The sequence below is a fragment of the Equus asinus genome, chromosome 12 (assembly GCF_041296235.1).
Source record: "Equus asinus isolate D_3611 breed Donkey chromosome 12, EquAss-T2T_v2, whole genome shotgun sequence".
Lineage (NCBI taxonomy): Eukaryota > Metazoa > Chordata > Mammalia > Perissodactyla > Equidae > Equus > Equus asinus.
The window spans coordinates 40,795,767-40,939,945 of NC_091801.1; the positions used below are offsets into that span (position 1 = coordinate 40,795,767).

Sequence of the window (144,179 nt, forward strand, 5' to 3'; positions counted from 1 at the left end):
AGCTAATCAAGGAGAGAAACTACAGACACAGTTGGGCACTCAGAACAACTTGCTTGTGCCTCCGCCGCAAGAACTCCCTACTGGGACTCACGTCACTTGGCCCTGGGGCTGGCAGTTGGGGCCCTGCTGGTGTGGTCTCTTGGGTCCTTGGAGAACAGGCTTGGAGCAGGCTTTCACAGTGACACCTTTTATCGTGGGGGGACCACCCCAAACCTCCAAACTTACTAATCCAGGGCCTCCAATTCCTCAAGGTACATTTATCCTTTCCCTCTGGTGTGTTGCTGTTCCTCCCTTATCCAACACCACTGCCCCTGGGGTGCCCACACTAACTGGACAAGCGGTATGGTATTGCCAGCCTGGCTTGAAACGATGAGCCGGTACCATACTGACTTAAGGCACTGCAACTGCATGCGTCTTGCTGGATGGTCATGACCTCCCTTTTCTACTCCCCTCTAAACAACTAACTTTTCATCCTTAGGACAACGTCTGCCAACCTTTCACTGCCTGGACACACACCGTTGCTGATATACATAATCACCCCAACTGCAGGGTATGCGGTGAGCTGCATCTCTCTTCAACCACGGCGTTACCATGCCGTCTCCAAGCTGTCAACACCTCTGACTGGAGAGCCCTGCGAGAGTGAAGAGTGCCCCCCACTTTCCCACTCCTACCTCCCTTGCATCAAGCAGCCTGTCCTTACTCTCTTATGCTGCCACGCAAAAGTATACCTTTCAGCTTTTGCGTGAGCAGACTAATGTAACTCTGAGGGTGGGGTACTCTGTTTTTGATGGGGTAAGATGGTTGACTGCTGTACAAATAGAATTGAAGGGTTTACTTCCCTGGTGCATTGAACGCCATAACTCCACATCGTCAAATGAAAGTATTTCAAAAAGTATGGGATGGATACCTAAAGCAATGTGTAACCAAACAGTTGTCATTACTGCTGATATGTGCTGGGGAAACAAAACAACACCGCGAAAGGGGCCTATGCCTCTTCTCGGGGGTGGTTGTGGGCTTGTGGCGCCCATGGCTGGTTGGCCCTATCTGCCCTATAATTGGACTGGCAATGCACGTGGGGCACCCCTACACCCCTGCATGCATCCTGTCTTCTCTTCAACAGCTTCCTTCTAACTGGGAGGCAGTCCGTGCACGCCATCGTGTGTGACGTACTGCTGGATGGTTTCACCCCCTCGCCATCTTTTCTCCACAGGCACAGTTTGGATGTAGAATGGCAAGTGTCTGCCTTAGCCCAACATATGGCAACAGCCCTCAATGATGCCAGACATGAAATAACTCTACTAAATGAAGAAACCTCCCAGAAGAGACAAGTAGTGTTACAAAATAGAATGGCCTTGGACATGCTTACTGCAGCCCAAGGCGGGACCTGTGCCCTCATCAAAGTAGAATGTTGTGTATATATCCCTGATTATGCTCACAATGTTTCCTCCACAATGGCTCGTTATATGCTCACATAGTCATTGACAACCTGTCCACTGACCCGGTATCCGCTTGGATACAATGCCTCCCCTCCACCCGGCAACATTTTCTTTGGTGTCATTGCCTTTTTATTATTTCTTTTATTCTCCTGCTGTGCTCTCTGTTGCTGTTGTGGTATCTGGTTACAATGCTCCTCTATGTGTCTGGCTCAAGGGACTTGGTGGAAGAATGACGCGATAAGATTGTGAGGGCCATTAGGACACATAGGAGGTGGAATGTAGGGCCTGGGCCTTGCTTGCTCAGTGGAAACCCCCAGACCCATCGCAACCACGTGACCCTCTGGCTCCCTTCTGGGCTGGCAGCCCAGCTATGGGGATCTGTAGCGATCTGGGCCTGGCCAGCCTGGATCCTCTCCTACCCCAGGAGAAGAACATCGCATCTTACAAGGACACAGAGCCCCTCCATGTGAGCTACTGTTCCTGGGAACGCTGGTCGTCCCAAGGACAGCCCTTTGGCAAGCATGGAGACTTTGTTCCTCTGCCTACTTAAGCAAGCTTCTCTTAGGGGGCAGTTGCAGGCATACGCATACTTCCATCCAGCAGGCCGCCACTGGACACTCTCCCATAAGTAAGACCCAATAAACCTATATGTCTCATTTGCGGTCTCCGGGTCATTTCTTCGGTCTCTCAGCACGATATCCCGCCGCCCTAGCCCAGCTGGGCTTGTGGCAGAACATGGAGCAACTAGAACTCTCAGTTGCTACTGGGAGAAGCATATATCATGTTTCAGCTAGCTTGGAAAACTGCTTAGCAGCATACTCTAAAGTTAAACATATGCCTAGCTTATGACCCAGCAATTCTACGCTAGGTATATACCCCAAAGAAATGAATATGTATGTCACAAAAAGACTTCTACAAGAATGTTCATAGCAGCTTTATTCATTGTGGCTAAAACTAGAGATGACTCAAATGTTTATCAGCAGGAAAATGGTACATAAATTGTGATATATTCATGTAATAGAATATTATATACTAGTATGAAAAAAAAGCTAGAGACATAGAAAAATAAGGATGAACCTCAAAAACATATATATCAAAAAACTAGACATAAAAGAGTATACATACTGTATTTCCATTTACATGAAGTTCGAGAACTGGCAAAACTAATCTATTGTGATATAAGTCAGAATATTGACTAGGAAGTGACATAAAATAACTTTTTGGAGTGGTGAAAATGGTCTATATCTTGACCTGGGAGTAGATACGTGGGTGTATATGCAGATAAAAGTTTATCGACCAGTGTATTTATGACTTGTATATTTTTATATAGGTGAGTAATATCTCAAAAATGATAGCAATATAGTAAAGGATGCGGTTCCTGCCTCTTAGAGCTTCCTGATGGGTAGGGGAGATGAATATTAACAAATAAGGACTCAAACATATCATTAAAATTATTATAAATGCTCTGATAGGAAAGAATAGTGTACTTTGAGAAAGAGTAACAGAAGAATACAATTTGGATTGAGGAATTATTTTTCAAATAATTCCAAACGCTACTATTTCTGTCTGAGGTCTCTACCACAATCTCAGATGGTGTCAGTTATTTGCAGGCATACTAGGTGGTTGTTGAAATCCAACTGACCCCTGCCTGTTTATGGGATTCAAGGAACCCTGGATCTGAAATACACGATCTCTCTAACAATGAGTCAGTACTTCATTTCAGGAAGTTTAAGAAACTTGCAAACAAGAGTATTACACCAGTTGCCACTGGCCCATCTCCTCTCCTTGGGCAGAGGTTGGATAAAAGGGAAAGCTCACTTGACTGAGGCCCATATGTGGACCTTTGAAGGAGACCGGATGAAATGATTTGCATTATTCTCCTGTTAAACATGCTCATCTATACTAAACAAAAGAACAAAGTTCCACTGATTTATTCATGGAGCAATATCTTAAGACTTAACTACTTCCAGGAGTGTCCACATCAGAGGGGATGAAATGGTCACTGACTTACATGACAGGAAGTTGTTGATTATTAATTACATTAAATGCTTAGGTAAAGAAATGAAAAGCATTACAGAACTGACATTTTAAAAAGATACCTCCTCATAAAAGGTATACAGAAAAAGAAACTAAAATGCTAACACTTGAGAAGGACATATTCCTGTAAAGGGTTTGGCTAAGAGAAAAAGAAACTTAAAACATCAGGTAGAAAGTCCTAGCAGATGGGAGATTTGGAAAATCCTCTGGGTATGAGGTGAAATGTGTCTAAAAGAAGGGATCCAATCCAAAAAAGCCAGTCTGATTACTAATGTCTGGGGTGGAAGAACTATTGAACCTCAGTCAAAAGTCTAGTATCTGATAACTTCAGCATCTAACAATCTCCCTTGTTCTAAGGTGCCCCTCTGCCTCTTTGGATTTGGTGAGTAAATCCTGTGAATTAATCAGTTTAATGTAATATATATCTGGTGTCAGCTTTAGAAATGGGTGATGTCTTGTTTTAATTTTGTGAAATCTCTGTATATTTTTGATAATATTGCTAGGAGATTTTGGATATATATATAATTATATATAATATACATAATTATCTGTATATTTATATAAACATTTATATATAAAACATATATTTATATAATATAAATTAAATTATGTATATATAATATATATATAATTAGTTATTGAATAACAAATGTTCATTAACTGCATCTAAGTGGACACTCCAAGGGGAAGCTAATGAATTTGTGACAAGAAATTTTGGGACCAAGAAAGATGGGTCCTAGATGCTGCCTTGCCCACAATACACTGCCTTTTTTTTTCCACAGGTGTGAAGGTTTGCCCTTAACCATAGAGTTAGATGAAGAAAGAGGATTCTTGCTTCTGCAACCAGTCTGCTTGCTAGTGTTACACAAGTTTAGATCACTGATGAGAATGTGGTTTCACCATGTTGATCAGCTTCAAAAGCCAGAGTGACCTGCCCACAGGAGGATCATTGGAAGCAATATATCTCAATGGAATTTCTGTTGGTTGATTGGTTGGTTGGTATGTTTTGCTATATTTCAAAAGGAAGCAACAAATTTCTGAACACCTCTGTCTCTATCGCTTGATATTTCTGTACTCTCTAGAATAATATCCATTTAATTAGAATGAAATTTCCAATTAATAAGGTTGGTTGCACCTACATTGTTTTCTACTTATCACAGGTACAGTTACTACACTGTTGTCCTTAGAATAGATACATATGGCAGAACTAAACAACTATAAGACTAACATCTTCTTTCAAACTTTCCCCTAAATCTGAAGACATGCATAAACGATTCTGTGTAATCCAAGGTTATTCAATAAAAGTTTTCCTGAAGATGAATCGTGAGCTGCATCTTGAAGGGTGAAAAAAATGGTAGGCAAAGAGAAAGCTAAGCCTGGTAGAAAGAATAGTGCAAAAGCAATGAGACGAGAGAAAAGAGTGAAGGAACCAAGTGTGGGTGGAGACGCAGACCCTCATCAGGGAGTTATTACGTGACACTTTTTTCCTTTACCCCCAACTGACAAACATGAGGAATATATCTTCTTAAGAGCAGCCATTTGATCCAGATAGCTTTGTTAAAAAATAACCCATTCCATGCTTTGGAATGTTCTAATGTGGAAACCCATATCCAAGAATGGACTATGAAAAACAGTATCTTTGCTATTTTTAGAAACAATCACCCTCTTTCTCTGAGTAATAAGCCTAATGCTCAGACTTATGACTCAAGCACTACAGGCGAATGAAAACTATATCAGATTATCATTTTCAAAATATTATCCCTTTTGCACTCACAGTTTTGTTTAGGACAGCTCTGCCCAAAGGATATTGAGGATCACCAGCACACAGTCTCATTTGCTGGAGAGCATTAGCAAATGAAGAGGAATGAGGGCCTTGGGGTCGTGATGAAGACAGAGAGCTTGGTGGCTGCTGGGCCAAGTTCTTACAGCTAGAGACTAACCTCGGAGGACTTGTGCCAGGCCCTCTGCTCCCCAAACACAGCCATCACAGCAAGAGGCCCACAGGGCTGCTCCAAGGACACCTGTGACCAATGTTGGTCTTAAGGAGAATTCTGCACAGTTAGGATTTGAAGGATTTTTTTGTCCCCTCTGCTTAAAAGACTTGTCCCCATCTTTCTCCTTGATACCAGAAACTGCCACATTTTTGGAATGTCTATATGATCACACATCTGGATCTTGAAGCAACCAGATCCAGGATAGAAAGAGTTTGACAGGAGAAGGAAGAAAGAGAACAATAATACTAATGGGTACCATTTATTAAACGCTCACTACCTGTAATATTGTGATATAATAAGAAATATATATTTGGTCTTTGTCTCCATTCCTGGCACAAAGCTCCTAACATCCTTTAATTTCCTAAGTTATAAGTGCTATAAAGGCTAAGGTAATGTCTTTTGTTATTCATAACAAGCTCCTTTTAACCACATCTGAGTTTACGTTAATGAGGTGACTTTTGGAAAGGCCCTATGGATGGGGGCTGGTTGCCAGGGAAACCAATCATGCAATTAGAGCGTTGAAACTTTCGGCCCCACACCCCCACTTTCTGGTAGGGGAAGGAGGGTGGAGATTGAGTTCAATCACCAATGGGCAATGATTTCATCAAGCATGCCTGTATAATGAAGCCTCCATAAAAATCTCTAAAGGACAGAGTTCCAAGAGCTTACAGGCTGCTAAGCAGATGAAGGGACTGGAAGGGTGGTAAGCCCTGAGAGGGCATGGAAGCTCCACACCCCTTCCCTCATACCTTAACCTAGGCATCTCTTCCATATGGCTATTCCTGAGTTGTATCCTTTTATAATAATTCAAGAATTGAGTAAGTAAACTCTTTTTCCTGACTTCTGTGAACCACTCAGCAAACCCAAGGAGAAGCTCTGATTTATAGCCCATCAGTGAGTGGCATAGGTGGTAACCTGGACTTGAGATTGGCATCTGAAGTGGGGTAGGGGCAGTCTTGTGGGACTGAGCCCTTAACCTGTTGGATCTGATTCTGTCTCCAGGTACGTAGTATTGGAATTGAGTTAAATTTGTAGGGCCCCCTGTCAGTGTCTGCTGAGAACTGAAGAATTGCTTGATATGGGAAAACCACTCCCACACTCACCCCCATGGAGTACAGAAGTATTCGGTGAATACTGAGTAAAGGGAATAAGTGTTGTCCTTTTCATCACCTTATTTCCTTTAACCCTCTCATAAGCTTGATGGAGTCCTGGCAGAGGAAACTCTTGGTTGCCCACCCAGCATCCATTTTTCCCTTTCTTCTAACTGAATCACAGTTTTGTTCTTCCTCAGTGCAGCTTCAGGAAAACCAAATACACTCTCGCTCCAATGATGGGCCTGATTCATCTCAGGGCAGTCCCATCCCTTTCCCAGTGGTTGGTTCAGAAATGGCCAGGTGCACCTCTCATCTAGAAAGTGAGTTGTGATGAGAATGATCCTGGGGGATTTCTTGGAAAAGGCTCCTTAATCTTTGATGCTTAGATCAGCTGCAGCCATATAGCTAACAGTTTGGGCAGAGCCAGAATGAAGATGGCAGAGCCAGGAGAGAGAAAGACCAGACTCCTTGATGGCACAATTGAGCCACTGAATCAAACAGCCCTGAAACTTGAATTCTTCTGGACGTCCTGTTATGTAAGAAAATCAATGTCCTTACTGCTTAAGGCAACTTGAGTTGGATTGTTTTGCTACTTACAGTCAAAAGGATTCTAACTGATACACTGCTATTATTTTTCCCATACGGAGATCAAAACTCAGACAGCTAAGTCACTCACTGAAGAGTTGGAGAGCAGAATTCAAAGCAAGGTCTCTCTGATCTGCAAACCAGTCTGAGAATGGACTGATGAGGATTTTAGGCTGGTTACTTTTAAAAACTGCACATGAGAAGGAGGCTCTCAGGAGTGGAATTTGCTTGCCCTTTAATGAGAGACATTTGCATTTGTGAAGGAAGTCTCCATGGCGGGGGGGGGGGGGGGGGGGGGGGGGGGGGGGGGGGGGGGGGGGTCTCCCTCTCTGCACCAGGAGGAAGGAGGGATGGCCTTATCTCTGGAAACTCTTAATGGGGAAGGCAAGGACTTAAGTTGTTTACTGTCTGGCAACCTCATGTAACTGACCCCCCCAACATCCTCCTTTGTCTTTAGCTGAAGATAACATTTAAGCGGTGGCTTCTGCCATTTACTTAATCAGGTTTGATTCTTATCTAAAAGTTATAGGACCACCCAATAACCAGACCCTACAGGCACTGATACCATTTTAACAACTTTTTTTAAAACATTCTTTCTTTTGTCTTATAAAGAGATAACTCATGTATCTATGCCTCAAATTTAGCCCTATCCTCAACCCATGTTTGCAGCAGTGGCAGCAGCAGCTTCTCCTGCCCATAGGTCCTGTCCCCATGCCAGTGGCAGCAGCAGCTCTGACTGCCCATGGTTCCTATCTCCATGCAGCAGCAGCAGTTCCTCCTGCCCATGGGTCCTGTCCCCATGCCAGTGGCAGCAGCAGCTCTGACTGCCCATGGTTCCTATCTCCATGCAGCAGCAGCAGTTCCTCCTGCCCATGGGTCCTGTCCCCATGCAGCAGCTCCTCCTGCCCTTGGGTCCTGTCCCCATGCTATTCCATACTATTCTCTAAATAAAAGAGCACTACTGCCAGACCTTGAGAGTCCAAGAAATCTTTCTTTCGACTCCTCGCCTCACCGACCCAGCATCATGGACCACACATAGCAGGGGGGAGAGCCACAGAAACAATGATCCAGACTCTTGTGGGGGCTGCAACAACAGAAGGAAGCTAGTGTAATTTTGAATGTTCTTCCTCAGATGTGAGAGAGGTCTCCAAAGCAGCCAGGGCAGCACAATATCCTGGCCTTTGGATGAGGGGCAAGGAGTGTGCATAGAAAAGGCCCCAGGAGGTCCCTTTGGATGCACTAAAAGCAACTTGACCAATTTCACAATAGTAAAAATAACATTTTCACAGAGTTTTTCCGTATCCAAGGTGCTTTTCTGATACATGGTTTTAGTTGATCTGATTTTTTAAGTATCCTGTTGAGGCGTGCATTTACCTCCATTTTACAGATGGACATGAAAGAAACTGAGGCTCTGTGAGGTTACAGGACTTGCCCCAAGTCTCTCATTAAGTGGTGGAACTTAGGCTTGAACCAAAGTCTGTCTGATTCTAAATCCATGCTCTTCCCATGTCACTGTGTTTGTCAATATGACTCTTGTTCCTGCAGGTGACATGCTTGAGGCCACGTCTTTTAAAAACATTTGGCAACACTTTGGGGAATGGTAGCTTGCATGTGATGCAATGACTAAGTGACTTAGAGGGAGGTCTATACTCCCATCCTTCTAGACGGGAAAAAAGGAGCCAACTGCCTTGAGAGGTTCCAAGTAAAGTTCAGCCCTGGAGCCAGGAATTCTTATTGTCTGGAAACAGGAGAAGCCTTTTAGGGTAAGCTGGAAAGCCTCAGGCAAGGAGCCCCTTAGCCAAACCTCCCACAGGATTAGAATTCTGCAGTGCATGGACCTTTAAGTGAAAAGCTCTTTGCTCCCCACTAGTACCCTTAGGTCATGAGGGAGGACGTTCACAATATCTCTGTTTGTACCTGGCAAAGGAGCCACGCTGAGAAAAACTGTGCCATAAATCAGTGGAGAAATTCAAGCTGTTAGTCTCCTAATGTTACTTGCTGAGGTTTCTCTTTGGTTGTTTATAAAGAAGATTATAAATTGAGTTTCCTCAAGCAAGCACGCACTCACTCAGAATATTCTGCCGTCCTCACCAGCAGCTGTGTACACTGAGGGATTCTCTGTGGCACCCCTCCCTGACATTGCCTTGGGATGGTCTGCTTGTGATTCTAGTTTCATAAAACACTTATTGAGCAGGGACTGAGTACCAGACACTAAATATAGCTTTAGTCCTTACAACCCTGTGACAGCAGGTATTATTATCCCCGCTGAGCAGATGAAGAGACTCAGGTCCACATTGACTTGCTCAAAGATGCACAGCTAGAAAATGGTAGAAAAGACATCAATTCTGTGAGGGTCTGCTTCCTTTGCAGGTACACGCCCTAATTTTGTGACTAGCCCATAGTGATTACGGTGGCAAAAGCAGATTTCTAAGCAGTTCTAGTTTATGAGCCATCAACTCTGCATACATATTATGCTAGTACTTGGTGGAATCAGGGTTGCCAAAGACCAGGTCTTCAATGAGTTTCAAGTCTAGTGGAGACTGCTGTTGTAGAAGAGACTTCTGGTTGAAATCCAATATTCATTCTCCTTTTCCTCTGGAGAGAGACAATTTTTCAGTGGGTGCATGATTACCAAGCCAAACAATGTATTTCCCAGCCTCCTTTGTGGCTGGGGTGGCCCTACAACAAAGTTCTGGCAGATGTGATAGAAGAAGAAGTGATCTGTGCAACTTCTCTCTTGGGCCTTTAAAGAGTAGCAATGTCCTTACCCTTTCTCCTTCTTTTCTTTCCTGCAGCTTGGAACGCAGACATGATGGCAGGAGCAGGAGGCACCATCTAGAACCATCAAGTGGAAGCCACATATTAAGTATGGCAGAGCAGCAACATAGGAAGAGTGGGGGCCCTGATGATTATAGAGCTGACATGGCAGCCCTGGACCATCTCCCTGGATTTTTACCTGAGAGAGAAATAAACTTTTCATTTAAATAACTGTTATTTATGTCTCTTTGTTAAAGGGGCCAATTTTACATCCCAATAAATAGAAATGTGAACATAAATACCTATAAATCAATGTCTGATAACTTGGCAGCTCCTGTCTGTGTAATGGTAGCACCCAAGCAAGATGTCCCCCATTTACTCCTGGGAGCCCCCAGAAGGACCTTCCCGAGTGAACAAGTGCTTCACAGTTTGTTAACATATGTGCATACTTGCTCCATTCCTCCTTTTCTGCTGCCGGCCATCCACAACACCTTCACTATGACAAGCCTTGCCATAGTCATGGCCCATCATGAGAAGGCCACCACCCAAGCCAAGTACCATCTCCCCTACTTCCAAACTTCTAGGTTTCTGGTGAAGGGAGGTGCAGAAGTTCTTTGGAAAGACTAGAATTGACTCTCTTGCAACTCTGGTCACTCTCTGTCTCCTGGAGCATCTGGGCAGCTCTACACTGGTGTCAGCTTTAGGCTCTCCCTCTTCACCATGGGCACACTCAGTCCATAAGGCCACCACTAGGGGAACAGACACCAAATCATCCCTTCCAACCTCCTCCTCCTCCTCTTCCCCCTGCCCCCACCAAGGCTTCTCCTCCTTCACTGCTCACCAACCAAAAGCTCACACACATATGAATAAAGGCATTGAGGGTGTGTGTAGGGGGATCACTGACAGGAGACAACCAAAGTTAAACTATATATATAGCCCAAGGTGACTAGTGTGTGTTGGGGTTGGGGGTCCTGTATTAGAGGAGCAACCACAGAAGGCTTCATGGAGGAAGCATTATCTCCAGATCCAGGCCAGTTACCAAGAGCTTGGAGAGACTTCTAATTTTCCATTCCTCCAAATTCTTAACAGGTAGCTAGATGACAGAGCTGACAGGAAAGCTGGTAGACAAACTGAAGAGTCCATCCTTCCTTAATCCAATTGTTTTGGTTCATTTATCAAGGTTCGAAAACAAAAGTACTTAGCGGGACCATAAGGGAAATGTCAATGATTGAAGCGGAAAACTGGGGACACAAAACTCACCCAGGGGACAGTAGATGTTCAGACCCTGCTAACTGTTGCCATGTAGGAATAAGGACCCAGAGCAGATTAAATCAGATTTGTCAAAGAAAATGACCAAGACATCTGAATTTTTTATGTGAAATATCCCAATTTTTAAATGCTGATCATTAACTCAAATCTTTTTAAATCACTAAGTGAGCCAAATTAAATTCATCTTCAGGCCACATTCTGCCATTTTGAGCTCATGTTTATATCTGTACTCAATGTTTGCTAAATACTTGATTTGAGCACAGCACTATATTTACCCCAGGTTGTACATATATATATGTGTGTGTGGAGAGGTGTAAAAATAAGGTCACTGCCCTCAAGGAATTTATAATGTAGGAGGACAGCTATGACATAGACACGTGCAACTGCAGGGAGGAGGAAGTCACATCTTATTTGGGGAAATCAGAGATAGCTGCCTGGAGGAAGCACCTCTTCCAGGAAGAGGAGCCAGAGGAGAGAAATTTCAGGAAGGGTGAGATGGCTCAACAGCACCAAATGCTACCCAGACAGTACGGAGGACAAAACCAGGGAAAGGTTATTGACTTTGACAAATAGGAGGTCATAGGTCACTGAGGAGAGGGTATTTTTAGAGGGTAATATGACTGAGGCAGTGGCAAAGCTGAAACTACAAGAAATAGCACTTGTTGGAGAGAATTGACCACTGTGGGAAGGAAATAGGAAGACAGTTGGAGGGACTAGCAAACTAGAAGAGACAGAGAGTCAGTGAGACTGTAGGAAAAAGGGACGTAAGAGAGGGAGAGGTGGATGACGGTGGAAAAGAAAACTCAAGGGGGAAGAAGGAGAGGATGGAGCCAAGGATATGAGTAGGGGGTTAACCTTGGTCAGAGGAGGAAAGGTGCTGTGAAAGGAAGGAGTCGTCTCTCTGAGGATGTCAAAACTCATAAGGCAATCCCCAAAGGTCCGATTTCTAAACAACATCAGAGAGAAAGCTGTGCTGGAGAGCTGTAAAAAAGAAAAAAAAAAAACCTTAAAATTATTTCCATGGAGGTTCAATCAAAGAATAAATCTTTTTGATTGTAGGAAACATCTTTGAGAAAATAGGAACTCAATGAAAAGTTTCAAACAGAGTTGGAGGCAATACAAGTAAAGATGCATAAAATTCAGCTTGGCTAAAGATGAAATCAAGAATGGGATTAGCATTAAGTATATCATGGAGAATGGAAAAAATGTTCCAAGAGTCTATATTAATAGAGTGGGGTTATCTGTGGAGCAGAAAGATAGCCAATGACTCCCTTGTTATGAAACAGAAAACAAGAGGATTAGACTGCTGTAGGTTGTTTTGGAAAGGAGTGGGAAAGTGTCTGTTGCAGGGCCACTGCCTTTCCATTCTCTCATAACTGCCTCTGCCATTGTGAGAAGTCAGCATTGTTCCTCTCCTGAGCTTGATTTTAGTTCTCCATTGACACTAGCTCCATATCTGACTTGTGCCAGCTACCTCTCCTCAATGGCTTCCCAGAAAACGCCTATAACTGCCTTGCCCTGGCATGTTACTATCCCGCTAGTTTGATTTTCGATAGAAAGATTCAGTGTTTTTATTTGTGCTGCTTGCCCAACTCGTGACCTCCAATAGATTTCTGTAATTGTTACTAAGGTGACATCATGGGCAGAAGATGACCCAGAAATAACAACTAGCATTTATTATGGAACATACCTACTATGTGCCAGGTAGGGTTTTAGATACATACATTATGGCATTCAATCCTAGCAGTCAGCCTCTATATAATCTCTTCCATTTATCAGCTGTGTAACCTCAGGAAAGGCTCTTACTCTTTCTTCAATTTCTGCATCTTAAAATGCAATCATAATAATAGAATCTATGTCATAAAGTTGTGAGACTTAAATGAGTTTAACATATTTAATATGCTTAAAATAGTGTTCCGTATGCAGTAAGGTCTCAATAAATGTTTACTATTGTTATTATTATTATTAAGGAGGAGCCATTATTATCTTTATTTTACATATGAGGAAATTGAGGCAAGCTTGTTTAAGTTATTTCCCCAATGTCAACACAGCCAGCTGGTAAGTGGTGGAACTGGGTGATGCCAAAGCCCTTCTTTGTATACAAGAAACCAGTTAGAATAGTGAGCTAACAGAGCTCCATTTTTCTAGAAAGAAAGGAAAGCCATCATGGTTGTGTGGGTTCTAACCTCAATGCCCCTCTTTTTCAACTGGAAGTGGCATATGACTCTGTCTTACTTCATTTGCATACATGCCCAGCTGGTTTGCATGGTTTTGCCTGGGCTTCAGTTGTCTTGTGAAATTCTGTGAGCTCCCTTTCTTCCAAATGGTTAGAGCACAAGCCATTTATGGGAAAAAATTTCTCTGAACCTTGACCACAAATATCTGCTAAACAAGGAGTTCTTCTGGGGAACTCTGGTGGTTTGTCATGTGGAAAGAAACATGGGTCATGGGAATTTCAAAGTAAATCACAGAAGCAAAGATTCCTTCATGTGAAATACTGCCACAGTCTTCTGTTGGAGAAATATTGAATGTGCTTAATTTACTTTTCCTTGTCCTCTTAGGAGTTGACACCTTCTCAGTCTATATAACTCTAAAATGTTTCAAGACTCCTTAATTCGTGCTAAAACTGGTGCTTAACAAAGTTTTATTATGACACATGGAGAATCACAGCCTAGATTTAACCATCCTGATGTGTAAGAATTCCTGTACTGGCATGCTGTCTTTCTTTCCAGTGGCCAAAATGGATTCTGAAGCCTGTTATTTGTTCCTCCTCTGAGTCTTCACTAGATAGCTATTATTGTTATTATTATTATTAATCTATTGATGTCAAAACTCAGGTTCACTGATGCTGAGGAATGGTTCTAGGATTTTATAGCCAGTGGAGGGAAGAGCTGAATCAACATCTCTCTTTTTGTCTTTTTTTTTTTCTGCTTTTTCTCTCCAAATCCCCCCAGTATACAGTTGTGTACTTTAGTTGTGGGTCCTCCGAGTTGTGGCATGTGGGATGCCACCTCAGCATGGCCTGACGAGTGGTGCCATGTCTGCACCCAGGGCCCGAACCGGCGAAACCCTGGGACGCCGAACTTAACCACTCGGCCAGTGGGCCGGCCCCTCTCTTTTTGTCTTAGTTGCTGCCTTGGTTATGGAAGTATATAAATGTGTCCTAGACTTCTTCTGTTACGATCACGTTTGCTCAAAAGTAAATAAAAACTCAACCTCAAATGTTTAAATAAATAGGAATTTTTCTCACATAACAATCAACAGAGGGCATTACTGATTCAACAGTTCAATAATGCTAGGACTACTGTCTCATTTGCAGAATGGCTGCTGAACATTTGTCTCCTTTTATCAAGGTGTTTCCCCCACCCTTAGCAGACATCTGCTTATAAATCGTTTACCGGAATGGTGGCCTATGGCCACCCTAATCTAGCTGCAAGGGAGGCTTAGAAAATAAGCAAGAGAGAAGGGCACTGGGAATGGATGTTGGGTGTTGGGTAAGCCAACCCACAGTGCCTTCACATCTGAGTCTTGAAGGCTATGTTTATAAAACTCTTATATAACTGACTCAAGTCATTTAATCAAGTCAATGAAAAAATATTTGGAGATTTGCTTGGTGATGTAGCCATCAACTGCAATTGTATATTTTATTGTTCAGTGGGTTGTTTGGCTTTATTTGGACAGTCTAATCCAGCTCAAATCTTCTGTAATTTTGGTCCACTGATATATTTAGGTAAAATCTGATCCAAATCAATGGTTTTCAATAGGACACAGTGGCTCAGCTATGTTGACTGCATATGAATCACCTGTTTATTCCTGAGACAGTTTTGGTAATTTGAGACTTTCAAAGAGGTTTTCCATTTCATCTAAATTTTTTAATTTGTTAGTATAAAGTTGTCCGTCATATTACCTTATTGTCATTTTAATGTCTGTAAGCTCTGTAGTGATATCCCTTCTTTCATTTCTGATACTGGAAATTTGTGTCTTCTCTCTCTTTTTTTTTCCATTTACTTTGGGTTTAATTTACTCTTCTTGTTTTTTAAGGTTAAAGTTTAGATCATTGATTTTAGGCCCTGCTCTTGTCTAATATAAACATGTAAAATTATAAAATTTCCTGTAAGAACTGCCTTGGCTACATCTCACACATTTTAATATGTTGTATTTTAATTTCCATTTAATTCAAAACATTTTGTTTCTTTTTTGTAGTAGTGTCTCATTGCTATTTTAATTTGGAATTTGCTGATGACATATGGTGTTAAGCACGTTTTCATATGCTTATTTGTCTTCCATATATCTTCTTTGGTGGGGTATCTGTTCAGATCTTTTCCTGTTTTTTAATCAGTTTGTCATTTTCTTATTGTTAAATTTTATGAATTCTTTATGTATTTTGTAAAACAATCCCTTATCAGTTATATCTTTTGTAAATATTTTTTCCTAGTCTGTGACTTGTCTTTTTATTTTCTTGAGCTGCTCATTTTTTGAAGTTTTTTTCTCTGTGCTTCAGTTTTGATAAATTCTATTGTTATGTCTTCAAGTTCACTCATCTTTTCTTCTATAATGGCTAATTGGCTATTAATACTGTCCAATGAACTTTTAAAAATTTCACATATTGTGTTTTCATCTCTAGAGTTTCTGCTTGGGTTCTTATCTATATTTTCTATTGATCTCCTCGCTATATTTTTTCCTTTAAATACTCGAATATAGTTATAATAGCTGTTTTAACATCCTTGTCTGCTAGTTTCTTTATCAATGTCATTTCCAGATCTGTTTCTATTGACTCCTACTCATGCATCACATTTTTCTCCTTCTTATTACGTCTAGTAAATTTTTATTGGATGTTGGATATTTGTGAATGTTACTTTGTTGAGTACCTGGATTTTATTGTATTTTTTTAAAGAGTGTTAGGTTTTACATTGCAACCAGTTAACTTATTTGTTTACCTCTTCAAAGCCAGTTTTTAAGCTTTGCTAGGGTGGGCCTAGAGTATTTTTCACTCCAAAAATGGTAGGGCCCTATTATTATGATGTGACTCCTCTGGGTTCTCCACTGAATGTCGTGGGTGATCAAAGGGGATTCACCAATCTGGTTGGTCGGAGCTCAAATCTCTCCCTTCCCGGTGTAAGCTTTGGGAATTATTCAGCTTATAACTCTGTGGTCCTTCAGTGCCTAGCCTTGTGGAATTTCAGACTCTGTGCACACACCACAGTACTCAGCAAAGACTCGAGGGAAGAGCTACACAATTTTTTCTAGTTCTTTTTCTCTGTTACTCTCTCCTTTCTGGAACTCTTTCTCACAAGTTCAGCTGCCTCAGCCTCCCCAAACTCTTATCTTCACCCTTCAATTCAGGAAGTCTGCCACACTCTCTTTGGATTCCCCCTTGCTGTGTCAGTGGTCCATAAATTGCCTTTGGGCAGAAGCCTGGGGCATTCACAAGATTCACAGGGCTCACTTTGTCTCTTTCCCTTCTCTCAAGAATCACAGTCATGTGCTGCCTGTTCTCCAATGCACAAAAACAATTATTTCATCTACTTTGTCCAATTTTCCAGATGTTTACAGTCTGAAGTTAAGTCCAGACATCTTGCTCCATCTTCACAGGAAGGTGAAGTTTCTCCAGATGATTTTTAATATGTAGCCCTGGTTGGGAACCACTGATATTAATAAATCTGACATAATTCTTATCTATATTTTATCAACATTATGATGTTATTAACAGAATCACTAGGTCCAATTTAAAAATATCTATTTCTGATAACATTACTAATAATACATAATATACTGTACCAAGCAGCCTGCTAAGGGTTTCATTTACATCAATTCATTTAATCTATATAAATACTATTATTAAACCCATTCTCCAAAAGAAAAGCCTAACATTCAAAGATATTAATAGTTTTCCCTGTGTTATATTGCTAGTCAATGGTACAGTAGTCTCCCCTTATCCACAGTTTCACTTTCCACAGTTTCAGTTACCCCAGTCAACCCCAGTCAAAAAATATTAAATGGAAAATTACAGAAATAAATAATTCATAAGTTTTAAATTGTGCACCATTCTGAATAGTGTGATGAAATCTTGTGCTGTCCCACTCCATCCTGCCCAGGATGTGAATCACCCCTTTATCCAGTGTATCCATGTTGCATACACTACCTGCTACCCCACCCCCCTTAGTCATTTAGTAGCTATGAGATCTACTATTGTGGTATCACAGTGCTTGTGTTCAAGTAACCCTTATTTTACTGGCCCTAAAGCACAAGAGTAGTGATGCTGCTGTGGGTGCCTGGAATTGGCCACTCCCAGATATGTCTCTTTGGCATGAGGATTGTTTGGGGCTGGTTGCTTTTATGAAACTGCAGACAGGAAGGCAACTCTGAGGGGTGGAATTTGCTTGCCCTTTACTGGGAGACATTTACATTGTAAAGGAAATCTCCATCTGTAAAGGTGTCTCCCTCTCTGTACCAGGAAGAAGGGGGGATGACCTTCTCTCTAGCAACTCTTATCAATGCCAAAGGCAAGGACTTAAATCTGCATCTTTTTTTACTGTACTTGTCTGATAACCTCCTGTAACTGACTTCCCCGACCGCCAACATCCTCCTTTGTCTTTAGCTGAAGAGGATATTTAAGGTGGTGGCTTCAGACATTTTGGTGAGTTGCTCAGCTTGCCTGAGCCTCTCCCATGTATACATGTTATAAAGCCTTGTTTAATTTTCTCCTGTTATTCTGTCTCATGTGAATTTAATTCATTCTCCAGCCAGAAGAACACACAGTGGGTAGAGGAAATGTCTTCCTCCCCTACACTGGCAATTTGGATATACCAAAGAGGAGCTGTAAAGTGCTTCCTTTAAATGAAAAGGTGAAAGTTCTTGACTTAAGAAAAAAAAGAAAAAAATCATAAGCTGAGATTGCTAACATCTACAGTAAGCTTTATTACTATATATATACATATATATATATGTTTTTTTTTTAAAGATTGGCACCTGAGCTAACAACTGTTGCCAATCTTCTTTTTTTTTTTTCTGCTTTTTTATCTCCCCAAACCCACCCCCCGCATACATAGTTGTATATCTTAGTTGCAGGTCCTTCTAGTTGTGGGATTATTACTATATATTGTTATAAATGTTCTATTTTATTGTTAGTTATTGTTAATTTCTTACTATGCCTAACTTATAAAATAAACTTTATCATAGGTACGTATTATAAGAAAAAACATAATATATATAGAATTTGGTACTATGCACAATTTCAGGAAAGACAGTGGGAATCTTGGAACATACCCACCATGGAGAAGGGGGGACTATTGCATTCTAAACCAGGTCTTGTACTCTTAAACACTATAATATAATGCATTCCAGGGAGCTCATTTGATGGCACATAGATTACAGAACCACTGCCCATCCACATTTAAAGCTGGAAAACCACATTTGAGTAGAGGTATGGTAGTGGACACTGCTCATTTAGTAATGATCACAAAGACAAAAGGATATTAGGAAAAATAGTATGCCTTGATATTTTGAAATGGCCATATTGATAATCAGATTATTTTAACGGCCCCCCCCAAAATTATCCCACTAAAATTTTTAAACATCATTCTGCAATACAGTGAAGTTGTCATCCTTACCCCATCCTGAAATTTCATTCCATCATCAACTCCTACCTGAAAATTAAGATCCACAGGGTCTAGGATAGTAGAGGATCAGAAAAGAGAGATCGACTAATCTGTTGGGTACATCATTTGGTAATTTAAAAAAAGAAACAGAAATTTTTCATTTTGATGAAGCATCAAGACACTGGGGTCAAAATGGTTACCTCAAAATATTTCCTATATCAAAAACCACATCCAAGTGGCTGTGTTAGTCAATCTTGTTGAACGTTTTTCTTCAGGTATCTTTCGTTAAAAGAGAAAGTGACTTTAAAATAAGTCTCGGGGCCAGCCTTGTGGCGCAGTGGTTAAGCGCACATGTTCCGCTTCAGCGACCTAGGGTTCACTGTTTCGGATCCCCAGTGCGGACATGGCACTGGTTGACAAGCCATGCTTGGTAGGCATCCCACATATAAAGTAGAGGAAGATGGGCACAGATGTTAGCTCAGGGCTAATCTTCCTCAAAAACAAAGAAAACAATTCCCATTTTAAAAGATCACAATTTCTGGAATATTTTGTTTTGGCTCTTAGTCATCTATTTCACACCTTTAGTCAAATCAGATTGAAATTTTCTAAATAGATCTTGAAGCAATAGAAGTCATGAATTAGGAGACCAAAGAGTAAATGGAGTGTGAGAAAACATCCACCTTCTCAGCCTAGTCATTTAGGAAGGATGTCTTCTGTGTCCATCCATAAGTCCATAGGGCCAACACTCTTTTCTGCTAGGTGAGAAAATGACTACAATGTGATCTTGAGCAATGACATAGCAGTATTCCCTGAGGTAAATGAAAGAAATCTCTATGTAGTAATACCTATTCCTAACACAGCAAATGATTGCAGGAATGTGCTTGTATACCCATGACTGCTGGAGGCCTCGGGTCCATGCTGGCTATTGGCAAGAAATGCCAGGGTTTTTTGTCATGTGACTCTGTCCTTAGGGCAGCTCACAACATGGCAGCTGGCTTCCTCCAAACAAAAGTAAATGAGAGAGCCAGAGTGAGCCAGAGCCCAAGAGAGAAGCCACAGACTTTTTGTTACCTCATATCAGAAGTGATGTCCATCACTTATGCCAGATACTAGGATTATGTCACTCAATGCAGCCCGTACTCATGGTAGGGAATTATATAAGGGTGTGAATGCCAGGAGTTGGGGGCAATTTTAAAGGCTGCCTACTGAATTAATCTCGTATGCATATTGCAACTATTATCATCCAGCTTACCACTTTGTTGTTAAATCCACTTGACACTTATCAGTCCTGTTTTCCACGCATCTTATTTCATTTGACCTTGTCAGCCACTCGCTCTTTTTTTACAACTTTCTTCTCTAATTTTTGTCAACATTTTAGTCTGAAGTTTTTGTCTTACTTTTTTTGGCCAATGTTTTTATTCTCTCTTTTAGGGCCATCTTACTCTGCCAAACTTTAAGAGTTTTCACCTTATTCTTGTCATCAAATGTCATTTATCCATGTATTTATGTATCAATGAAAGGGACATTTAGTGAGCATCTGCCATGTATTAGGTGTCCTGACATTAACTACCAATTGGCAGAACCATTTAAATATTAAACTCCTTTGAATCAATCAGTTGTCCAAGGTTTCTATATTCACCTGATTGGCTCTGAGGGCAGACGTACTGGAGATTTCTTTTAACTCCACTTTCCTTGTGTTAAATCTGAAATCACCTGCATAAGCAGCATGGTAAGAACAGACCATCCTTCTTTATTGTTTTCCATTTTGCTTTGGAACATACTACGTGGCTTAAAAAGTTGGCGATGTTTGTCCTGAATTCGCTCATCTGAAAGTGATTTCTGTTGAGTAATTTAATGACTGGAACATTTCAGAGCCTTCGCCAGGGTGCCAAAACTTTTAGCGTAGTTTGTGAATCCTGCATCACTCTCTGGCTGACTGTCCCCAGCTGTTGGGGAGCCTTTACCAAGTCTCTTTGTGACTCCACGGTTCTCGTCTCACAAAAAGGTTTTCATACCTTTCGTTTCCTTAAAATATTTTCCAGTTGATCTTAGGATCAGGCTCTAATCATGGTGAAATACCAGAGACAAAATGATCCAAGGTGGGTAAAAAGCACTGTAAACTTTTACTTAATAATCTTTTGGTGGAAGAGTCCCTGAAGCTGGAGTCTGGGAAAATTCAAAATTCCTTCTGAAGACCTGACAGGGTTCTGTTGAGTGAGACAATTAATCTGCATGAAAAAGGAAAGGAATTTGGATGAACAAAGTGGTTGTTACCACTACTTTCTGCCTGCTTCTTAGGAATAAAATAGCAATAAATAGTAATTTGTGGATTAAGTAAATAAAGCATGAATCCAAAGAAGATGACCTTAGCTAAATTCAGTGTCCTGATCCAGGGAGCAGATATCAAGTCAGCTATTGAGCTGACTCCAGATAAGGCTCTCACTGACAGAGCAGGCCTCGCCCTACACCTTCAGGGTGAATGCTCCTCACCCTCAACCAATGCTTTATTCCTTACTTCTCTCTCCTTTCCTTCACTGTGAGCATTTTTCCATGCTTTCTTTATATTCTAAAGATGATTTAATAAAAAGGCAGTGAGCATTACTAATGTTAAGCTGTATTAAAGAGCTGGGCATATGTCAAGAAAACTATTCAGGGCAGGATTCCAGAAAACACATACCCAAATGATTTCATTCCTAACTCCATTGCATGGTGTTGTCCTTGGCTGAAATGTGGCAATTAATATTCCCTTCAAATTTTGAAATAGCCAGAAACTTCTTAAAGGATTGAGGTTTGTGGCAAAGACTTTTGCTTAGATTTTTGAATTGTTGTTCCATTATAGCAGAGAATTATTTTTAGTTCATTCTTCCATATTTTTGTTCAACAATGTCTAATCTAGGGTAAGGAGAGGCTTCCCAAATTAAGTCACAGATCAGTTAAGGCTAAAATGAGATTTCTGCTCTTTAATAGTCTTTGACAAGGAGGACTTGGATTTCGGTTTATATGATTAACAGGCAACAAATTTGGGCTCAGGTGAATTGAGGCAACTTGCTCTGCTAAAAAGAGCAGAGAACTGAACTTGTAGAAAGTCTTGGAATGCTTCAACTTAATTCAACATTTACCAAGAAGCTGTTTTATTGAAGATTCTTTGCTGGCAACAGATTTACAATAATAATAAGACATGGTTTCCTGCCCTCAAGGAGCTCGTTGTGTGTTCTTGATGGGGATGGGGTGGGAGGAGGCAAACACATGAATAAATAACAAAAAGAAGACTTGATACTCTATAGAGAGATATCCTTCTAGACAAGTAAAATAGATAAATGCATATTGAATATCAGGCAGAACACATATAAAATGGTAACAAGTCTTGACTTTCAAAATGTATAGTATGGAAACCTATGAAATTCAAAGTTGTGCAAGTACATAATTCAGTGAGTGAATCAAATGATCTGTTCTATTATATTTCTGTGTGGTTAAAAAAAGAAAGGGGGCCGGCCCGGTGGCATAGCAGTTAAGTTCGCGCACTTTCTGCTTTGGCAGCCCAGGGTTCACTGGTTCGGATCCCGGGTGCGAACCTCTGCACTGCCTGTCAAGCCATCCTGTGGCAGGCATCCCACATATAAAGTAGAGGAAGATGGGCATGGATGTTCACTCAGGGCCAGTCTTCCTCAGCAAAAAGAGGAGGATTTGGGGCAGATGTTAGCTCAGGACTAATCATCCTAAAAACACCAAACCAAAAAAGGAACAGCTGACTGAAGACACTATAACTGGTGAGATCTACGTCTACTTCTAAAATCTTTGAGGGGATTCTAAAATTTGGCCATCTGAGGTCCTTTCTGGACATTGGGAATTGCTTTGTCCATGACACCCAGTGAAAATGAGGACAGCATCCATAATGGTTTCCCCAAAACATCCTCATTCCTAGGCTGAGGAGCTGTATGAGAGTTCAGTCTCATTATTGTGTCCAGTCCCCCAAGCGAGCCCACCAAAGCACCTTAGGAAAAGAAGGCTGGACAACTGGCCATCATGGCCTTAGGCCATTGTCCAATAAGTACAAGGGGAACTCTGGAGGTGAGGAAAGCTGGGGTGATTCCAGATACTGAAAAGGAAGATGCTTCAAACCTGCATGGAAGAGAAAGCTATTTTTTGTCCTCTCACAGACTGCATTTTCTTCCCCAGCTGGTTTTTCCTCCCTGTCCATCCCTAAGTCTCTGAATTCTGCTCACCTGGTTCAATGCTTACGTCTCCTTGACAGTTTCTGCACACATCAACCTCTCCATTCTTTGAGCAGTTCAGCAGCTAAGTATTTTCTGTGTCACAGATGTACATCTTAGCTCCATAATTAGATTCTAAGATAAGCCATTTGTCCGTTCAAATATGGAACATCTGCTATATGCTGGGCACCATGCTCAGTGCTGGGACACAATGGTGAACAAGTTCTCTCCCCTAAAGATACAAACTAACAAAGGACAGAATTACACACTATGAAAAGTGCTAGCAAGGAAATTAATAGGCCCTGTGTTGTAAAATAACAGGCAGGGCATCTCAGAGGAGGTAACTTTTATATTGGGACATAAAGCAAGAGAAAAGGACAGCCACACGACAGGGGCTGGGGTAGAAGAATGTTCCAGGCAGAGGCACGTGTAAAGGAAGAGAAGTGGAAGGGGTTCGACCTCCTCAAGGAAGTGGCAGATGGTCAGTGTGACTAAAGCATGGTGAGCAATGGGCAGGAGGCAGGAGATGGTGTCAGCGGTGGGCATTCATTCATTCATTCAACATTTGGTGCTCAGCTCAGGACTTCCTTCAATTGTCCCCTCGATGCACAGCACAGACCTTTGCTCAGAGTAAACTTTGAGCAAATACTCAACAGTTGAAATAGCTGAGAGGTCCTAGTTTTGCACCAACACTTCCAGAATCTCCTGCCCATCAATCATCGTCTGCCCAATGTCAGTCTGGACTCCCAAAGGTCTCTCTTCGGTCCTTGTGTTTGACAACGTCCAACCCTAATTCATGCTTCTCTAAGGAAATGGAGAGCTCAGTGAATAAGAATGACTTTCGTGAGTACATCTCATCACTAATTTGCTTCTCTTTTTTTCAACTTTATTGAGGTATAATTGACAAGTAAAACGGCAAGATATTTAAAGCATAGTATGTGATGATTTGATATACGTAGACACTGTGAAAGGACTCTCCCTATGGAGTTAATTAACCCATCCATCACCTCACGTATTTACTTTTTTTTTTGGTGAGAACATTTAAGTTTTACTCCCCTAGCAAATTTCAATTATATAATACAGTGTTATCAAATTAACTCACTTCTGAGAGGTGGTCCAGCAGTGTGGTTAAAACTGAAATTTGGGAGCTGGGCTGCCAGAGATTCTTATCCTGCCTCTGTCCACTAGCTGTGCACTGCAGGGTAAATCAGTTCACCTCCTGAGCCTCAGGTTCCTTTCCTGTAAAATGGGCCTAATAAGAATGCTTTCTCATAGGGTTTCTGTGAGGATTAAATGGGATGATGCATGAAAAGCCTTTAACATAGCACTTGACACATGGCGAGCGTTTAATAAATGATTAGCTATTGTTTCAATATTATTAGTATTATCAGCCATGGCCCTTAAATATCCAAAATTTCCCAATTCCACCCTTCCTTGTTCTATTTGGAGAATCCCTAAGGCGCACTGGGTGCCGCCCATTCTATGAGGGGTTCACAGAGGACCTCAGGCCGAAATGATGAGTGCTCCTCTCTCTGCCACTGTAGCAATTCGAGTGCTCCATCTGGTGATGCTTGCTCCTCTCTGCTTTGCATGACAATTGTTTAGGTCTGTCTTCCTTGTGCAATTGTGAAGTCCTAGAGAACGGAGACAGTGCCTTTGTGTAACAACTCTTGACTCTAGAATTCACATTTTAACATCTCTGAAAGTAAGGATGCACCTTACTAACAATGGCATGGCAAAGTTAATTGACAGTGCTATGTTCTTTCTTAGCATCACATAAGATTACAATGCATCTTACAATTGATGGCACCTTAGATTAGATGAAATATTGTAGATTTGGGCCTGGGCCTTAAAGTAAGGCTGCTGGGGTCACTTATTCAGTATGTGACCTTGAGCAAGTTACTTAACCTTTATCACAGTTTCTGATCTGTAAAATAGGCATAATAATTGCATCTCCCTCATACAGTTGTTGCAAGGAGTCAATGACAATATGTTGTAAGGCATTTAGAATAATGCCTGACACATTGTAAACCTTGTAGAATTGATTACTGTGATCTGTATTCCCAGTGACCAACTCAGTATCTGGCCATAGTGGGAGTCGATAAATGTTTGACAAATAAGTAAAACAGCAAAAGAGCAAACTGACAGCCATGAAAGCACAGGCTCAGATCTTCCTTCGAGGGCCCTGCTGCAGGAACTAGCTGATCGCCACTCCCACCCTCAGGATCACACCACCAATCAGTGACTGGGCACCGTAGGGGTATTAAGCTGGCGGGTTTCATCCAAATCTCTGTTTGGGCCCTTGGCATCTTCCCAGACCAGATTTTCTCAGAGTTGTGTGATGGCCTGAGACTCTTCCTAACAATCTTCCTTCCTTGCTTCTTTGACAGCTATCAAATTTCCATCATGGTTCGGGGCTCCCTTTGCCTTCTCCTGTTCCTCCTCTTTATCTCTTACAGGCCTTTCCTCCCATAAATCTTTTCCTTGTCTAATTCTATCTTGGCCTCAGCTTATTGGAGGCCCCTCCTTGAGAACACACTGGTACCTACCTGGACGCAAGCAAGTTCCCTGCCTGGACAAGTGTGGTACTGCCAGGAGAAGCTAAGTTGAGAGGATGGAGAATAGCCCAGGAAGAACTCAAACCCTGTGGAAGTCTTACCCCAATGCCAACATTTGGCACAAACTATGGCAGGACTTCGGCAAGCATGCACCAGGCCACATTTGCTTACAAAGGGAAATCACTCCCCCTTGTAGGCCCCAGGAAGGCTGTCTGAGATCCCACTTTGAAAGGCAGAACTCAGCAGGAAACCTCAGCCAGGGTCTCTCCTGTCCTGCCCCAAAGCCAACCTGGCAACTTTAAGAAACTTTCCCTGGTTGTTTGTGTCTGCTACCAACCATGGCCATGCCTGGCTTTGATTAAGCCTGAACAGAACCACAGGAAATTCTGCCTTTGGGATCTTTTCTTGGCCAGGAGTCAAAGAGGCCCAGTTTTATCTTCTGTTTTCAAAAAGACATTCATTTCCTCCCAGTCCTGTGCTTAATTCAAGAAAGTAACTAAAATTGCTAGGTAAACACATGTGCTATTTTTATTCCCACCTCCCATGTGCACACCCTCTTCTCTTCCAAATGTAGCCTTTCAAATCCTGGACTTACACAACAGCCCAACTGTTGCAATGGGAAAAATGAAAATAGTTTCTCTCAATTAGATGATCGCTTGTTTCTTATACCTGCCCCTTCTCCGCCTGTCCTTCCTGTCTCACTGCCCACTCAGCTGGCTCTCCCAGGGTCAGGATCACATGAGAAAAGGGGGCTTTGCTTTCTGTCCAAAGAAACCATTGACTATTGGAGACAAATAGTTCATGGAGGCCTCAAGTGTGACTTGAGGTTTAGCCATCAGCATTATTAGACCTGGATTCCAGGCAGCCCCTTACCTTTTAGAGTTATCTACCATCTCAGGAAACTATCCTCCTTGTCTTAAGGGTCCAGATGGCTTACAAATGACTAACACATAGCACATACTCAGGAAATCATTTTGAAATGTCAAATGGAGTATCACGCTAGTATGTAAAAATGGAAAGCCAATAAAATGGGAAGTAATTGTGTTATAAAAAAGTAGGCTTTGTTTTTTACATTGTCCATAATATTTCTTTAAACAGCTAACTCACCAAGCACAAGTGAGTCACCTTATACAAACCCGTACTTTTAGAATAATTTTTGAGAGATGCATCTATGGTGAAGAGTGAAGCATTGCTGCTCATTGCTCAGCTCTGACCTACAAAGGGGCTGCTCTCCTGCAGGTGAAACCAGCTGCTTTCTTCTTGGCTTCATAGTTGGAGCTCGCAGGTTCCAACGTGACGGCAGAGAGACCTGGGTCTGGCCCCACCAGGCTGCTGTCTGAAGGATCTCTGTATGGCCTCTTGCCAGTAGCCCCTGCTACCTTCCCTGAGGTCTGGATCACTCATGGTCCGTGTTTGCTTCTGGGCAAGGGTCTGGGAAGGACTGGTTTGGGTTAAGGGTGCCCAGAAAGTTGAGAGAATTAGGGAGCTGATGTTGTTCTGAAGAAGGACACTGATTCAGAACCTGAAAAGAATCGTATTCCACACCAGCCTGGTACTAACTTGATCCTACAGGGATTGTTTGGGATGAGGGTTCTCAGCTGTGGTTGCACATTAGAATCACTTGGGGAGCTTTTTTAAAATGCTAAAGTGAGGGCCCCCTGCCCAGAGATGCTAATTCAGTTTGGGATGACACCCTGGAATGAGTATTTTTGAAACACTCCCCCAGGTGATTCCAACATGCATCCATTGGGAACCCCTTTAGTAGACAGCTGGTCATCCAACGGCTGATCGCACTTCTTGGGACTCAGCCAGAATGAGACAGGCTTTTGTCAGGAGAAAAGTGGGAGCAATGCAAGTGTCTTGGTTTCCTCACCACAGGAAACTCATATGCATTGTGTATACGTTGTGTAGTTATCTTTGCATGTGTGTAAAAATGTACATTTGTGTGTGTGACTCACATGAATTCAGACAAAATAAAGAATAGCATTAGCCTTGAGATAGTCTCTTCATGAGGTAACTTCTAGGTTTGAATGCTACTTTCTGTTTTTCTCTCAGTTATTATTTTAAAACTTGTTTTAAAACATTGATATTATGGACAAATATTGGATGATTCCATTTATAGGAGATACCTAGAATAGTCAAATTTCTAGAGACAGAAAAATTAGAATAGTGGCTGCCAGGAGCTGGGGAAAGGATTGGTATGGGGAGTTGTTGTTTAGTGGTCAGAGTTCCGTTTAGGAAGATGAGAAAGTTCTGGAAATGGATAGTGGTGATGATTGTACAACAACATGAATGTATTTAAATCCACTGAACTATACACTTACAATGATTTTTTTTAAGTTGAATTGTAAGATATTGTATCTTTTCGGGTAACTTTTAAGGTTAACAAGCTCCCATGGTGCACATAGCATTGTACAGAATCCTGGAAGCAAATCGTTTCCTTCTTGCATTAGGTACTTCCAAGGTAATCTCAGCTTCTCGCTTGAGGGTTAGCTAGACCATAGACTGACACCCTGAGACCTCCACTCAATTTACCGCTCCCAGAAACCCCTGAGACTTGCTACATAGCCATCCACAAGAGTTGCCACCTATACCTCCCACACCCACCCCTGAGACCTTCTCAGTCTCACAGTTATTTCTTAACCAGTCAGAAATTCTTGGGGATCTTTGTCACTCACATGCCTCATTTACCACTATAGCTAGCTCTGAAGATGTTTGAGTGGAGTATCAGGTTTTGTATGTAGGAGAAAGGAATGTGGTGAAGTGGGAGTTTAAGGAGTCTTTGAGGATACTTTAAGTGAACATAAAGAATGAGTTAGTACTAATTTTGTCAAACAGGTGGCACTTAAATGACAACAGCATAAATAGCCAAAACAAATTCACTATTTCATTTATTCATTCTTCAAAAAATTATTGGGGAGCCACTATGAGCCAAAACTTGTCATAGTGGCGTGGAGAGGATTCTGAGAAGTCCCAGACTAGTTGGGGAGATAAACGGGCACTAATTGTAGAGCATGAGAAAGGCCGTAAGCGAGGTGCAAATATCCACTCTTTTGGTTGCAAGGAGCAGAAATCCATTGAGCTTTAAGTGAAAAAGCAATGACCTGGCTCACAGGATGGAAAAGTTCAGGGCAAATTTGGCTTCAGACACAGCTGGATCCAGGTTCTCAATATTCCCCCAATTTTCTCCTCTCATCTCTTGACTCTGTGGTCCTTATTCTGGGGCAGGCTCACCTCTTGTGGTGACTGGAATGCTCTAAAATTACTTCCTACTGCTTTAGCAAATTCATATAAAGAGAGCTCTTTTCCTAAAGTTTCTGTAAAATTCTAGAAATGAGTCTCACTGAGATAAAGTGCCCATCTCTAGAGCTGGGGTATGGGGATAAACAGAGGGTTGGCTCTACCCAAACTATATAGACTGATTGGGGTTGAGGGAGATGTTTCCCATGGGAAATGGAGCTGCTCTTACCAGAAGAGGGAATGGATCCTGGCCAGACAATTTTTCTCATTGCAGTGTAGAAGTTTAGATGAGGCGCGGCCTGGTCTTCTGTAGGAAATCAGAGAAGACTTCCCAGAGGCAACAGTATTTAAACTGATCTTTAAGCCCTTAAGAAAGGGTGAGATCTGGTCGTGGAAGATAGAGAAGGTTGAGAGGGAGGGCCCACCCAGGGAAAAAACAACACAAGAAGTATGAATACGAATCAATGATCTTAGATGAGAAGAATTGCTGTATGATCTGCCTACTATTAGGTGATACAAGTTGGTCCAAAGAGGATAACACCGAATTGAGACAAGAGAGACGCCTGCGCTCACCTCAGCAGACCTGTTTCGGGACTGCCTCAGTCTTCAGTAACGATAAGATTTTTTGAAAATAAGGAGGTCAAGCAATAATAAAATTTTAAATAACTTAAATGTCGTGTTGCAAACACTCTTGTTCAAAAATACGCAAGTAAAGTACCTAAACAAGCTGCTGAGAAATTTAGACTCTTCCTTAGGTTGGGGGATAATTTGTAAAGTAAATTTGCTTTTGCCACTCTTGGATTTTTGTTTTCTTTTGATGTATCTTTTAAAGTGTGGTGAGACAGGAGAGAACCTTACTCATTAGGAGACTTCCAATGAACTGTGTGTGAAGAAAGAAGTAAAAAGAGTTTGAAGCACAGGATAATATAAGAGAAAGCAATACTGAGGTCTTAGAAACAGTTTGGATATTTTTTTGTTTTACTTTTTTGACTTTAAAAAGTATAATAGAAGCCCACAAAGAGGATTATTTATGAAAAGCACAACTCTGTGGCCTGCTTTAGCCATCATTGTAAGAGCACCTTTTTTGGACTTGAGTTCTTTTCCGGAAAATTCTTGAAAAGTCGAAGAGGTTGTGTAATGTTGAATGCTTTCAAAGCTCAGATCAGGACCCAAACAACAACCATGGGCCTAGAAATGCTTTCAAATCTCTAAAGTTCTCTTGTTTAAATTTTTAAAATTCCTGGCGTATCTGCCTTGAACCCCTCAAGCCACAGTCATGAGAGGAGTGAATTTTTATTTCATTGTAGACACCTCCTTTCGAGCTAATTCTACATGGGAGACAATTTTGATAAATGATAGGTAACCATTGTTATCCAGTCCTTCCCTCAACAAATGCAAAGAACCAGGAAGCGGCACCAAAGAGATTTGGAAAACAAAAACAACCACAGCCGTTTATTCTTGATCTTCGACACTACTTGTTTCATGCTTCCTTATTTTCCTCCACATGTTAAATATACAATAACCAAAACTTTATTAATATACACATGCGCAGCATGTAAGCGTGGTAGGTGGTGAGTAAACCCGGTCCACGGTTGGTTTCTGCACCAAGGTTTATGAAGTAGGCCTCTGTGTGGCCTGTGGCCTTGTGCCATTCCAAAGTGGAAAAACCTTAAATGAAGAGCAACATAAGCCACACAGGACTAAAGAAGGCTGATAACACTGAAGAGTTTCTGTTCAAACTAAGGGACAAGTCTGCTTTTATTTTTTCCTTGAGACTTCACTTTGTTCGTTTCTCCAGCAAATGTTTTAAAATTAGTAAAATACCAAAGGAGACCTGAGCAAAGAGACACGGAATGGAATCAGATAAAGCATAAATGGAATCCAGGAAGTGCTGTGTTGGACAACTGATAAAGTTCCTTGATGAAGAAAAAGGAGCAGAATATTTCATCAGCCCATATTTCCCTAGAGGGGAAAAACACTTACATTTTGCTTTTGGATAAATAGCTAAGGCTTTTACAGAGGGGAAAAGAGTCATGGGAAAATGGAAAATATCTCTAATGTCTACAGCACACAAAATAACTAAGAGTAATAAAATATTAAAAAGCAAAAGGGTATCTGTAAAAAAATTACAGTGCACATGTTGGATGAAATGTAAAATTATGGGATTAAATGGTTGTGTTACTGAAATAGCGCTTGGTACATAAACTCAAACATTCCTTTTCAAATTCAGTTTCTCAGAGGTTTGACTTCAGATGCCTGAGCACTTTCGACATTGTCTTTGCCTTTATTCTTCATTCGGATAAACACCACTGCTAAAATTATACCTAAAAGAGAAAACTCAGGGTCAAATGGATGGAATCTTAAAATGAACTTGTCACATTCATTTAGAAAGTAGGATCCTGGTAGGAAAAAATGATTCATGTAACTTCATTTTTTCATTGTCCTAGTGAATAAGGGATTCTAGACACTGGCTTTCTTGGATAAGTAAGTTTATCACTTATCTTGTTGTTAATAAGTATGAATCAAGTCCCAAATCATTTCTGAGCTGGTGCCTATTGCTGGGTCTCTATCAAGGAATATAGGACCTAATGCCTGCACTGCTCTGAAAACTAAGTGAATAAGCATCTGATAGAGTTCCTGAGCTTTGCATATATTCAATAAAGGCTGATTTCCCCCTTCCCTAGGGGAAAAAGTCCAATCAGAACAACCAGAAAGCTGTTCTTTGACCTGCTCACCTACCTAAAGCTTACTTTCACTGTGTCCATGCCAAATATCGCATTTTCTTTGGCTTTTTCTACATGGCTCCAGCTTGAGTAGACTACCTAATCTTTCTGGTTTCTCCCATCTCTGAACTCCTACAAAATTACATTGTTCATTCTAACACTAAACATGTACTATTCATCAGAGACCAATATGGGAAAAGGAGTTGTTTAAGGAAATTAACCTGGCAGTAAGTTTACAGGAGGAATCATCACAGAAAGACTGGATGTTCAGAGACCCATTAAGAATCTTGCAATAATCTCAACCTTATTTTGAAAAATGTAAGAATATGAAACTGTAAGATCCTATTACTTCTGTCTCTAGATATCCCCAAACTCATCCAATCCCTAAATTGTGGTAAAATTATGCGATTAAATGGTCATGTTAGAAAATTGATATTTGATGCATAAACTCAAAAATCCTTACAAGATGGGAGGGCACATAGAATAAGAAAAGGCATAGAGGTAGTGGGGATCTTGGTGAGTGGACCTCAAAAAGCCAGCTTAATTAGTATGAAAGGTGTGCACCAGACTGCAGTCCTCAGGCAGAAATGATGGTCACCATGCATATGTTAGGATGGGTAATGGCCACATCATAAAGCCCCTTGCATGTCATAATAATGATCAATTTGGACGGAAGGGTATAAGGAAATGAAATCCCTTTTAGAGCTGTGAATTAGAGTCCAATGTGACAGATTGGGTCATGGCAGAAAAGACCAGATGCTGAGAGAACAATTAAGAATACTTAGAATAATCCCAGTCCTTCTTTTGAAAGAGAAAGGATGTGAAACTGTGTAAACGCCTTCACTCAGGTGCACATGAATTGATGAAGAATCTATTTCTAACACTTAACTTGTGATGAGGACAAGAATTGAAAGAGGGTTATCGTATAGAGGCACTGAGCTGTTCACAAAAATGAAGACAGCTAGAATAGGGGACTCTGCTGTCCAGCCAGGCCACAGGCCAAGCCAGAGTGGAATTATTCTGGGGCAATAAAGAATCAGTGTCCACAGTCACACAAATATACAGAGGGAAGTTCTGCAAAATTTCAGGTATGTCAGCATCTCCACTGGAAGGCTAACTTCTACCTATTCCAATAATAGCAGACTAGACCATAAGGCTCCGGGAGTGCAGCATCTGTGTATGTCTTACCCATCACTGTATCCCCCACATCAAACACAGAGCCTAGGGCACAGAAATGCTCTTGCATTTCTTTCTCTTTCATTATAAAAGTTTGGTAAACAGCGCAAAATATAACAATTTGTGCTTTAAAGCCTCTCATGTTATATTTCCCAAAATAACCAACAAGGCAATGACAGGTAGAGGGTGGTCCTAAGGCAGTGTCTCCCAACCAGGAAAGTTTGATATAGTTGACAGGTGATCCATATTCTTGGGTGTTGTCTAGGTTGCCATCTGAGCAGCCACCAGACTAGCCCATGAAGACAGAGCTTGAGGTGAGCTCATATTTCTGAGGCCCAGGACAGAAACCCTTGGATCTGAGAAATCATACTCACCAATGACCAAAATGGTGGTCAGGAGTACACCAACTGCCATGCCCACAGTGGGTATCCCAGCCTGCTGACCTGCTGGCCGGAAACACCTTCCTTCCACACACGTGCAGAAAGTAACTGAAAAGCAGAACAGTATTTGGTGGGACAAATTTTCAAGCGAACAGTTGCAGAATCCCAAATCAAAGACAAGAATTCCCTCAAACTACCCATGGTGACAGACATTACCCTAAGTTTCCTGCAGCAAAATACACACCTGGTAAAGAGATAGCCCCTTCCAAGGGTGGCCGACCACCATCATTGATGAGGATTGGGATGTTGTAAATTTCCTCCTCAAAGCCCGTGTGCTTGGTGGAGAGTCTGGCATGCGTTCCTGTCAGAATAGGGAAAAAAATGAATGACATGAAAACACAACTTCAGACCCCTGGGTCAGCAACAATAAGGCTCATCTTTGCCTCATATATTATGATTGACTGGGAAATGGCTCGATGTAAGTATGGGTCAAACTACCAAAATATCACCACTCCACATGCGCCTACCATAATGTCAAAAAGGCTAAAGTGTCCTTTAAGTTCTCAATCCATGATTTCTCTGTAGAAATGAATACTAAATCCAGTCAGTTATCATCACTCCCTGTAGTTATATTCTATAAAGTTGCCGCACACACTGAATTAGAAAGAGAAAAAATACTTGAAGAAATAATTGGTAATTTTTTCCCAAATTTGATGAAAACTAAATCCTCAGATCCAAGAAGGTCAGCAAATCTCAGGAAAAAGAAAAAGAAACAAAACTATGGCACATAATAATCAAATTACTTAAAACTAGTGATCAAGAGAAAATTTTAAAAGCATCCACAGAAAAAAGGACACATTACATTCAAGGGAACAAAGAGACAAAGCAATCCAGAACACAGTGGAGAAATATCTTCAAAGGACTGAAAGAAAAGTCTCAATACATTTAAAAGTATTCCAGTCAAATTTCTCTGGGTGACTATGGAATTAAGTTCAAAATCAGTAATCAGAAAGATGCAGGAAATTTTCAAACATTTGGAAACGAAATAACATGCTTCTAAATAACCCATGAGCCACAGAAGAAATATAAAGAGAAATTAGAAAATATTTTGAACTAAATGAATATGAAAACACAATACATCATACTGTGTGGAAGGCAGCTAAAGTGACACAAAGATAAATTTATAACACCAAACACCTATATTAACAAAGAAAAAAGTTCTCAAGAATTGCCTCAGCTTCTGCAGTAATAAAAATAGAACAAGAACAACAAATTAAATACAACATAAGAAGAATAAAACAAATAACAAAGATCTGAGCAATGAAATACACAACAGAAAAAAAGAGAAAAATCAATGAAACCAAAAGCTGGTTTTTTGAGAATATGAATAAAATTAACAACCTCTGGCCAGATTAATCAGCAAAAAAAGAGACATAATTTTCCAACATCAGAATAAGGTGATATCACTACATGGTCGGCAGATATGAAGAGAATAATAAAATAATATCATGAATAACTTTGTGCCAATAAATTAGACAAATCAAATGAAATCAACAGATTACTTGAAAGATACAAAATAACAAGGTCAACCAAGAAGAGTGTAATTTGCATAGCCCTATATCTGTTAAAGAAATTTAATTTGTAGTTAAAACTTCCTACAAAGAAAACTCCGGACACAGATGGCTTCACTGGTGAATTCTGTTAAATTTTAATGAAGAAATAAAAAACAATTTTACACAAACTCTTCCAGATAATTGAAAAAGTAGAACATTTCCTCTCTTGTTCTATGAGGCCAGCATTACTCTAATACCAAAACCAGACAAAAATCCTACAATAAAAGAAAAATACCACCAATATCCTTCATGAATATAGATGGAAAAATCCTTAAAATTTTAGCAAATCATATGCAACAATATATAAAAATGCTAATATCTCACTACCAAGTAGGCTTTATCCCAGGAACAGAAGACTGGTTTTAGGTCCAAAAGTTGATCAATAACCAATTAACATACCAAAAAAAATCGACCATTTAGGCATCTCAGTAGATACAGAAAAAGCACTTGAAAATTCTAGTATCCATTCATAAAAAAAAAACCAACTCTCAGAAAGTTAGGAACAAAAGATAAAGTCCTCAATCTGCTAAAGGCATCTATATAAAAACTAAAACTACCATCACATTTAATGGTGAAAGACTGAATGCTTTCTCCCTAGGATCAAGAACAAGCCAAGTGTTTTCTTCTCTTACTGCTTTCATTCACCATTGTCCTGAAGGCTTTAGCCAGAGATAAAGCAAGATAAAGAAATAAAAGGCATCCAGATTGGAAAGGAAATAAAACTGTTATTATTCACAGACAATATGATTGTCTATGTAGAAAATCTATGGAATCTTAGGAAAAAAGAGAGAGGGAACCAATAAGCGAGGTCAACAATGTTACAGGATATAAGAGCAAGACATAAAAATTAATTATATTCCCCTATCCTGGAATTACTTAAAAATTAAAAATTTTTAAATAGCACCAAAAATATGAAATGCTTAGGGGAAATTTTGCAAGAATTATACCCTGAAAATTAAAACACACAGCTCAGAGAAATTAAGGAAGACCTAAATGGATGGAGACGTATACCGTGTTCATGAATGGAAGACGTAAGTTTGTTCCATCCCTCAGTTTCAGCTATAGAGTCACACGATCCCAATCATAATCTCCAGAGGCTTTTTTGGTAGAAATGTACAAGCTAAATTCTAAAATGTGTATGGAAATGCAAAAGACCTAGAATAGACAAAATAACCTCGAAAAAGAACAAAGTTGGAAAACTTATACTACCTGACTTCAAGTCTTATCATAGAACTACAGTAGCCAAAACAGTATAGCTTTGGTGTAAAACATACACAAACAGATCAAGAACACAGAAAAGAAAGTCCAGAAATAGGTCCATATACATGTGGTCACTTGATTTTTGACAAAGCTGCCAAGACAATTCAATGTGAAAAGGATATTTTCAACAAATAGAGTTAGAACAACTAGACAGATACATTAAAAGCAATGAACCTTGACCTTTACCATGCACCATATACAAAAATTAACTTGAAATGGACTGAGTTAAACATAAAAGCTAAGACTATAAAACTTTTGGGAAAAAAAATAGATAATTTTAGTGACCTTGGGTTTGGCAAAAATTTCTTAAACATCATCCCCTAAAAAGTCACACAAATTATACAAGAAAAAAGATCAATAAGTCAGACATCATCAAAAACTTTAAATTTGCCCTTCAAAAGACACTGTTACAAAATGAAAATGCAAGCCACAGCCTGGGAGAAGATATTTGTAAACATACACCTGACAAAGAACTTGTATCTAGACTATGTAAAGAATGCTATGACTCAACGAGAGAAGCCACACAGCCAAATAGCCAAATTTTTTAAATGGGCACAATATTTGACCAGACACTTCACTAATGAACATAAATGGACGGCAAAAAAAGCACATGAAAAGATGCCCAACACCATTAGTCATTAGGGAAATACAATTTAAAACCATAATGAAATACTATCACATTCCCACTAGAATAGCTAAAATTAAAAAGACCAAGCATAGCAACTATTGAGGAGAATGTTGAGCAACTAGAACTCTCTTATACTGGTGGGAATGTAAAATGGTACAAACTATTGAGAAACAATTTGACGTTTTCTTAAAAACTCAACCATACAGCTACCACATGACTCAGCCATTCCACTTCTGGGTATTTAACCAAGAAAATGAAAGCATCTGCTCCTACAAAATACTTGTTCACAAATTTTCATAGCAGCTTTATTTGTAATACCAAAAGTTGGAAGCAACCTAAATGACAATCAATAAGTGAATGAATAACACATTGTGAATATCGCTCTCCAATGAAAAGGAATGAAGTACAGTCAGCCCTTGGTGTCTGCAGGGGATTGGTTCCAGAGCCCCCGGGGACACCAAAACCTGTGGATGCTCAAGTCCCTTCTATAAAATGATTCCCCTCTGGAGAGCTTCCCTGAGCAAGTTTCCAAAGCGTGAACTTCCTTCCTGGAGCATGGAAGAAAGCTCTGTGTTGAGTGCTGTGCGCATACCAAGGCAAACAAAAACCAACTTCGTCACCCATTGGTGTTTTTCTCAATGTACTTTTGACAACTCACCGTTGATTTTGGAAACTTCCCAGTCATTTTGTAAGCTTTCACTGCCAAGGGAAAATGTAAACTGTGGACCTCGAAATGACTGCTGATCATCATCAGTAGCCTCAAAAATGAGACTTCCAGGGGCTTTGAGGGGATAGCAGAAGAATAAGCCTGTGTATTCCTTGACCAGACGCGGAGGGTTGTCATTCACATCCGTAAGGGTCAGGTGGAAATTCGCTGTGGAGCTCAAGGAGGATCCACCTAAAGAGTGAGTGGTTAAAACATGGTATCAACTCTCTCATTTTCCTCTTAATAAAAAGGGGTATTTCCTTTTCTTTCAAAAATGAAGCAATTACAGTTGAAACAATTGGTAGTAGAAAGGAAGGTAATAGAAAGGCAGTAGAGGTAGTGGAAAGAAAACAGGCTTTTAGAATCAGACCTGGTTTCACTCTGGTTAAAAAGTCTTAATGATAATAACAATAACTAAGATTTACATACTAATAGTTTATACACATTACTTCAAAACAGCTCTGCTGTACATTTACAGATGAGAAGACTGAGGCTCAGAGAAGTTGTGTGACTTGCCCAAGGTTGCACAGCAGTAGAGAGGCTTCCAACCCAGCCAGTCTTACTGAAGAGCCCACACCCTCAACTGCTGCTCAGCACTGAGTTGGACATGTTCTTTAAGTTTTCTAAGCCTCATTTCTTGAGCTGTAAAACATGTGGCTTTGTGAGGATCCCACAGTAGTGTTGTCAGAAAATAGTACAGGGGTGCACAAACATTATTCACTACAGTGTAGGAGTGAAAAATTTGGACTCTGGAGCCTGCTGGTTGGTAGCTGTGTGATGACTGGCAAGATACTTAACTTACCAGTGCCTTGGTTTCCTCAGCCGTAAACTGTGGTCAATAATAGTAGCTACCCCATAGTGTCACATGAGGAGTAAGTTATTACACTGAGTGCTTAAAACAGGGCTGTCAGCACCACGTCAACACTGACTGTTCTCATTCTCCCTGACATCAACCGCAGGTCCTGCTTCCACAGGTTCTCACTCTGACCTGCCCGGACTCCAGTAAACTCATTTTCTTCTCACTTTCTTCTATTCCCCTGACTACACTTAACCCAAGGAGGAAAAGCCACTGTGCTCTTGAAGTCATTTCATGTATCTGCGTCATTTCAGGGCCAACAACTGCAAATGGAGCCAGGCTTTGGACACTGGTTTTGATCCGTGAAGTTTCTAAAATGTGAGAGGCCTTGAGGACACAACCAAAGTGAAGCGTTGATCCCCACGGTATGTCGCAGGAGAGTGCACAGCACAAAGCTCAGGCAGAAACTTTCTGCTGATTCCTCAGGAGCTTTCAAATCAACAGTTAAATGGATACAATATGATAGCGGAGTGTGCTTAACTAACAGCAAGCAAGGCAGACAGAGCTGGACCCTGACCGGCGCCAGCACGGCCCGGCCCTCAAGCAACCATTCCACATTGAGCATACATTTCTGCGTTTCTACCCCCGTTGGTTTAACTTGACTGCAGTACTTTTGTTTTTCTTCATCTTTTCACATGCAGGGACCATTTTTATGATTCCTATCTACTGGAATGTTCCCCATTCCAACTTCCAACCCTGGGCCTCACATTTTGAAAGTTTATTTTTGGTCTAAAATGAGATTTATTTAGTCGTAATTTGTTCAATTCTCTCTTTTGCTAATCCAGGCAGATATACTTACCATCGAATTAGAGGCTCTGATCAGTATAAGATCTACAGAATTTCTACTCTAAGTTGGAAAATTCCATTTACACAAAGAAACTGACTGTTTTACTTGCCAGCTTTATCACTGGTAAGCATACTATTCCTGTGAGTTTATTTTTATTTTTATTTTTTAATTCCCTGGAATTCCACATTCAGAACCAGTGGGCAATATATAGCACCATAACCGAATTAAATGGGATGCAAAGATTATATAAGGACGACTCAAACCTCCTTGGCTTATCTATATAATAAGTCTTTCCTTTCAAAAGTTCACACTATTTCATCAAAACACAGATACCCAGGGCCACCCAAACCTGCTGACTCAGAAACTCCGGGAGTGAACTCCCAGTATCTATATTGAACAAGCTTCCTGGTGATCTGGCACATACCAAAGTTAACAGCATTGCATGAAACATTTTCTGTCTCAAAAAGGATATGACCTGAGTCACTGGAATTTAAGGCTGAAAAAGCAAGTAATGGTCTAGGCCAACAGGGCAGTGGTCTGACCTTGCTCCCAGGAGAAACCCACAACCACTCTAGAGGAACAGGGGTAGTTCAGCAGGGACACAGGAAACTTCCTAGAAGCTGGAGCCCCTGCAGGAAACCACAGAGTGAGCAGCACCCCTGAAGCCGAGCCAGCATCCAGGTACAACCCCGCCTGCAAGAGCCCTGCTCAGGGTCGCAGGTGGTTCTCATCTTGAACAAGTCCAGGAAGACATGAGCATTTTCATGCACTTTGGTATCCTTCTCGTCCTTCCACTGTGAGATATTCTCACAATTTGACCCAGTAGAGTTCCCCATCTACCTCACCTTCTCTCCAATTTCCATTCATGTATCCTCTAATAATTTGTTACTTTTTTTCTTTTTGCTCACCTACTTCAGTTGCCAACACTTGTACCCGATACAGACTTGCAGCTTCCCTGTCCAGCCGAGCCGCACTAAAGATCTCACCAGTGACGTGGTTAATTTTCAGCCAACCTCTCGTGTCGCCTCTCAGTGAATAACTTCATAAAGTGAAAGAGCAAAAGAAAGCCCACATCACTGTGTGTGAAAATGTGAGGATAGATTATGCATCAGTATGCTACCATAACAGCACTATCCCTTGCGTATTATTTACAACATATTTAAAGAATCATTATCTAATATTATTAGTGCTTTATTTGTATACCATCTATCTTCAAAAGGAAGATTTACTCATCCTTACAAAGTGGTAGTTGTACTTGTTTTATTAGAAAAGGTATAGTCACAAACTCTAGCGGAAAAAAATTTAAACTTTTCTGGCAATCAAAGAATTCCAGTTAAATGGGTGGATACTCAGGCTGCTGGTGGCACAGTGAATTCCCTCATTCAACAAACATCCATTGAGTGCTTAGCAAATATCAGGCAGTGGACCAAGAGAGGAGATTACAAAAAGGGGCTCTTAGGCCAGTGGAGGAGATAGATGCAGAAATAAAGAATTCTAATAAAGTGAGGTAAATACAATGGAAGGGGCCCTATGGAATCCCAGAGGAGTTCGTGGGAATCACAGAAGTCTTTCTGAAGGAGTAGATGTTAATTTAACTAAGGCAAGAAAAAGGAGGATGCTTCAAGTAGAAGGGATTGCATGAGCTAACACAAAGAAGCCAAGGAATAGCTTGGTGGGTGTGGGGGAGTCAGACATTCCAGCAGTGTTGGGATAAAAATGGGAAGCAGTGGATTGCAAAAGATGAAGCCAGGGAGACTAGAAAGAGCCAGATCCTGGGAAGCAATGGGCAGCCTTGGAATGGTGTTAAGCAGGAAGGTGACCTAGTCATATTTATGTTTTCAATGGAACTCATTGGTAGCTGTGTGAAAGATGAATTTGAGAGAGAAAAGACTGGAACCACAGGAAAATCAACTAGCACAACCCTTTGAGAAGCAACACATCATAGTCATAAGGATGTCCAAATCTTTAGACCAAAGAATCCCACTTCCAGAAATTTTCCCCAAGTAAAAAACAGTTTAATAGAAGTTAAAAAAGAATTATATGCATATATACAAATTCGAAAAATTTTCTACAGTAAAAAAAATACTGGAAACAACCTCCACGTCCAAGAATAAAAGGGTGATTGAAAAGTTATGATGTGTCAGTTCATCAAATTAATTTGTTTCCCAATGTTAATATATTCTATATGCTAAGCACTGTGTTAGGCTGTGTGTAAAGGTGATGAGCAAGAAATCCTATGTCCTCAGGATTTCATCCTGAGGGAGATGGGAACCCCTTGCAGAAGAGTCACATGACCTAATTTACTTTTTCAAAGAACCACTCTGATTGCAGGGCATAGACTCAGGATAGGGTGGAGGAGTGGCAGGGGCAAGGATAGAGCCAGAAAAGAGACGATGGTGACCTGGACTGTGGTGGAAGTGGTGGGAAGCAATTAGATTCTGGATATATTTCATTGAAAAGAATCTCTAATATTTGTTGGTGGATTGGATTAGGATTCCTTGGGTGCTGATGGATTCTAAGTTTGTGGAGCTGAGAGAAAGAGAAGAATTAACTTGCTCAGGCCAAAAACTTTGGAGTCATCCTTAAATTCTTAACTGGCTCATTACTAGCATCTGAACTATTGATTATTCCTCATTCTTGAAAGACTTCATTTGTCTTCCAGGCCTGTCTCTTAAAGGGCACTCTCCTTCTCAGTCTTCTTCCTCATCTTCCTGATCTCAACTTAATAGCATATACGCTATATCTTTCTTTGATCCATTGAGACATTTTCTTAAATGATTTTGTTATCTCCACTCATAAACTGAAATTTTTATTCACTTGTCTTTAATGATTTTTAGCATTCTCATGAAGGAAGCAGATGGATTTGTTAAAAAATAAATGGTTGTAAAATGGTAAACCTTTTGTGCCCCATCATAATCTGTGGCTCTGATGTATAGAGTACTACCTACACTAAGCCATACAGTATGACCCGCACCGTTCGCTCCTCTGTTATGTGTGTCTTTATGAATCTAGAGGAGGGGGTGGAGCGTAAACAGTGGGTAGGACCTTTACTCCTTGACAGACAATCAGAAAAAGGTCTTAGAAGTGATTCCAAGTGCCTAAATGACAGCTCACAGAGAGGCAAGACTCCACCCAAATGTTTAGAGAAACTTAAGGAATTGTCATTCATAACCACATGTATTGGTTTAAGTCATGCTGAAATATTTGTCATGCCCTAGACAGCAGAACTAATGTTATACAATAGAAGCAAAAGGGTTCAAGTCCTATCTATGTGCTTATTAACTACATGATCTTAAAATGGCTATAGATATTGATACAGATATGGATACATACACATACATATATATCTTGGGCAAATTAGCATTGTACATTTTTAAGGCAAATCTGTGTGCCTTAAAAATGCATACTGAAAAATTAATTGCTAGGGTGGTAAGATTTACACGTTTTGTTTAACCGCCTCAGCCTGAGCACTAGCCTTTCCAGGGTGAGCTCTGGAATGAATCTTGTTGCCCCAGACCTCCTCTCTGGAGAGCCAAGGAACCTATGCACTCTCCATCCAGAAGATTCCCTTAACCCTGTCAGGTGGCTGAGTCTGTCCAGTTGGGATTTGCTCCATTCTTGCGGTCTAGAACTCCAGTACACCTTAGGGGCTGGGCTAGAACTCTTCCCCAAACCCTGGCCCCCATGACTGGTTCAGACACAGGGCCCAGCTTTGGGCAGCCCAGTCTCTGGATTCCCATTTCTTGAACTCACCGGCTGTTAGCTGGGACCTGTGGCGCATGGGCTGGGATGGAACCTGACATGCTTCACACTTGCCTGACCCTAGATTTTCATTGATGACCCCAAGGGAACTGATGCCTGCTGGAACCAAGGTTAAGGTGAACACATGCACTGGGATATGGCTTCAGATTGCTGGCTGCTCCCTTAGAGGAGAAGCTGGAGTCAGGCCAGCTTCTCTGCCCCTCCCAGCCTTTCCTCCTCCCCACTGGTCTTGGTCACAGCACAGCCAAGCTTGCCAAGCACTGCTCTCCTCTACCTTATGTCCAGACCTTCCGGATCCTTGGCAGTCACATTGCCCACTTTAGTGCCTATAGCCACATCTTCACTGACTTTTGCTTGGAATACTTGTTGGGAAAATTGGGGTGCTTCATTCACATCTGTCACAATAAGTGTGAATTTGGCAGAAGAGCTAGAGTTGCATTTTACACCAGGAACCAAAGGCTCAGGATTTTCCGCGTGGAACACAATGTTGTGAACAGCTGCTGTTTCAAAATCAAGAGGCTGTATAGGGAAAAAAAGAAGGAAAATTAATTTTGGATGATGAGCTCTCTTAAAAGATTCATTCTCTACACTCCTTTAAAAACTCTCTTACAGACAGCAGCTCTGAATTGAAGTCAGCAAAAACCTACTTCTCAGAATAATAATAGAGCCATGAAACAGTCTTTCCTGCAGGACTTATCAGACCTTATAATATGCTAATATGCATTGTGACTTTCCTAGAAGAGGAAATCAAGGCAGTACTCCTCAAGTTTATTTAACCATGAGATACTTCATTCATAACAGAAACTTACTGATTCTCTCAAGAGAGTTCGCAGAAGACATCTTGGAAAATGTTATATAGCAATTTCCACATTGTATGGAGATGACTTCCCAGGCATCTCAGGATCCGAACCTCAAAAAAAAGGACTTCAAACTCATGGAGGGTGGGAGAGGTTCGTAGAGATGATTGAAAGAGAGATATCACCTCTTGTTCTAGGCTATGTGGACAAGACCAGGAATGAATAACAAAGAAACCAATTTTGCTTTAGTGGAAGATTTAACAATTAGGGCTACCTAAGATAGAAAGAACTGCTTCAAAAAACAGTTAAGTTCCCATCTCTGGAAGCTTCCAAGAGTAGGTTTAAATAACATGTGAGAGGTTAGCATAGAAAGGACTTAAATATCATCATTTAAGCAATTAGTTGTATGTGACTTTTAAGTTCCCTCTCAAGGCATAGATGAAACTGGCTCAACACAAGGTTGACATAAAGGAAGCCATATTGTAGAAAAGAGACCATGTCGTGACTTTGAATGACTTCTGACTAACAACCCAGCTGGATTTGCACCCTCTAGGAGATCCACCCATTCTGTAGATTTTATCCCAGCTGCGATAAGATGATAACTTCATTATTTTGAGTTCCTTAGGAATGTGATGACCCCTGCCGCCCCAAACAGAGAGTCTGTGCTGATAGCCATCATCAGTGGAAACTGAAAGATCTGGTGTGGTGACTCCCAGTCTGTAACACCAGAGGGTCGACATTCCTAACCTCCTCCCTATAACCCACTGGCCTATATAACTGCTTCAAGATTCTGTGCCCCCTTAAGATAGTTCTTTTGGACATTAGTCGGCCATCTTCCCTCTTGCTAGCAAGCTGTAATAAAATGCCCTTTCTCTGCAGCCATCTTGCCTCTTGATGATTGGCTTTTGTTTCGCAGAGCTGATCGTGCTTTTGTGCAGTAACATAGAGTCCATGATTCTACAGGGAAAAATTTCCAAACATAGAGACCTGCTGAAGAGTGGAACAGCCCTAAAGTCAGGCTTCTTGACTGGAATTAAAAGGCTTCCAGAGATCTGTGAATACCTAGAAACCAAAATCTGAATATTATATATATGTGCACGTGTGAATTTTTTTCTAGGAAGAAAATGTATAGCTTTTGTCAGAGTCTCAATGGTACCCAGGACCTCAAAAAGTTGAAGGAACCAAAGCAAAACCCAAAAGATACCTTATGGATTATGGAAACTGCACTATTTTATTCACTCTTCCAGGTCTGGAGGACACAGGACCTGATGGCGAGCTGTCAGTCCTTTCACTTTATATCAGTTTCTCATTGGTTACACAGAAAAGCTAATATCTGTTGTGAAGAGACAACCTCAAGGAGGGTTTGACGTATGGTTGTACTAGCTCATCCTGCCCTTCTCTAACATCTGAAAAAATGCCCTCCCTTGTCAAGAATTGGCTCAGTGCTGTCCTTTCCATATTTTCTTCCCTGATCACCACTCTCTATTCCCAAATGGATGAGCTGCATATCCTCTGTAATCTCATTGTACCTGACCCAGGATGCTAACTCTTTGGTTATTTATTTTAGATATTTATTTTAGATCTTTACTGACCATAACATCTCTGAGAGGAAAAATTGTGTTATATTCATTTTTGCTTCTCATCTCTTCCTTGACACACAGAACTTAGAGTGTATCAGTCAGGAAATATAAAGATGAGAAAGCCTTGGTCCTTCTTGAGTCCTTGAGGGCTCCAGTGGCAAAGAGGTTCCAAAGAAAATCTCCACTCTCTAGAAACTCCTCTCCTCCATGCATACACAACATCATAACCCATTTTTTAATTCTACAGAGAGTACAACAGAAAGATTGCTCATATGGAAGAGAAAGAATTACATGTGAAGACTCAAGATCATTTGAGATAGAAAATAAGAAGAAACTGACAGGATACAATATACAGGATATAAAATTTTATAAGCCAGCTAAGAAGTAAAAAGAGAGGTTGTCCACAGAGATAAGTACCCACTGTCTGCAGAACATGGCCCCAGTGATCGAGATGATCTCTTGATCACTACTATGTAGTCTGATAGTGCTCCTCACCTGGGGCAGGATGGGGCGGGTGCAAGCTGGAGCTCCTGACTCCAGGGACCCACTCCTCATCTCAGGAGATGAAGGTGAGGGCCTCAACTGAGACAGACTGGTAGATGGAGCAGAAAGACAGCAGCCCCCAGAGCAAGTCTCCAAGGTGGACAAAGGCCTCAGTCTCTGTTCCTTGCTGGTCTAACCAAGCCCAGGCTCAGGCAGGTAGCACAGCCATCTGTGTGCTCAGGCAGAGGAGGCACATCCCATCCTCACCACCAAACAGGTCCTAAGTCCCCTCCCTTGCTTTCCCATCTCTTTATGTGGCCCCCAGAGGTGAGGGGTAAAGAAATGAGATGGCATGTCTGCAAATGAGAAACAGCCTGTGTTACCAGAACAGAACCTATGAAGCTAGGAGGAGAGATGGCAGAGAAGACTGTGTATGTCAAGCTAAGGAGCTGGAACTTTATCCTTGAGGAGCAGAAAGAGGTGTTAAGCACAAGACTGACAAGGTTGGATTTGTGTTGTAGAAAGGTAACTCTGGGAGCAGCCACATGTGGGATGGAGCTGAGTTGTTCCAGATCCGGACAGGCAGACCAGTTAGGAGAGGATGTCAGTGCTTCTTAAACATTACTAAATGGAAGAACAGTGAGAAAAGGAGCAGTCTGCTTAACCTTGACATCAGAAAAACACTGAACCAAATCCAGAAAAAAATAGAAATAAAAGATACTAAATTAGCAAATGATAATCAGTGGAGCTTAATCAAAGCCAAGCCTTGTTAAATCATTTGTATCACCTTTCATAACAGGGGGATGTGCCTGCAAAGCCAAGTCAAGAGACCCATCCTGGCCTCTTGGGCTGGCCTCGGTTCCAGTCTAGGGAGACGCCTTCATCAAGACAGCTGAGAAAATATGCTCATGCCACAGTTCCTCTTCTGCACACAACTGCTTAAAGGGTCAAACCCAGTGATTTAGATTGAACCTGGAGGCAGAGATAAAAGTGCTGAGGGAGAGGGGTTGTTATTTAACATTTTCACCAAGGATCAGGGATGAGCAAAAAGTGTGTGCATTCATCTTCCAGATGACACTTGGGCTGGTTAAAAATAGGTCATGTACCAAGAATTTGAAAGGACCAGTCATAATGGAGAAGCGATAAAATTTGCATTTTTAGAAAATTAAAGCTAAAACAAAACTCTGATCCTCAAGAAAGGGGATCCCAAGAGAGTTATTGATGAATCAGGCAGGGCTCAAAAGAATAACCTTCCGCTCCTGACACTCGCTTGGCCCCAAGACTATCATGATCTACAACACGACAGGCCAGAGCTTTGGGTGGCAGTAAATATTGCGTAGGACAGTATTTCTAAAACTTGTTTAATCCTAAGCAGGACTTGGGGCATGTGAAATAATAGAAAATATATATATTGGTCTCTGCCCCCCGGTTCCTGACACAGTGCTCCTGAAACCTTGTAATTTCCTGGGAGATAAGACTGTCTTTTGTTCTTTTGTTTGTTTGTTTTTTAAGATCTATAGTAACGTTAATTATAGTATATTGTTTTATTATAGCATATTCTTATAGTTGTTCTATTTTATTGTTGGTTATGGTGTGCCTTTAGTTCTAATGAGGCAACTCTGGGTGATCTACTGGATTGCTTCAGGATGGGGACTGGTCACCAGAAAGACCAAAGCATGATAAGAAGTTTGGAACTTTCAGTGCCTCCCTCCACCCCCTCAACTCTGTCTTCCCCACTCCTCCCTAGGAAGGGGAGAGAAGCTGGAGATTGAGTTAATGATCAACCTTGCCCGTGTGATGAAGCCTCCGTAAAAATCCCACCAGAACAGAGTTGGGAAAGCTTCTGGGTTGGTGAACACATCCATGTGCTAGGAGAGTAGGGCACCCCAGTTCCATGGGGACAGAAGCTCCTGAACTCAGGACCCTTCCGGACCTCACCCCATGTATCTCTTCATCTGGCTGTTCACCTGTATCCTTCATCCTATCCTTATATAATAAACTAGCAAATGTAAGTGTTTCTCTGAGTTCTGTGAGCTGTCTAGCAAGTGATCTGAGGAAGGAATCATGGGAACCTCCAATTTATAGCCAGTCGGTCAGAAGCACAGGTGACAACCTGGACTTGCCATTGGCATCTGAAGTTTGAGGGGCAGTCTTGTGGGACTGAGTCCTTAAGCTGTGGGATCTGATGCTGTGTTCAGGTAGATAGTGTCAGAATTGAGCTAAATTGTAGGACATCAGGCTGGTGTTGGAGAATTGCTTTATGTGTGGACAACCACATCTCTGGTGTCAGAAGTGAAGTGTGGTAGTAGTATGAGAGCAAAGGCGAAAAGTAGGAGTGTTCCTCCCCTTCACAGGGCACTTGTTAAAATTACTGGCTTCTCCCCTGGAGAGACAGAGTCAGCAGTCCCCCGTATGCACCATTTGACTCTTGGATTAGGCAAGTTTGACTCTCTTGGCAAGAGATGAAAGCACATCTGCCCACAGGCAGAATCCTGGCTTCCGCCCTAGCTCTAAATAATCAGAATTAAGATAATGCCAGACATTTATTAAGTTTACTATCTGCTGGGTGCTACGTTAAGAGCTATATATGTATTCTCGCGTTTAATCCTCCAATATCCTTATAATGAATGTGCTATCATTTTACCCATTTTTACAGATCAGGAAACTGAAGCATGAGAGGTCAAGGTCACGGAGCTAGTAAGTAACAGCAACAGAAATCATTTTCTGAGAGGAGCCAGAAGCCTGGGGTCACATTCCCAGCTCTGCCGCCAGTGGAGGACCTGAGCAAATCTTGCTGTTGGCCTGAATCTCATGTGTACAGTGGGGCTTCTTTCCTCTCCCTTAGAGTCAGGGTAAGAAGCAAAGGAGAGTGTACGTGGCAGTGCTTCAGAAAGTGAAACAGACTACCGTGAGTTGTAGAGGATGGGCTCCTCGGTGAATTTTACCTGCAATTAGCACATTTTGTGATTCAGACAAACAGTTGCTGACAGAGTGGTAATTAAGAAACAATTTCTGGATGTGATACGAAAAGCACAGGCAACAAAATCAAAAATACACCAGCAGGACTACCTCAAACCAAAAATCTTCTGCACAGCAAAGGAAATAATCAGCAGTGTGAAAAGGCAACCTACAGAATGGGAGAAAATATTTTCAAGCCATCTATCTAGTAAGGGGTTTATATGCAAAATATATTAAAAATTCCTACAATTCAATAGCAAAAAAACCCCCAAATAATCAGATTTTAAAATGGGCAAAGGGTTTGAATAGACATTTCTCCAAAGAAGACATACAGCTAGCCAACAGGCATATTAAAAGATGCTCAACATCACTAATCACCAGGAAAATGCAAATCAAAACCATACCTGTTAGGGTAGCTATTATAAAATTTTTTTAAAAAAGGAAAATAACAAGTGTTGGTGAGGACAGGGAGAAATTGGAACTCTTGTGCTCTGTTGATGGGAATGTAAAATGGTGCAACTGGAAAACAGCATGGAGGTTCTTCAAAAAGTAAAACTAGAACTACCATATGATCCAGCAATCCCACTGCTGGGTATCCATCCAAAAGAATTGAAAACAGAATATTTTCATTCCCATGTTCATTGCAGCATTATTGACAACAGCCAAGAAGTGGACACAACTAAAATGTCCATTGAGAGATATATGGATAAAGAAAATGTGGTATATGCATACAATGGAAAATAATGCAGCCTTTAAAAAAAAGGAATGAAATCCTGTCATATGCTACGGCATGGAAGAATCTTGAGGATATTATGCAAAGTGAAATATGCCAGTCACAGAGGACAAATGTTGTATGATTCCACTTACATAAGCACCTAGAGTAGTAAAAAGTAGAAACGAAAAATAGAATGGTGGTTGCCAGGGGGTGGAGGGAGGCGGCACTGGGGAGTTGTTGTTCAAAGGGTATAAAGTTTCACTCGTGCAAGATAAAAACATTCTAGAGATCAGCTGTACAGCAATGTGCATACGGTTAACGGTGCTGCACTGCACACTATAAATTTAAGAGGGTAGGTTTCATGTTATGCGTTTTTTACCACAGCTTTTTTAAAAATTTAGTTTCAAGACTTAAAATGATTAACACAATCTGAAGCAATCATTGTCCCCTGATGGCTTAATGGGTAAGGAATTAGAAGTAAGACTAAGCCATACACAGAAAATCACATTATAGAGTCTAATTTACTTACAATACTAATAAGAGTAGAAACACATATATCTGTCATTGCAAATAAATACATTCGAGGGCAGTTGGCTAACATGTGCTGTATCTTAATCAAGAATCTACACCTCAGGTTGGTTGTTGCTTAGCATTTGAGAGATCCTAATCGGAGATCCACACTCCAGAGGCAGTTGCTAAAGGCCTTGAGCTAGCGCTATCTCAAGCAGCACTAGGTTTGTTAGTTAGCAAAGAGATCTTACAAAGAGATTTTGTGATATTAGTGGTATTTAAGACATGCAGTTTGATTAAAAATATATCTCAGCCATCACATGGACAAGAGTGTAAGCATCTGGCTAGTCCAGCAGCTTATACTCTTCCAAGTTCCAGAACTCCAGTTCCATTCTGTTTAGGATCACCTTTCCATGGACTGTCAGATGAATCTTTTCACTAGAGTACTGTTATCACGGTACCTGAGGGAGAGAGAGCTGGGAATTCACAGACCTAAAGCACAAGTTAGATGAGCATTTATTGTACCTACTCGTTAATAACCGAATATGGGACAGAATTCAATTATTTATTCAGTCAATCAATATTTATCAAACCTCTACTATGTGCCAGGCAATATTCTCGACACTTGGAATGCAACCACAAACAAAATAAGGATGTGAAAAAGCTTTTGGTCAGAGGCCTGCTCTGTTGCAACCTATCTCCTCCTGTCAACATTGTGTGGCGGATACTTACAACTCTCACCTACCTCTAGTTATCAGGGTTACCAACATCTCCATAAAGGTGCCCATTAGCCACAAATTGTCAAATTAACTTAAGTTGGTTCACAATAAGCCACCACAAAAAAGTGTTGACATGTGAGAATCATTCATACTGAGATGGACAGGTGTCTCTCTTCCCTTAGATCCCTCGAGATTCTGGTCCTGGGGAAGGATGGGAGATGCCTGCCCCCACCTCCTGCAAAAGGATCAAGGATGCTGCCTGGACCATCCACTGGGAACTCTGAAAACTGCCCTTTCCTTCATCGTTTCCTTCTGGGGTTCTTTCTCTCCGTGTAGACAGTTACAAACAGGAGGAAGTTGTAAGGGCACCTTTTCCAAATGTCAGATCACACAGCATGCTGATAGTTTGAGTTGGTCCACACACAAACCTCGGTGCTAAAACCAGGTGAGGACATTTGTCAGAGGTGGAGTATATGGTAATAATGGGATCAGAATTCCCACACTCTGCCCCAGGGCTTGCTTCAGCACCAGCACTTTTCTTCCTGTCCTTCTATCCATTTTCTGTGAAATTATTCTATTTTATCTTCATTTTTAGCCTCTACTTCAGCTTCCCTTTATTCAGGTTCAAAACTCTCCTCCACAACCTTCTTTTGCAGCCTCCAGCACACTGTACTGCAAACCTTCGGCATTCAATCACACTTGCAGAGTCTCTAAGGCTGTAAGTCTGACCTTTTAATTTTAAATATATTGGATGCTAAATATATTGAGTGCTGCTTCTTAGTGAGGCATCTGGTAAACCATTTACAAGCTCTAAAGCATGGATGAGACAGCCACATAGAAAAGGGTCAAGATTTAGGTGGACACAGTAGGGGATGAGAGTAGATTGATGGAGGGATGGGAAGATCCTGTACAAAGAAACGGGTACTACAGTAATGGAGACTTTGGCTCCAGACTACCCAGTCCTTACAGAGGGAGAGACAAAGCAAGGGCCAGTGGGCTTAGCAATACCATAAAAGATGAAAGTAAGAGGTGGGAAGGGAGGAAGGGATGAAAGGATAAACTTGTCTATTAAACCTTGAAAAGAGATCTACAAGATACCAGTCATTATTAAAGATAAGTCTGTGGCTGGCATATTAGAATAAAGGGTCTATAGCCTAAAGCTCGTACCACTCAACCAGTCCACCAACCCCATATTCACAAAGGGAGAAGTAAAGCCCTGAGTACCACCATCCCCTATTTATCAAATAAAAATATAGAACACCTAAATTTGGATTTCAGAAAAACAACAAACAATTTTTTAGTTTGAGTATATCCCAAATATTGCATGGGACATACTTATACAAAAACTTGTTTATCTTGTATTTTATATGGCAACCCTACCTCCCTCCCCAAAAGTTACTTGGTCAGTTAGTTACAGACCCAGAACTAGAAACCTGGCCTTTTATCTTTCAGGACAGGAATGACTGAGAGTGCCCAGGAGTCCATCGCCATGCCTGAGAGGTCACTACTAACACATCATGTCTGCTTATAGGTCCTCATGTGGTCATAAGTAAATCAAGCTATGAGAAAGATAAATTCCGTAAAGGGATGATTTACCTTTTTAACCATGACATATCCAGCATTAGTTTGGGGATCTGTGTCAATCCCCAGTCGTCCCTCACTGTCTCCCTCTGTAATACGATACAGGATTTTAGAACTGCCAGTAAATGGCTCATCAGCATCTGTGGCCTGGATGGTTAAGATGATGGACCCAACAGGTATGTCTTCAGCGAGAGTTAGGTTTCCATACTAAGAAGGAAACAGGAAAAGGAAACAATGAGAATGTCTATTGTCATCAAGCATAATTGTCAAAGGGCAAACTTGTCTCTTTGGTTTCAGAATGGACACAAATCGCGGTTTGCATCAATACTTACCAAGCATGTTTATCTTATTGACGAATATGCTGCAGTTGATTTTGACATCAGTCATTCTCATAGACTGATATCCATTGTACAAAGAAACACAACTTCTCAGAGAGCTACTGGTAGGATTCTAAAACAGATTCCCCCTCCCACACGCAATATGTTTAATAACTATAATTATTATTATAGTAGTAATGATATAAATAAACAGTTACTATGTATTGAGTACCTACAATGTGGTAGGTACTTTATATACATTATTTTAATTAATTCTTAAACCAAGGAATGGTAGTTAACTATCTGAACTTTGGAGGCAAACAGCCTGTGTCTGAATCCTAGGCTTGCCACTTATTAGTCAGGAGACTTGAAGTTATATACTTGACTTCTTTAAGTCTCACTTTTTCATCATCTGTCTAGTGGAGATAATAATAATAGAACCTTCTTCATGTCTGCTGTGGGAATTAAGAAAAAGAATGCATATAAAGCCCCTGAATACCTAGAGATAGTAAGTGCTCAGAAAAGACAAGCAACAAGACACCCTACTGAGTAGCTATATCATCATCTCCACTTGACAGAGGACAAAGGATTGGAGAGGCAAAACTCACCCAAGACCACACAGCTAGTAAGTCTCAGAATTGGGATTCAAAGTCCTGCTTGTCCAACTCCAAAGCCAGTGCTCTTCATCACTGGCCTAGACGGTCTCCTACTCCTCCACTCAAAATCCCCCAGATCATGTCTCTTCGTATCATGATCTTAAAGATGGTAACAGGCAGGGTCCAGGAGAGGGCCACACCAATGAAAAAAGCAGACTCGCTCTCTCTAGAGCTTAGACTTGCTTTTCCAAGTCTGAGACTCCCAAAGTGGAGTCCTCATCCTTAATCTAGAACCACTGTCTAGATATAACCCAAGGAAATCGCTACACAAGGAAAGCATCGCGAGGCTGAGAAGAAACAGGCTCTTTATCTCACACTTGCTTAGCCTCAGTGCCTGTTACACAAGTCACTTCAGTCACACCTCTTACTGCCCCAAACCCTCATAAATGAATTCCCTTTCTTTGTCACAGCCTGTCAATATTTTGATTTAATATCATCACAGGGCTCTGGGCTGCCTCATAACTGACCTCAAACATGACACGACAATCTAGTCAAATGGACTTCTCTCTGCTCCAGAATAAATAGAGACATCCTTTGAAGGGAAGCAGTGATAAAAACCACCCCCAAGTCTAAAGCCCACACCAACAGTAAGTAAACATTTTTCTTGATATTCTCAATTGATCTTTTTTCTCCTGCTCTTTCTGCTGAATTCTCCTAATTCTCGCAAATGTCTTGAGCGTGTTTTTATTTGGCGTAAGCCCAAGGTTAGTTTTTTTCTTTTCCTTTTCTCTTACCCAATTACTGCAAAATGAGTTTAAATTACCAATATTCCAAATTTTAATTTTTGACTAAAAATGCTTGTTTGAGACCTAGCAGTAATCTTTTTATTGTCCTACTACACACAACATATATAATGATGAACTACAAGTAGCCATTCAACTTCTCCAACTTGACAAAGATTGCGGTTGTAGCTTTTAAGCGGCCCTGGGAATAAATGTCACTGGCAGAAGTTTATAAACAGATGTTCCCAGATACTGTAACAGTGGATGTTATTGTTCCCTGAAGATTTCCACTGAAGACGATGTCTGGGTTTGTTACCAGTGCACTGACTGAGACATTAAGTCTGGCATTCTTCCTAACTACCATTTGTGTCTTTATTTCAGGAGTAGAAGTCAAGTGATATGAACAAACTAGAGGCAAAACAGTGACATCTACTCACATCTGATTTTTCAAAGATGGGGATCTGGTCATTGATATCAATAACGTTGATTTGCACATGACAGAGAGTCTTGAAATCTGAAAATCAAAGTCATATCACAAAAATTTTTACTGAAAATCATGCATTGAAATTGGCAATCTGCAAGAAAAAAAATTGGCAAGTGAAGTAACAGCCATGGCCACAATTTCCCTATTGATATGCAATTTATATGGCAAGGGGACTCTCTGCCCCCACCTGCACCCACAAGCAGGACACAAAGTGGAGGCTGAAAAAGGCCCTGAGAGAAGCTGCCCTGGGCTTCCTGCTGCCCTCCACCTACCCCGTCTGAGGTAAGGCTTGTCCCTGAGCAAGATAGTTCCTTTTCTGGAAAGCAGCCTCTCTTTTCTGACTAGTGAAACTTAGGGAGAGACATCAAAGCCCAGGGTAAAGCTATCCTTCCAGAAAGCCTTCCTTGAGCATCCCGAACAGCTGTCTTTCCTTCTCTGAACACTTCCAGCACTTACCGTTCTACATCTCCTCTGCCCTCTATGGTGGGAAGGTGCAGGGGCGCCTGCGCCCTCCCTTCCAAGTGAGGGAGGACGTGGTACAATTAGCCCCCTTCAGAGGACCTGGCTGCCCAGCCTACATGGGAAGAGGTAGCTCATGGAACCCTAGGGAAATGGCACAGGGTGATGGGCGGGTTTGACTGTTCAGAGACCTTGTCAGAGACAGCATGTTCCACCCAGGTCCAAGATGAGCATGGAGTGTGGGTGGGGCAGGGTGTCTGGAGAGATACCCTGAATGAGAAACAAAATGGCAGGTTCTTTGTTGCGGTTGCCATTATTCTAACCATGGCTTATTGTATTGTATAATGGTTAAGATTCTGGGCTCTAGAATCCCATTGTTCCAATTTTGGCTCTGTCTCTTAGCAGATGTGAGAGAGCTTGGTGCATCACTCAAGGTCTCTGTGTCTCAGTCAGTTTATCTACAAACTGTAGATAACATCAGGACCAGATTCTCATCATGATACAAGTTGTTAGTTATCTCTGCATACCAGGCACCGTATTAAGTGCTTTACCTGCAATACTCATTCTATCTTCATGACATAGGTACTATTATCATTCTCATTTCGTTCACAAATGAGGAAGCCAAGGGATAGAAAAGTTAGGTAACCTGACCAAAGTCACACAACCACTAGTGGTTGAGCCAGAATTCAAGTCCATGTGCTCCTTTGCCCTCTCTGTCCACTCTCCACCCTTCACCCTGCTTTGTGTCCCAGGAGGCTGACTTCATGAACTGCATCAGTAGGCCCTGGCCCTGTGGGTATCAACTGGGTTCTACCAGTGGGAGGAAGGGCAGGAGGAAAGAGGTCAGGGCATAGTCCCCCATGGCCAGCAGCCTCTTCTATAGCCACAGGCATAGGTCTTGCTCCCTTCCTTCACCCCTTCACATCTTAGGGTAGGAAAGGCTGCCTACTGTGTTTCATATCTTCTGTTGGTTTCTCCTAACCCTGCACACAACCTGTATAAATAATCCCTTCTTAACTCTTTTTGGTTATCCCTTAGAGGGTGCCATCTGTTGCCTGCTGGAACCCTGACAAATAGAATCAGGCAGTCTAACTCCAGAGCTTGTGCTCAATGTACTGGACACAAGGCAAGGCATATCATCTAATAATAATCAAATTATAAATTAAGTGGATGTTAATTAAAGCTGGTGCCAGTCCCCAGAACAAGAATGGCTGAAGATTGGAGGGTCCTAGGGCCTGAACTCACTGGCTTCCTGTTCTGCACAAACCTCAATTGGGGCAGCGATGGGCCTCCTGGCTAACAGGCCCTCCCTGATTTATGTAAAACTATATTAGTTATAGCCTTGTCTCTAATTTTCTGTAGTGTACACTTGAATGTTTAATTCCATCAACACATACACATACATATATTTATGGATAAATATATTTTATAATCGGGTCCATATTTTCTATACAGGTACACATGCACATAGACAATTTGTAGTCTGATTTTCACTTTATGCTCTTACAGATTCAAACTACTTCAGGTCCCTGTGCATTTGCACATGGGATTTCTTCTCCTCCATAAGCCCTTCACTATTTTGGAATTTGTCCTATTCATCCTTCAAAACTCAGATCAATGACACCTCTTCCAGAAAACCTTACCTACTCTCTCTCTCCACTGAGTCATTCATTGCCTTCGTGGGCTACCTTGTACATGTTTCTTGTAATTTATTTATTTACATGTCCATCTCCTCTACCAGGAGCACTCCTTGAAGACAGACACTGGGTCTTACTCATTTGTGTATCCCTAATTCCTTGAATGGTGCCTCAAACAAGATAAATGCTCAATACCTGCTGATAGAATGGATGGCTGTTGAGCGAAATTGTTAATTCATCATGGATGGGGACGATTTATTATACTCATTTCTGTTGTACCTCTTAACATAATGCTGAACATTAGGCCCTCAATATTTGCCAAATTACTAGGTTTCAAACATTTTGCATTGGGGACCTGCAAACCCCAGTTCTCTTTAGTATGTCAACATCTGTGTAAAGGAAAAAACTGTGAAGCACAGTATGAAATGATGCTCTTCTCTTCTCCACACCTATATACAGTCATGTGTCGCTTAACGACAGAAATGGATCCTGAGAAATGCATTGTCAGGTGATTTCGTCGTTGTATGAACATCATGGAGAATACTTACACGAACCCACATCATATAGCCTACCACACACCTAGGCTCTATGATGCTAATCTTGTGGGACCACTGTCATATATGTGGTCTCTCATTGACTGAAATGTCATTATGTGGCACATGACTATAATCTGTGCCTCCTAGCATAAGAATTACTGAACTTTTTGGTAATCTAGGATTCAGTACCAATTAACTCAAAGAAATATTCTTAACTTAGGAGTGTGCATTCCCCTAAAATAAGTCTGTCTCTGAGTACATGTATGTTTGTGTGTCCGTGCACACTTGTGTGAAAACGTGTGCAATTTAGGAAATCACAGTTTTCATCAGATTCTCAAAGGGTCTTGTGACTCAACTAAGATTAAGAACCACTTGCTTTGAAATTGTATAAGGAGTAGAGAAGAATATCTCCTGATACTGTCAAATGGACAACTAGAAGCTGATAGGAGATGATAAAACTTCCCAAAAGGTGCATTTTTCTTCTATTTTCATACAGTAGAATCCTTTGAGTCTGAAAGGGAGAATTGAGAAATACAATTAAGTTTCTTGTTTGTGATCACGGTGGCTGCAAGCATGTGCCTTGCCGACCTTCACCAACAGGGATCTTCATTGACGATGTGCTGTTGTGCTCTGAAATCCATCACCACATTTGCACCAAGGCCTTGCTTCCCATGGCTGCCCCCAGCCAGTAAACGAGCAAGGCAGGCAGGCTATGGCAGGCCCATTATTAGAGATCACAGACTCCATCAACAGCCAACTTTGGACTCCCCAATGACCTTGCTGAATTTTCCTTTGCCTGCTCAGTGGTCTCTCCAGCCTTCCTTCCCTCTCTCCTTTGCTCAGAGTGAGGCTTTATTGAAGTCTGATTGCTCTGCCAGCCTTCTCTGTACCCCTCCTCATTTTTTTCTCACAGTCATTTCCTCTAATAAAACCCTTGTATGTTTAATCCTCTCTTGGCATTTGCTTCTCAGAAGACTGGAACCAGCACAGTAATTTCACCTGAGCTGTAACTCCGGCCTTTATGATGTTGGAGCAGCTGCCTCCGTGCTGCATGTGTGTTTTACATAGGAAGCAAGAACTCTTAACGGCATCCTTCTATAAAACACTCAGGCATTAGAGCAACCTAACAAATCGCAACTAGAAGGAAAGCAAGTATTTTCATTCTTGACAGCAAATGTGATACTGACCTTTGTCAGATACCTCTACTGTCAAGTGGTACTGAGGAGCATCTTGCTTTTTCAATGACTGCTTAGCTAACTGGAACGTTCCTGTGTACCTTTCAACCAGAAAGAGTCCTTCTGTGGGAGACTTGGGAGACTGGTCCACAATTCTGTATTCCAAAACACTGTTCATAGTATTTTCTTCATCCATATCACGGGCAACAAGAGTCCCAATACTGCTCCCTGTGGAGAAGGAAAGAAGAAAATCCATCTATTACAGGTTCCATTTAATCTATTAAATAATTGTTTCACTGGATAAGCGGTTCTTAGAAAGCACTATAAATAACTCTGAGTAGCAGACTAAAGTTCTTAGATGTTTTGTGGTTCTTCTAACCCTTTCCACAGTGTAGTGTGTCAAATAGTGTACTTGTTGGGGCCACCATAACAAAGTACCATAGACTGGGCAGCTTTAACGATAGACATTTATTTTCTCACAGTTTCTGGAGGCTGGAGGTCTGAGATCAAGGTGTTGGCAGGGTTGGTTTCTTCTGAGACCCTTCTCCTTGGGTTGTAGATGGCTGTCTTCTCCATGTGTCTTCACATGGTCATTCCTCTGTACAGGTCTGTGTCCAGATTTCCTATTCTTAGAAGGACACCAGTCATATTGGATTAAGACCCACACTAATGACATCATTTTAATTTAATTACTTCTTTAAAGACCCTATCTCTAAATAATGGTCACCTTTGAGGTACCGGGGATTAGGACTTCACCATATGAATTTGGGGAGGACACATTATAGCCCAAAACAATTTAGCCCAAAACAAATAGTGTCCCACAAAAACTCAAGCCCACCAGCAACCCCAAATGTGACCTTGTTTGGAAGTAGGGTCTTTGCAGATGTAATCAGTTAAGGAACTTGAGATGACATCATCCTGGATTTAGAGTGGGCCCTAAATCCAGTGACTGGTGCTCTTATAAGAAAAAGAGAAGACACAGAGACACACACAGAGAAGGAGGCCATGTGAAGTAGGAGGCAGAGACTGGAGAGATGCTGCCACATGCAGCCAAGGAATGCCAGGAGCCACCAGAAGTCAGAAGAGGCAAGGAAGAATTCTCCTCTAGCTGGCACCTTGGTTTTAGACTTCTGGCCTCCAGAACTGTGAGAGAATACATTTCTGTTGTTTTAAGCCACTAAGTTTGTGGTAATTTGTTATGACCATCCTCAGACACTAATACACAAGGCTTATGGTATAAGTAATAAGGATAAGACAACTGTAGTTTGCTTCTAAGCAACTTTGTAGAACAATTGCAGAGACTGACTCACCCCAAAAAGAACACAGGGCAAAGAACAGACATGTATTCTTTCTGCCTTGCTGTGGCTTATGCCCCTAAGTGTTTGATTCCTGTGAATGTTTCAGTCCAGGGAGTTCCAGAAGTCAGAGGCTATCACTCAGTGCTCCACTCAGGTTTGGGTGAGTTCTGATAGGTTCTGGATCCTCTTGCTCTGTGAAATGGGAACTGTGGGTTTCTCTACATGCAGCAAGAATCCCATCTTGAGGCTACAACTTGAATACACCCATTTGTGGAGTTAGATGTCACCCCTCCCCCAAATCAACTTGCATCTGCTGACTTACATGGGAATTTGGAAGGTTTTTTCTAGGGGTGGAAGGGAAGTACCTACGTTATGTCTATACTGAAGTTGGATATGTCTCATGGGTTGGGGGGGTGGGGTGCATCACGAGCAATAAGGCAGAGGAGAGTATGTATCTAGTATAGTAGGAGCTATTTCTTAATCCATCACAACCAAGTCACCTTTGTGGCACTACGTGTCTTTGTAAGAAAAGTACTTGTGTGCTGGAATGAAAGAGTGTGATCCTTCGGTGTCTAAGCAGCCCTACTTTGGACCTTTCCCCTTAGCAAAGAAGACACTTCTTCTCTCATTCCATAGGAAACGTTAGCTGTCAGAGGCACCATAAGAATGGTTAACATCAATGACCAGGGGATTTCCAGTAGAGGATGTCGCTCAGTGGAAGCAGAGAACTTTGTGCATGAGCCACAAGTGAAAGGAATGCCATGTTCCCGAGTGATGGAGGCTTGGAACAAGTGGCAGCCCAAATTGTTTCAGGGGTATATACGTGAACTCTAGGGGCACTCAGAAATACTTTAGGGCTGTGGGAGTTTTATGAGAGGGTAAACTTCCTGTATGAACTTGTAGGACTTGGTAGAAAGTGGGATTTCAAAGTTAATGTTGACATTGCTAAGACTTGGGGACAAGTCCCACAAGGTTCTGGTTAATACAAGACACAAAATAGGAGTATATAAACATACTTAGAAATAATTTAGCATTTTACTGAGCTGGACAATAAGCTCCCAAAGGTTAGAGGCATTGTTTTGCACCTCTTTTAGGCTGCCTTTATGGAACAGACTCAATTAACCTGTGTTGATTTATAACAATTCCTGGTCCATTCCTGCTCCATGAAGTCCACCATTCAAGACTTTGCAAAATATAGTTAGAAAATAAATTCTCACTTTTAGAGAGGCAAATAGCATACTAAGCCCCTGAACAATTTATCCTATCAAAAATGACTCCCTAACCAGTCTCAGAAAACTAGTACTGTCCTCTTCCCAAATGATGTAAGCAGCCTCTAAAATGGCTCCCACAATCCCCCACTTCCTGATAGTGATGCCTTGGTGTAACCCCATCCTTTTGAGTGTGGGCTGAGCCTAGTGACTTGCTTCCGACAGAATATGGCAAAAGTGATGAGATGTCAGTTCCGAGATTATGTTGTAGAAAGACTCACTTCCATCGTGCTCACCATTTTTCAATCTCTCTCTCTCTCTGAATCAAAGGTACCCAGCTGAGCTGCACTCAGATTCCTGACTCACAGAAACTGCGAGATAATAAATGTTTGTTGCTTTAAGCTGCTAAGTTTAGAGGCAATTTGTTATGTAGCAATAGATAACTAACACATTAAATGTTAGGCCCTATACAAAGAGACTTGAGGTAGCATCTAGAAATGTCTTCAAAGTTTTTTGCCTTCATTTAGCATCACAGACCATCCCAGATTTTCAAAAACGATGATGCCACAAGTGTTGCTTGGCTATTGTCACACATTCCATTGTTAGGCAACTGTCACTGTTAAAAGATTCTTCCTTATAATTAACTAAAATCCTTCAAGTTGTCATTTAACACTTCTTGCTGCAGCAAGAATTGGAATAAATGAAAAAGAGAGGACCTGTGCAGAACACACTGACAGTGGGCAGCCTGCATATGACTCCTGATAGCAAGAAATTAAAAAAAGAGCATTGAACAAGCAAGCCAGGCAGGCAGTGTCCACCAAGCCTCCAGGAGAGCACCCACTTTGTCAAAAGTGTGGCAAGGGGCTGGCCCCATGGCATAGTGGTTAAGTTCGGCATGCTTGCTTCGGCAGCCCAGGTTTGCAGGTTCAGATCCCAGGCACAGGCCTACACCACTAGTCAGCCATGCTGTGCTGGCAACTCACATATAAAGTAGATGAAGATTGGCACAGATGTTAGCTCAGGGCTAATCTTCCTCAGAAAAAAAAAAAAAGTGTGGCAGGAAGAGTAGAGAGATCAAAAGAAAATGAAGAGAATGCCCACAACTCACGTGAAGATCTGTCTTTGTGGGCAGCAAAGCCTTAGGAATGGCAGTCATAAAAGGTTGCTCACCTTGTAAGCCTCTGAAAATTACATAATACTACAGACAAAAGCATTTCAAGAAATGCCAGCCCACTCAGCCAATGGGCTCAACATCAAGGAGTAATAGACAAGAGTTGTCCCAAATCCAGGGAAGTCATAAAACTCCCAGAATTCATAATGTTCTCATAGTAGTTGTCCCTATACAAAACTAAAGCTATTATGAAACACAGTGAAAGGAAACAAAGCAAGTCAAGAACAAATGGGCAAAAACAGGTAGGACTTGAACTTCAACTACCAGTCCCCTGAACTATTGTCAGCTTCCTAGAGAGAGAGGATCAAAGATCTAAAGTCTTCTAATTGTAGTGCTTGCTTACTCCAGGGTATCTGACATTGGGTATAAATGTTTATTTAAATTATTCAGCAAATTTGATGAGATTTTATCTATTGCTGAGTTTATTAGAGGGCAAATAATCTATGGGAAAACCTTTCAAATGAGACAACCTTATATCTGTATACAGAATGCTGATGTACGTGGTTATGGTGTTAGTGGTAGTGGTAAGGATGGTTGTAGTAACAGTAATGGTAGTAACAGTAATAGTAGTGGTAGTGGCAGTGGTAGTCATAAAAGCTCCAGTTTAAGAACACTACCAGATATTGTCTGAGCTGAAATACTGTACCTATGTGAGTCCCGAGGTGCCTTCCAGCTCTATGCCAAACTAGACCTGAATAACTGATTCCCGATCAAGTCTACTTGCCCATCTTTTACTAGACAGAGAAGAGAAAGGGATTACAGAGCTAACATAGGAAGGACAGTTACAAGGCTTTGAACAGGTCTTATTTCTTACCTATTTTTTCTTTCTCCTGGACCTCAAACACAGTCACTGGAGATGGACACATAGGTGGATTATCATTAATGTCTTTAACTTTCACATCAATTTGCAGTGCGTATGAAAGTGGTTTTCCATGTTCATCCTTTGCAACCGCATAAAAAACATACTACAACAGGAAGATCAGAGTTAAGATGCGATCCCTCATCATCCCTTTCGTCAGATACGACTCTCATCATCCCCTTCAAAAGGCAAACAAAACAGCTGTTTCATTTGCCCTCTTATTTTCAATTCACTTAGAACTGAGAAATGAGAAAAAATCAAGTGGGATGATTTGTGGGGAAATTATCACGTCTTTGAGAGCAATAATTTGCTAGGGTGCAGAACACAGTTTCAGGGTACTTGGTTGCGGTCGTCGTTGTTTAAGTAAAATCAATTCTGCTCTTAGCTGTCCATGGGCATTTGGACTTTGTCCTATCATCTGTGAAACTTCTCCCAGTTTTACTCACTGAATCCTTTTCTTCTCGGTCCAATGGGTGAGTCACATAAATATCTCCTTCCTGGTCAATTGAAAATGGGAATCTTGGCAGCTTCTCCTTGTCAGCTAAGGAGTATTGTGCACCTGGCTCATTCCACCGCACCTACAGGGCCCAAAGTGAGTTGTGAGGAAAGATAAATCTAGACTAAGAACTGGAAAGGAAATAAACAATTTTCTCGTTCTCCATTTGAAATTTCTGACAACCTTGTTTGCACATCTGTGGTTTCTTACAACTGCTAAATTATGTTTCATTTTCAACTTAAAATAAGTTTTTTTTCTTTTTTACCAAGTTTTACTGTTCAATAAAAGCACATAGGGGTATTTTTCTTCTCCAAAGCAATTCTTTGTAAACTCTCTAAAGAGTTGGTGGGTTGTTCTTTTGGAAGTCTGATTGTGAAGCCATCATATCCATGAAACATTAACTTAAGAAACAAATGTACTTTGTAGCTGGCATTACCTAAGGACTAAGCCATGATGTCTGATGAGCTCCTAAAACTCACCAATGAAGGTGATAACAGCAATAGGAGAGACTTCAAACTTTTCTTCATGCCCTTATTAAGCAAGACAAACGATACACAAATAAGGCACATTCCTCCCTTTAGCCTTAAAGAATTCAGGTATAAGAATAATTGCCAACTCCTAGCATTGTTTTTTAAACAACTTGCCAAAAAATAAATAAGTAAACTCAATAGTAAGACCAGTCTACTTGCTACAGAGAGACCCTGGCCTCTCTGACATTCCAATACTAATAATAACACTTATTGGAGGTTACCATACTCCAGATAAAATTCTAAACACTTTTAAGTATCATCTCATTATATCCTCAAACAGCCCCATGAGGTAGAGACTATGCTATCCCCACTTTATAAATGAGGAAACTAAGACACAGAAAGTTTAAAGGACTTGCCCAAGGTCCTCAGGCTATTTGAAACTTCCACACTAACCTACTCTCTCAGACCAGCCTGGGAAGGGTCTCAAGTACACCACTTAGTTATTTTAGCACCACCACACTCTGTCCGAGCCAAAGATCACACTCTGGGTTGTAAGCAAGCTCCCCTTGTGCCCTAAAAATTCAGTCCAAGTTCTCCTCTCTTGAGCCAACCCTCTCCACTCTTTTTCCTGGGTTTCAAGACACCCAAAGCACTTTCCCTAGGCCTGGATATTGGGTGTCGCACCCCAAAATTCCTTTTCTTTGACAGCCCTGAGAGCCAACAAGCATATGCATTCTTTTTAGCATTTACAAGTCCCTTTTGGGATAACTTAAATAATAAATAAGACTTTAGTAAAGGCCCCAAGTCTGAAATTCTCACAGTAGTAAGCCCTAACACACTTTCTTAGCAGGTAAAGCAGAATACCTCTTGCTTTTATTCTTTTTTTTCTTGAAAGTGACATTCATTAACTCAGCATTCAATAAATAAAAATCCTTTTAGGTTAGACAATAGATATGATGGGATGGTCCACTCCACGGCCCCTTAACAACAGCAGTGTCATTTAAAAAAAATCTTAGGGGAACTACTGAGACTTTCTCATAATAGAACTACCTTTTATCTACTTTCACAGACCTTACCTCTCAGTTAATCTTCACAACTCAAAGAAGTATTATTATCTCCATTTTATTGATGATAAGTTGGGGCTCAGAATAGTTAAATGACATATTCGTGATCAGTCATTAAAGTAGTAGAACAAGGGTGTTTGGGTTATCTGCTTCCAAATCCAGTGCTCTCTCACTAACCCACAGATTTCATGTCAAGGAACCTCCTGATCTTTCAGAATAGATCAGACCTGTGTGGAGTCCAGAGTGGATTTCCAGGAGCTAAGAAGGAAGGGACCCAGGGTGAGAACACCAGCCATGGGGGTGGGAAGGTGGGAGCATTTGAATGGAGAGGAGAAGTACACACAGGAGATGGAGTTGGGGGAAGGGTGGTCTCCGAGGGCCAAGGTTGCCTACTCGACTCTCACTTTTGCCAGTCCTGTCTCTGTCCCTAGCTGTGATAGGATGAATCTATTGAAGAGAGATTTTTCCCAGGAAAATAAGAAGCAGCCTTTTAAAAATGTTTACAACAACATATTCAAATCATGTCCATGTACATGATGCATGCACCATACACAACCCACTCTTCTGCAACCACATCGCAGACTCCTGACGGGGAATAACAAACGTCAGTGGTATCTACTTGGACGGTGAAGGTGAGCGAAGTTCTGTTTTAAAGATCAAATATACATATGAATCCAAGTTGGTAAAGTCCAGAGTTTAGCCATAATGGTAAACTCCAGAGACAGGGCCAGAGACTTTGTCTATTTAGTTTGCTTTATAATTATGCTATGCAAAAACAGACCTAAGAAATTTATCAGTGAAGACCATGAGGGTGGGCCTCTACAAAGTGAGGTCACTTATCTTTAGTAGTAGGCTCTAAACATTCGCTCCTTGGACACTACCTGAGTGATTTTGATGGGGTGAGGATCAGTTGAGTTTTCTACAATCTCCACAGTCTCTGGCGCTTTCCAAATATTCTCCTTCACCATAATATCCACAGATATGCTGTCACTGAAGGAATTCTCAATCTGACCTCCCATGTCCTTCACTGAGACCACCAAATTGTAGGAAGGATTCTTAACAGGATCCAATTCCCGAGATCCTATGGGAAGTAGGAGAAAAGAGAAAAGGAAATGTCTCTGAAGGTGACACAGATCTAGGTCCCTTTTTCTGACTCAGACAGTCCTACGAATGCATCACTTGACTTACCTTCTACGGTAAGTGAAATCCCCCCTGTTTTGTTGTTGATCTGAAAGTACATGACATTGTTGATCTTGGGAAGCTGAAGGACAATTTGATAAATCAGCTGGCCATTGGGAGTGGCTGGATCATCCAGGTCTGTAGCATTGACATACATAAAGGGCTTTCCTGTTTAACAAAACATACCCAGAAAAAATGAAAAAGATATTAATTGAAACCCAAATCAACTATAGCCATTTTTGCCTTCTAAAAGGCAGAGATAGAATGGGGGAAGGTGCCATAATTCACACCACTGGGGAAATAAATCTTTATCATGCTCCCTTCCCCAAGGATAGGGTTTCTCAAAGTATGGTTCAGGGACCTCTAGCGGTCTTTGAGACTGTTTTTAGGGTTGATGCTGTCAAAATTCATATGTGTGTAAAAGAGTCACTCAAAGCACAAGATAATTCAATGGATTTTAGCATGAAGGAGTATCAAAGAAAGCATTGATGTGGTTTCAGATTCACATTGCAACCAGCCTTTAAGAAACCACTACTTGTTGAGTTTTGGTATACTACCAAAGCATATCCACAGTTATCTGAAAATGCTATCACAACACTTTCCCTTACCAACTACATATCTGTGTGAGGCGAGTTTTTCTTTATACGCTTCAACCAAAAGAGCACATGACAACAGAACAAATGCAGAAACAGACATGAGAATCCAACTGTTTTCAATTAATCCAAACATTAAAGACATTTGCAAAGATTAAAACAATGCCATTCTTTTTAATAACTCTTTTTGTCTTTGAAAATACAGCTATTTTTCATTAAAATATATTTATTATTATGTAAAGTGAAATAATAAATATTTTAATGTCTCAGTTTTAATTTCTAATATGAGAAATATTGATGGATATAACCTGTGATGTACAAGGGCCGACTCATGAGAGCCAATTGCTAAATTTCAAGAAATTTTGTAAGCCAATTATTAACACCACTGATAGCTTAAAATAGGCCATGGAAGGAGCATTTATACCACAGAAATTGGCAAATACTACAAATCAGGGCTTTTTCCTCTGGAGAGACAGCTATTAAACATTCACCAGCACACCACTGGATATAATCCACAAATCCAAAAGTTTTTTGGAGTCTTTAAAATTTTTAAGAGAATATAGCCCTGAGACCAAAAACTTTGAGAAGCAGTGGTCTAGAAGATCCTATTGGTGAAGAGAGAAAAAGTAAGACCTTGAATATTCTTATTTAGCAGAGTTTATTAGTGACAGAGTTGGTGAAATTGCTCCATGTAATAAAGCAAAAGAAATATTTTTCCTGAGTTACTGGAGTTGGCATTGAAGAATGAGAGGTAGAGAACATCAAGTAACATAGAGGGAAACTTAACAGTGCATTAATGGAAATGGCCAAGAGTCTTTCTGAGAACTTGGAAGTCTAATAGTCATGTTTATTTTGTGCACTGTTATGACGTGATGCTCCTTCATCTCCCCAAATCTCCAGCAAAGTTTGCAGCACACCCCTATGTCTTGATGAGAGGCTTGTGTAGAAATGAAGGGTAGAAGAATAGTGCAGTGATGAGCCACAGCTAGGAGATAGAAGAGAAGAAAACAAACTAGGAGCCAGCAGTGACCACGAGAATGTAGATTTCTGGGAGAACGTTCTAGAGCTCTAAGGTATTCTAAAGCTCATCCTAGAATAGTGGCTCTCAACCGGGAGTGATTTTTCCCCCAGGTGACATTTAGCAGTGTCTGAAGACATCTTTTTTGTCACAACTTGGGGGGGAGGTATTGCTACTGGCATCTAGTGAGATGTCACGGATGCTGCTAAACATCCTATGATGCACAGAACAGACCCTGACAAAGAAAGAGTTATCATGTCCAAGATGCCAACAGTGCCAAGGTTGAGAAACCATGCCCTAGAGCAATGGGGATAATAAAACAACTCCTAGAGATTGCTGTGAAATTTAAGGAAGATAGTAAGTCCTTAATGAGTGATAGCTGCAGCAGTTAGCCACACAAATCTGCCCCTTCTGCCTGATACTCTGCCATCTTTCCAAAAATATCTCCAGGCTCCTGCCTATTACCTGGGCGAGAATTCTGCCTTACAGAGCCTTCATACTTTGACTGGAGAAACATGGGTCGATTGTCATTGATGTCCTTCACTTCTACGGTGATGGGGACGGGGCCATCCACAGTAGCTCCATGAGCATCCAAGGCTGAAATCTGATGGCAAAAGGAAAGGGAAACTACCTTGGTGAGTCTGGAATTCATACCACACACCCAAAAGTCACTTGAAAGAAATTAGAGTTCAAAAGAACCAATAAGCTAGTGACTGTAGGGGAGAAAAACACTCATAAATGCCAAGATTTGGAGCTGCTAAAACAGGGGCCCTATCAGCTAAATCTGGTTAATCATGACTTCATTTTTCTAGCAGTGGGGTATGCTGGACACTGGACATGCTTCTTTTCTAAACAGTGGAAGTCAGTGAAATAAGAACACTTTGATCCTTGAGGTTATGGAAGTGCCATGTCCTCTTACAGAGCCACTTTAGTGATCAACCTGCAGAGCCAATAGCAGAAGGTACTAGACAGAAAGCATCTGGCTTGCCCTTTTCTTCCCACAATTAGCCCTCGTCCATTCCTGGGTATTCAGATACCAATCATGAAAACTAAGAGAAGAGAGGCAGAAGGATATCTTTAGTCTGCCTCTGGCTGCTGGTTACTTCTGCTTCTTGAAGGCCCAAAGGAGTTCCATTCCAGCACTTATGCTGCCTTCTTTGTTGGTCCAGAGCCTGAACACTAGCCATTGGGAGATAATAGTAAAATATCAGAGAAGTGTTGGCTTGGCGTTGATCCAGTTGCCTGAGTATAACCATACTTGATGAGTAATGCCATCTGAAAGCCTGGCAATGTAAATTGGGTTACTCTGGTCAAAAAGCCTAAGGAAGAAGGCATCTTTGCCGTACCCCTCTGTAGTTGGTGAAAATGGACAAATGAGGTTTGGAAAGCATGTCATTAATGTCAGGAGAGCTTTTACAGGATTCTACGCAAAGGATGAAGATGTCAGTCATAATTCCAGGACAAGGGTGCTCAGAGAGGTTTGAGTTAGAACCCTTTGTCTGGTCTCAATTCACCTCAAGCTTGTGAACAGCTCTTGTTTCCCTGTCCAGGGTTCCGTTGTGATATAGAAGTCCATCTGGTTGTATATGAAATATGCCATCTGTCTCCCCAGTTAGTTTGAAAGTCACAGCAGGAGGATTGGCCTTAAACTAGAAAAAGCAAAAATCAGATTAGATTGTAAAGAAAAACAATGTTGTGGGATTCATAGAAAGTTACCAATTTCAGGCAACATTTTCTTTTGTACAACCACTAAATAAATTCTTAGCTTTTAAAGCAATATATTCTAAAAGTTTGCTTGCACATTAACTAGTTAACATTCAAAATACATTTCCCTCAAGAAACAATATATGATATAATTCAATACATTGACAAAAGCCAATTGATTATTTAAATTGCAGCTGGAGTTAGATTAGATTTTTCTGGGAATATCTAAAAGCTATAACATTACTAGCTTCTAAGAAACATTAAAAAGGGTAGCTTTATTGCTAAGATAAAAAAGATGTAATTTAGTACTTCCAAAATGGTGACAAAAATTGCGACATTTTAATATTAAGGGAAAAAGTTTTAAAGTGGCCTTAACTTGATAAGGTTCTATATGACAACCTCTTAATCATTTTTTCAGAAGTGAAGAAAATATCAATGATTGTTCATGGAATAGCTACAGCACTTTTAAGACTACAAGTATAAAAAATTCACAAAAAGTTAAGTAGACATAAAAGTTATTCCAGCTCATTAATCATTTTTAATATATTTTTGTTAACAAATTAAAAATCAATCAATGTTGCAAAGGATGTAAAGAAACACAAATAGTATTGCTGGAAATGTAAATCAGTAAAATTCTTTTGGAAATAACTTGAGGCATAAAATGTTTGTAGCCTTTGATAGCAGCTATTACTACACAGAATTTATCCCAAGGAAATATTTTTTAAATAGTAAGCTACATGCTTGTAGTATAAACAGCCTTACTTATAAAACTGGTAAAGTTGAAAATTCCTAAATGGTCAAAAAAGAAAGATGATGAAATTATTATAGCACATAAACTTGATAGAATTTTAATCATTAAAATGTTCATTCTAGGGGGCCAGCCCCACAGCCGAGTGGTTAAGTTCATATGCTCTGCTTCGGTGGCCCAGGGTTTCACCAGTTCAGATTCTGGGCACAGACCTAGCACCACTCATCAAGCCATGCTGTGGTGGTGTCCCACATAGCACAACCAGAAGGACCTACAGCTAGAATATACAACTATGTAATTGGGGGGCTTTTGGGGAGATGAAAAAGAAAAAAAAGATTGGCAACAGATGTTAGCTCAGGTGACATCTTTAAAAAAAACTTCATTCTATAAAATATGAAGTAGCATTAAAAAAATGATATGATGCAAAGTCACAAAAGGAGAATATGGGAGTATATAAGAATGTAAAAGAATACAAGAATGAATCCAGACTATGATTGTAACAGTACCAAAAGTATTCACATCAGTGGGCAAGAAATAGAATTTTTTAAAAAGTTGATACATTAAGTAGGTAGCACTGTAGGTGGATAATTTTTTATGAGTGTTTTCTTGTTGATATTGTGTTGTTTATAGAATAAAGTGTCATCATTTTGTGTTTTACTTTAAAGTCCTGGACATCAGTGGGAAAGGGGGAGTAAACATCTGCAAAAAACTTTCCCTCCATAAAAGCAATGAGAAACTGGAAAAATTGCAAATATCAACTTTTTCAGGACCTTGGAAATTAGGCAAATGCTTGCAAAATCCAAGGAGTGTTTACTTAAGAAAACTACTGACTATCAGTAAGAACAAAGCTTTGTGGTTACTTTGACTTGCCCTAATTCCATTGTCCTTTCTCAAGAAATTCAATGACTTTAAAACCAACAACCTCACAATCACAGTACTATGGAGGGGGCAGAAGGGGTTTGCAGTGTCCCAAAGGCCCCATCCCAAGAGAACTGTTATTATCTGACCTATCTGGAAGTTCCCTGGAAATACCTACTCACAGGGCTTGTCCATATTTGACCTAACTCAGAGCTCACTCACTGCAAACAATTTTTCTCCTGGGGGAATTTGTTGAAAATTATCATCAGAAATCGGTTAACATTGCAGCTGCCTGAGGCAGTGATAACAGTTGATGCAAACAAGAAGATGATCAAAAAACTTAAAAGGTAAATCTTGGGAACGAGATGTCCCCAGGAGGAACTGAAAATCTCTAATATGGAGATTTTCCTGGAAGTATAGAAGGCCACATTCATGAGTAGTGCTGTGCACATGCCCAGGAAAGATATGAAAAGGCCCTAATCTCTCGCCTCTGGCTGACCTTGAGGCTCTGCACAGGCAGGAAATGACGGCTAAGGCAGAGTTGTAGACTGCCTACCATATTCTTGAAGCTGTGCCCCAATATGCACACAGAGCCCCTTGGCAAATGCTGGAATACTTATTGGTTCAAGACTTTTAAGGAAATCTCAGTTCAGTCATTAGCCAACTGGGCAGAGACTTCAATGGCCACACATGACAAAGAATACAGGCTTTATAGAATTAGTTTGGGAAAATCTTCGAACAAACAAACAGCAACAACAACAAACCCTGGGAAGAGGAACGGATATCATTTCTAGAGTTGCCACGTCACATTATTTAAAATGCCCAGCTTTCAAGAAATGATTATGAGACATGCAAATGAAAAGAAAGTAAGGTCCATATACGGGAAAAAAAGCAATCAATAGAAATTGTCCTCAAGGAAGCCCAGAAGTTAGACTTAATAGATAAGGACTTTATCTATTTTAAATGGGTTTAAAAACTAGAGAAACCATCTCTAAAGAACTAATGCAAACTATGAGAATAATGTCTCACCAAATAAAGAATATCCATAAAGACACAGAAATTGTTTTTTTTAAAAAAACAAATAAGAATTCTGGAGTTGATAAATATAACTGAAATGAAAAATTCATTAGAAAGGGCTCAACAGTAGATCTGAGCTAACAGAAGAAAGAATCAATGAACTTGATAATAGATCAATTGAGAATATCCACTCTGAAGAACAGAAAGAAAAAAGAATGAAGAAAGATTAACAGAACCCTAGAGACCAATGGAACACCATCAAGCAAACACATCCATAATGGGAGTCATAGAAGGAAAGGAAAGGAAAGAAAAGGGCAGAAAGATTATTTGAAGAAAGAATGACTAAAAACTTTCCATATTTGAGAAAAACATTAATCTACACATCAAAGTTCAATGAACTCCAAATATGGTAAACTTAAAGAGACCCAAACTTAGACACAACATAATCATAATCTTTGTCTTTCAAAGAGAGAATCTTGAAAGTGCAGACACTCATCACATACAAGGGATCCTCAATAAAATGAACAGCTGGTTTCTCACAGAGGCCTGAAGGCAATGGAATGGTGTCTTCAATGTGCTGGGAAAAAAAAGACTGACAACTAAGAATTGTATATCTAACAAAACTATCCTTCAAAATGAGGGTGAAATTAAACTATACTACTATTTTAAGTACGCTTCTTTTTTTGGTGAGGAAGATTGGCCCTGAGCTAACATCTGTTGCCTATTTCCCTCTTTTTCCTTTCTCCCCAAAGCCCCAGCACACAGTTGTACATCCTACTTGTAAGTCATTCTAGTTCTGCCATGTGGGATGCCACCACAGCATGGCTTGGTGAGAGGTGTGTAGGTCCACACCCAGGATCTGAACCAGTGAACCCCAGGCCACTGAAGTGGAGCACACGAACTTAACCACTTAGCCACAGGGCCAGCCCTGACTATATACTACTATTTTAAAACACAGACTTTAAGACAAATTGTTACTAGAGACAAAAAAGGACATTGTATAATGATACAAGGGTCAATCCATCAAGAGACTATAGCAATTATAAACATATATGCACCTAACAACAGATCCCAAGATACATGAAGCAAAAAATGACAAAGGAAAAATAGACAATTCAACAAGAATAGTTGGTGACTTCAAAACTTCATTTCAATAATAGATGTGACAAATAGAAAATCAAAAAGGGAACAGAAGACTTGAACAACACTATAAACCAACTAGAAGCTAACAGACATTTAAAGAACACTCCATCCAACAAAAGCCTAATTCTTCTCAAATGTAGGTGGAACATTTTCCAGGATACATCATATTAGGCCATAAAACAAGTCTCAATAAATTTTAAAGAACTGGAATCATACAAAATATGTTCTCTTTTCACAATGCAATGAAATTAGAAACCAATAACAGCAGGAAATTTGGGAAAATCAAGTATGAGGAAATAGCAAGACACTCTAATAACCAACAGGTTAAAGAGGAAATTAAAAGAGAAATTAGAAAATAATTTTTGATGAGTGAAAATGAAAACACAGGATACCAAACCTTATGGGATGCACATTAAACAGTACTTAGAAGGAAATCTATAGCTGTAAATTCCTTTAAAAGAAAAGTCTCAAATCAATAATCTTCCACCTTTAGAAACTATAAAAAGGTGAATAAACTAACTCCAAAGCAAGTAGAAAGAAGTAAAGGTTAGAGAGGAATTTAATGAAATAGAGAATACAAAAGCAATGGAGAAAATTAACAAAACCAAAAGTGGGTTTTTTGAAAAGATCAACAAAATTAACAAATCTTCAGCTGGACTTACCAAGAGAAAAAAAGAGACAGGATTCAGGTAGCTATAATCAGGAAGGTACAAGGGGACATCACTACCAACCTTACAGAGGTTAAAAAGGATTAAAGAGAATACTATAAGAAATTGTTTTTCCACAAATTAGACAACCTAGATGAAATGGATGAATTCTTAGACATACAAAAACTGCCAAACTTGACCAAAGAATAAACAGAAAATATGAATAGAACTATAGCAACTAAAGAGATTTAGTCAGTAATCAAAAGTTTCCTGCTAAGGAAAGCCCAAGACCAGATGACTTCACTGGTAAATTCTACCTAACATGTAAAGAAGAATTAACACCAAACCTTCACAAATCCTTCCAAAGAATAGAAGAGCAAGGAACACTTTCCAACTCATTCTATGAGGCCAACGTCATCCTCACATGCAAACCAGAAAACACAGCACAATAAAAATACAGCCCAATATCTCTTATGAATATAGACACAAAAGTCTTCAACAAAATACTAGCAACCTGAATCCAGCAACACATGGAAAGGATTATATACCATGACCAAGTGGAATTTATCCCAGAATACAAGGCTGGTTCAACATATAAAAATCAATTAATTTAATACCCAATATCTCAATAGAGCCAGAAAATCATTTGACATAATCCAACATCCTTTCATGATAAAAAAAAAAAAATACTCCACAAACTAGGAATAGAAGCTAACTTCCTCAAGCTGATAAAGGGCATCTAAGAAAACCCCACAGCTAACGTTATACTTAAAGGTGAAAAACTGAAAGCTTTCCCCTTAAGATCGGGAATAAGAAAAGGAAGTCCAATCTTGCCACTTCCATATAACATTGCACTGATTGTCCTATAAAGAACAATTAGTCAAGAAAAAGAAATAAAAGGCATCCAGATCAGAAAGAAAGAAGTAAAATTCTCTCAGATGACGTGAACTTATATATGGAAAATCCTAAGGAATCTAAAAGAAACTTTTATTACAGTTAATAAATGAGTCCACTAAGGTTGTAGGATAAAAGATCAATATACAAAATCAATTATATTTCTATACACTAACAAAGAACAATCTGAAAATGATATTAAGAAAACAATTTCATTTATAATAGGATCGAAAAGAATAACATACTTCAGAGTAAATTTAACCAAAGAAATAAAAGATTTGTAAACTGAAAACTATAAAACATTGTTGAAAGAAATTAAAGAAAATCTAAATAAATGGAAAAATATCCCATGTTCAAGGACTGAAAAATTTAATATTGTTGAGATGATAATATTTCCCAAGTTAAAATACTGATTCAACAAAATTCCTACCAAAATTACAGTTGTCCTGTTCATAGGATTGACAGGCTGATCCTAAAATTCACGTGGAAATGTAAGAGACCCAGAACAGCCAAAACAATCTCGAAGAAGAAGAACAAAATCGGAGGACTTAACACTGCAGGATTTCAAAACTTACTACAAAGCTGCAGTATTCAAGAGAGCACGGCACTGGCAGAAGAACAGACATTTAGATCAATGGAATCAAATCAGGAGTCAGAAAACAAACTTTTACATTCATAGTCAATTAATTTCTGACGAAATGCTAAGATAATTCAATGGGGAAAGAATAATGTTTTCAACAATTGGTGCTGAAGCCACTGGATGTCCACATACAAAGAAATGAAGTTAGACCCCTCTCTCACGCCACACACAAAAATTAACTAAAAATAGATTAAAGGTCTAAGTGTAAGAGCTAAAACTATAAAACTCTAAGAAAAAACACAGGTATAAATCTTCATGACTCTGGTTAGGCAATAGCATCTTAGATGTGACTTCAAAAGCACACTCAACAAAAAGTAATAATTTGGACTTCATCAACATTAAAAGCTTTTGCGCTTCAAATGGCACTATCAAGAAAGTGAAAAGATAACTTATAGAGTGTGAGAAAATATTTGCAAATTATCTATCCAATAAGGAACTGTATGCAGAAAATATAAAGAACTCTTACAATAAAGACAAATAACCCAATTCAAAAATAGGCAAAAGATTTGAATAGACATTTCTCCAAAGAAGATATACCAATAACCAACAGGCACATGAAAAGATACTCAACATCATTAGCCATTAGGGAAAGGCAAGCCCAAACCACAAAGAAATAGCACTTCAAACCTACTAGGATAGTTATAACAAAAAACACAGATAATAACAAGCATTGGCAAGGAGGTGGAGAAATTGGAACTCTTAAACAATGCTAGCAGGAATATAAAATGGTTCAGTCACCTTGGAGAACAGTTTCACAGTCCCTAAAAAGTTAAACATTGGATTAACTATGACCCAGCAATTCCACTCCTAGGTATATATCCAAGAGAATTGAAAACATATGTCCTCAAAAAAAGCTGTACATGAATGTCCATAATAGATTATTCGTAACAGCCAGAAACATCCATCAATTGATAAATGAATATTCAAAATATGGCATATCCATATAATAGAATATTATTCAGCCATAAAAAAGGAGTGAAGTACTAATATATGCTACAACATGGGTGAACCTTGAAAATATTATGCTAAGTAAAAGAAACCATACAAAAATGGCCACACATTGCACGATTCCATTTATATGAAATGTCTAAATAGGCAAATCTATAGAGACTTAAAGTAGATTAGTGCTTGCCAGGGGCTGGGAGGAGAGGAGAATGGGGAGTGACTGCTAATGGGAATAAGATTTCTTTTGAGGCTGATGAAAATGTTCTGGAATTAGATAGTGGTGTTGATTGCGCATCTTCCTGATACATTAAAAATCAATGAATTATGCATTTTTAAAGTGTGGACTTTACAGTATATGAGTTATAGCTTATTACAAAGAAAAAAGATGAAAACGACCTATGTCAGATTTGTATCACACTATCTTATGACCTGGAAGCCCCTGAGCTGGGGCTAGTTGAAAATCCTCAGTGAAAGAAGTTTGTGGTGGTTTAGTTCTCTTGTTTTTTCCTTTTTTTTTTTTTGGAGGATATGTTAATAACCCAAGGATCAACCTCACGGAGCAATGAGCTCGCTTTGTGCCTCCCTCACTCCAGGTAAGAATATTTCAAGTGGTACGGATGAGGGGATTGGTACAACTCCTCCCCACCATTGTAGTAAGAGCTCCAAGTACATCTTATCAAGGCTGGGTTTGCTGCATCAGCTCCACACACACAGACAGGGAGAGTATGGTCTGCTCCACTAGAAGTCTGGAGACCTGTGTTCTAGTCTAGTTCTGCCATTAACTTAAGCCTCAGTTTCCCTATCTGTAAAACAAGAAGTTAGTATCAAAGGTCTCTAAGATCTTTTCTAGCACAAAGATTCTGTGATGCTAGGGAGGAAATCTCCTTTCTCTCCTACTCCTCCACCCCAACACACACAAACACCCATAAAAAAGAAACATTCATCCGTGACAACTGGGCTATCATTTCCTGCCAAGAAGAGATAAGTTTTGTAGTGTGGCTAGTGGACAAAGGACACAAAAAGTTAAACAGCCCAAGAAATGGTTTTACTGTCTGGGATCCTCAGAGACTGTGGAATGATCCTATCAAGGAGTTCCTAGGTCTGTTTGTTTTTAAGTTGGCGAGCTTGTAAATGGGGGATTGTCTCAATGTACAGTCCTAATTCCACTCAGTGGAACGTAGGCCTGTACTCACAGAACACCTACTCTATTCTGCGCTTGACTTTCCTCATACAGAGGTTGCAGAAATAACCACAGACTCTCTGGCCCACAAATATGTTTTTTTTTTTTTTAGCTTATGTGATGATATTTTTAAAGCTGTGCCAATATTCTTGTCAGGAAATTTTACACAAGTCTCTCCCCTTTTGACACACTCTTAGTTTGCCACAGTCCCCTGTACTCCATAGTGTCCCATATGCTGAAGTCAAGTTTCAGAAGTCTTTTGATTTCACATTTTCACAGTTGGGTTTTTTTCTTTCATCTGTTTTTTGCTATTTTTTTTCTTATACTCAGATAGCTTCATTAATCACTTGCCTGGCCCTTGTGGGCAGTCGAGATAATCTAGCTACAGCTGGGCATTCACGTCACACCCAAGCACTGAATCAGCACCTGTATAACGAAGACTCCCAAGTCGGTGTCTCTTTTGTCCTCTCACCACACTCATCCAGTAACCAATTCCAGGAAGTGTGACTTCCTCACATCGCTCCTCATCTCCCTCCCTTCATTCCCCCTTTGTACTTCCTTAAACCAGGTCTCCATCACTTCCCACTGGTCTATGGCAAACAGTCTCCCAAGAGCCTTCCCACATCTAGCATCACCCCCTCAACCCACACTAACAGTGACCACAGAGCAGATCTGTAGAAGCACAAATCTAATTCCTGCACTCCTTGCTTAACCCCTCTAAAGGCACCCTGCGGCCTACCACAGGTTAAAGGGCAAGTCCAGCTCCCACTGACCTCGGCAGCCTCACCTTTGACTACACATGGTCTGCCACCCTAAACCCCAGACCACCTGTCATCTTTCATTTTCTTACCAAATGCACACCCTCCTGCTTTTTCCTGTGCTGTACTCAGGGCCTGCTTTCTATTTGTGAGGGCCTGCTCATCTCTGAATATTCAATTTAGGGGTCAGTGAAACTGTTTCTGTTCACACACTACCATCCTCATTTAAAATCTTCACCTGCCCTTTGACCCCTCTGCATCCCACCAGACTCCAACCAGAACCCTTCATTGCATGTGTTTACTTGCTTGTTAATTTCCCTCCACTGCCCTGTGAGCTCACTAGGGGCAGGGGTGGTGATGAGGCCATCTCATATCCCCGGTACCCAGCATAGCACCTGTACACAGTAGGCACTTCATACATGGTTAATAAAAGAAAATGAATGTGTGCCTGGCCCACGAAGTTCTTACTAGCTTGTAAAGCATAAAAACACATAGATGAAAGGAATAAAAAAATTCAAGAGAGGATCTACAGCTAAGTGCTCCCTGGCAAGGCAGAAAAAGTAAGTAAACAAGAAGATCATCTCTTGTGTGAGCCGCTGCCATAGATTCCTAACAGTTCCCTGCATCCTCCTTTTCCCCCTCCAGTTTGTAGCCAGAGTAATCTTTCCTGAATGCAAACTTGATTCATGCCCATTGCTTTTGGGAGAAAACATAAGAGTCCTAGGAGTGAGGGCTCTTCCTGTCTCTGCATCCTCCTCTCCCACCTTCCACTCCAGGCTCTGCTTCCCAGATGCACTGGCCTTCTGCCAGTCCTTGGTACATGCGCAGCCCTCCCCCAGCACAGGGCAGATGTCCATGCTGCGCCTTTGCTAGAAAACTCTTCTCTCCTTTCCTTACCAAGGGAATTCCTATCAGCCTCCAGCTCGAAAGCATTTGCTGCTCCCTCAGTGCCTGACTTCCCCAAGGAGAGGTCAAGGAGACGTCAAGGCCTCTATAACACCCTATTTGGCAGGGGGGACAGAGATACATGTGCGCCCCCACCATCTCATCCTCTTGGGCCCCTTTGCACTAATCTGGTATCAAATGAAAGAAGGGGGGGGTGAGGCAGCTTTCAGTCTCTCCTCTGTGGACAGGAACTGTCCAATAAAACAATTGCTCAGCAGTTAATGGAAGGCATCCACCTTAGAAGGTAATTTAGCAACCCTCCATTGCTCCCCCAGTGCATTGCATTGCATGGGGGATCATGGGCATCCCCCCGCCCCAGAGACTCATCAAAGAATCCCCAACCCCTCCAAGGACAAGCAGGCTTCCCCAGGGAATTTCTGGTGAATTCAGTAGTATGCTTTTCTCCCTCTCCGTTACATTTCCAGGATAATTTCAGTGCCCTTTATAGCTGAAGTCTCTTACCCCCACCAGCATGATATCCTGCAATTAAATGCTTTTCTCAGCTCTCTAACTAAAGGAGATGACTGCCTCCCAGCGTGCCTTGGCTGACCCAGAGGTGAGGGCCCAGAGATGGGCTCAGAGAAGGCGGTGAGGAAAAGCAGGCTATTCCAGCACTACTCCAAAGAACCTGCATCTTCAAATGCTTCACTCAGCAGGTTCATGGAACAGACAGATGGTCAGATGGCCATCCCACCCCAGAGACTGTTTCCCTTCCCACCCTCGAGGAGAGGCAGAGCCTATAGGCACCAAGTTCCCCACCCCAGGGTGGGAGCGCTGGCCCCAGACACAGTTGAAGAAGTCTGAATTAGGATGTCAGGTACAACGCCCTACATTACTGAGGCCACCCATCTCTCTGTTTAACATAGCTTTGATAATGAGACTTGCCATGCCTCTATTTTGTTTCCTGCTATACAGTTGATAAGGGAGTAAAAGTCCACTTAGAGAGCCTGTGAAATCAAGATGACAATGATCAAGAGTACCCATTACCTGGAATATGATTTGACTTGGTTCTTGACCTTCAAAAACAGAAAAATTCATGGGTTTCAGGGGCCCACTAAACATTCCCTCTTGGCCATATCCAGTTGTCTGTTAAAAGAAAGAAAGAAAAAGAGAAAATTAGCATCACTATCTATTATGAATGTATATGTGTCAGCTGTTGATTTTATTATGGTTTTCAGGACTGATATAGGAAACATAAGGTTCTAACTGGGCTCAAAACAACATGAAATCTAGTCAAAACAGTCAGAAAAGATCTAATATTTGTTGAGGCTCTCCTATATCGAGACAGTGTACTATGGGCCTTGCACTGCTTTTCTCATTTAACCATTTAAGCAATCGCCCTGTGGCAAGAATATTAACATTCCCCTGTTATTAATGAGGCCCACAGCTGTTAAGTTATTTGCCCAGAGTAAAATCCACAAGTGGTTGACACAGCACACGCACTGGGATCTGACTGAACAAAAGCTCATGATCGTCCCACAATGCCACTCGGCCTTCTAAACTCTACATGGCTTCACACCAGCTTCTTAAACACCTCCCTCCCCCCCATTACTTTGTAAGGAAATTCACAGCAGATTCCTAGCACTCCAGAATTCACAGTCACCTCAAGGACAATTGAATTTATAAAGGGAAAAAAATATGTAGATATGTTTAGTACAATGCTTGCTTGATACATAGTTACCTGGTAAATTTTAGTCAAATTTTAATCTGAACTACAACTTTAAGAAAAGCTTAATATTTTAACATTTGATTAGCAATCTATACTCATTTAGAAAAATATAAAAGCACAAAATGTCTACTTCAGGCAATGTTTCTAAAATCCAAAGACCCTGAACTTGACAGGCAAGCAGCCTCTGTGGACGCCCAAATCCAGGCTGGAATAGCAGCAAGTGGCGACTGGGACAGTAAGAAGAGCTTGCACTTGCTAAACGAGTATGTGCTGAGCTCTGTCCTAAGCACAGTTAATGCTGACAACAACCCTATGGGAGTAAATTATCATTGTTAGCTCCATTTTACAGGTGATAGGACTGAGACACAAAGAGTTTCAGTAATTTGCCCAGGTAGTGGCAGGAAGCAGGATTCAAACCTGTGACTGTGGAACCAGCCCTTTCAGCACTACGCCCACCAGAGGGAGCAAAAGCAGCTGAGGCAACGTGGCAGGAAAGCAGGCAGTGTCTGGGAGGCGCAGGAACGCAAGACTCCCATCATTCCAACACAGGAGGACAGGGAGCATTCAGCAGCAGCCCCTGCCATGCCTTCGTCTCCCACCACCAGTGCACCTTTGAAGGGAAACACAAGGCAGAGTGCTGCGGGTGGCATGCAGGAAGGGACAGCCAGCCGTAAACCCACCCACGGAGGGGTGCCCCCTGGAACAAGGGATTTAGCACGCCTACAAGATGCTGGTCTCCCCTCCTTCCTGAGTAGTTCTTCAGGTCTCCTCCTTGTGGTGGAAATCAGGAGTGGGATAGGTTAAATCAGAAGTATGCCATGGAAAGTTAATGATTTTTGGAGCTGAACAGGTAATACCAAAAAAGTAAGAACTGGGGGGAAGAGAATTTGTTTTCCACTTCTTTATGGAGAACAAGTGCACCGTTGGTGTGGAAATGCTGGGAATAACCCAAAAACAATTAGGATGAAACTGACAGGAAAAAAGGTCTTACACTATATACCTTGGTTCATTGATTCTTAAGTTGATGCAAGTTGTCCGGCAAAAAAAAACAAGAACACGGTGGGCTTTGGAATTTGGTTTCCTCTCCCTCAGAGTTGTGGTAGGCCCTTGGATTAGCTGCTCCCAGCCACTGCTGACCTCTCTCCCTTGGAAAGCCAAATGGTCTCTTTCCCAGATTCCCTTGCAGCTAGGAAGGTGGCCAGGTGACCCAGCTCTGGTTCATGAAACAAAAGTTGAAGTCTGCTAGGGGTGGTTCTGGGGAAGCTTTTGTTTTCCTGATGAAAAAGGACAGATGTGGCTGGCATTGCCCTTCCCCCTTCCCTGTTGTTCTTGCTCAGACAATGGACCTGTGGCTGTACCTGTGCCAGCCGCTATGAAACCATGAGAGGACAAACCAAATTAAATAATGGTGGAGCAAAGAGAAAGAAGTCCAAGTCTCTGATAACATCATGGAACTGCTAACCCTGCCCTGCACTGCTCACTTCGAGCTTATTTTTACCTGAGGAAAACAAACACCTATTTACTGGAGACACTCCAAAGTTGAATTTCCTGTTGCTTATAGCTAAAAGAATTCTTAACTGACAATAATTTTTTATAGACTTCTAGCTCAACAATTCCTTTCAAGGTTTATCTTCTGCTGGGGCTCTTCCTCCTTTCTACTCCTTTTCTACATCTCCTGAAGCTCCGTTAGCTCCTCTAGAAGATGGGGCACAAGAACGGGATGCAGAGGTCCAGGTACCACCATGCTTAGTACAAGACAAGGGCCGTGCTTTCTGTGAGGCTACTAATTAACAGCAAGCTGCCTTGGTCAACTTACTGCTCACATCAGCAATGATGTCTTTCAGTTGATCACACCAGTGATGGCATCCAGAGAAAACTACATTAGTCAGGCAAACGTCACAAACAAGGCTGCATTTTTCCTACATAGACAAGCTGGCTCACTTATCAGGAAAGGAGGATATGTCCCAGTTACAAGGTTCAAAGTTGGGTTCTTATATCAGAACAATAAATCTCTCTCCCTGCCCATTAACATGACTGTCTGGGCTATAAAGATTTCAAAATGCATGTGCACACTATGAGTCATCAAGCCAGACTGCCAGAACTGGAAAGAATGGTGTGGTAGAAACTCGTGAAAGGACAAGGGGGTTTATGCAGGAGTTGAAGGGAATAACACCCACCACCTTGCACAAGAGATAAAAGGACAGGAAGAGAATGGAAGTGACATTGTTGAGTGTTTCCTGAGTGGCAGCTATGGAATTAGACCCTCCACACACATCACTACTTCTGATCCTCAACAATATCAGGAAAGTATCTCCAGAGAAGTCTCAAAGCAGAGACACAGATGGAGCTGTTGGACCACCAAGCCCCAACTCGGAACCATGCTGCTACACTGCCTTCCAGGCCAGCAAAAGACACATGCAATTGCCAGACTCACCTGCCTAGTAGCTGTCCTCATTGTACTTTCCAGCGAGAGTTCTCTGCATTGATTATATTGTATTTGTGCCCAATTCTTCTTCCTTCTGGAAGAAGCATAGTCCCAGGCAAAACTCTAAAATAGGTGACTTCTTGATTTCCCTGCCTCTCTATTCAGCACTCTTTCCCAAACCCTGGATCGCTTACTTGCTCTCTTTTAAGTGCCCTTGCAATACACTCATGCAGTGTTTCTAACCCCTTTATGAAAACCAGCACTTGGAAAAGAATAAGAAAGTGACTTGCACTGTGGAACAAACGACTGGCAATCATTTTAAATTGTTACCTCTGTTGAATAGTCTTATGCTGAGGGAAAGAAGCTCCAACTAAATTTCTAGTCTTCATAGGAGAAAGTTTGGGAGTAGGGGTGGCTGAAGGCAGGAGAGAGAAGTAGCTCCATCCCAATGCCCCTGAAATCCCACCGCACAGACAGCAACCCTCCTTCATCCACAGACAGCTGCGCATGTGGCTGTCTCCTGGGCAAGGCTCTTGCTGCCTGGAGTGGTTTAGGCAGGATTTCTTGCTCTATGTAGAAATCCCAGTGGTATGAGAGTACTCAAGAAAAACTTGTTTTAACCTTTTATCTAGGAAGAAAACTGCATGTCCCCTTCTCAGACAAGAAGCACATGGGCCCAATAATATCAAATTATCATGATAGAATCTTCTCTCTCTTAGATCTCATTGCTGGTTCCCAATATAATTCCATAATTGTGTACTTAATTTCTATCCTGCTCCTGGCACTGTGCTATGTGCTGAGGCCACAAAGAGGACTAAAACACAGTCTTCCCCATGGAGGTCAGAGTCCATATGAGTATAGACACTGAATATTTAAATTGCTGTAGTAATAATAACAGCCAGTATTTACCAAGAGCTTAGATTGTGCCAGTTGCTGATCCAAGGGCTTATAAATGCCTTATCTCATTTAATTGCCACAACATCCCATAAGGCAAGTACTCTTATTAGACCCATTTCACAAGGCAGAAAACTGAGGTTCAGAGCTTAAGTAACTCACTCAAGTTTCTATCATTGGTAAGTGGCAGTGCCAAGTTTGACCTAGGTCTGACTTCACCACCACCCTATGATAACATAGGTAGCAAAGGACATATGAGAGAGTAGGAAGAGGAGAGGAGTCAGGCGGGGATGTTTGACCCAGTCCTTAGTCAGTCCTACTGACAACTTTTGAGCCTCTGGTCTGTGAGGATGCACATTGCTCATAAAGTTTGAACTGAAGCTTTTCCCCCCAGGAGGAAGGTTCTGGTAGATTTAGGAGTTTAGATCTATTTCACTCTGTAAATATTTTGAACTGTGTGGGCTCTAGGGGGCTCTCTGGAACTTGAAATTCCATATGTTATTTTTGGGTTCCAGAAGAAATGAACCACAATTTGAAGTGTGAGGATCTAGTAGCTTCCTTTTAAGGAGAAAGCAAATGCTTCAGATACAACAAGTTGTTTGACAAGTGCATGACCTTTATGAGCCTCGTAAGTAAAAAGAAGATGGCAATCCACTGTCTACCGTAGGTCAAGAGCTGGGGTCTCCAGGTTCCATCCAGCTCCAACCTCTAGAAGCCTGTCAGTTGATAGGGTTAGCTCAAAAAACAGCTAAAGACAAATTTGACCAGAAAATTCCAAACCATATATGGGGAGAAAAGTACAGAGCAAAGCAGTTTTGAAAATAGAGAAAATGCTTTTCATAATGTTTCAGTGGTAATCTTTCATGGTTAAAGTAAGAAAAAAAAAGTGTCAAGATTAAGGGACATAGACTAATACACGTATCAGTATACTTTTCTTTCCAGATTCCCTGAACTACACATGAAGGTCTAAACCTGAGTAGACAGATTTATTTTAAACCTTGTCCATTAAGCAGTACTGGCTTTTAAAAACTGGGGAGAAAGTACCTCCCTGGTTAAAGGAAAGACATATGACTTGTCGCCATTTCATCAAAAATATCACATCTGGGCAAACTACATGTCCTTTATATACAATGATTTAGTTTGATAGACTTTTTTTTTTCAAGTGATGCTAACCATTGTTTCCCTTGTATGGGGTAGAAGGATGGCAAAAAATATTCTAGTAAATAAATAAAGAACATCCTCTTCTCTTACCAAATAAAGTGTGAGGAGATAGAAGCAGTGCAGCTGGGCTTGCATGATTGTGGTTTTCTTTATTCAAACTCCTGTGAATAAACCAGAGATAAAAGTGGTTAGTTACCAGTCTGCTAAAATCATATCTTTCCAACTAGGAAGGATCATTGGATGATATCCAGTTATAAAACTAGTAGAAAGGGATCCCTAAAGGCCAGCCTCTCCTCCCTATGCAACAGCCCAGTTTCCAGAAGCTTCATGACACCTCATCCATAGCAACACACAAGTCAACATCCTGAAACAAGCTCATGGTAACTCCATTTCTTTAACTGCTTCACTGTATTATAATCTTCTTCATTTAAGGGTCTTAAATGATAGGCAATAAGTATAATTTTCACTCATTATATGGTTGGGGAAGATATGTTTTGGCAAATGCCAGGATAACTAGACACGAAAATTTTTGTGGTTCTAATTCAAAGCTGTGAGTATATGAGATTCCTTAAGCAGAAAGAACCCAACAATGTTCACAATCCTTCATTCAAAGACCTTGCCAGCCATTTCTTTGGTCTTTAAACATAGCTGTTAACCATGCAATATACCTAAGGAAAAAATGTACTTTTTGTTACTCCAAAAGCAACCAAATGAGAATCCAAACTCTGCCCTTATTCTCTTCTCTTCAATATTATTTTCCCTTTCTTCCTTGTGGCTTCACGTTTCACAGAAATTAAACTTTTCCCCTGAGACGCAGATTCAAGGCAAACTACACCAATGCTAGGATTACGCCAGAGGAGGTCTTTAGTCTCACGAACAAGTCTTGCCTACGTTTCCTCTTTGCATGAACACAATTCCACTAGTGAATATCACATCCTGGATCATGATATTGCTGGAGGGAAAACATAGTGCACAACTAAAATTGCCTAAAACCACCAAGCCATACACACTTGACAGATTTCCTCACAAATACTACTTGGAAAAGGATTGGAGTAGATTTCTAGATAATTGAGTGACATTTTATCTGAACTACCTAAAATATTTGATCCAACAATCTGCATGGAAATTCTGCTAATTGTCAGGATTTCCCTCAGGTACAAAGACTAAATTCAGACAGTTTCTATGGCCACTATCTGAGAGGCCAAGCATATCCTTAGCAACACAGGTCAAAGGTTTTGGGGGGGGGGGGAAATAAAGGAGTTTTGAAAAACCACTGCCGCTTGCTTTAACCATGGACCACTTACAAATATGGATTCAAGGCTGCTGGCCTTACTGCTTAGGGCCGATGCCTTCATTTAATTCATCACAGCCCACAAAACACTGAATTCCCTCTGTGTCCTGCAGCTGTGTCCAGCCAGAAAAACACAAAGGGAGCTAACACTTACGAGAAGAATTTGCCACACACATGCTAAGACTTCTGTATGAATTATCTTCTTGCTTTCTCATAAGAACCCTATCAAGTAGGGACTATTAAAATTACCTCTTAAAGATCAAAAATCAAAAGGTGAGAGTCAAAGAATTCAAGAGTTTTGCCCAAGATCATACTGCCTGGCTCATTCCACATCTATACTCTTATTCATATATTATTCTCCTTCTGAAAGCTCACATGTCCTCATAATAACATCTAGTATCACTTCACCCATTATATCTTTCCAAAAATTAAAAAAAGTTGTTTTTTTTCACTCCATGGCTGCTCTTCCTCTTCAGATACTGACATGACCCCCCCCCTTTGATACATATACTATCACACGTATACTAATGTGTTGTACTGCGTCTCCTTTTCATTTCCCCTCTCACCTTGCCCTCAGCAGTCTCCTATTTTTTAATCCAGCCAAGTGCTATGGATTGATTATAGTTTCCCACCAAAAATTCATCTGTTGGAATCCCAACTCCCCAGTACCTCAGAATGTGATTCTATATGGAGAGAGGGTCTTTACAGAGGTAATGAAGTTAAAATGAGGTCATTAGGGTGGGTCCTTATCCAATATGACTGGTATCCTCATAAAAAGGGGAAATTTGGGCAGAGAGACACGTATAGAGGGAAGACTACGTGAAGAAACAGAGGCGGAAGACAGCCACCTACAAGCCGAGGGGAGAGTCCTGAAACAGATTCTTATTGGCCTCAGGAGTCACCCCTGTGACACCTTGATTTTGGACTTCCAGCCTCCAAAACTGTGAGATGCTACATTTCTATTGTTGAAGCCACCCATCTGTGCTACTCCGTTATGGCAGCTCCAGCATTCTAACACACCCAGGAACTCTGGTTTTGACTGAGAAGGGCACTGCCAGTTCAGGGTAGAGGTGGCCTCAGACAGGATTTTATTAAGGTATTATACATGCAGTGCCCACGGCATCCCAGGGGGTCCACTCACAGCTTCATTGATTCTCCTGCTGGGCTCCAATGCCTCCAAGAGGCATTTTTAGACTCCTGTTGTTTCTGCGTTTATTGAGTAAAGTCAGGGAATTTCTAGGTCCTAGGTCCTAAAACCTGCAAGTAACTCAATACAGAAGCATTGATTTCCCCTTACAAAAAGCTAACGGCAGGCAAACCTTAAATACAGTCAATCACCACTCATCCTTTTCGTGTAAAAAGAAAAGCATGAAGTGCTTTGAATTAAAATAATTCACCCTGTTCTAGGGTTGAACCATACATTTCCAAAGAACAAAGAAGGTGCAGAAGGAGAGGACTACAAAATTTGTTTTCAAACATCATAGGCGATGTGGGCAGGAAAGGTTGTGATTGGAATTCATAACACCACTAGGACCAAACAGTGCCAAATATTCTGTGCCATTTATTTCATCTCTGCATTGCATATTGCTAAGAGCAGCAGAAATTTTAAAGCAAGGCCAGATATGAATAAAGATCAGATTGAAAGCTCACTCACACCATTGTTCATCAAGTAATGTTCAGATCAATCATGCCCATCTTTTTGGTCCCACTTAGGAATCTCTGTCACCAATTACATCACTTAAGGTTTAGAAAAATCACAGGAGTATCTGACCAATTGCACTCTTGACGAAGTAGGGACCCAATTAAAGTGGCCATTAGTAAGCTAGAAATAAACAGGCAGACAAAAAATCAGGGCCGCTGCCTTGTACTTCAGACTGATTAGGAGAAAGGAAGGAAGGAAGAAGAGAAAGGATGGATGCCCCATCACACACATATATACATATAGATTTTTCTCTCACTAAACCTTGCAATATAGATATGCCAATATTTCAATATACGAAAATCTGGATTTACACGTATGCAAAATTGGGGGTGATTACTTACATTAGCAATAGATTCATGGTCAGGCAAATGGGCTCATGGGAGGATAGATGGTTCCCCTAGAGGACTTAAAGTGTTTTAAATTTATCTGACTGATTTAAATACAAATTAGTCCCATAATTATTCTTATTAAAGGAAAGACTAATGACTTCTGAGGCATATTTTGAGAAGCGTACTCATGCTTTTTCCTGGCCAGCTTTCTTTCCACCTGGCACTCCCCCATAGTGAGCAGGGAGGGGTGGCTGGGGTGAGGAGCCCTCTCCTCCAAGCCCCACAGGATGCCCCAGCCCTGAAAGGAAGGGTTGTCTAGCCCAGGGCAAAGGGAAGGGAGGTGCCACATGGGAACAGACAGCTATTCCACCCTGGTGCTCCCCTGATGTCTTAGGCAGGTTGGCAGTGAGGATGTCAGGGTTGAATTCCCTGAGGTGTGCAGATTTACACCTCAGAAACCTAGGAGGGAGGCAGAGGCAGGACTTTCTTTCCTCCATAGCTAGCAGAGCATCACAAAGGTCTTCCTTGGCCTACAGAGAATAGGAATCACTATTTCTCATAAAAGCTGGCTTAATTATTTTTGACAAAGTGTTTCTTCGTGTATTATACAACATTTCCTTGTGTATTATAAAGTGTACATTTTGTCAAGCATTTTGCTGAGCATTTTGTCAAGATAAGAAAACCACTCATTCTGCTCTTAGAAATTCAGTATGAGGTAAGTCTAAATTAGATCCCATTCCATAGGATTTAAACACTGAGATTTAAAAACAAATAAACAAACAAAAACACTTTCACTAATACTAGTTCATTTACAAGGAGACACTGAGGCAAGGATTCTAATGACAAACATGTGCCGTCATGCTCAAGTATAGCAGGTTAATTTTTTTATTTCTGTAATTAAATCATAACTGACAACTGGGATGGGCAAGAGAGTAAAGGAAAGTGAATTTAATTCTAGCTTAGTAAAGGGTAACATACCACTATGAAATCTCACTTGAGAGCTAGTGTTTTATAATTGAAACTTGAAAAAATAAAAAGAGCTAGCATTTTGTGAGCATTTACTAAGTTAAGCACTTTGGTCAACTTCTTTCATTTAAATATCACAACAGTCCTATAAGATGGGTCCTGTCGTTATTCTACAAGGCAGGAAGCTAAGCTCAGAGAGGCTGAGGAAGGGGTGTGGATCTGACCCCAGAGACCGAGCACAGAACCCTCCACGTGAGGAAGGGTTCGACTTTAGTTTAAACATTCTTTAAAAGCACAAATCTACGATTTTGATTTCTCTTTGTCTCTAATGAATGCAAGTCCTAATGTTTTAAAATAGTTAAAATATGGTAAGAAATTACTGATCCAGTATATTATAGATGAGAGAATTCAACATGTCAGTCTTACAAAATATTTTAAGAGAAATTAGATTTTGTTTGTGCCACATACACAATAACCAAGGATAGGTTGGTCTGTTACATATGCTTAAGTGAAAAGTCAACTTTAGCGTAATTAATATCTCAACCACAGGCTTAATACCTGCTTTTATTAGGTTAATATTTCTTGTACCTAAGTAAACATTCCTGTTTGTCTTCACAAGTAACAAATAGGTAGGTAGATAGATATTCCCCTAACAAACTTAGGTACCTCTTTCCTTGTTTAATCGATGAGTAGGCCACCGAACAACTAGCTCCATGGTAAATTTGGCACCATGGACTTCTGAATTAATAGAATTTTATGCCAATGAATAAATCTACATGTTTCTACTCATGTGAACTAACACCCATTAAGGCACTTATTTGTGGGCCTTTGGGGAAAAAGCAATGCTCAGCTTTCCTTCTCAGAGTCACCTCTCTTGACATGGTAGAAAAGTAGGGGCACACTCTCCTTTCCAGAGAGTTCCTTTGACAATCAAACAGGAAGCTGAGTTGCTGCCAGGATACATTTTGCCTTTTATAAATGAAGGGAGGAGGTACTGGAAATGCAACCTTCACCTTGAACAAAATGGCTTTTCCCAGGGGACATGTTAGCAAGTTTCAAAGAATGCCACCCCCACACCTCACTGTAAGGCTTATGTTTGAAACATCAGAGGGGCTTTTAAATGCCTCATAAAAAAAAGCAAAACTCAATTATTTTATCATGCTTTTTCTTTGTCGGACCACATTTCTTAGCATAGAATTTATTGCTTTCTTGCACAATGGAAGATGTAATCATTGCAGCATTACTGGGTTTTTTTCCTGGAGAGTGAAATGGCAACTCCTCAGTTTGACCTGAGTCATCTACTTGAAATTTCTCATGGAAAGGAGAGCTAACTGTTCATTGAACGTCTACCATGTGCCAAGCAATATACCGAGTTCCTTACATACTTATCTAATTTACTCACAACTACTCGGTTAGGCAAGTATTTTCATTTTATAGATGAGAAAATTAAGGTTTGAGGAGCTTAAGCAATCTGCTCAGTGCCCGCTGGCTGGTAAATGATGAAACTGGCCTAACCAATCTGCCCAACCCTGAAGACTCATAAACTATATACCCTGTAATCCACAATAAATCCACACTCAGTACACTCAGTAAAAGATTCATTTCGTTTCCTCATGAGAGCTGAATGTCGTCCATTTTCCTTGTCATCTAAGCATGTGCTTTCTTTTTCTTTCGAACAATTCCTTATTTGCTATCTATATTTTGAAGAAAATAAAGACAAGAAAATACCAGAGAATGCGCTGCCCTTCCAATCTCCTGCTTGGCATGCCCCATCACAGAGGACATCCCTCCCCAGAAAGTCATGCATAATAAAGGAATAACCAAGACAGAAGCAGGCACTGGATCTTTGAAGACACCAGTAAGCTATTCACGACTTGACACGTCAAAATAATTACTCATTAGCAGAGGGTCCATCCATTTGAAAGAAGCACCAGGAGCTGACCAACATGCACATCAGGCTTTGCTTTCCCAATTATGAAGGCAAATCTGTCTCTCTGTTTTCAATTCTTATTCTAGTACTTTTAAGAAAGGGCTTCTTTTCTCCCATGCATTTCCTCTCCCTTGCTGTGTCCCAGACAGTCTTAAGAATCCTAACTTGAATCTTGTTCTCTGAGAAGTAGATAGAATGCTCAGTTTTGAAGACCACATCTGAGAGAGGACATGTTGTGAGAATGAGATTCTAATCCCAATTTCTAAAATACGAGAGCTCCAGAGCATCTTAAGGCTAGGCACTTTTATATTTTAATCACAAAGAATATGTGTAATACTCATTTAAACATCCGAAAACTCAATCTTTCCTTAATTCCACTAACAAGCTTGATTCAACTGAAGCCACTTCATCAAATGAATTTAGAAAAGATAGACTGATGAAAGGAAATCGCTTAAGAAATTATGCACTGTAAGCCAAACTTTTCACACCAGGAATAAACTTCCCTTCCCAGCAATGCTGCAGAGCAGCCCTCAGGGAATAAATTTGTCCAACAACCTCTCAGGTACCCCCCTCCATCACCTATTTCATCAGTCTTGAAGAAAAACATTATCGACATAGTTAAGACATATCAACCCTTACCTTTTCGTAAGTAAATAACAAAACGGTTGTCAAAAGTTATTTTCTTCCATCCAGCTGTTGAGACTCGTTCTGAGACTTGAGCGTCTCCCAGGAGGACACTCCCTCTGCACTGCTCTGCTTCCCCAGCCTCTCCCTTCACCTTCAGTCAAACGTTAACCATTGACTGGTTTTATTGATTTTCAGGAACCATCAGATGTCATAAAAGGTATTATTGTATTCACTCCAGGAAAGAAATGGGTTTGTACCAAAAGAAGTTGATTCACATCTAATACATCTCAAAACAGGTTTCTGAATTTTTGAATGCAGATAAGTAAATTAGAAAACAAAGAGAAGCCAAAGAGAAAAAACTTTCCATGTATTCAACTATCTCTGGAGTGTGAGCTCCCTGACATCAAAGGCAGTTTCATCCATATTCTATACCCCCAACACTTAGCGTAGCATCTGTACAGAAGACTCGACTAACGAATATTTGTGTAAATTTCATGTCTAACACAAAAGACAGAACACAGTCACCAGGTTTGAGCAATGACACAGTTCATCGATAACCAGCCACAAGAGACAGGAAATGACTCAGAAGGTGCCACCAGAGATACAATCTGGCTGCGCCTGCTACTGAAATTCAACGTTCTCTTCCAAGTCTACACGAAACAACCAGCAGTAAATAGCTTCCCCCCAAACACAAGCCAAGTCCTTTTTGGATTTACTTAAGTTATCTTTTCCAGTCAAAATGAGATTTCCAATTAAACAATAAAAGCCAATAGACCCAGATTTCTTAAGTCAAGACCTGTTGGCAACTGATTCCTGATTCCCACACCTCAGTCACTCTGGGAACCCACCCTGAAAATGAGAATCAGTGTCATTTTTGTGTCAAATATGTCACACTTTACCCTGTTTCTGCTGACCTCCTGACATTCCTTTCTGTGCTTCCCCTGAGCTGTGTCGTGTTTTCCATTCGTCTCTAGGTGTGCATCTAGCACGGTCAAAACAGAAGAACACAGCCTACTGTCTAGATGGGCTTCCTCCTTCCCAGATCCCTTGAGAAGATTTCATGATTGCTGTAAGCCTCATTTATCTTGGAGGCCCTGAAAGTGAAACCGTCTAGTCGCATGCCAGTTCTTAGCATACTCGTTGGACCAGCAGGTCCAGGAAAGGTCTTGTTCCTTTGTCTCACAGCCAACATAACTATGTTTAGGGAAAAGAAATCAGTAAGGCTAAGCAATTCTCAAATTCTTAACACCTCTGCCCGCCCATTAGCTGAATAAAACGATCTTGTTCTACAAAATCAAATAGCTTCTGCTTGTGTGTTTCACTTCCGGGACTCAATGACAAACATCTCACAGCATTCCTCTGAAAGAAGTTTACTTCTTCACTGGGAACTTTTTAATAATGTAGGTAAAAAGTGCTTTTAAATCTAGAAATATTTTTTAAAAGGAAGTATTTACATATATCACTTTTAGTCAATATTATTTTTCAGTAATATTATATAACTATGTTCTTGGCATATTGGATGTGCCAGTTAAAAAATATGTCTTCTCCTTTAAGCTTTACAACATATTTATGAAGTAGATTCCATCTTATAGACAGAAAATGGAGGCACAGAGAGGTTTACCTCTTGCCTGAGTCACATAGCCTGTAATTACAGAATCAGGACTCCAACCCTGGTTGTCTCATTCAAAGTCCAGCTTATTCATCATAACTACAGAATCTGCTGGATTATTTTCCTTTCAGCTCCATGTGAATAACAAAAAGTCCATAGGAAGAAGTCCGTCTATATAAGCCCATTCCTAATGGGAGATGGCCAAGTACCTAAATTGGGCTTCCCTGTACATTTTACGCTACTTCTAGCCTCTAGCTTTCGAGTCAGAGAATGAGATTAATTCAGCCCTAAAAAGGCCAAAACCACCCATCAGAGAAATCAACAGGTTATTGCATCTCTGAATTATAAAGGCGTTTCCTGTGGTCTGCAGAATAACAGGTTACCATGGCTCTGAGAGCTGTCTGTTTCATCATTTGTACATTCCTCCAGATTTAAATCCAAAGGCTGAGAGCATGTATGTTCTGCCCTGTGTTTCAGAGTGAACACCACTGCATTTTAAGAGTCAATTTTCATGCAAAAATAAGACTGGTAGTTCAATAGTTTAATACTGACTCAGTAATAATAGGAATAATAAGGAAAATTTCATTGATAAAGATTACTGATTCCCTTTATCAGAGCAAAGGAGATATAAATGATTTACATGATGGAAACAAGTGAACAATTGAAAGGATTTGGGCAAATACTTCTGACTAGCAGCTCCACAGTGTTAAATACATTTTGGTGCTTTTTTCCATAATAATGTTTTAACCATTCCTCCTACATTAGCCCTAGAAAATATATATGTATTGTTTAATTTATGGACAATGCTAGTTAGCAAGGAATAAAGTTTGGATAGCCTCCCATGCAAAAACTTTATGAAAATTTAGAATTATTCTTAAAATTCAAAATATGTTCCATTTCTAATATTTTTATTCTTTAAAATTCAAAGTAAATAAAGTCTATGAATGCTAAGCTTTTGCACCTGCATTTTAATATGCACTTTGTTACATATCATGTATTTTGAGGACATTTTATCATGAATCTATCAACACACAAGCCTCACCTAACAGAAGTTTATAATAATATTTTTGAATTACTTATTTTAATATCTGTCTTGCACTCGTTAACTTAATGATGGCAGAAATGTCATCTTCCATTGGCACTTAGTAAATACTTTTAGAACAGAGCTCTTTGCAGTTAGTAAATTCAACAATTCCATTAGTCAGGATCACATGCAGACTCAATCAGGACTGATGGGAGCCCAGACAACTGAATGATTTTTGTACCCTCTCAAACCGATATTTTACATCTTTTGTTGCGCATGTATTTAGTGGAATGAGGTGAAACTAATTTTCTACTAATGAATGTTTTAGGCTGAAGCAGAACTTTCCCTAATTTTTTTCACTGCCAGGACAGTGTTCATTTTCTGATAAGTCTAAGCAGAACAGCTTCCACTTTTATGGAGCTCTTTTATTTGTCTCTGGATTTATTTGAGTTTCGGTTTTTTTGTTGTTTTGGGTTTTTGGGGGGCAATTTTCCAAACCAGAACACTTTAAGGAATCAATAAATAATTTAAGACTTAGAACAAAATTAATCACTCGTTCCAATAAGAAAGACTGAACCATATATAATACTGTTGCAAAATCTTAGCTGCCAGCCACCTTGTGCTCTTCCTAAAACTATTCAAAAAAGACAGTTTGAGGCTAATAAAGGTGGGGGGTTTTTTCTTACTATCTATTTTGACAGAAGTAGACCCAGTTTGCAGTTGTTTCTTCCAGAAATATTTTAACTCCATCTATACAAGTTGCTCCAGGCAACTGCACAGTAGGCAAGGTCCTTAATCTGGTTCTTGTTACCTGTTTCATGAAACTGCTGGAGAATACTATGAACAGAATGATTAGTAAATATCTACATCATCAGCCGTACATTGGACAAATTCCCTCTAGAGCTTTCTAAACCTGGAGAGTTTGTTAAACCTGGGCCTTACACCATGAGATCCTGGTTCAGTAGATCTGGGATGAATCCCTGGGATCGACATTTCTAAAGCACTCTGTGTTTCTGATCCAGGTGATCACATGGACCCTTCTATGAGAAACACTAGCTTAGGGATTCTGTGCTTTATCTGCCAGGAACTCTTCTTTAGCAAGGCCTTTACTTGAGATTAATTTTCCCCCACACTATTTGGAACCCATTTCTTCAGGAATGTCTCAGCAACAATGCAGTTGTACATGTAGCCTGGAACTGGCAGACACAAACATGATCATCTTCCTTTAGACATTTTTCTCACAGTCTATTGAACTTTTTATTTGACCTCAGATTTTCTTTAAATTCCAAGAAATTATAATAAACTTGTTGGTTCTCTGAGACCTATTTCTGTCTCTCTTATCAGATTTCAGCAAGATGAGTCTTTGCTCACATCCAGTTCACTGCTCAGACCACTGCATCCAGCTTCCACCTCCGCTATCCCACTAAAGGTGCATTTGCCAAGGTGCCTGACAACTTCCTCGTGATAATCAGAGACTCTCCAGTCTGCACTTTACCCGACTTCTCACAACGTTTGATACTGTCAATAGCTCTTGCTGAATCTCCCTTTACCCTTGGTTTCCTCACCAATACTCTCTCCTGGTTTGTCTTCTACATCTCAAGGAAGTCCTTTGCAGATCCTTTTGTAGGCTCATCAGACTCCTTGGGTCAATTCTAGGTTTTCTTGCCTTGTCACTCACTCTAGGAAGTCAGATCTGCTCCTATCTACGTGCCAAAGTCTCAATTCTCTCTTTCCAGCCCAGGTCTCTCCCTTGGTTTGGGCTCCACTCTTTTACCCCAACCACCCATTGCCACAGCTATGTGTCCCATAACAAACTCAATATATCTACAATTAACCTTACTGTTTTAATTCCTCCCAAATTGATCCTCCTGGATCACCACCCCTGCATGTTAGCCCCAGCAGTCATCAAAACTTAGCCAGAAAGTGTGCTGTGATTGATTAGTTATTCCTGTCATGGGAACAGAGAGAAGAGTAGCAATACATATGTCTGGGATTCTTCCATCTTGCCTAGAACCATGACTTGAACACCAGGGGCTCAATAAACATCAGTTTCCCTTCTCTGCTTGTGGGTCTGTCACTAGACACCAAAACTTTAGGTTTGCCTCTGAAATTTTTGTCCTTAAGCAGTATTTTCTGGGGAAAAAAATAGTCTTTTCAACAAATAGTGATGAAACAACTGGATGCCCATGTGCAAAAGAATGACGTTGGACTCCTACCTCATTCCATTCAGAAAAATTAACTTAAAATGGATCAAAGACCTAAATTTAAGAGCTAAACCTGAAAAACTCAGAAACAGTAAATCTTCATGACCTTGGATTTGGAAACGGTTTCTCAGATTCAACATCAAAAGTACAAACAACAATAGACAATAAACAAATTGGACTTACACAAAATTAAGAACTTCTGGACTTCAGAGAACACTATTAAGAAGGTGAAAAGACAACCCACAGAATGGAAGAAAATATAGTAAATCACATATCTGAGAAGAGAATTATATCTAGACTATATAAAGAACTCTTACAATTCAATAATAAATAGACAAAAATCCAATAAAAAATGGAAAAAGGATCTGAATAGGTATTTTTTTAAAGAAGGCATATAAGTAACCAAGAAGTACATGAAAAGGTACTCAATATCATTAGGCATAGCAAAATGCAAACAAAACCACAATAAGATACTACTTCACACCCATTAGAATAGCTATAATTTAGGGCCAGCCCAGTGGCACAGCAGTTAAGCACGCATGTTCCACTTTGGTGGCCCGGGGTTCACCAGTTCAGATCCCGGGTGCGGACATGGCACCGCTTGGCAAACCATGCTATGGTAGGCGTCCCACGTATAAAGTAGAGGAAGATGGGCACGGACGTTAACTCAGGGCCAGTCTTCCTCAGCAAAAAGAGGAGGATTGGCAGCAGTTAGCTCAGGGCTAATCTTCCTTAAAAAAAAGAAAAAAAGAATAGCTATAATTTCAAAAGACAGAGTATAGCAAGTATTGGACAGAATGTAGAGAAATCAGAATCCTCATACACTTCTAGAGGGAACATAAAGTGATGAAGCTACTTTGGAAAACAGTCGGGAAGTTTCCTTAAAAACTTAACATAGAGTTACCATCTGACCCAGCAGTTTCACTCCTAAGTATATATCCAAGAGAAATGAAAACATATGTCCACACAAAAAACTTGTACATAAGTGTTTATGGCAGCATTATTCATAATAGCCAAAAAGTGAAAAGAATCCAAATGTCCATCAACTGATGAATGGGTAAAATATAGCATCCATATGATGGCATATTATTAAGCCATAAAAAGGAATGAAGTACTGACATATGCTACAACATGGATGAACATTCAAAACATTATGCTAAGTAAAAGAAACCAGACACAAAAGGCCAAATACTATATGCTATTCATATGAAATATCCAGAATAGGCAAATTCATAGAGAAAGAAAGTAGATAATGGCTACCTGAGGTCAGCAAGTGGGGTTGGGGGATGATGGCTAAAGGATATGGGTTTTCTTTTTGGGGTAATGAAAATGTTCTAAAGTTGATTGCAGTGATGATTGCACAACTCTGTGAATATACTAAAAACTATTGAATTCATTTTAAATGGGTGAAATTTATGGTATGTGAATTTTATCACAAAAAAAGAAAAGCTGTTACCAAAAAAGAAAAAATATTCCCAGTAACCAAACCTACCCTGATAAGAATATACAAACAGGCTAAACATTTTCAGTTACCTCAATCCATCACTTCAGAATAGATCATTTGTGTTCTATCATAGATGTTTCAGGAGTTTTTAATAATTATATTTTCACTTAAAATCTTTGTTTTTTACTTATTTTACTTATTATTTGATCTCCCCTTTCATTTTACTTTTTAAATTGTGAATAAGGACATTTCATTTCAAATGTGAAAAAGAATATTACATTTAAAATGTGAGCAAGTACATAAAGATTATTTTTTCCCTGAGCAAAGAAGGAAGGAGAAAATGACAATGTGAGCACAAGGCCCTTCAGTCTCTCTCTGAGTGCTTCAGCACGGGCAGTTCAACACTAGATGAACCCTTTGACCTCACTGCCCGCCTCAAAGGGAAGACTATTTTCTTTCTATGTGACTAAACCTAGGAACTCGAGACAGAGGCCAAATTTTTCTCCCTTAGGTCTTCCAACTCAGGATAATATTAAGCCTAGTCCCAGTAACAACCCAGGAGAATTTCTGGAAGACAGAAATTTCTGGAGAAGAGAATTTCTGGATAATTCCTGTTATCTTAAGCCTGGAATTTTCCAGTTGCTATATGAGAAAACACAGGAACTGAAATCTCACAACTGATCCACTTAATACCCCTGCCTACGCTGGTCCACAGCAGCAGCGCACAGAGCACAGGAGGAGGGAGGGATGGAATCTACTCAGGGAGAGTCTCTGGGCTTATCAATAGCGCTCAGGCAATGCCAGATCTCCCTCAGAACACAGCTGGAGGACGCCCAGCAAAGCATCCTTAATTAAACTGCTGGGCTCTCCCTCACCCCACCTGTCGCTGGTTTGAACCTGATTAGACTGACCAGTGTCTCACAAAGGCAGGGCTCCACAGGGACTCATTTTTACTCTCAGATTTTCCCAGTTCCACTCTCTAAGCAGGAGAAACAAAGAGAATTGCCCAGAACCAGGATTATATCCAAGCAGATTTACAAGACAAAGGTGGCTGTACCTTCTCTAAGTTACCATTTTATGTAAAAGAAAACCAATAGCAGTTAACAACAGAGGACTTGACTAAAAGTTAACCAAAATCCACTGGTCTTTTCTATCCCCTGAAAGAATTTTCTGAATGCAAATAATAAATATTTCGTACAGGGCTTCTCAACCCTAGCTGCATAGAATCATAGGGATTCGGATTTGCTTGGTCTTTGTTGAAACCTGACAGCAGTTGTCTTTAAAGTTCTCCTCAGTGCCAATGCACAGCCGAGGTTGAGAACTACCAGTTTAATGTCGCCCCTTCACCAGGCACTTTTCTAACTGCTCTCTATATTATCTCATTTAACCTTCACAATAACTCTGTGAGGTAGTTGTTATTATTACTTTACAAATAAGGAAACTGAGGAACAAAGAAGATAAAAATAGATTCTCCAGAGTTTGAATCCAGGTCTGAATTTAAAACAAAAAAAATCAAAACACTTATCTACCCTCAGACAAGCTCCAGTAACTGTCCACGAAACACACTTCTGCAGCACTCTACTCACCTGCAGGGAACGGCAATGAGACAGGGGTGGCTCAGGTCTGCTAAGCACATTGATCAGCTCACAGATTCATGGCCAAAACATCAATACTTCCACCCCAATAATGTTCCCACCAGCTGGCCCTCCCACTCCACCTTGTCTGAGAGTTACATCTCGGGGAATCCTGTCCCACCTGAGAAATCCACTCAGATGTCGTTTCCGTTAACTGATAACCCCCACCATTTCTTCCCCCAGAGCATTTTCTAGCCAAACCTCTTCTCCAGCTGATAGCTTACCTTTCCTCCTGACCTCCCTTGTCATGAAACAATAGCATCACCTGGCTGACTTGCATCTACTCGCTCTCTTGCAGCTGGTCTGGAGGAAGATCACCCTCTACCAGAGCTAATAAGGAAGTGGTTAGCTTTACTGTAGCTCAGCTCAGACAAGCCAGGCCTAGTGACCAATATTGTTCAAAGAGTTATGCATAATGCCAGGTGTACCTTGCCCCCAGCAGTAACTGAATTATCCGACTCAGTGGGCTTTCAAAAATATACCCTCCCTTCAATGACTGGACATTCTCACCATTACTGGGATATCATATGGGTCCCAATGCGACAATGCTGACTTGCTGGCCTTCGTTATGGAATTTAACTTGAGTCTACATGGACCATGGACTTTGAAAATTAATTTTCTTCTATCTCTGGAATATAGGGGTCTTTGGTTCTTTTCTTTTTTAGTCATGATGCAAAGGAATGTAGGGAGAATGTAGAGAGAAGGGATCCAGTCTCAGGGGTCTCAGTGTCAGTGGCACATTTCATGAGCCTGATACAGACAAGTAAGAACTCATTTCCCCCATCATCATTCAACTCCCTAATAAATTCATCTACTATTCTTTAAGGACGAATATTTAAGACCACAGACTTCAGAGATTGGCAAATTGGGATCTGAATCCCAATTCCAACACCATTCTTCAACTTTTTCTCTATCTTTCACCAACATGGATTTGGAAATCTTAGACTAGACCTTGAATATCACACCCCCTACTCTTCATGCTCATAACTGCAATGGCCCAATCACAGGGGTAAAAAACAGGTGGAAAACATCTTTGTTAGGGAGCTCTGAACTCTGTCTACAAATGGTACCAAGATATTTAAGTATATATTGAAGGTAGAAAGAGGAGATCCCAACATTTTCCATTAATTACTTTTCTAAAGAGCTTTTCAATTCTCTCTACCTGCCTTAAGAGTATTTTCCCATCTGCCTCCCAACCACACTCAGACCAGAAACCAACAGCAATTAGCCTCAGCTGTCACAAGCCTCAGCAACTAGGAAACTGATCATCCTATCTATTACAAAGGCTGCAAGAAAACTAAAATTAAAACCTGGTGTCATTAACACACCAAACCAAATACAAAGAAAACCACGGAAAGTTAAGTTCAAATCCTCATATAGGTTTCTATTTAAAAGGCTAAGATATAGCAAATATCAGCAAGAAAGCCTGAGATGAACCATTATACATCATAGTCAACACAATTTGGACATATCATTTCTCACCAAATGACTTCTGGAATTGTAGTGGGAACTCTGATATCTACTGGTAGCTGACTAGATAGTTGCCCTGACTTTACAGCCCTGTAGTGATATCGTCATATTTTGTTGTACCTACACCTCTTCCTAGCAGGAAACTTGTGCAATTTTCCAATGTAGCCTATCTGATTGCTCCAGAAGCTATTTTGCTCCCTGAAGTGTTTATCTACTGGATTTAGGAATGGGTCCCAATTCTGTTTACTCTGATAATTAAATAGTTATTTTGATGATCTCTATTTAGCAAATGTCTATTCTTGCCAGGCACTGGGAAAAGTGCTCATCTTATGTTATCTCTAATGTGCACAAGTCTGAAAGGTAGGTCACACTCTCCAAGCCCCATTTACAATTGTGGAAACTGAGGCTTAGAAAAGTCAAATATCTTGCTCAAGGTCACATAGCTGATGGGTTATAGAGCAATGATTTTAATTCAAATATGCTGCTTTGAGATCTCTGTCACTATGTACACTGCTCCTGATTTATAGGAATGACCTAGTCACAGCTTCCTCCCTGGACACCATGGCCACACCCTTTCTCTCATCACTAGGCCTTGCAGTGGCTTTACTGCCACCAACCAGAAAAGACCTTAGCCTGAGGGCTTGCTGTTGGGTAGGGCCGGTGTCTGTGTCACAGAACCGGTGGACACCATTGAGGTTCTTCCCTTGGCCTGTTAGCCCAGGGGTCTGCCATACCCACTAGAGCACAGATTTAATCCAGTTCAGCCAGGGTAGGCAGCCCACCATAGACACTGGCCCCACCCAACAGCAAGCCCTCAGGCTACTTTTCAGCCTGCATTGACTGGATCCCTTCATCCTCTACTGGCAGGCGAGTGTGTCCACCTCTGTGGGGCAGTGCCTGTGTGAGGATCAGATGAACTGTGGGGGGACATTGGTGGAGAGGTGGGGACCTCTGCAGTGTGGTGTCGGGGTATGTTCCAGGGGGTTGAGAAGTGTGCACAGACCAGGACTGTGTTGACAGTGTGTGTGGTCCTTTGGGGGGTGGGGCTTATCAGCAGCAGAAGACCTGCACTTCACAAATAGCCATGAAGAGGATCAGCCCCACCTTCCAAAGCCTGAAACAATTGACTGTTCACATGCCTAAGGTCAGCCCCACTCAGCTGCACACTTAAGAGAACTGACAACAGCCTTGTAGGCCTGAGGCCTATAGCAATTGTAAGCCCCTGAGCCTAGCAACCAGCTACACTGGGTACCTACCCAACTAACAGGAAAATTGCAATAGGAGTGTGCTGTTAGACCTTGTAGCCAACGGTGCTAAGGCTCCCCAAAACGGATTTAAAAACTGCTGGCCAGGGAAGGAAAGACTAGACTCCCTGAGTACCTGAATTAAGAGCAACCCTGCCACAGCAGAAGGACACAAGGAGCCCACAAAGGGGTCACTCCTGGATCACTTGGACTAGTGACAAGAGGGAAGCACACTGCTGGGCCTCATAAGCCATCTCTTACATAAGGCCACTTCTCCAAGATCAGGAGACATAGCTGACTCACCTAATACATAGAAATAAGCACAGAGAAAGAGGTATAATGAGGAGACAAAGGAATACTTTCCAAGCAAGGGAACAAGACAAACCCCAGAGAAAGGACTAAATGAAACAAAATTAAGTGACCTACCTCACAAAGAGTTCAAACAAAATCTCATAAGGAAGCTCACAGATATTGGGAGAAGACTGGATGTACACAGTGAACTCATCAGCAAAGAACTGGAAAATATAAAAAAGAACCAATCATAAATGAAGAATACAATACTGGAAATGAAAAGTGCACTAGAGGGACTTAATAGCAGAGTAGAGGATAGAGAAGAATGGATCAGCAAGCTAGATGAAAGACTAGAGGAAATCACCCAAGCTGAACAGAAAAAGGAAAAAAGAATTAGACAGAATGAGAACAGTCTAAGGGAACTCTGGGACAATATCAAGCACACTAACATTCATATTATAGGTGTCCCAGAAGGAAAAGAGAGAGACAAAGGGGCAGAAAATTTATTTGAAGAAATAATAGATGAAAATTTTCCTAATCTAAGGAAGGAAACAAACATTCAAGTACAGGAAGCACAGAGAGCTCCAAACAAGATAAGCCCAAAGAGTCCCACACCAAGACACATTATAATTAAAATGTCCAAAATTAAAGACAAAGAGAGAATCCTAAAAGCAACAAGAGAAAGGCAACAAGTGACATACAAAGGAAAGAGGTTAAAGCTATCAGTGGACTTCTCAGCTAAAACCCTACAGGTGAGAAGGGAATGGCATGACGTATTTAAAGGGCTAAAAAGGAAAAAACCTGCAGCCAAGAATACTCTATCCATCAAGGCTGTCATTTAGAATGGAAGGAGAGATAAAAAGCTTCCCAGACAAGCAAAAATTAAAGGAGTTTATCACCAAGAAACCAGTTCTATAAGAAATGCTGAAGGGACTTATTTAAGCAGGAAAGTCATGATGACAAACGGATAAAAAAATTATCAGAAAAAAAAACCAAAAAACAGGCAATAAAATCACTGGTAAAGGTAAAAATATAGTAAAGGTAGCAGATCAACTACCTGTGAAGATAATATGAAGGTTAAAAGACAAATGCACTAAAATTACCTATTTCAATGATAAGATGGTAATGGATTGACACACACTAAGCAAGAGATTATATATGATTTCAAAAACATAAAACGTGGGAGGAAGGGAGTGAAAAAGTACAGCTTTTAGAAAGAGGTCAAGCTAAAGAGTCTATCAACTCAATATAGACTGTTATATACATTGAATATTATATAAGATCCTCAGGGTAATCACAAATCAGAACCCTGTAATAAGTAAGCAAATAAGTAAGACAAAAGAAATCTAACATACTACTAAAGAAAGCCATCAAACCACAAGGGAAGACAGCAAGAGAAAAAGAAAGGAACAGAGAACAACTACTAAATCACCCAGAAAAAAAAGTAACAAAATGACAATAAATACATATTTATCAATAGCTACTTTAAATGTCAATGGACTAAATGCTCCAATCAAAAGGCATAGGGTGGCCAATTGGATGAAAAAACAAGACCCATGTATATGCTGCATACAAGAGACACACTTCAGACCTAAAGACACTCACAAACTGAAGGTGAAAGGATGGAAAAAGATATTCCATGCCAATGGTAAATAAAAGAAAGTGGGGGTAGCAATACTTATATCAAACAAAATAGACTTTAAAACAAAAACTATATGGCCGGCCTGGTGGCGCAGCGGTTCAGTGCACACGTTCCACTTTGGCAGGCCAGGGTTTGCCAGTTTGGATCCCAGGTGCGGACATGGCACTGCTTGGCAAGCCATGCTGTGGTAGGCATCCCACATATAAAGTGGAGGAAGATGGGCACGGATGTTAGCTCAGGTCCAGTCTTCCTCAGAAAAAAGAGGAAGATTGGCAGATGTTAGCTCAGGTCTAATCTTCTTTGGGAAAAAAAAAAATTATAACAAGAGACAAAGACGGGCACTACCTAATGATAAAGGGAACAGTCCAACAAGAAAATATAACACTTGTAAATATCTATGCACCCAACATAGGAGCACCTAAATATATAAAGCAGTTATTAACAGTCATAAGGGGAGAAATAGACAGTAACACAATAATAGTAGGGGACTTTAACTCTCCACTTACACCAGTGGATAGATCATCCAAACAGAAGATCAATAAGGAAACTCTCGCCTTAAAGGACACATTAGACCAGATGGACTTAGTAGATATATATAGAACATTCCACCCAAAGACCACAGAATACACATTCTTTTTAAATGCACATGGAATATTCTCCGGGATTGATCACATATTAGGCCACAAAACAAGTCTCAATAAATTTAAGATCGAAATAACACAATGCATCTTTTCTGACCGCAAAGGTATGAAACTAGAAATCAAGTACAGGAAGAAAACCAGAAAAGCCACAAAAATGTGGAGATTAAACAAAATGCTACTGAACAATGATTGAGTCAATGAAGAAATTGAAAGAGAAATCAAAAAGTTCCTGGAGACAAATGAAGATGAAAATACGACATGCCAAAATGTGTGCGATTCAGAAAAAGCGGTTCTAAAAGGGAAGTTTATAGCAATTCAGGCCTACCTCAACAAACAAGAAAAATCCCAAATAGACAATCTAAAAGTGCACCTACAGGTACTGGAAAAAGAACAACAAACAAAGCCCAAACTCAGCAGGAAGAAGGAAATAATAAAAATCAGAGCAGAAATAAATGAAAGAGAGTCTAAAAAAACAATAGAAAAAGTTAATGAAACCAAGGGCTAGTTCTTTGAAAAGATAAACAAAATTTACAAACTCTTAGCTAGACTCACCAAGAAAAAGAGAGAGAAGGCTCAAATAAATAAAATCAGAAATGAAAGAGGAGAAATTACAACAGAAACCTCACAAATACAAAAGATAATAAGAGAATACTATGAAAGGCTATACACCAACAAATTGAATAATCTAGAAAAAATGGATAAATTCTTAGAAACATACAACCTTCCAAAACTGGACCAAGAAGAAGTAGAGAATTTGAATAGACCCATCACCAGTAAGGAGATTGAAACAGTGATCAAAAACCTCCCGAAAAATAAAAGTCCAGGACCAGATTGCTTCCCTGGTGAATTCTACCAAACATTCAAAGAAAACAACACCTATCCTTCTCAAACTCTTCCAAAAAATTGAAGAGGAGGGGAGGCTTCCTAACTCCTTCTACGAAGCAAACATTATCCTGATACCAAAACCAGACAAGGACAACACAAAAAAAGGAAATAACAGGCCAACATCACTGATGAACATTGATGCAAAAATCCTCAACAAAATACTAGCAAAAGGAATACAAAAATACATTAAAAAGATCATACATCATGATCAAGTGAGTTTCATTCCGGGGATGCAGGGATGGTTCAACATCCACAAATCTATCAACGTGATACAGCACATTAACAAAATGAAGAATGAAAATCACGTGATCATCTCAATAGACGCAGAGAAAGCATTTGACAAGATACAGCATCCATTTATGATAAAAACTCTAAATAAAATGGGCATAGAAGGAAAATACTTCAACATAATATAAAGATCATATATGACAAACCCACAGCAAATATCATACTCAATGGAGAAAAACTGAAAGCTATCCCTCTAAGAACAGGAACCAGACAAGGTTGCCCACTATCACCTCTCTTATTTAACATAGTATTGGAGGTCCTAGCCAGAGCAATCAGGCAAGAAAAAGAAATAAAAGGGATCCACGTTGGAAAAGAAGAAGTGAAACTGTCATTCTTTGCCAATGACATGATTTTATATATAGAAAACCCTAATGAATCCACTAGAAAACTTTGAGAAATAATAAATGAATACAGTCAAGTCACAGGATACAAAATCAACATTCAAAAATCAGTTGCATTTCTATACACTAACAATGAAGTAGCAGAAAGAGAAATTAAGAATACAATCCCATTTACAATTGCAACAAAAAGAATAAAATACCTAGGAATAAACTTAGCCAATGAGGTAAAAGATCTGTACACTGAAAACTATAAAACATTGTTGAAAGAAATTGAAGAAGACACAAAGAAATGGAAAGATATTCCATGCTCTTGGATTGGAAGAATTAACATCGTTAAAATGTCCATACTTCCTAAAGCGATCTACAGATTCAATGCAATCCCTATCAAAGTTCCAAGAACAATTTTTCACAGAAATAGAACAAAGAATCCTAAAATTTATATGGAACAACAAAAGACCCTGAATAGCCAAAGGATTCCTGAGACAAAAGAACAAAGCTGGAGGTATCACACTCCCTGATTTCAAAATATACTTCAAAGCCATAGTAAAATCAGCACAGTAATGGCACAAAAACAGACACACAGATCAATGGAACAGAATCGAGAGCCCAGAAATAAACCCACAAATATATGGACAGCTAATATTCGATAAGGGAGCCAAGAGCACATGATGGAGAAAGGAGAGTCTCTTCAATAAATGGTGTTGGGAAAACTGGACAGCCACATGCAAGAGAATGAAAGTAGACCATTACCCTATACCATTCACAAAAATCAACTCAAAATGGATTAAAGACTTGAATGTAAGACCCGAAACCATGAGAATTCTAGAAGAAAACATAGGCAGTACACTCTTTGACATTGGTCTTAGCAGCATATTTTCAAGTACTGTGTCTGACCAGGCAAGGGAAACAAAAGAAAAAATGAACAAATGGGACTACATCAAACTAAAAAGCTTCTGCCCAGCAAAGGAAACCATCAACAAAACGAAAAGACAACCTAACAATTGGGAGAAGATATTTGCAAACCATGTATCAGACAAGGGTTAATATCCAAAATATACAAAGAACTCATACATCTCAACAACAAAAAAACGAACAACCCAATTAAAAAATGGGCAAAAGATCTGAACAGAGATTTCACCAAAGAAGATATACAGATGGCCAACAGGCATATGAAAAGATGCTCAACATATTAGCTATCAGGAAAATGCAAATCAAAACTACAATGAGGTATCACCTCACTCCAGTCAGAATGGCTATAATCAACAAGATAGGAAACAAAAGTTGGAGAGGATGTGGAGGAAGGGAACCCTTGTACCCTGCTGGTGGGAGTGCAAACTGGTGCAGCCACTATGGAAAGCAGTATGGAGTTTACTCAGAAAATTAAGGATAGATCTACCATATGATCCAGCTGTCCCACTGCTGGGTGTTTATCCAAAGAACTTGAAAACGCAAAGGCATAAAGATACATGCACCCCTATGTTCATTGCAGCATTATACACAATAGCCAAGACATGGATGCCCATCAAGGGACAAATGGATAAAGAAGATGTGGTATATATACATAATGGAATACTATTCAGCCATAAGAAATGATGAAATCTGGCCATTTGTGACAACATGGATGGTCCTTGAGGGTATTATGCTGGGTGAAATAAGTCGGAGGGAGAAAGTCAAATACCATGTGATCTCACTCATAAGTAGAAGATAAAAACAACGACAAACAAACACATAGCAAGGGAGATTGGATTGGTGGTTACCATAGTGGAAGGGATGGGGAGGGCAAAAGGGGTGATTAAAGCTCACATGTGAGGGGATGGACTATAACTAGTTTTTGGGTGGGGAATATGATGTAATCTACACAGAATTCAAAATATATTATGATGTACATCTGAAAAAAAAAGAAAATTTCAAACACAAACAGAAGTAGAGTGAATAATATAATGTACAATCACCCAGCTTCAGCAATTATCAACTCATGTCCAATCTTGTTTCATCTATGCTTCACTTGAGCTGCATTCCCTTGAATATTGTCTCCCACCCCAGAGCTTCTTAGGGAAAAAAATGGTGGTCTTGTCCAGAAGCAACCCTCTGGTCAATTCTGCCAGAGATAGAATGGTCTTCCCTCCCCTGGAACACAGGCCAGGCTTGTCCATTCATAAAATCATGTCAGCTTTGCTCTCTGCCTGACTGGTATCCAAAGTCCAGAAGCTCTTCTACTTATGAAGAGGTTGGGTTCTTGGAGGCTAGGTCCAAGTCTATTTGTGCTCAAGTCTGAAAAGGCGCCATGCAGGTTACTTTTAACATCACCTGTTTGTGGTAGACAATTTTGAGGCACTTTTGCTCTCTTAACCACAGAAGTTGGGGAGTTTTGACTCAATCCAGAGGTTCATGAGTTTTGAGTGTGAACCACAAAAGTTCATGGGTTGAGAAGACTGCTGACGCCTTCAATCAACAACTCAGAATAACCACCTTCCAGTCTCTAACCAAATGGCTGAGACTTTGCCTGGCTGCTGCTACCCAGTTCTGGTCCAAAACCTGAATGAATAAGAGAGAGATCCATTTCTCACACCACACACCTGGATAAATTTCAAGTAGATCAGAAATCTAAATGTGTATGTGTTTGTGTTTTAAAGGAAACATATAGTATTAGAAGAAAACATGGGTGAATTCCTTTACAACCAGGAAGTGGAAAAACTTCCCTACCTCAAAATCCAGAAGCAACAGTGAAAAGACTGATAAACTTAATAATATTAATTTTTTTTTAATTTTGCCTGGAAACGAACACCAAGAGCAAAGTAAAAAGAAATGATAAACTAGGATAAAATAAATACAACCTATAACAGTGAAAGGGTTGATATATTTAGTGTATAAGAGCTTCTAAACATAGGAACAAAAAAGACCAAGAAAAGGTAGACAAATAGACAAGCAATACGAACAACAGTTCATGGGAAAGAAATGTAAATGGCCCTAAAATATGTGAAAAGCAACACTGTACCTCACTAAAAATAAGAGAAATGTAAATTTAAAACTAGTTCTTAGCTATTCGGTTAACAAAAACCCGAAATATATTTCCTGTTGGAGAGGGTATGGGGAAACAATTACTCTCATATGTTGTTAGTGGGAGTGCAAAATGATACAACCCTGTGGATGGGAATTTGGCAATATTAGCAAAATTACATTTACCCTTCATCTTAGAAGTCTCACTACTAGGAACATATCCCATAGATACACTGGAAAAATTATCCAAGGATGTATCTACAGTGTTATTCATTGCAGCACTAGTTTTTGTTTTTTTTTTTTGAGGCATAAAACCTATTTATTTATTCATTCATTTTACAAACATTTACTACATATCTGTCACACATAGGAAAATAAGTAATCACTCAGGGTGACACAAAGGTGACAGCAACATGGGCTGTGCCCCGAGGGCACTAACTGGTCAGGACTAGTGTTAACCTTCCCTGTGATCCAGGGCTTCGCAGAAGGCACGCAGAGGGCTCTCTGGGAAGCTAGTCGATGAGTGTCACCCTCTCTCAGAGGCACTGAGACTGGAGGATCCCGCCTGACATACAGCTTTCCTTTTCACTTTTCACAAATAATGAATAATCCACCCAGGTTGGAATGCCCTGAATGACCTCAGAAGTCGCTAATTTCAACAACTGAATTGCCACACTATTTACCAAGGACAAGAGGGGGGTGGGCGATATGTGCAGTTTTCCTGTTTTTGATCAGACCATTTACAGTTGCTTTTCATATGAACTGGCTAATAATCTTTCACATAATTAGCTTCTGGTTTAGGCTGCTGGATATAGTTTCGTTAACCCAGAGCATAGCTAAGTTGGAGCTGTTGATGGTGTTCTAGAATTCACACAGTGGCACCCAGATAGAGAGCCTTCTAGACTGTGACCGTGTGTGGCAGTGCCCAGATCAGGGGAGGAAGCCAAGGCTCTGGCGCCATGGAGTTTAGTGGCAGCACTTGCTCTGCAGGCTGCTATCCAGCCTCCTCACCTGTCCTGCTGTCATCATCATAGTCTTAGGGGCTCCAGGAGAGTGAGTTAGGGATGCTGCTGCACACTGATGGTCAGGTGTTGGGTCCAGGAGGGAGCATCAATGCGAATGAGACCCCAGTTCTGCCCTCTGAGGTGCAGGCATGTGAGTTTCTTCAGGACTGGGATTCAGTTCTGTCCAGTGTTACATTCCCAGACCACAACACAGAGCCTGGCACATAGAAGACTCTAGAAACATGAATCCATAAAGAAAGTACTTCTAGTCTCTCAAAATCTGTTAAAAAGTCACTAATACTGTCCATCAGAAAGAATAGTAACCATGTAAGTCACTGAGGAATTAGGCTGAAATCAGCAATGACACAACTGTTCTATGACTCCAAATTTGCGTTAGTCAAGACCAGGGAAATATGCCCATGTTGTGGTCTGGCAAACGTTTCAGCTCTTCCTTCTAAGGTTTATAGAATTTTGTTTTCAACTGTAAAACTTAGATTGAAGTAAATAAGTATCTTTTTTTTTTTTTCGGATGTACATCGTATTTCGATTTCTGTATACATTACATCATGTTCGCCACTCGAACACTAATTATAGTCCATCCCCTCACATGTGAGCCTAATCACCCCTTTTGCCCTCCCCACTCCCCTCTTCCTCAATGGTAACCACCAGTCCAATCTCCAATGCTATGTGTGTTTTTTTGTGTGTCGTTTTTATCTTCTACTTATGAGTGAGATCATATGGTATTTGACTTTCTCCCTCCGACTTACTTCACTCAGCATAATACCCTCAAGTTCCATCCATGTTGTCACAAATGGCCAGATTTTGTCATTTCTTATGGCTGAGTAGTAGTCCATCGTGTATAAATACCACATCTTCTTTACCCATTCATCCCTTGATGGGCACCTATGTTGCTTCCATGTCTTGGCTATTGTGTATAATGTTTCAATGAACATAGGGGTGAAAGTATCTTTATGCCTTTGTGTTTTCAAGTTCTTTGGATAAATACCCAGCAGTGGGACAGCTGAATCATATGGTAGATCTATCCTTAATTTTCTGAGTAAACTCCATACTGCTTTCCATAGTGGCTGTACCAGTTTGCACTCCCACCAGCAGTGAACAAGGGTTCCCTTCTCTCCACACCCTCTCCAACATTTGTTGTTTCCCGTCGTGTTAATTATAGCCATTCTGACCGGAGTGAGGTGATACCTCATTGTAGTTTTGATTTGCATTTCCCTGATAGCTAATGATGTTGACCATCTTTTCATATGCCTGTTGGCTATCTGTATATCTTCTCTGGAGAAATCTCTGTTCAGATATTTTGCCCATTTTCTGATTGGATTGTTGGTTTTTCTGTTGTTGAGCTGTATGAGTTCTCTGTATATTTTGGATATTAACCCCTTATCTGATACACGGTTTGCAAATATCTTCTCCCAATTGTTAGGTTGTCTTTTCGTTTTGTTGATGGTTTCCTTTGCTGGGCAGAAGCTTTTTAGTTTGATGTAGTCCCATTTGTTCATTTTTTCTTTTGTTTCCCTTGCCTGGTCAGACACAGTACTTGAAAATATGCTGCTCAGACCAATGTCAAAGAGCATACTGCCTATGTTTTCTTCTAGAATTCTCATGGTTTCGGGTCTTACACTCAAGTCTTTAATCCATTTTGAGTTGATTTTTGTGAATGGTATAGGGTAGTGGTCTGCTTTCATTCTCTTGCATGTGGCTGTCCAGTTTTCCCAACACCATTTACTGAAGAGACTCTCTTTTCTCCATCGTATGCTCTTGGCTCCCTTATCGAATATTAGCTGTCCATAAACGTGTGGGTTTAGTTCTGGGCTCTCAATTTTGTTCCATTGATCTGTGTGTCTGTTTTTGTGCCAGTACCATGCTGTTTTGGTTACTATGGCTTTGTAGTATAATTTGAAATCAGGGAGTGTAATACCTCCAGCTTTGTTCTTTTTTCTCAGGAATCCCTTGGCTATTCGGGGTCTTTTGTTGTTCCATATAAATTTTAGGATTCTTTGTTCTATTTCTGTAAAAAATGTTGTTGGAACTTTGATAGGGATTGCGTTGAATCTGTAGATTGCTTTAGGAAGTATGGACATTTTAACGATGTTAATTCTTCCAATCCAAGAGCACAGAATATCGTTCCATTTCTTTGTGTCTTCTTCAATTTCTTTCAACAATGTTTTATAGTTTTTGGTGTACAGATCTTTCACCTCTTTGGGTAAGTTTATTCCTAGGTATTTTATTCTTTTTGTTGCAATTGTAAATGAGATTGTATTCTTAATTTCTCTTTCTGCTACTTCATTGTTAGTGTATAGAAATGCAACCGATTTTTTACAGCGATTTTGTATCCCACAACTTGACTGTATTCCTTTATTATTTCTAAAAGTTTTTTAGTGGACTCTTTAGGGTCTTCTATATATAAAATCATGTCATCTGTAAAGAGTGACAGTTTCACTTCTTCTTTTCCAATGTGGATCCCTATATTTCTTTTTCTTGCCTGATTGCTCTGGCTAGGACTTCCAATACTATGTTAAATAAGAGTGGTGACAGTGAGCATCCTTGTCTGGTTCCTGTTCTAAGGGGGATAGCTTTCAGTTTTTCTCCATTGAGTATGATATTTGCTGTGGGTGTGTCTCATATGGCCTTTATTCTGTTGAGGTATTTTCCTTCTATGCCCATTTTATTTAGAGTTTTTATCATAAATGGATGCTGTATCTTGTCAAATGCTTTCTCTGCACCTATTGAGATGGTCATGTGATTTTCATTCTTCATTTTGTTAATGTGCTGTATCACGTTGATAGATTTGTGGATGTTGAACCATCCCTGCATCCCCGGAATGAAACTCACTTGATCATGATGTATGATCTTTTTAATGTATTGTTGTATTCAATTTGCTAGTATTTTGTTGAGAATTTTTGCATCAATGTTCATCAGTGATATTGACCTCTAATTTTCTTTTTTTGTGTTGTCCTTGTCTGGTTTTGGTATCAGGATAATGTTTGCTTCGTAGAAGGAGTTAGGAAGCCTCCCCTCCTCTTCAATTTTTTGGAAGAGTTTGAGAAGGATAGGTGTTGTTTTCTTTGAATGTTTGGTAGAATTCACCAGGGAAGCAATCTGGTCCTGGACTTTTATTTTTCGGGAGGTTTTTGATCACTGTTTCAATCTCCTTACTGGTGATGGGTCTATTCAAATTCTCTACTTCTTCTTGGTCCAGTTTTGGAAGGTTGTATGTTTCTAAGAATTTATCCATTTTTTCTAGATTATTCAATTTGTTGGCGTATAGCTTTTCATAGTATTCTCTTATTATCTTTTGTATTTCTGAGGTGTCCGTTGTAATCTCTCCTGTTTCATTTCTGATTTTATTTATTTGAGCCTTCTCTCTCTTTTTCTTGGTGAGTCTAGCTAAGGGTTTGTCAATTTTGTTCATCTTTTCAATGAACCAGCTCTTGGTTTCATTAATTTTTTCTATTGTTTTTTTAGTCTCTATTTCGTTTATTTCTGCTCTGATTTTTATTATTTCCTTCTTCCTGCTGAGTTTGGGCTTTGTTTGTTGTTCTTTTTCCAGTACCTGTAGGTGCACTTTTAGATTGTCTATTTGGGATTTTTCTTGTTTGTTGAGGTAGGCCTGAATTTCTAAAAACTTCCCTTGTAAAACCACTTTTGCTGTATCCCACAAATTTTGGCATGTTGTGTTTTCATTTTCATTTGTCTCCAGGAATTTTTTGATTTCTTCATTGATTTCTTCATTGACCCAATCATTGTTCAGTAGCATTTTGCTCAATCTCCACATTTTTGTGGCTTTTCTGGTTTTCTTCCTGTACTTGATTTCTAGTTTCATACCTTTGTGGTCAGAAAAGATGCATGATGTTATTTCGATCTTCTTAAATTTATTCAGACTTGTTTTGTGGCCTAATATGTAATCAATCCTGGAGAATGTTCCATGGGCATTTGAAAAGAATGTGTATTCTTTGGTTTTTGGATGGAATGTTCTGTATATATCTACTAAGTCCATCTGGTCTAATGTGTCCTTTAAGGCGAGTGTTTCCTTATTGATCTTCTGTTTGGATGATCTATCCAGTGGTGTAAGTGGAGAGTTAAAGTCCCCTACTATTATTGTGTTACTGTCTATTTCTCCTCTTATGACTGTTAATAACTGCTTTATATATTTAGGCGCTCCTATGTTGGGTGCATAGATATTTACAAGTGTTATATTTTCTTGTTGGACTGTTCCCTTTATCATTATGTAGCGCCCATCCTTGTCTCTTATTACAGTTTTTGATTTAAAGTCTATTTTGTCTGATATAAGTATTGCTACCCCCGCTTTCTTTTCTTTGCCATTTGCATGGAATATCTTTTTCCATCCTTTCACTTTCAGTTTGTGAGCATCTTTAGGTCTGAAGTGTGTCTCTTGTATGCAGCATACACATGGATCTTGTTTTTTTATCCAGTTGGCCACCCTATGGCATTTGATTGGAGCATTTAGTTCATTGACATTTAAAGTAACTATTGATAAATATGTATTTACTGCCATTTTGTCACTTTTTCTTTTTTGGGGGGTGTTTTAATAGTTCTTCTCAGTTCCTTTCTTTTTCTCTTGCTCTCTTCCCTTGTGGTTTGATGGCTATCTTTAGTAATATGTTTGATCTCTTTTTTGTCTTACTTTTTTCCTGCTTGTTATAGGTTTCTGGTTTGTGGTTACCATGAGCCTCCTATTTAATATACTATGCATATAACAGACTATATTGAGTAGATAGACTCTTTAGCTTGACCTCTTTCTCAAAGCTCTACTTTTTCACTCCCCTCCTCCCACATTATATGTTTTTCACATCATATGTAGTCTTTTGTTTATTGTGTGTCTATCCATTACCCTCTTATCATTGAAATAGGTGATTTTAGTCCATTTGTCTTTTAACCTTCACGTTATCTTCACAGGTAGTTGGTCTGCTGCCTTTACTATACTGTTACCTTACAAGTGATTTTATTTCCTGTTTTTTCATTGTTGTTGTTGTTTTGGATTTTTTTGCTAATTTTTTTTTCTCTCTATTTATGGTCATTGCTTTCCCACTTAAATAAGTCCTTTCAGCATTTCTTGTAGAACTAGTTTCTTGGTGATAAACTCCTTTAATTTTTGATTGTCTGGGAAGCTCTTTATCTCTCCTTCCATTCTGAATGACAACCTTGATGGATAGAGTATTCTTGGCTGTAGGTTTTTTCCTTTCAGCACTTTAAATATGTCATGCCATTCTCTTCTTGCCTGTAGGGTCTTGACTGAGAGGTCCACTGATAGCCTGATGGGCTTCCCTTTATATGTCACTTGTGGCCTTTCTCTTGCTGCTTTTAGGATTCTCTCTTTGTCTCTAATTTTAGCCATTTTGATTATAATATGTCTTGGTGTGGACCACTTTGGGCTTCTGTTGTTTGCAGCTCTCTGTGCTTCCTGAACTTGGATGTCTGTTTCCTTCCTCAGGTGAGGAAAATTCTCCTCTATTATTTCGAGAAATAAATTTTCTGCCCTTTTGTCTCTCTCTTCTCCTTCTGGGACCCCTATAATCCAAATGTTAGCACGCTTGATATTGTCCCAGAGTTCCCTTAGACTGTTCTCATTCTGTGTAATTCTTTTTTCTCTTTTCTGTTCTGCTTGGGTGACCTCTAGTCTTTCATCTAGCTCGCTGATCCGTTCTTCTGCTTCCTCTACTCTGCTATTGAGTCCCTCTAGTGAATTGCTCATTTCAAGTATTGTATTCTTCATTTCTGATTTTTTTTTTTATATCTTCCAGTTCTTTGCTGATGTGCTCACTGTGTTCATCCATTCTTCTCCGCATATCTTTGAGCATCCTCATTATATTTGAATTCTTTGTCAAGTAGGTCGCTAGTTTTTGTTTCACTTAGTTCTCTTTCTGGGGTTTTGTACTGTTCCCTTGCTTGGAAAGTATTCCTTTGCCTCCTCATTACGCCTCTTTCTCTGTGCTATTTTCTTTGTACCAGGTGAGTTGGCTATGTCTCCTGATCTTGGAGAAGTGGCCTTATGTATGAGATGGCTTATGAGGCCCAGCAGTGTGCCTCCCTCTTGTCACCAGCCCGTAAGAACCAGGAGTGACCCCTTTGTGGGCTACTTGTGTTCTTCTGCTGTGGCAGGGTTGGTCCCACTGCAGGTACCCAGAGAGTCTGATCTTTCCTTCCCTGGCCAGCTGTTTGTAAATCCGGTTTGGGGGGGCCTCAGCACTGTTGGCTACAAAGTCTATCAGCACACTCTTATTGCAATTGTCCTCTTAATTGGGTTGGTACCCAGTGCAGCTGGTTGCTAGGCTCAGGGCCATACAGTTGTGATAGGCCTGAGGCCAACAAGGCTATTGTCAGATCTCTTAGGAGTGCAGCTGAGTGGGGCTAGCCCTTGGCATGGGGGCACTCAATTGTTTCAGGCTTTGGAAGGTAGGGCTGATCCTTTCTATGGCTATTTGTAAAGCACAAGTCTTCTGCCACTGATAAGCCTCACTCCCCACTGGAACACATGCACTGTCAACACAGTCCTGGTCCGTGCACACTTCTCAAACCCCTGGAGCGTACCCCAATGCCACACTGCAGAGGCCCCCACCTCTCCACCAATGCCCCCCACATTTCACCTGGTCCTCACCCAGGCCCTACCCCACAGAGGCAGACACCCTTGCCTGCCTGTAGAGGATCAAGGCACTCAGTCAATGCAGGCTGAAGAGTAGCCTGAGGGCTTACTGTTAGGTGAGGCCAGTCCCTAGGGCAGGTTGCCTGCCCTGGCTGAACTGAATTAAATCTGTGCTCTAGTGGGTGTGGCAGACCCCTGGGCTAACAGCCTAAGGGATGCACCTCAATGGCCCCCACCGGTGTCCATATCAGCACGCCTGGACCAGCTCAGAACAATGGCCCCCACCAATGTCTCAGTCTCTGGAGAGGACCCTCCTCTCACCAAGATGCCCCCAGAGCCCACCAGGTAAGTCTCGTTTCACCAAAGGTCAACCAGCCTTCTCTCTGGTGATTTTAGGTTGCTGCGATGAGTGAGTTTGTGCATGGGCCCTTTAAGACTCGGGTCTTTTAGGCTTTTGGCCAATAGCTTTTCCAGGGGTGTCCTCCCTGCAGTTAATAGCCAGCAAAGCCAGACAGTAAGACCCCCATCTCAGTTGGGCTGAGTCTGAAGGATGCTTATAACAGTATTGCCACTGCTCTGGACCTCGCTTCTCCAGGGAGGGCTGGTACCTTAGGGTGGCTCCTGCCTGGCCAGCTGAGAAGCTCCACTGCTCCCAAAGGTGGCTCTTTTCCTCTCTGGCCGGAGTTACTGCCTCTTCTGCCTTCGTCAGGACTGTCCCTTGTTGGGGGGGTTCTTTTTATCCAGTTTTCAATTTTCAATCCAGGGTGATTCTTCCCAAAATTGTTGCACCTGGTTGTGTTCATGGGAGGAGGCGAGTTCAACATCTGCTCACAGTGCCATCTTGACGAGAACCTCGCAGCACTAGTTATTACCAGAAAAAAAAACAAAAAACAAAAAAATTGGAAGTAACGAAAATATCCAGCAATAAGGTTCTGATTGAATAAAATGTGGTACATCCACTCAAAGAACAGTTTGCAGCTGTTAAAAGGAATGAAAATGATTTCTATATGCCATTATGGAGCATTCTCTAGGATGTAGTGTTAAGTGAAAAAAGCAAGATAGAAAAAAGTGTATATAGTATGCTACAATTTATCTAATATCTAAGAAGGGGAAGATACAAATATACATATTTGTATGTATATAAAATTATGTGCATGTGTAAACACATATATGCATGCATTTGCTTATACTTTAGAAAATAGAAGGATAAACTACGTTTGTTTAATAGTTACCATAGGGAAAGAGAGGGATCAAAGGAGAGAGAAGAACTTCTCTGAATGTAACTGATTATATAGATTTGACATTGGAATCATGTAAATTCTTTACATAATTATAAAACAACATTAAATCAAAATGAAAAAACAGCAGTTCCTAAAAATTGAAAGTAAATGAAACAAATGAACATCACTGTGTATTGAGTTGGCAGCATAACCACTGAGAGATATTAATCCAAGTAATTTTAAAACAGTAATTTGTGTGTCTCTAGTGGGATATATCCTAAGGGCAAAAATAACTTTAAACAATCTTAAACTGTTTTCAGAAATCATACTCTTAGCAATAATATTGATATCATTATTCTGAAACATAAATAGCAAAGCAAAAAGTAATTGTTAATATTGTTTGGAACCAAGATTCTAGGCAGAAGACAGAAAAATTGCAAATACAAAATCAAGGGAGTTAAATAAAAAACCCTGCAATACTAAATTCCAGCTCAAAATATTAGCAGGAACACATGATGTATTTTCTCCTGAATAGTTTTTATCCTTCTGTCCACTGAAACAGTCTAGAAATAATGATCAACTTGTAAGCAATGGGTAGCCCTAAAGCCAGCTTGTGATCTTTAAATATCATTTTTCACTGAAGGAACTAATTCTCCTTGGAGAAACTGCTGATTCTAGGTCTGGAGCAGGAAATGTACAAAATGTGCCTAGAATATTTGTCAATCAGGACAGCAATGAAATTGTCAAAACTACTGGGGTTGTATCAAAGGATTCAGAAGCCAACAGGAAGAGGCTCTCACAAGCCAAAGATGGAAAATTTTGAGAACAAATAAGAATTATGACTGCAATGAACTGAAGCACATCAAATATGTTAAAATCCATGAGGTCATAGTTATACTCAACAACAAAAACTCATTGATAATCTTTGGAGGATGCTAGGGAACCACTTTATAATTCCGAGAATATGTAAATACCAGATAAGAACCTCCCCTTGCTATGCAAACTGTATCTGAGGGTAACGAAATCATTTGTTTGTTTTTTGTGAGGAAGATTGGCCCTGAGCTAATATCTGTTGCCAATCTTCCTCCTTTTGCTTGAGGAAGATTTTGCCCAGTTAACATCTGTGCCAATCTTCCTCTATTTTATGTGGGATTCCACCATGGTGTGGTTTGATGAATGGTGCTAGGTTGGCACCAAGGATCAGAATCTGTGAACTCTGGGCTGCTGGAGTGTGAGAACTTAAACACTATGCCACCAGGATGGCCCCATCAAATCGTTTTTAAGGAAGAGTTTCTCTTTATAGAAGTCTTCTAGCTAATAAATGGAGGACTGATAGAATATTACCATTTTGTGGGGCCAGCCCAGTGGTGAAGTGGTTAATTTCAGGTGCTCCACTTTGGCAGCCCTTGAGTCACAGATTTGGATCCTGGGTGGACCTATACACTGCTTATCAAGCCATGCTGTGGAGGCATCCCACGTACAAAGCAGAGGAGGATTGGCAACAGATGTTAGCTCAGGGCCAATCTTCCTCACCAAAAAAAAAACAAACAGAGGAGGCACATATTTTCAAGCATCTGTGCTAATCAGAGACCCCTGACACATAAAAATAAAGCAACTCTATCACCAAATATATATTTTGCAACCCCTACTGAAATAATGGATCTAGGTAAAGATGATGAACTGTAACAAATAGACAACTGATCACCATGTGCCTCCTTAGAGAAGTATGCAATGCCATTTATGAAGGATTCTTGATGAAAAAATTGTACCTGAATCAGATCAAACCTCCAATTCTAGAGCATACGTCTAACAACTGGTTTACAGGAAATGCTGGTCAGAAGATCAGGCTATGGATGAAGTGATGTCTCAGAGTTTCAAATGACAAAATATGAGAAATTAGAGGACACATGTCTCTTCCATCTATAAATTGAAAAGGAGAGAAAAAGAGAGAGACTAAAATTAAAACAAATTTACGAGACTGTTTGGACCTTATTCAGACCTGATTTAAACCAATTCTTTAAAAAATAAAAAGAAAAAATGATACATCTAGGGAAATTCCAGTGTTTTCCAATTTTAGGTGTGATAACGGTTACATGGTTTCAGTGTTTAAAGAATCCTTCTCATTTAAAGATACATACAGAAGGAGCTATGGAAGAAGTGGTTTGCTGTCTTGGATTTGCTTCAAAAGAATCCATTTGGGCTTTTGAGGTGGGTAGTGTGGCACAGGAGGAGCGTAGATGACACAAGACTGGGCTGGGTCATGGTACATGGGAATTCATTATGTTATTCTCTCAACTTTTGTTTACATTTGAAATTTTCTATTAGAAAATGTTCAAAGGAGAACATTCAAGTCACACACACACATATACACACACATCCTGACTTTCCCTACCTTCTTGTTTTGTTTCTGAACAGAGGATCTGGGTCAATAACAGGTGTGTGGTGATTTTGTTGTTGTTGTTTAAAAATCAAGACATTTGCTTCTTTAAAGACAGAAACATGAACACATTCTAATTGGAAAGCTGCCTGAGAAGAGACTACTCAATCATAATACCATGTGCTGAATCCTTATTTCACATTCTGGATCTGGCCTTTCAGAAAATATAAATGAAGAGAATTAGGGAGTAAATTTGGAGGTCAAAGTACCAAAATATGGGAGTGACGTCAGCAACATGGCGGGGTGAGCAGTTCTCTTTGTCTCTCCCCCTTTGAACTACAACTAGATGGACATTCATCGGTCAATGGAGGATACTCACACAGCACCTCAGGACATCTGAGAGACCTGTACTACTATACATCAGAAGGTGGATGGACTACCCCCAGGGAGGAGGTGGAGATAGGTGAAAAGTCTCTGGCCCTCAGACAGCCCAGTACCTGTGAGCGACTCTCTCCCAGCTGACGTGCTTATAGCACTGCCATGGCCCCATGGGTCAGCGTGCACATCAACATGACTGTGGAAACAGGTGACTACAGCCCTAAGCCCCCCGATTGCTTGTTGGACCAGGAGGAAAATCCACAGTCCCATTGAGGCCCCAGGGTATGACTCAGGCTCAGACTCAGTAGGGAGGCCCTGCCTGCCTAGCACAAAGGCTGGTGCAACCTAAGAGGAGATGCAGCATGGCTGGGCAAGCAAACCACCAGCTGCCTTAAACGCCCATAGCTCTGCTTCAGCCCCAGCGGGTCAAGTGAGACCCAGTGAGACCAGACAGCGGCAGAGCTGCAAGTCTTGGCAAATAAGCTCCTGGCTGCCTGAAAAGCCCATAACACCACTGCAGTCCCTAAGAGGGAAGCATGTCTAGGCAGGTCTAGGCGGCCACTGGACTCCCAAGGAGTGGCCCACACTTGGTCAGGAACAGCTGATGGGGATCCTGGTGAGCTCAGATTACACAGCTCCTGCACCCTTTCCCCAGTGGCAGCAAGTAGAAGCAGTAACCATACTCCATCTCTCTGCAGAGGCACAAATCCATGCCATCACGCAGTATGAAAAATATATTAAATCTCCAGAACTGAAGGAAAATGACAAGTACCCAGAAAACAATCCTGAAGACATAGAAATCCATAACCTAAATAACAAGGAATTCAAAATAATTATCATTAAAAAAGAGAATACAGATAGACAACTCAAAGAATTCAGGGGCTACATCACAAAAGAGCTTGAAACTATAAAGAAGAATGAATCAGAAATGTTGGAGATGAAAAACGGAATGGGTGAGATTAAGAAAAATCTGGACTCCCTGAACAGTAGGGCTGATAATATGGAGGACAGAATTAGCAGCCTGGAGGACAGGAACATAGAAATGCTTCGGATAGAGGTGGAGAGAAAACTAAGACTAAAAAGAAATAAAGAAACTCTCTGGGAAACATCCGACTCAATTAGGAAATGCAGCATAAGGATTATAGGTATCCTAGAGGGAGAACAGAAGGAGAATGTAACAAAAGCTTGTTCAAAGAAATAATAGATGAGAACTTCTCAAACCTGGGGAGGGAGAATAAGTGACAGAAGCCAATAGATCTCCAACATTTATCAATGTAAAAAGACCAACTCCAAGGCATATAGTAGTAAAGCTGGTGTGAGGGACTGGAATTGGCCACCCCAAGATATGTCTCTTTGGCATGAGGATTCTTTCGGGCTGGTTACTTTTAAAAAACTGAAGACAGGAAAGAAACTCTGAAAAGTAGAATTTACTTACCCTTTGTTAAGAGACATTTACATTGTAAAGGAAATCTCCACCTGTAAAGGTGTCCCCCTCTCTGCACCAGGAAGGAAGGATGACCTTATCTCTAGAAACTCTTATCAATGTGGAAGGCAAGGATTTAAATCTGCATAGTAACCTTACCCCTGTTTACTGTACTTGTCTGGTAATCTCCCATAACTGATTCTTCCCACCCCCAACATCCTCCTTTGCCCTTAGCTGAAGATGATATTTAAGGTGGTGGCTTCAGCCATTTTGGTGAGTTGCTCAGGTTGCCTGAGCCTCTCCCACGTACATGTGTTATAAAGCTTTGTTTAATTTTCTCCTGTTATTCTGTCTCATGTGAATTTAACTCATTATCTGGCCAGAAGAACACAGAGCACATAGAGGAAATGTCTTCCTCTCCTACACTGGCAAAAATAAATGACAAACGGAAAATATTAAGGGCAGCAAGGCAGAAGAAAATAACCTACAAAGGAGCCCCTATAAATCTTTCAGCAGATTTCTCAACAGAAACCTTACAGGCTGGGAGAGAGTGAAATGATATATTCAGAATACTGAAAGGCAAAAGCTTTCAGCCAAGAATACTCTATCCAGCGAAAATATCCTTCAAGTATGATAGAGAAATAAAAACTTTCCCAGATAAACAAAAGTTAGGAGTTCATCACCACAACAAGCTCCCCCCAACAAGAAATCCACGGGAAGGCCCTCATACCTGAAAAAAAAAAAAAAAAAAAAGGAAAAGTGTTGCAAAACCCTGAGCAAGGAGATAAGTAGACAGACAAAATCAGAAAATTACAGCTCTCCATCAGAACAGGTTAGCAAATGTTCAATTATAACATTAAAGATAAAGGGAAGGAAAACACCAAAAATAAATAAAATCTTGTCATTTTAACCACAAACTCACAACACAAGAAGAAAAAAGATGTGACAATAACAACTTAGAAGGGGAAGTGGAAAGGGATGGAACTGGCTTAGTCTAAGGAAATAAAAGGCTATCAGAAAATGGACTATCTCATCTATGAGATGTTTTATACAAACCACATGGTAACCACTAAACAAATAATTAGACACAGACACAAATTACAAGTAAGGAGAAAACTAAGAAAACCAGCATAGAAAACTATCTAACTGAATTGGTAGTCCAAAATACATGGGACAAGAAACAAAGGAAATGCAGGAGAACCAGAAAATGAGCAATAAAATGGCAGCATTAGGCCCCCACATTTCAATAATCACTCTAAATGTAAATGAATTGAATTCTCCAGTCAAAAGACACAGAGTGGCAGGATGGATTAAAAGAAAAGACCCAACAATATGCTGCCTCAAGGAAACACACCTCAGCCCCAAACAAACACAGACTCAGAGTGAAGGGATGGAAGATAATACTCCAAGCTAATAGCAAACATAAGAAAGCAGGTGTCACCAATACTTATACCAGACAAAGTAGACTTCAAGACAAAACAGGTAAAGAGAGACAAGGAGGGGCAGTATATAATGATCAAAGGGACAGTCCACCAAGAAGACATAACTCTTATAAATATATATGCACCCAACACAGGAGCACCAAAGTACATAAAGTAACTATTAACAAAACTAAAAGGAGATATCAACAACAATACAATAATAGTAGAGGACCTTAACACCCCACTTACATCAACAGATAGATCATCAAGACAGAAAGTCAACAAGGAAATTGCAGAATTTAACGAAAAACTAGACCAGAAAGACTTAATAGATATATATAGAACACTCCATCCAAAAACAGCAGGTTACACATTCTTCTCAAGTACACGTGGAACATTCTCAAGGACAGACCATATGTTGGGAAAAAAAGCAAGCCTCAATAAATTTAGGAGGATTGAAATAATATCAGACATCTTTTCCAACCATAATGCTGTGAAACTAGAAATAAGTTTCAAGAAAAAAACTGGGAAAGGGGCAAAGATGTAGAGATTAAACAACATGCTACTGAACGAGCAATGGACTATTGAAGAAATCAAAGAGGAAATCAAATATTATCTGGAGACAAATGAAAATGAAAACACACCATACCAACTCATGTGGTATGCAGCAAAAGCAGTCCTAAGAGGGAAATTCACTGCAATACGGGCTCACCTCAATAAACAAGAAAAATCTCAAATAAGCAATCCCAAACTACACCTAACAGAATTTAGAAAAAGAAGAACAAACAAAGCCCAAAGTCAGTAGAAGGAGGGAAATAATAAAAATTAGAGCACAAATAAATGATATTGAAACAAAAAAGACAGTAGAAAGAATCAGTGAAACAAAGAGCTGGTTCTTTGAGAAAATAAACAAAACTGACAAACCCTTAGACAGGCTCACTAATAAAAAAAGAGAGAAGACTCAAATAAATAAAATTAGAAATGAAAGAGGAAAAATTAAAACAGATACCACAGAAATACAAAAAATGATAAGAGAATACTATGACAAACTATCTGCCAACAAATTGGGCAACCTAGAAGAAATGGATAAATTCTTAGACTCTTACAATCTCCCAAAACTAAATAAAGAAGAAATAGAGAATCTGAACAGACCAATCACAAGGAAAGAGATTGAAATAGTAATCAAAAATCTCCCCAAAAATAAAAGTCCAGGACCAGATGGCTTCTCTGGAGAATTCTACCAAACATTCAAAGATTCAATACCTACTCTTCTCAAAGTATTCCAGAAAATTGAGGGAAATGGAGCACTTCCTAACACATTCTATGAGGCCAACGTCACCCTGACACCAAAACCTAACTAGGACAACACAAAGAAGGAAAATTACAGGCCAATAGCACCGAGGAACATAGATGCAAATATCCTCAACAAAATATTGGCAAACTGAATACAGCAATACATTACAAAGATCATACACCCTGATCAAGCGGGGTTTATACCAGGGACAGAAGGATGGTTCAACATCTTCAAGTCAATCAATGTGATACACCACATTAACAAAATGAGGAACAAAAACCACATGATCATCTCAGTAGACACAGAGAAAGCATTTGACAAGATCTAACATCCATTTATATAAAAACACTCAACAAAATGGGTATTGAAGGAAAGGGTCTCAACATAATAAAGACCATATATGACAAACCCGCAGCCAACATCATACTCAATGGGGAAAAACTGAACGCCATCCTTCTGAGAAGAGGAATAAGGCAAGGGGGCCCACTATCACCACTCTTATTCAACATAGTACTGGAGGTTTTGGCCAGAGCAATTGGGCAAGAAAAAGAAAAAGAAATAAGAGGAATCTAAACACCCAGTGAAGAAGTGAAGAAGTGAAACTCTTGCTGTTTGCAAACCCTAAAAACTCCACCAGAAAGCTACTAGAAATAATCAACAATTACACAAAGTTGCAGGGTACAAAATCAACTTACATAAATCGGTTGCATTTCTGTACTCTAATAATGAACTAACAGAAAGAGAACTTAAGAACACAATCCCATTCACAATTGCAACAAAAAGAATAAAATATCTAGGAATAAATTTAACCAAGGAATTGAGAGACCTATACAATGAAAACTGCAAGACTTTCCTGAAAGAAATTGATGATGACATAAAGAGATGGAAAGACATTCCATGCACATGGATTGGAAGAATAAACATAGTTAAAATGTCCATATTACCTAAAGCAATCTACAGATTCACTGTAATCCCAATCAGAATCCCAATGACATTCCTCATAGAAATAGAACAAAGAATCCTAAAATTCATATGGGGCAACCAAAGACCCCGAATTGCTAAAGCAATCCTGAGAAAAAAGAACAAAGCTGGAGGCATCACAATCCCTGACTTCAAAATATACTACAAAGCTATAGCAATCAAAAGAGCATGGTACTGGTATAAAAACAGGCACACAGATCAATGGAACAGAACTGAAAGCCCAGAAATAAAACCACACATCTATGGACAGCTAATCTTCAACAAAGGAGCTAAGAACATACAATGGCTAAAGGAAAGTCTCTTCAACAAAAGGTGTTGGGAAACCTGGACAGCCACACGTAAAAGAATGAAAGTAGACCATTCTCTTATGCCATTCACAAAAATAAACTCAAAATGGATCAAAGACTTGAAGGTAAGACCTGCAACTGTAAGCCTTCTAGAAGGAATCTAGGCAGTACGCTCTTTGACATGGGTCTTAAAAGGATCTTTTCAGACATCGTGTCTTCTCAGACAAGGAAAACAATAGAAAGAACAAACAAGTGGGCCTTCATCAGACTAAAGAGCTTCTACAAGGCAAGGGAAAACAGGTTTGAAATGAAAAGACAACCCAACTGGGAAAAAAATATGTGCAAATCATATATCCGACAAAGGGTTAATTTCCATAATATATAAAGAATGTCATCTGTGAATGACCACTCCAGACAATGTACTAAGCATTTTATATTAATTACTTCATTGAATCTTCACAACCTTCCCCCTCCCGCATGACACAGGTAGTATCGTCGCAATTTGACAGAGAAGAAAAAGGAAGTTCAGAGAGATCGAGTAACTTTCTCAGAGTCATGCAGCTGATAAATGAGTTTGTCCTCTAACCTAGAGCAGTCTGCCTACAAAACCCTTTCTCCCCTGTCTGAGTTTGACAGGCCACAGGGCAGCACTTTGTGGACACCAATGGTTGATGTCACTGCAGGCGTCGTACACAGAGTATTTCCTGGGTGAAAATGCTAACCCTTGAAGTAAACGCAATAGCACCATCCAAGAAAGGACAAATACCTTGTTACAAAAGCAAGTGAGTTCTGAAGACAACTCATGCCTCAGTCATTTATCTGGGCAGGGCAGCAAATCTAGGACAGAAGCATTCAGAAAGCCTGGCAGGTGTTGGTGGCAATGTGAAAGGATAAAGTGTATTTCACAGCTCCTTTTTCCCTTAAATATCACTTAAATAGATCATGAATGATGTTTTTATAAACAAATGCAGCCCCTTTTCCCCTGTGGCAAGTAATGCAATAAGAGCTCATTTATTTATCATCATATTGATTATAAAGCAAAGATACGATATGGTAAGTATTGATGGCTGTAAAGACCCAAAGGCAACAAGATACCCTAAAGAGGTTTATGACTCATCAAAATGCAACTGGAGTCCAGAGAGGCAGAGCATTAAGTATATCTTATTGAATTAAATTTACCTAACAACTCTTCAGCTACTTATGGTTATGTGAAATCCACATAATCAGAACAATTGATTACCCAGAATAACACATTCTCTGGCCACGCTGGCTTTTCTGCCATTGGATCTAGATAAACGTGACCTCCGTCACACATATTTACTCTATCACATCAAGATTTTGGAGAAGGTAGACTTATAACTGAACTGGAAAGAATATGGTAGAAAATGACATGGAGACAGTTCTTTCAAAATGTAACATTTCTAGGAAGAAATTAAGCACTACAATGTACGGTGATTCCCCGGTACATTTGGGGAGGCCTCTTAAATCTATTGTTGTATTTAAGGAAATAATATACGTAAAGGGCCTATATGTGCCCAATACTTGGCAGGGGCTCCTAAGTGGCAGCTATTGTTGTTCTTATTGTCATAGTTATTAACTTCATGATCCTTGCGTTGTAGGCCTTTATAATAGAACTATTTTGGTGGAAATTGGCTTATGTTGTCTTTGATTTTGTCTTCAGAAGAGGAGTGGGTGAGTTTCTTTGATCTTAGGTTGAGTTAAGATTCACTTAAACATAGTGCAATCTAATAAGCACCGTCCTACTCCCTTTTATGCTTTTAATTTATCCCAAATAAGCAAATAAATGAGAAGCATGAGACAAAAAAAGACTATTTCTAAAATGCAAAATCTTCGTGGATAAAGTGCTGTGAGCAGAGTTGTCAAGTGAAGTCCCTCAGCTGATACAAGGCAGCAGAGAATTCTGATGGGCTCATTGTCTCTCAATCCCTGTATTAGTCAGGGTTCTCCAGAGAATCAGAACCAATAGGGCATGTATCTATACAGAAAAGGATTTCTTTTAAGGAATTGTCTCACACAATTATGGAAGCTGGCAAGTTCAAAATCTGCAGGATGGGCTGCAGACTGGAGAGCCAGGAAGAGGCAATGTTGTAGTTCAAGTCCAAAGGCCAACTGCTGGCAGAATTCACTCTTGATCTGGAGAAGTCAGTCTTTTGTTCTGTTCAGGCCTTCAGATGACTGAATGCAGCTTATCCACATTAGGGAGGGCAATCTACTTTACTCAAGTCCATCAATTTAAATGTTAATAGCATCCAAAAACACTCTCACAGAAACATCCAGAATAATGTTTGACCACATATCTGGGCACCATGGCCCAGCCAAGTTGACACATAAAATTAAACGTCACAATCTCTCTCTCTTATACATCCACACTTGAGCAAGGTTCATCACAAAGTGAGGAAGGAATCCCCTAGGTGGTGATGCCAAGCACAAGGGCTATCATGGACCCCTCCAAAGAGGCCACATGCCTGATGAGAGCATCACTGCATCAATTCCAAGGTACGACTTTATTTCTTCTTCTTCTTTAAGGAGAAAAATAATCTGTTGATTCAGAAAACACGCATTATTTATCTAAGATGATATTTTTTGAAACATCTGAGTTAAATATTGTTATACCTCCATTTTAAAGAGGAAGAAATTCTTTTTGGTTAAGTGACTTGCCCCAGCATCCATCAGCTAATAGATAGAAGAATCTAAATTTGAACACAGGTACTTGAATTCCATATCACTTGGGATTTCTCTTCATGCTGCCCCAGAGGTAAGGGAAACAAGAAGCTCAGAAAAACGCCTATAACCAAAGAAATCTGTGACGGTAAGTGCATAGCATTACGTGCTGTTCCATGATTTCATGCACCTCCTCTTCTAAAGATATTTCAGGATGCTTTTGGTAGTAAGACATGCCCATGTTTCCCAATCTGTCTCACCCCCTTAACAACCATCACTTATCGCAGATTCTTCATGAGGCCTTGGAAAGGCTCTCACCTGCGTTATCTGCCTGGTCTCTTATCTCTGCTACACCCAAACATAGACTAACGGTGTTTCACAGTTTGTGGCACAACTGTTCCAAAGAGCACTGAGAGGCAGGCAGCCAGTGGCAAGGCTGCTCTTTAATCTCTAGCTAGGCTCTTCTATCACCCTGGTGAACATTCCAGGGCTCCCCTTGGGAAACCACGTCTTTGGCTCATGCTCAGAACCAGCCTTGTTTATGGCTGGGTGTTCTGGAGGTGGAAACGCTGAGTTGGAGATACATAAGAAGGTGATTGCAAGAGAATCACTTGTGCTGTCTGCTTTTAAAATTTGTATTGGTATTTGGGCTGGAAAAGCAATCTATCTGTTTCTCCTCCCCAGGCCCACAGAGAGCCCTGTTCCTGCTTTAGTTCAGTGCCTGATCTCCAGGAGGACAAGGGGCCTGGGGAGTGAGTAAGAAGAGGAGTGCTTGGCAGAGCCACAGGCATGCTGGATGCGGGCATGAAAATCACACACCAGGCCATGGGGTGTTACCCAATGGGCACATCCAGAACAAGCTGGATCTGCCATGGCTCTCCTCTGGCGAGAGTGACACAGGAGGACCTGGGTTCGCCTCCATAGTGCCTCTTGCTGCAAACAGTGAACCAGTGCACATTTATCAAAGCTCTGAAAATCATGGCTAATGTGAAAAACAATGCAAGAGCAGCCCATCTAAACTAAGGCAGCCACGTACAAGTAGTAAATTTTAGTCTACGAGAGGTTACTCAAGGCAGTCCAATGCAAAGACAATGACCAGAAACCAGGAAAGTGATTGCCTTAATTCAAAAAACATATTACTAGCAATAAGACAATATCCTGGAGAGGATTCCTGTAAAGAGAATCCTGCACCAGGAAGAAGATAATGTATTAACTCACTCAGATCTCAAAATGACGCTATGTGGTCCGTAACATTCTATCGCTATTTTCTACCAAAGGAAACAGGCCCGGAAAACTTAAGCAAACTTGTACAAAGCAGCACAACTATTAAAGTGGTACTACTAAGATCTGAAATCAGGAAGTTTGACTCTCAAATCTAAAACCTCCACCACTCTACTACATTGCATTCTAATTGTGTAATTTTTTCATGCTCATGAGACGTTATTAAGGCAGCTGAGATTTACCATTTTTATATGCCTGTCTTATTTTGCATAACAATATCACATACATTGGTTTATAATAGAGACCATAATAAAACTGTTTTCTAAATATTTTATAATTTAGATTTTTTTTCCTACCAATAAGATCTCATCCATGCTCTTCCTCCATAATTTTCTAAATATTTGACTTTTCCTGGGCTGGCCAAGTTTTAACCCAAACTGGTTATTTAAACTAAGGCTACACAGCAGATTCTTACTCAGTGCTCATTCCCCTGTACTATGTTGTTTCTGTCGAGTCACATTTTCACCCTCTTTCAAGAATGATTCCATTTTATCAGAAATCAAAACCTTAAATTAAGCTCTAATTTATTTTCACATATCAATGAGTAAGGTGAGAGTGAGATTTGGGTTTTCTGATTTTCATTTTTTGGAAAAGTTTTTTGTTATGGTTTTTTTGGTTTCTTTTACTCGAGGCCTTCCTAAAATCATACCATGGGGGTAATCTCGTTTGGCATGTGCAGGTAGGTGAGCAATCTGTTTCGAGGTGAGGAGAAATTTTATAGAAGTTTTTTCTAATGTCATTCCAATGCCTTAAACAGTCTCATGGTGTCAGGGACTGTGCTGTCACCTAACTCTTCACTTAGTTGCTGTGACATCGTAATTTCTTGAAGCCTCAGTTCTCTCAACTGCAAAATGAAGCCAATAATTTCTACTTCTTGGAGTTGTGCAGTATAAGTAAGGTAGTAAAGATAAAGACCTCGCACAAGCCTGGCACAAGGAAGGACGCAATGGCAGTTAAAATCCCCATGATTCCCCCTGGTCTGAGCTCTACCAATCACCAGATCAGTGACTTTGGATATGCTTCATTCTTCCAGGATTCTGTTTCCTTGTATGTGGGTCCAGATGTCAAAGGATCCTGCTGACGACTCTGACTCTCTGTGATTCCAAGATGCCCTCTGTACCTGCCAGGCCCCCTCAGTGTGCTGCTGACTGCTGCATAGGCTGGCACTTGGACTGGCCCAGACTCCTGCCAGCAGGTTTTTGCATCCTCACTCACATCTATTACCTCCAGGACATCTGAACTGGGCTAAATGTCCCAATTATGCACTACTCACGTAATTGCACAAGTTTGAGGCTGCCTCCATTAAAATGAATGTTTGGGCTGAAGAAATCTCAACTTGGAAAAGAAAGAAGATACTCAAGTTTGCCAGAGAATTTTCTTAATAATGTACAGTGAGTAGAGCCAAGGGCTCCCCTAAGCAATAGAAATGTCGCTCTTCTGCATTCTTCCAACGCCAGCATGCCCCAGGGTAACTGCACCACTGCCTCTCTCCAGCCACTGTCATCATATTTGCTTTGGAAACTGGACCAAAGAGAAAGCAAACTGAGGTGAGCTTAGAAAACTATGGGGTGCTGAAGGAATAAAACAATAATTACATACTATCTCCCACTTATTGAACGGTTACTTTGTGTCTAAGTACAATCGTTTAGACATTTAATCCCCACAACAATCCTATGAGGTAGGTTGATATTTATGAAGTAGGAATTTTAATTATCCTCATTTTACAGATGGAGAAACTGATGCAGAGAGAGGTAAAGTGGTCTGACTTCAGAGCCCATGTTCCTCCCCACTGCACTGTCTTGCCCATGACAGCAATAGCAACAGTGACAATAGCTTGTATTTAGTGAGTACCTGCAATGCACTGAACACTTGACAGATGTAATATGAAGAGCAAATTTGCTCATTAAAAACAAACAGCTTCTAAGACATCCATATTTTAAAGAAGAAGACAATTCAGCTCAGCACATGGTGCTTTTGTTTATTCCAGTGGTTTTCAACCCTAACTACCCTTTAGGATCACCTGGGGAGCTTTTAAAAAATACCAATATGCAAAACCTACCCAGACCTGGGGCCGGGACCCAGGCATAAGTAAGTTTTTGAAGGTTTGCAGGTGACCCTGAGGCCAAGGCAAGCTGAGAACCACCAGTTTCCTCTAGCCAGAATACTGAAGGACATTTTCGGTATGAACATAATTGGAAGGGAAAAAAATGTCAACAAAGGAAAACAAACATTCTACATAATAAAGTTAAAAGAATTTGGAGTCTTCTTCATCAAATAGGAAGAAGAGTTGGGGGCCCTATAACAGGGAGAAGAGAATATTTGGAAAGAGATCTAGACAGTCCAGGAGGAGAGACTAAAGTTCCAACAACAGGACAAGAGGTGGGACCCTGACATGGTAGGTTGCAAAACGTGGATACAACATGGATCCCTGGATCCAAACCCTTTGCACTATGACTTTGTAGCTCCTCCCATCCAAAAATAGAGTCTTTTTCCCTTCCTCTTGAATCTGGGCTAATCCTGCCACTTGCTTTGACCAACAGAATGCAGTAGAAGTGATGGAGGTCCAGTTGGAAGCCTAGGTCTCAGAGACCTTTCATGCTGCCACTCACCTGCCATGTAAACAAGCCTGGGCTAATCTACTGCAAGTTGAGAGACCACATGAAACAGAGCCTACAGGTCCCAGCCAAGCCCCCAGATGTGTGAGAGCTCAGCCAAGTTCAGCAAATTGACCCACAGCTAACTGAAGAGCCATATGAGAGTCCAGCTAAAACCAGAAGGACATAGCTGATCCTCAACTGCTAATGCAAAGAATTGTGACTACTAACTTTTCGGGTGATTTTTTTATGTAGCAATAGGTAACTGATACAGATGACCAGTGAGATGGCCAGGGGAATGGCTGAGAGACGTTAGAAGGGTAATTCCTAACATTCAGTTTCAGGTTTCTGTCTGGTCTGTACTGTAAACCCCCTTGAACCACCCTCAACTAGGCCCAGATTTTCAGCAAACACAATCACCTTGGTTATTGATGCATTTCCTAGTGAATAAAGGGGATGCGGGACGGGAGCAACAGGAGGGCGGTCATAGTAGGAGAGCAGCAGAGGGGGCTTGAAAATTCTGCAGAGGCAGGAAATCAGAGTGAGAAATCTTCAGGAAAGAAACAAAAACCCCCCAAGAGTTCTGAGAGCCGCAGTGTGTGGAATGGCCTCGGGTAAGTCTTTTGGGATATCAAAGGAAAAAGTGAGTCTATTAGGCTGGAGGGCTTAGGGACACATGTGCAGCAGACCCTTGAGAATGCTGGTATTATTCCATTTGTTCCTCACAGGGAGATATTTATTGCTGTCATGTTATAAATGGGAAACCCAAGGATTAGAAAGTTAAATAACCTCCCCAAGATGACTCAATAGGTAAGAGGTGGAACGGGGTCTGTCTGACTGGAGCTGAGTAAATCTAGTTAGGTGGTCAGTGCTCTGAACACTTCTTCCTAAAACTCCAAACTCCCAGGCCTCCCGGGACACCGTGTTGCACTGCACTCTGGCCTAATGTGGAGGCTGAATAAAGTGACCCCAAACCCAAACCCTCCCATCACATCCGAATCCAATCCCAACCAGGGCCTGGGACTTTCCACTCCAGAGAACAATCCCATTGGCTTCCCCACTGTGTCCACCCTGTTTTCAACAAGAGCCAGTGCTTCAGGGTTCCTGTGACCACCCTGCCCTTCCCCACCTGGTGGGACTGGGCCCTCAGATCAGGAGCTGGGAGAGCCTGGGATCAATCCAGTGATCAAATTCTGCCTCAAGATGGGGCGCTTCTCCCCAGAGCCTGTGCTTGGCTGTGAAGCTCAGAGCTAGTCTCATACACTTCATGACTTCGCTGACCCTCAGCCTTGCACAGGAGAGGAAAAGCAAGACACACAGGCAAAACCAGGGTCACGGGGAATATCAGGAACCGAGACGGGCCCAACCCACGGCGTGTGTTCCTGCCTCTCTCCCTCTCACTCTGCCAATGCAGAGTCAAAATCGTCTGTGTACGCTGAAAGTTTCTCCCTTAAAAAAATCATACTTTCTTGAGAAAAACTGTGCCACCTGATTTCTCTTTCAAATTCTAAAAGAACAGGCTTGATTTTACCACCCCAGGTCTCCAAGGGGTGAGGACAATTAAGCTCATTAGTCCCCTATCTGCTGGGATTTGCCATCTATATTTTGCACATCTCACAAATACACTCTCCGGCCTGGAAGGATGCTGAGTCGCAGTTCCCTCTGGCGCTGGCAGAGAATTTAATCCTTCCAGCATCAGCAGAGCCTTGCCTTAGGAGATTAGGCAGGTCAGATAAAAATTAATCGAACGTGAAGCACTTTCTCCTCATGTTAATTGCAAACCCGGTTTGGAGCCTCACATTTGCAAGAAGCTTTTGTGATAATTAATCATGTACTTTACGGGAGGGCAGCTGTGGAGACAGCTTGGTCCACGTCCCTGGCTTCAGGGCATGCCCGTGAGTCTCTCCTGAGGTGACTCACAGATGCCTAGCTCACGCCCATCTCCGTGGAGCCTGTGACCTTTGTCCATTAGCATCTGTCACCTGAGATGACTTCACTAACCGTCAGAGCCACTTCGTCTGGGGCCCTACAGCTTGCAGATCCAACTCCAGGCTGCTCTGCTTACGCCACCCGTAACTGTTCCCAAGCTGCTGGCTACCTTAAAAGGTCACTTCGGAGCCTCTGCACATCCCACACACTTCCTGCTGCTAACAAATGAACCTAAGCTTATCATGGCCACTTGGAAGATAATTAAAAACTGGGGCCTGGAGGGGCCTCAGCGGGCGATTAGGTTCCTGGTTACCAGCCCCCCTCCGTAAGGAACCATCTGGACTTCGTTCACATCCACTGAACTGTCAACCTTACTTTGAACCCTACAAGTCTGGAAAATCACAGGGTGGGAGCAGGGGCAGAGGGGACAGTGGGACCCAGTGGAGGGAGCCCTGGCTTTGGATCCAGAAGGTCTTGAGTTTGAATCCTGCTCTGTGACCCTCTAGCTGAGTGGCCTTGGGTAAGTTATTTAACCTCTCCAGGCTTGAGGGTCCTCATTTGTACAGTGGAGACACTGCTACCTGCCTCACAGGGTGGTAGTAGACGAGATAAAGTGCCTAAAAACAAATGACAGGGGTGAACTACGGTTATCCATGTTGCTGAGCCAGCTCTGCACCCTGCCCTTCAGAACTAAAGTCAGGCTTCAAGCCCAGCTCCCTCTGTCGGTGTTAGTGAGGTGAGCCAGGTCCACCCCCTTTAAAACCTACACTCCCTGTCTGCATACTAGGGGTGCACCCCACTATTTTTCAGCCTTTCTGCAATGGAAGAGGCTAAGCGGAAGTCCCAAGGTTCTGCTTGGCCAGAGGTTAATTTTCCTCAGAGCCTACAAGCGCTGGGTAGGGAGCCCCACAGGAAGACCTGAGGAAAAGGAAAGGCTTTGGGAGCCTGAGAGTGGAAGTAGGGGACCCAGGATGGCAGGGACAGAGGGAAAGGGAGCTCCTCAACCCCCAGAAGCAGCTTTCTTGACCAGTCTATACCGTCCCTTCTGGAAAATGACAGAGTGCTCCTGCCTTTCAGCTGGCTTTTATTGGGACCTCTGGGTCTATGGCACCTGGGATGTCTCTGGGGCCTTGGAAATCTGTTGTATTTCCTCATGAAGGCCCCAACCTTGGGATCTTCAACTCAGGAGCGGACCCTGGCCAAGGCCTCTTCACAGCCAGTTCCCAGGAGTCCTCTGCCTCTCTCCCCTTCCTCCAGCAGGAGCCCGGAAAGGACCCTTCCAAAGGCAAAACCTTCAGCTCCAAAGGAGAGAACAGTGTTCATTGTCCTCCCAGTCATCTCTCTCCACGATTCCAGAAGGCAGCGCAGCAAAGCAGCCCCAGAGACCTGCAATCAAATGACACTTCCAAACTGTGTGACTCTGTGCGGGGCACTCAACCCCTCTGAGCCGCAGTTTCCTCCTTTGCAAAATGACAAGAATAGTAGTACATAATGAGATTGCCATGATATGTCCATGAGATAATGCATATAGCAGGGCCCAAGGTAAGTATTTGGCTATTATTTCACTGGGTGGGAAAATCTGAGAGGAGGGAGCAGAGTCGTAGATAGCAAGCTACAGAGCAGGGAGCACAGGACTGAGAATCAGAAAATCTGGATTCAAATTCAGTTCTGCTGCTTATTAGCCATGTGTCCTTAGACAAGTCACTTGATGCCCACCTATCGGGAAGGACAATACATCTCCCAGAGCAGTCGTGATCACACATGTGAAAGCACAAAATGGTCAAGGGCTGCCATACGTTAAGCATTATTTTATAGACTCAGAATGTTAGAGAGGCAAGAGACCTTGGAAATCATCTTCACAAGGGCATGCACCATGCTTTATGTAATGTCACATCCCTCCAGCACAGAGCTTGGTGCATAATCTAAGCTCAGTAAATGTTTATTTTTGAATCAATAGATTTAGCCCAATGCTTTTCGCTGTATAGAGGAAAAACTCCTGAAGCATAGAGGTGACGAGACACTAGTGGAAGAGGTGAAGCTGGTCCCAGGTCTCCAGTTTCCTGCCTCCTAGTTCACATTCCAGAAAATACCACCCTCAGTACCAGAAGCACTCCCACTGCCCATTCTCATCCATCCCAGCTTATAGCGCTCAGCGTGTGGGTCATTCATCTCCAAACCCAACCCTCTAGAAAGCAAGGCTAGTTAGAGCCTTGAGAGGCTCCCAGCAAAGCCCTGATTGCGCCATCTCAAAATCCATTTTCAGAGAGCCCCAAGGCACCCTGCCAATTTTGTTGGCACTAAGTTTGGGAGTTAAAAAAACAGTCATTCCCACCTTACCTGGAGCTGGTGGAGTTGCTGCAGTCCTGGTGGACAGCCATTCATTTCTCGAACACCAGGCTTTGTGAAACAATAGAAATATGAATGCTTACGTGGGATTTGGAAAAACAGGAAGAGGGCTGCAGGCAACAGAAAATAAAAAGATGCCCATTCAGAAAGTCGCAAAAGATCCTCAAACCAGTGATGGAGTCACACTATGCCCTGGGGAAGACAAGCCATTCCCATGAACACAGGCCACAGCCCAACTCGCATGTTTTTCTGCCTCCAATCACCTCCAGTCAGGAACCTGTCAGACACCAAGAGTTAGCAAACCAGTCACCTGGCCGAGGTCACGCCAATACCCGCCAGGCCACCAAAGCCAGACTCTCTGCTCTGTGTTTACAGAGACTTTCAAAGCACAACTCCATGGGCTTGAGTCATGGCAAATTTAATCAGGATATGAAAATTGAACCATATTGGTTGCATGTTGTTGCTACTTTAGAATAAGTATGCTGTGCATTTGGGGAAGCTAGGAGACCTAGGCTATGGCATTTTGAAAGATAGAGCTTTTTCTACCCAGGGTCTTATCAATGTCTTATCAGGCCTCTGTCCCAAGGTCTGGGCCAATGCTCATCAAAGTGTGGTCAGAAGACCTATTGTATCAGACTCTCCCAGGGAGCTGGTTCTGGGCCTCACTCTGGTACCTAATCAGAAACTCTGTGGACAGGGACCTGGGATATTCAAAACCCCAGGGGACTGAAATTTGATTACTGGTCTGCATTTCACTTACCCTAAGAGTTGGTGCTGTCTCACTAAGTGCCCGAGGAGGAGGGGATGGCACTTCTGCAGGGCGATCCCAGGCTCCCACTGTACCACCCCACAGGCAAGAGGACTTCAATTTGGGTTCGGCTTCATGGGTGACTGCAGAAGTGGGATGCTAAGAGATTTGGGGAGCCACACTAAGAGCCCCATTCGGAGCATGAAGTCAGGGGAGACAAACAGTGTGGGGGTGTATCTCAGGAACCTCCCCACCAGAGTGTCGGTGCCCAATACATGGTGGGGACAGGACCCATGGGGTACTTTGTATATCAGAAAGAACAATGGTGATGAGAGTAACCACTCCCTAGAGACCAACTGTTTTGGCCTTGAATAAATCCCATGGTTTCATGAATAATCCAATGAAGTGGAGGTCTCCCAAAAAGACCACCCTGCTGAGGAAGGGCTGGGCTAAATTTAATTTTATTAAAAAAAATAAAGAAATGTGTCAGTTCTTGCACCTCAATGTCACAGAGAAATTTGTACCTATTACATAGATAATATACACATCAAAAAAAATCATAAACTATATTTCTGCTTGGCTTACGTGAAGTCGTCACTAAGGCTGTGAGATTATAAAAGGGATAACTTGACTCTGACTCCCAGCTTCCCAGCATGAACTTGGCAAGTCCAGACCCACTTCAGCTCAGCACTTATATGTATGTGACGTGCGTCATTGCCCTTTGTCTAAGATGGCTCTAATTTACACACTAAAGAAAAGAGCAACCAGGATTGAGCTTGCTATTGTACAAGTACATAGCTCTTTTTATTAACATATGAGTGCATTTCCCAGCACATGTTCTGTGGAATATTAATCTTCTAAGATGTTCCTAAGAGTTTCTTGGCCAAATGGGTATGGGAAACATTGCATATTTTATTCCTTTCTACCCAAGATTCACAAAGCAATATCAACAGCTCTGAGAAAGTTTTCAGTGAAGAAAAGTAGTGGGCACCTACCTGCTGGTACCTCTTCCCCCCTAGTTTTCTAACAGCATTCTGGTTTTCCTTTGGAGAAACAGTCCCTCCCTCCCACTCACCTCAACCCTGAATTTCATGTGGTCTTGTTTGTTGAGACCATTCAGTGACAATGCAGCCTCATCCGCAACACACGCACAGACACATATACACGCACTCCTACCGACAGGCCCCCAGCCCAATATGATATCCAGCACAGAAGTACAAACACACAGATTGTTGGAGGTGAGTCTCTCAGATCACAGCACCATTAAAAACAGTCCTTGAGTTCCTGTTACTAAGACTCCTGAGTCTTTCCCATATTGTATACTTCCAGAGATTTCACCATTCAGATGTTCCCTTAATTCCTATGAGCTATCTAGAATTATTCCAATAATTGCCCTATCTCAATCTCTGTTGCTTGCAACCAATACACTCTAGATGATGTAAGAAAACTGTTTTCTACATGCAAAAAAGTGAAAATGGATCCTCATCTTACACCACATACAAAAATTAACTCAAAATAGATCAAAGACCTAAACATAAGAGTTAAGATTATAAAACCCTTAGAAGAAAACACAGAGGAAAGCTTCATAACATTGGATTTGGCAGTAATTTCTTAAATATGACACCAAAACACAGCCAAAAAAGAAAAAAATAGATAAATTGGACTTCATCAAAATTAAAAATGTTTATGCATCAAAGGACACTGTAAGCAGAGTGAAAAGGTAACCCACAGAATGGGACAAAATGTTTTCAAATCATGTCTAATAAGGGATTAATATCCAGAATATATAAAGAACTTCTACAGTTGAACAACAAAAACACATAACCCAATTAAAAAATGGGCAAAGGACTTGAATAGACATTTCTCCAAAGGAAATACACAAATAAGCACATCAAGAAATGCTCAACATGACCAATCATTAGGTAAATGCAAATCATAACCACAATGAGATACCACTTCTCACTAGTAGGATGGCTATTATAAAACAAAAACCAGAAAATAGAAAGTGTTGGCAAGGGTATGGAGAAATCAGCATCCTTGTACGTTGCTGGTGGGAATGTAAAATGGTGCAGCTGCTGTGGAACACGGTATGGAGATTCCTCAAAAAATTAAAAATAGAATTACCATATGATCCAGCAATTCCGCTTGTGGGTATATTTACAGAAGAATTGAAAGCAGGGACTCAAACAAATATTTGTACATTCATGTTCATAGCAGCACTTTTCATAATAATCAAAATGTGGAAGCAACCTGAGTGTCCTTTGATGGATAAATGGATAAAGAAAATTTTGGATACATTTATCGATACACCATTTTTCCTTTTGGGGAACCTCTCCCTCTCTCTCACTCACCTTAGAGAGGAAGTGGTTCCCCAAAGGAAACTGTATCAACATTATAAAGGAATGAAATTTTGACACATGCTACAATGTGGATGAAACTTAAAGACTTTATGCTAACTAAAATAAACTAGGCCCAGAAGAACAAATATTGTATGATTCTACTTTTATGATGTACCTGGAGTAGTCAAATTCATAAAGATAGAATGTAGAATGGTGGTCACCAGAGGATGAATGGAAGGGGGATGGGGTATTATTGTTTAATGGGTACAGAGTTTCAGTTGGAGAAGACAAAAAAGTTCTGGAGATGGATAGTGGTGATGGTTGCACAACAATGTGAATGTACTTAGTGCCACAGAACTGAACACTTAACAATGGTTACAATGGTAAATTTTATTTTATGCATTTTGTACCACAATAAAAGAAAGAAACCTACTTCACTTTCTTTAACCTAATTTCCCCTGAATGTATTTGACCATGGAATTCACCCTTTTCATCAGAATTCACGTGAATACCATGGAGAGCAAAGGGCCCATGGGACACACTTTGGGAAAGGTTGGCATGTGACATTGTGGCTGGACCTTCGAGGATAAAAATCCCATGGTGGGGGAGGGTGAAAGTCTCACCCAATGTGAGGAGAAACATTGGGCCAGTCATCTAGGGAAGGAAGATGTACACCTTTCTGAGACCTACATCTCAGTAAACTAGGATTAAGAAGGAAAGCACTAGAACTTCAGAGAACAGAGATGGCATCTGCTTCTCTGGGTCTTTATGGCAAGTTATCTAGGTAGTTCCTACTTGGGGAACTTAGGGGAACTCTATTGAAGGCAAGTTTGGAAGCTGGGAAACAAGCAATCCAGGCAAGAGGCCTGAGACGATAGGCATCCAACATACACCCCAGGGACTGGGGGCTAATTACCTCTGCCATTGTAGACGATACTGTTTACATGCAGAAGACGGTTTGCTTGGCAACCTCAGAATTCAGTAAAGTCTTTTTGAAACTTTTAGCCTGTTCTCAGCCACTAAGGGGAACTCCTTTGGCAGGGAGTTTGGCCCACCGTTTGGCCGGGGTTTTAAGGTTGGATTCCCCCAGAATGGTACTAAGACCGCCTGAGAGGAAGGTGACAAGTTAAAATGACAGAGTAGGACAGTCTCTCATTAGATAGGCCCTCTCTACTTCCAGACTTCCTCCTAGGACTAATCTCTGAAGGCTCTTGGTTTTTGTTTGAAAATAAATAAATAAATAAAACATAGCTAAAAGTTTATGAGCTAACATCATGTGCCACGGACTGTGTGTTGTATGCATTTTCCCATTATTCCCCGCAAAACTTAAGAAATAGATAACTTTTTAAATTCATTCATTCAATTTCTTCATTCAGCTGAAAAAACTGAGCCTAATAAAGATTAAGTTACTTGCCCAAGTTACCCAGCTGGGAACCGGGGGAGCCGGGCGTCAAACCTGGACAACCGGACAGCAGAATTTACCCTCCTCTCGGCCGCTTCACCCCATCTTTTCAGCTACCCTCTCACATGGCTACACAGCCTGCATCTTCCTTCTCAGTCACAAAGGAGGCAGGTTCTTTGTGTCCACTCTGTCTTCTTTCTTCTATTCACAATTGTAACCAGAAGCACCTGTGAAACCCTAGCGTCCCATTTATCTTAAAAGCAGGGAAATGGACAAGGTCACTATCAATCTGATTTTTTATGAGTTAAATGTCCTCGTCTTCAGGGCCTAAAATAGCACGTCTTTGAGAGTCTCCATACAGTAATATATGTAAATAAAAAAGAAAAGAAATCAAATTAAGAATTCCCTTCTTTTGCTGCCAAAAGAGAGAGCGTTGGAAGTTTCCCAACCTCTAATGTTTTTTAACTGCCTTTATACATTCCAAGGGACAACAATCAAGGCCAGTCCAATATTGTCAGCAAAGTAGGTGAGTGTCTGCATTCTGGAATCCAAGGGGTAAGCTAGGGGTGGGCACTGAAAGATCCACCTACTCCAAAAGATCTGTTCCTCATGCCAGTCAGACACGCTTGTAATTCTCCCTCAAACATCGTTGCACCCATTGATGTGCAAACAAGCCCTAACACCGCCTCATCTGTGCTTAGCACTTTACTAACTGTAGAAATTTGAATACTCTTTAGAAATTATAAATCATGTTTACTTATTTCATTCTGTCATCTTAAAAACTCTGTGAGGTTGGTATCACTTTTCTTATTTTATATATGAGGATTTTAAAGCTCACTAACAATTAGCAAAGCCAGTTACGGTGTCTAAGGTTTTAACTCCAAGACCAGTGTTCTCTGGATGTAAGATATTTGCACTTATCAAAACCTCTCACACAACGCCTCCCTCTGCCGGAAGCCTGCACCTGGGACAAGTAAGTTTTGATAGACCTGCTAAGAAAAGCAAAGTCTGGTTTCAATTGCCTAATCCTGCCTTAGCCTGGGAACCCCAAAGCACGAATCCTAACAAAGTCATGTGCCCCTTCCCCCCTTTCTTTCTGCACTCTGCCTCGACCTCCCCATGTGGCCCCTCAAGGCCTGCTGTGCTGTGAACTGTGGCTCACCATCAGGCACACTGGGCTCCACTTAACAAATGTTAATTTAACGAAGTCATAACAATTAGCCACTACCATCCTTATGGATGCATATAATTATAATACACAATAATAATAACACACATATAATAATCTTGGCTGTGACTCAGATAATTCAGATGGCAGTGAACTGTGCCCCTCCCCCAGGGCTAAGGGAAGGTGTGGTGAGGGTTCCACTCAGGCCACCTGCCGGCTTCCTTGCCCTGCAGATTCATGGTGCAGCTGTCATCTGAAAGACATCTGGAGGCCCTGGTTTCACTCATTTTTTTTCCACCTCAGCTCAGAACTACTTTTGTCCAATCACTCCTCAAATAATCCAGGGTTCTCACACTGCTGTTTCCAAATATTGAAACACATTACGGCTGGCCACCAGCTCCATCTTATAATCAAATTGATGAATCACAAGGCAATTTCCTTTGGATCTTTTAATAGGATTTCCAATACCACCTCATTGCCTTGTCTGACCTGATGTTTACAAAAAAAGAAATTACTGCTTTCAAGTATATCTGATTATGTTTTTTTAGTCAAATAAAAGTTGAGTGACTGCTTGTGTTGACTCCACACAGCTCTGTGCTTTGCCCATCTCCTGGCACACTTGCTCTTAATACCGGCCCTGATATTGGTTTCCCTACATTAAACCCAGCATATATGAGGTTAAAACCAAAACACTCATTCCCTGCTTACTCCCTGGCTTCCTGGCTCCAGAATCCACTGTTCTCCATGGAGACAGACACCGCCAAGCATAAGCACCTGGATTCACTATCTCCTCCCCGCAAAGAGATACAGGCTCGTGGGAAAGCTCCAATCAGCAAAGCCATATGCTCCCCTTCCTCTCCCTAAAACCCCAAATAAAAAACACTTCCTTTTAGCTTTTCAGGGGGTTTGGGATTTCAGCGTTAGCTGCCCTCTCTCCTTGCTCAGCGCTGTGCATTAATAAAATTCCTACTTTCTTCCATTATACCCGGTGTCAGAGATTGGCTTGCTGTGCAACGGGTGAGCGAACTCACTTCAGGTTCGATATCACTCTTTCTTTGTGTCTATGGATACTCCTAATAAGGCACCTCTGCCAACATTCACGTGGGGGCCATAATTCTTTCATCTGATATTCATTTTAAAACAT

At 40.8% G+C, this 144,179-nt stretch overlaps 1 protein-coding gene across 1 annotated transcript; it reads right to left on the minus strand.

The window, feature by feature from the left end:
- Positions 1 to 30,203: 30,203 nt before the first annotated feature.
- Positions 30,204 to 92,333, minus strand: CDH17 (cadherin 17). Its single transcript, XM_014841656.3, has 18 exons — positions 91,841 to 92,333; positions 85,074 to 85,144; positions 79,822 to 79,920; positions 68,870 to 69,004; positions 67,821 to 67,959; positions 65,754 to 65,912; positions 65,447 to 65,646; positions 62,982 to 63,113; positions 62,491 to 62,641; positions 58,012 to 58,227; positions 54,146 to 54,222; positions 52,029 to 52,220; positions 42,945 to 43,189; positions 39,817 to 39,947; positions 37,218 to 37,457; positions 33,303 to 33,419; positions 33,053 to 33,166; positions 30,204 to 31,103 (listed from the first exon to the last, which is right to left on the minus strand). The coding sequence occupies exons 2-18, from the start codon at positions 85,116 to 85,118 to the stop codon at positions 31,006 to 31,008; spliced, it is 2,490 nt and encodes an 829-aa protein (XP_014697142.3). The 5' UTR covers positions 85,119 to 85,144; positions 91,841 to 92,333; the 3' UTR covers positions 30,204 to 31,005.
- Between the last annotated feature and the right edge of the window lie 51,846 nt (positions 92,334 to 144,179).

Coding starts and splice junctions, on each gene's coding strand:
- CDH17 (XM_014841656.3), bottom strand. CDS start 85,118: ATGCAAGCCCAGCTGCACTGCTTCTATCTCCTCACACTTTATTTG. Junction 39,948..42,944: donor CCGGAAGGTCTGGACATAAG/GTAGAGGAGAGC, acceptor CACTTTATGAAG/TTATTCACTGAGAGGCGACA. Junction 33,167..33,302: donor AGGGGCTATCTCTTTACCAG/GTGTGTATTTTG, acceptor TCTGCTTTTCAG/TTACTTTCTGCACGTGTGTG.